At 29.5% G+C, this 104501-nt stretch overlaps 2 protein-coding genes and 5 non-coding genes across 7 annotated transcripts; 2 read left to right on the plus strand and 5 right to left on the minus strand.

The window, feature by feature from the left end:
* Positions 1–5533: 5533 nt before the first annotated feature.
* Positions 5534–5616, minus strand: Trnal-cag. The gene has a single exon. It is a non-coding gene; the product is annotated as a tRNA-Leu (tRNA).
* Positions 5617–6914: 1298 nt separating this feature from the next.
* Positions 6915–6997, minus strand: Trnal-cag. The gene has a single exon. It is a non-coding gene; the product is annotated as a tRNA-Leu (tRNA).
* Positions 6998–15183: 8186 nt separating this feature from the next.
* On the minus strand, positions 15184–15255 carry Trnae-cuc. The gene has a single exon. It is a non-coding gene; the product is annotated as a tRNA-Glu (tRNA).
* A 307-nt stretch (positions 15256–15562) lies between these two features.
* On the minus strand, positions 15563–15634 carry Trnae-cuc. The gene has a single exon. It is a non-coding gene; the product is annotated as a tRNA-Glu (tRNA).
* A 168-nt stretch (positions 15635–15802) lies between these two features.
* LOC119612262 (cell wall protein RBR3-like) lies at positions 15803–100045 on the plus strand (the record flags this gene model as incomplete). The annotated part of the gene is made up of 4 exons (XM_037968026.1): positions 15803–16567; positions 20262–21316; positions 21379–21506; positions 99697–100045. Coding segments are annotated over exons 2-4 (1297 nt in total), but the record flags the coding sequence as incomplete, so codon positions are not given.
* On the minus strand, positions 19729–19800 carry Trnae-cuc. Its single transcript has one exon. It is a non-coding gene; the product is annotated as a tRNA-Glu (tRNA).
* LOC119612261 lies at positions 34519–67840 on the plus strand. Its single transcript, XM_037968024.1, has 2 exons — positions 34519–35716; positions 67369–67840. Exons 1-2 carry the CDS (start codon positions 34982–34984, stop codon positions 67477–67479), a joined length of 846 nt encoding a protein of 281 aa, XP_037823952.1. The 5' UTR covers positions 34519–34981; the 3' UTR covers positions 67480–67840.
* Positions 100046–104501: the final 4456 nt, after the last annotated feature.

Consider the following 104501-nt stretch of genomic DNA (forward strand, 5'->3'; position numbering starts at 1 on the left):
CAGTTCTAGTTCAGTTCTAGTTCAGTTCTAGTTCAGTTCTAGTTCAGTTCTAGTTCAGTTCTAGTTCAGTTCTAGTTCAGTTCTAGTTCAGTTCTAGTTCATTTCTAGTTCAGTTCTAGTTCAATTCTAGTTCAGTTCTAGTTCAGTTCTAGTCAGTTCTAGTCAGTTCTAGTTCAGTTCTAGTTCAGTTCTAGTTCAGTTCTAGTTCAGTTTAGTTCAGTTCTAGTTCAGTTCTAGTTCAGTTCTAGTTCAGTTCTAGTTCAGTTCTAGTTCAGTTCTAGTTCAGTTCTAGTTCAGTTCTAGTTCAGTTCTAGTTCAGTTCTAGTTCAGTTCTAGTTCAGTCTAGTTCAGTTCTAGTTCAGTTCTAGTTCAGTTCTAGTTCAGTTCTAGTTCAGTTCTAGTTTCAGTTTAGTTCAGTTTTAGTTCAGTTCTAGTTCAGTTCTAGTTCAGTTCTAGTTCAGTTCTAGTTCAGTTCTAGTTCAGTTCTAGTTCAGTTTTAGTTCAGTTCTAGTTCAGTTTAGTTCAGTTTAGTTCAGTTCTAGTTCAGTTCTAGTCAGTTCTAGTTCAGTTCTAGTTCAGTTCTAGTTCAGTTCTAGTTCAGTTCTAGTTCAGTTCTAGTTCAGTTCTAGTTCAGTTCTAGTCAGTTCTAGTTCAGTTCTAGTTCAGTTCTAGTTCAGTTCTAGTTCAGTTCTAGTTCAGTTCTAGTTCAGTTCTAGTTCAGTTCTAGTTCAGTTTAGTTCAGTTCTAGTTCAGTTCTAGTTCAGTTCTAGTTCAGTTCTAGTTCAGATCTAGTTCAGTTCTAGTTCAGTTCTAGTTCAGTTCTAGTTCAGTTCTAGTTCAGTTCTAGTCAGTTCTAGTTCAGTTCTAGTTCAGTTCTAGTTCAGTTCTAGTTCAGTTCTAGTTCAGTTCTAGTTCAGTTCTAGTTCAGTTCTAGTTCAGTTCTAGTTCAGTTCTAGTTCGTTCTAGTTCAGTTCTAGTTCAGTTCTAGTTCAGTTCTAGTTCAGTTCTAGTTCAGTTCTAGTTCAGTTCTAGTTCAGTCTAGTTCAGTTCTAGTTCAGTTCTAGTCAGTTCTAGTTCAGTTCTAGTTCAGTTCTAGTTCAGTTCTAGTTCAGTTCTAGTTCTAGTTCCAGTTCAGTTCTAGTTTAGTTCTAGTTTAGTTCTAGTTCAGTTCTAGTTCAGTTCTAGTTTAGTTCTAGTTTAGTTCTAGTTTAGTTCTAGTTCAGTTCTAGTTTGGTTCTAGTTCACTTCTAGTTCAGTTCTAGTTCAGTTCTAGTACAGTTCTAGTTCAGTTCTAGTTCTGTTCTAGTTCAATTCTAGTTCAGTTCTAGTTCAATTCTATTATTCAGGTTTATTATTGTCAAAGGTCCTCAAAAAAGGCTTCTTCCGCAATATTTTACCTGGGTTCAGTTCTAGTAAAGTTCCAATTCCGTTTTAATTCTGTTCTAGTCTAGTTCTGTTCTAGTTTTGTTCTAGTTCTGTTCTAGTTCTGTTCTAGTTCTGTTCTAGTTCTGTTCTAGTCTGTTCTAGTTCTGTTCTAGTTCTGTTCTAGTTCTCTTCTAGTTCTGTTCTAATTCTGTTCTACTTCTGTTCTCATTCTGTTCTAGTTCTGTTCTAGTTCTGTTCTAATTCTGTTCTAGTTCAGTTTAGTTCAGTTCTAGTTCAGTTCTAGTTCAGTTCTAGTTCAGTTCTAGTTTAGTTCCAGTTCAGTTAGTCTAGTTCAGTTCTAGTTTAGTTCTAGTTTAGTTCTAGTTCAGTTCTAGTTCAGTTCTAGTTCAGTTCAAGTTCAATTCTAGTTCAGTTCTAGTTCAATTCTTGTTCAGTTCTAGTTCAATTCTAGTTCATTTCTAGTTCAGTTCTAGTTCAATTCTATTATTCAGGTTTATTATTGTCAAAGGTCCTCAAAAAAAGGCTTCTTCCGAAATATTTACCTGGGTCCAGTTCTAGTAAAGTTCCAATTCCTTTTTAATTCTGTTCTAGTCCTAGTTCTGTTCTAGTTCAGCTCTAGTTCTGTTCTAGTTTGTTCTAGTTCTGTTCTAGTTCTGTTCTAGTTCTGTTCTAGTTCTGTTCCTAGTTCTGTTCTAGTTCTGTTCTAGTTCTGTTCTAGTGCTGTTTCTAGTTCTGTTCTAGTCTGTTCTATTTGTTCTAGTCTGTTTCTAGTTCTGTTTCCTGTTCTGTTCTAGTTCTGTTCTAGTTCTGTTCTAGTTCTGTTCTAGTCTGTTCTAGTTCTGTTCAGTTCTGTTCTGTTCTACACAATTCCAGGTATTATCTTATATTAATATATCTGCAATTTTGTAGTTGGAAATTTCTAAAGTCGTACTTTTAGTGGCTAACATAGGATAAAGGGAGATCAATCCATGAACCATTTCAAAACCCCAAAAAATATATTCCAAATTGTTTGCCAAATCAATTCGCATATTTTTTTATTAGAAACTCCTATCAATGTTATACGTACTAAAACAAAAGTTGCTAAAAATTATGACTTCTTTCACCAGCAATTTTTATTACAAACAAAAACCCACACCTTAGCTCAAAAAAGTGTAAATGTAAACAAATCTTTGAGCTGCAAATATAGAATAACAAGCAAATTATTTGTTTATAAAAAAGTGAATAATAATGATTTATTACAGCAACAAGACTTGAAAGAAATAAAAAGAAACAATACAAACCTCAAAACCCGTTTAAACTGGCATTGAGCCAATGCCCTAAATTTTAACCTACATACGACTTGTACTCGCATTCGTACTTGTTGTAAAACATGAAATAATCGACCGCTAGACAAACAGTCAAGTCGTCAGTTAGTTAAGAAAAAAATATTTTCAGTTTTTTTTTTCTTTAAGTCATTGTGCTGTTTACAGTATAATTTTTCCATAGTTGTAATTTTAAACTAATAAAAATTGTAAATACTTAAAATATAAAGTAAATAAATAATAATAACAACAAATATAGTGGGGAAAATTTTGTATTAATGAAGTGAAAAAGAGTGTGTGAAATGAACCGCAATAAATTTAAAAGTCATGTACGTACAGTGAATCATATAATTAAAGGCACTTCTTTGTATTGAAAAATATAATAATATTTATTGCCCAACAAGCGGAAATTGTATAAAATGATAATATTGAACTAATTTTTATAAATAATGGATTATACAAAGAAAACAGAGTTTTGCAATGAAATCAAAGTTTGTACGTGAAAAAAGTGCAAATTACATAAGGTGCAACTATTGTGCTTATAGGTCCATTCATTAGGACAAATTCATCATTTTCTACATAAAAATTTATTTTACTGGTTATAGGAACCCACCATCGAAAGAGATGATAAATTGATTTTATCATTTCGTTTATAACACAACGAAACATTAATCGGAGACCCATAAAAGTTATATTCTAAGATCATGTATACGTGTCCGTTTGTCTGTCTTTCTGTCTGTTGAAAACACGTTAGCGCCTAAAATGAATTAACTAAAGGGCTGCAATTTTCCAGAAATATTTATTTTATTGCATTTTGTATATTAGATCCCCATATGAATATGTCTAAACGTCAATAAAAATTCATGATTGAAATTAAACATGGCCAAATTTCTGTTCTAGTTCTGTTCTAGTTCTGTTCTAGTTCTGTTCTAGTTCTGTTCTAGTTCTGTTCTAGTTTGTTCTAGTTCTGTTCTGTTCTAGTTCTATAGTTCTGTTCTAGTGTTCTAGTTCTGTTCTAGTTCTGTTCTAGTTCTGTTCTAGTTCTGTTCTAGTTCTGTTCTAGTTCTGTTCTAGTTGTTCTAGTTCTGTTCTAGTTCTGTTCTAGTTCTGTTCTAGTTCTGTTCTAGTTCTGTTCTAGTTCTGTTCTAGTTCTGTTCTAGTTCTGTTCTGTTCTGTTCTAGTTCTATTCTAGTTCTGTTTTAGTTCTGTTCTAGTTCTGTTCTAGTTCTGTTCTAGTTCTGTTCTAGTTCTGTTCTAGTTCTGTTCTAGTTCTGTTCTAGTTCTGTTCTAGTTCTGTTCTAGTTCTGTTCTAGTTCTGTTCTAGTTCTGTTCTAGTTCTGTTCTAGTTCTGTTCTAGTTCTGTTCTAGTTCTGTTCTAGTTCTGTTCTAGTTCTGTTCCAGGTCTTTTCTAGTTCTGTTCTAGTTATGTTCTGTTCTAGTTCTGTTCTAGTTCTGTTCTAGTTCTGTTCTAGTTCTGTTCTAGTTCTGTTCTAGTTCTGTTCTAGTTCTGTTCTAGTTCTGTTCTAGTTCTGTTCTAGTTCTGTTCTAGTGTTCTAGTTCTGTTCTAGTTCTGTTCTAGTTCTGTTCTAGTTCTGTTCTAGTTCTGTTCTAGTTCTGTTCTAGTTCTGTTCTAGTTCTGTTCTAGTTCTGTTCTAGTTCTGTTCTAGTTCTGTTCTAATTCCGTTCTAGTTCGGTTCTAATTCATTTCTAGATCGTGATTAGTTCGGTCAGCTCTGATTTATATGTTGAGTTTCTGGAATATTCAAAAACAAATAAAAAACTGTCAATAACACAATAATTGGAAAGAATATTCTTCAAATTGTTTCAATGACATTTGATGGTTTATTTATTGCACACACTTTTTAATTGTGCCAAACTTTTTGCCAGAACAATAATTTAAAAGTAACAAAAACAACTAAGAAAGTTTAGTCGGCCATGGCCGACTATATGATACCCTACATCATGAGAATATTTTAAAATTATTTTTTTTTTCACAAACAAACTTTTATGTTGAAGATTACCTTAACTCCGATGTATTTAGGCAATTTATTGATGAAAAACAAAATTCTAAAAGAGGCTTTTTATAGGAGTTAGGGTCAAATATGGGCCGATAATCAACAAATTGGGAGGAGGGATGTATTTTATATAAAGGTCATTTATACTGAATTTCATCGCTATACTAATGTTTATTACACAATTTTGGAAGTTTAAGATAATTGTTAAAGGGGGGTTTGTATGGGGGCTAGGGTCAAATGGCGGACGATCATTATAGAAATCGGCATGGTCATGCCCATATAACTTAGTTCTGTTAATTTTGGAGAGATAGTATTATATTGACGTATTTATGAGTTAAAAACCTCAAATCTGAAGGTCAGTTGTATGGGGGCGAGGTGAAATAATGGACTGATTTCAATTATTTTCAATATTCATCGTCCGAAAAGCACGTATGGTCCAAATTTTATCAATATATCTTGAAAATTGTGGCGTGTAGCTTGCGCACAAAATTTACATGGACAGCCAGCCAGCCGGACAGACGGACGGACATGTTTTAATCGGCTCAGAAACATTTTGAGTCGATCGGTATACTTTAAGGTGGGTGTAGGACCAATATATTGTGCTTTACAAACATCAGCACAAACGTATAATACCCTCCCCATTACAGTGGTGTAGGATATAATAGGTCATACATATAGCCAAGTATAGAGTGTGTGCTGATGAATTTTTAATTAAAATTTTATAGAAAATTTATAATAAAACAATAGTTGAGAATGAGCTAATTTAAATAATGATGATTGATAACCGTTAGTGGTAATATTAATTTGTAAGAAAAATAAAAAGAATCAATTTGTCAGAAGTGGGATTCGAACCCACGCATACAGAGTAGACTGCGACCTGAACGCAGCGCCTTAGACCACTCGGCAATCCTGACTGATGCACGCTGGCGGACAAAACACACACAAAAGTTTCATAATGGTTAACTATATAAGAAAACTATTTTTAGATTTAGTATATTTTTGCAAAAAATTTAATTTCTAAAAGAAAGAAAGAAAAATTTTTATATTTTGCAATTTGCTTTTGTTAAATACTAACAATTTAATACATTTGCAAAAAGTTCTTGATGAGAAGTACAAATATGATCTGTTGTTTTCGAAAATAAATATCCCGTATTGTCTCAGTGGTTAGGATATCCGGCCTCTCACCCCGGAAGGCCCGGGTTCGATTCCCGGTACGGGAAATTTGGGTTTTTGATCTGAAATTCAGAAGGGTTTCTGCAATGTAAATGTTCTAAAGCAATTTCAGAGGCGGCGCATAAATTAAATTTAGAACTTTCAAATGTCTAAGCAGAGATTCCCAAATTAAGCCAAATGATGCCTGTAAAATCGTCTGAATAAAGCTATATAAGGGGGGGTGGGTTTTGTGTATCATCAAACTCTTATCTTGTGAAGTCGTGCAAATTTCTGCTCTGAGTGAAATCTCAAGAATATATTTTAGAAATCTAATCTTTATTCATTGATTTTAAATTAAATTTAACCTTTGAATTTGTATAAATAACACTTTAGAAAATATTACACACTTCACAACTATTTAATTAAAATATTTTCCATTTATAGTATTTCTCAAATCATTAACATTCTATTGAAAATAAATATTTCTAATCATTTAAATACAATATCATATTTTTTTTCTATAAAATAAACCTACACACTCGTACTAAATGTTTAAAATTATATTTTTCTCATTTAAAAATTTTATCTTAATTTTTTTTTTCTTAAAAACGCACCCGTAAAATACATAAATGTTCATATCAACTTAATTTTTTTCAATTTTTTTTTCAATATTACTGCTGCTCAGACAGTTGTTTAGATAAATATTGTTTTATAAATTAACAATTTGATTTGTGCAAATCACGACCAGTTTTACAGAATGAGCAAAAAACTTGAAATAAAAACTGAAATTTAACAAAAATGGCAAATGACATGACGTTTTAATCAATTGAAGTTGTAATTAAAGCCTCCTTATCATATGAACATAAGTACTGGTATAAATATTTTAATTACCAGTTTTTTTTGTATTTTTAAAGAGTGTGGACTGTTGAGGCATTAACAGTGCATTAAAGGTGTTAATTGCAGTTTAAGTACATATATTTGAAAATAACAATTTATTTACTAATATCATAGGCATTTGATCCGAATTGCTTGCAAAAAGTCGGAAATCCCCGTTTTAATTTGTCAGAAGTGGGATTTGAACCCACGCCTACAGAGTAGACTGCGACCTGAACGCAGCGCCTTAGACCACTCGGCCATCCTGACTGTTGTTGGCCATGTGGCAAAAGCGTAACATGAATATAACCGAAAGAAATCTATTTTTAGATTTTGAACTTTGTTTAATAAAGTTATTTTTAGATTTTTGATGTTCGTGAGGGAACTAGTTCAAAAGAACGAATCTTAAGTTAAACTTAATTTTGGGTAATTACGCAATTTCTAGTTCAGTTCTACTTGAGTTCCAGTTAAGTTCTAGTTGTGTTTTAGTTCAGTTGTAGTTCGATTCAGTTCTAGTTTAGTACTAGTTCAGTTTAGTTCAGTTCTAGTTTAGTTCTAGTTCAGTTCTAGTTCAGTTCAGTTCTAGTTCTAGTTCAGTTCTAGTTCTAGTTCTAGTTCAGTTCAGTTCTAGTTCAGTTCTAGTAGTTCTAGTTCTAGTTCAGTTCTAGTTCAGTTCTAGTTCAGTTCTAGTTCAGTTCTAGTTCAGTTCTAGTTCAGTTCTAGTTCAGTTCTAGTTCAGTTCTAGTTCAGTTCTAGTTCAGTTCTAGTTCAGTTCTAGTTCAGTTCTAGTTCAGTTCTAGTTCAGTTCTAGTTCAGTTCTAGTTCAGTTCTAGTTCAGTTCTAGTTCAGTTCTAGTTCAGTTCTAGTTCAGTTTTAGTTCAGTTCTAGTTCAGTTCTAGTTCAGTTCTACTTCAGTTCTACTTCAGTTCTAGTTCAGTTCTAGTTCAGTTCTAGTTCAGTTCTAGTTCAGTTCTAGTTCAGTTCTAGTTCAGTTCTAGTTCAGTTCTAGTTCAGTTCTAGTTCAGTTCTAGTTCAGTTCTAGTTCAGTTCTAGTTCAGTTCTAGTTCAGTTCTAGTTCAGTTCTAGTTCAGTTCTAGTTCAGTTCTAGTTCAGTTCTAGTTCAGTTCTAGTTCAGTTCTAGTTCAGTTCTAGTTCAGTTCTAGTTCAGTTCTAGTCAGTTCTAGTTCAGTTCTAGTTCAGTTCTAGTTCAGTAGTTCAGTTCTAGTTCAGTTCTAGTTCAGTTCTAGTTCAGTTCTAGTTCAGTTCTAGTTCAGTTCTAGTTCAGTTCTAGTTCGGTTCTAGTTCAGTTCTAGTTCAGTTCTAGTTCAGTTCTAGTTCAGTTCTAGTTCAGTTCTAGTTCGGTTCTAGTTCAGTTCTAGCTCAGTTCTAGTTCAGTTCTAGTTCAGTTCTAGTTCAGTTCTAGTTCAGTTCTAGTTCAGTTCTAGTTCAGTTCTAGTTCAGTTCTAGTTCAGTTCTAGTTCAGTTCTAGTTCAGTTCTAGTTCAGTTCTAGTTCAGTTCTAGTTCAGTTCTAGTTTAGTTCTAGTTAGTTCTAGTCAGTTCAGTTCTAGTTCAGTTCTAGTTCAGTTCTAGTCAGTTCAGTTCTAGTTCAGTTCTAGTTCAGTTCTAGTTCAGTTCTAGTTCAGTTCTAGTTCAGTTCTAGTTCAGTTCTAGTTCAGTTCTAGTTCAGTTCTAGTTCAGTTCTAGTTCAGTTCTAGTTCAGTTCTAGTTCAGTTCTAGTTCAGTTCTAGTTCAGTTCTAGTTCAGTTTAGTTCAGTTCTAGTTCAGTTCTAGTTTAGTTCTACTTCAGTTCTACTTCAGTTCTAGTTCAGTTCTAGTTCAGTTTTAGTTCAGTTCTAGTTCAGTTCTAGTTCAGTTCTAGTTCAGTTCTAGTTCAGTTCTAGTTCAGTTCTAGTTCAGTTCTAGTTCAGTTCTAGTTCAGTTCTAGTTCAGTTCTAGTTCAGTTCTAGTTCAGTTCTAGTTCAGTTCTAGTTCAGTTCTAGTTCAGTTCTAGTTCAGTTCTAGTTCAGTTCTAGTTCAGTTCTAGTTCAGTTCTAGTTCAGTTCTAGTTCAGTTCTAGTTCAGTTCTAGTTCAGTTCTAGTTCAGTTCTAGTTCTAGTTCAGTTCTAGTTCAGTTCTAGTTCAGTTCTAGTTCAGTTCTAGTTCAGTTCTAGTTCAGTTCTAGTTCAGTTCTAGTTCAGTTCTAGTTCAGTTCTAGTTCAGTTCTAGTTCAGTTCTAGTTCAGTTCTAGTTCAGTTCTAGTTCAGTTCTAGTTCAGTTCTAGTTCAGTTCTAGTTCAGTTCTAGTTCAGTTCTAGTTCAGTTCTAGTTCAGTTCTAGTTCAGTCTAGTTCAGTTCTAGTTCAGTTCTAGTTCAGTTCTAGTTCAGTTCTAGTTCAGTTCTAGTTCAGTTCTAGTTCAGTTCTAGTTCAGTTCAGTTCAGTTCTATCAGTTCTAGTTCAGTTCTAGTTCAGTTCTAGTTCAGTTCTAGTTCAGTTCTAGTTCAGTTCTAGTTCAGTTCTAGTTCAGTTCTAGTTCAGTTCTAGTTCAGTTCTAGTTCATTCTAGTTCAGTTCTAGTTCAGTTCTAGTTCAGTCTAGTCAGTTCTAGTTCAGTTCTAGTTCAGTTCTAGTTCAGTTCTAGTTCAGTTCTAGTTAGTTCTAGTTTAGTTCTAGTTCAGTTCTAGTTCAGTTCTAGTTCAGTTCTAGTTCAGTTCTAGTTCAGTTCTAGTTCAGTTCTAGTTCAGTTCTAGTTCAGTTCTAGTTCAGTTCTAGTTCAGTTCTAGTTCAGTTCTAGTTCAGTTCTAGTTCAGTTCTAGTTCAGTTCTAGTTCAGTTCTAGTTCAGTTCTAGTTCAGTTCTAGTTCAGTTCTAGTTCAGTTCTAGTTCAGTTCTAGTTCAGTTCTAGTTCAGTTCTAGTTCAGTTCTAGTTCAGTTCTAGTTCAGTTCTAGTTCAGTTCTAGTTCAGTTCTAGTTCAGTTCTAGTTCAGTTCTAGTTCAGTTCTAGTTCAGTTCTAGTTCAGTTCTAGTTCAGTTCTAGTTCAGTTCTAGTTCAGTTCTAATTCAGTTCTAGTTCAGTTCTAGTTCAGTTCTAGTTCAGTTCTAGTTCAGTTCTAGTTCAGTTCTAGTTCTCAGTTCAGTTCTAGTTCAGTTCTAGTTCAGTTCTAGTTCAGTTCTAGTTCAGTTCTAGTTCAGTTCTAGTTCAGTTCTAGTTCAGTTCTAGTTCAGTTCTAGTTCAGTTCTAGTTCAGTTCTAGTTCAGTTCTAGTTCAGTTCTAGTTCAGTTCTAGTTCAGTTCTAGTTCTAGTTCAGTTCTAGTTCAGTTCAGTTCAGTCTAGTTCAGTTCTAGTTCAGTTCTAGTTCAGTTCTAGTTCAGTTCTAGTTCAGTTCTAGTTCAGTTCTAGTTCTAGTTCAGTTAGTTCAGTTCTAGTTCAGTTCTAGTTCAGTTCTAGTTCAGTTCTTAGTTCTAGTTCAGTTCTAGTTCAGATCTAGTTCAGTTCTAGTTCAGTTCTAGTTCAGTTCTAGTTCAGTTCTGGTTCAGTTCTAGTTCAGTTCTAGTTAGTTCTAGTTCAGCTCTAGTTCAGTTCTAGTTCAGTTCTAGTTCAGTTCTAGATCAGTTCGATATCAGTTCTAGATCAATTCTAGTTCAGTTCTAGTTCAGTTCTAGTTCAGTTCTAGTTCAGTTCTAGTTCAGTTCTAGTTCAGTTTAGTTAGTTCTAGTTCAGTTCTAGTTCAGTTCTAGTTCAGTTCTAGTTCAGTTCAGTTCAGTTTAGTTTAGTTCTAGTTCAGTTCTAGTTCAGTTCTAGTTCAGTTCTAGTTCAGTTCTAGTTCAGTTCTAGTTCAGTTCTAGTTCAGTTCTAGTTCAGTTCTAGTTCAGTTCTAGTTCAGTTCTAGTTCAGTTCTAGTTCAGTTCTAGTTCAGTTCTAGTTCAGTTCTAGTTCAGTTCTAGTTCAGTTCTAGTTCAGTTCTAGTTCAGTTTAGTTCAGTTCTAGTTCAGTTCTAGTTCAGTTCTAGTTCAGTTCTAGTTCAGTTCTAGTTCAGTTCTAGTTCAGTTCTAGTTCAGTTCTAGTCAGTTCTAGTTCAGTTCTAGTTCAGTTCTAGTTCAGTTCTAGTTCAGTTCTAGTTCAGTTCTAGTTCAGTTCTAGTTCAGTTCTAGTTCAGTTCTAGTTCAGTTCTAGTTCAGTTCTAGTTCAGTTCTAGTTCAGTTCTAGTTCAGTTCTAGTTCAGTTCTAGTTCAGTTCTAGTTCAGTTCTAGTTCAGTTCTAGTTCAGTTCTAGTTCAGTTCTAGTTCAGTTCTAGTTCAGTTCTAGTTCAGTTCTAGTTCAGTTCTAGTTCAGTTCTAGTTCAGTTCTAGTTCAGTTCTAGTTCAGTTCTAGTTCAGTTCTAGTTCAGTTCTAGTTCAGTTCTAGTTCAGTTCTAGTTCAGTTCTAGTTCAGTTCTAGTTCAGTTCTAGTTCAGTTCTAGTTCTAGTCAGTTCTAGTTCAGTTCAAGTTCAGTTCTAGTTCAGTTCTAGTTCAGTTCTAGTTCAGTTCTAGTTCAGTTCTAGTTCAGTTCTAGTTCAGTTCTAGTTCAGTTCTAGTTCAGTTCTAGTTCAGTTCTAGTTCAGTTCTAGTTCAGTTCTAGTTCAGTTCTAGTTCAGTTCTAGTTCAGTTCTAGTTCAGTCTAGTTCAGTTCTAGTTCAGTTCTAGTTCAGTTCTAGTTCAGTTCTAGTTCAGTTCTAGTTCAGTTCTAGTTTCAGTTCTAGTTCGTTCTAGTTCAGTTCTAGTTCAGTTCTAGTTCAGTTCTAGTTCAGTTCTAGTCAGTTCTAGTTCAGTTCTAGTTCAGTTCTAGTTCAGTTCTAGTTCAGTTCTAGTTTAGTTCTAGTTTAGTTCTAGTTCAGTCAGTTCTAGTTCAGTTCTAGTTCAGTCTAGTTCAGTTCTAGTTCAGTTCTAGTTCAGTTCTAGTTCAGTTCTAGTTCAGTTCTAGTTCAGTTTCTAGTTCAGTTCTAGTTCAGTTCTAGTTCAGTTCTAGTTCAGTTCTAGTTCAGTTCTAGTTCAGTTCTAGTTCAGTTCTAGTTCAGTTCTAGTTCAGTTCTAGTTCAGTTTTAGTTCAGTTCTAGTTCAGTTCTAGTTTAGTTCTACTTCAGTTCTACTTCAGTTCTAGTTCAGTTCTAGTTCAGTTTTTCAGTTCTAGTTCAGTTCAGTTCAGTTTCTAGTTCAGTTCTAGTTCAGTTCTAGTTCTTCAGTTCAGTTTCTAGTTCAGTTCTAGTTCAGTTCTAGTTCAGTTCTAGTTCAGTTCTAGTTCAGTTCTAGTTCAGTTCTAGTTCAGTTCTAGTTCAGTTCTAGTTCAGTTCTAGTTCAGTTCTAGTTCAGTTCTAGTTCAGTTCTAGTTCAGTCTAGTTCATTCTAGTTCAGTTCTAGTCAGTTCTAGTTCTTTCAGTTCTAGTTCAGTTCTAGTTCATTCTAGTTCAGTTCTTTCTTCTAGTTCAGTTCTAGTTCATTCTAGTTCAGTTCTAGTTCAGTTCTAGTTCAGTTCTAGTTCAGTTCTAGTTCAGTTCTAGTTCAGTTCTAGTTCAGTTCTAGTTCAGTTCTAGTTCTTCTAGTTCAGTTCTAGTTCAGTTCTAGTTCAGTTCTAGTTCAGTTCTAGTTCAGTTCTAGTTCAGTTCTAGTTCAGTTCTAGTTCAGTTCTAGTTCAGTTCTAGTTCAGTTCTAGTTCAGTTCTAGTTCAGTTCTAGTTCAGTTCTAGTTCAGTTCTAGTTCAGTTTTAGTTCAGTTCTAGTTCAGTTCTAGTTCAGTTCTAGTTCAGTTCTAGTTCAGTTCTAGTTCAGTTCTAGTTCAGTTCTAGTTCAGTTCTAGTTCTAGTTCAGTTCAGTTCAGTTCTAGTTCAGTTCTAGTTCAGTTCTAGTTCAGTTCTAGTTCAGTTCTAGTTCAGTTCTAGTCAGTTCTAGTTCAGTTCTAGTTCAGTTCTAGTTAGTTCTAGTTTAGTTCTAGTTCAGTTCTAGTTCAGTTTAGTTCAGTTCTAGTTCAGTTCTAGTTCAGTTCTAGTTCAGTTCTAGTTCAGTTCTAGTTCAGTTCTAGTTCAGTTCTAGTTCAGTTCTAGTTCAGTTCTAGTTCGTTTAGTTCAGTTCTAGTTCAGTTCAGTTCAGTTCTAGTTCAGTTTCTAGTTCAGTTCTAGTTCAGTTCTAGTTCAGTTCTAGTTCAGTTCTAGTTCAGTTCTAGTTCAGTTCTAGTTCAGTTCTAGCTAGTTCAGTCTAGTTCAGTTCTAGTTCAGTTCTAGTTCAGTTCTAGTTCAGTTCTAGTTCAGTTCTAGTTCAGTTCTAGTTCAGTTCTAGTTCAGTTCTAGTTCAGTTCTAGTTCAGTTCTAGTTCAGTTCTAATTCAGTTCTAGTTCAGTTCTAGTTCAGTTCTAGTTCAGTTCTAGTTCAGTTCTAGTTCAGTTCTAGTTCAGTTCTAGTTCAGTTCTAGTTCAGTTCTAGTTCAGTTCTAGTTCAGTTCTAGTTCAGTCTAGTTCAGTTCTAGTTCAGTTCTAGTTCAGTTCTAGTTCAGTTCTAGTTCAGTTCTAGTTCAGTTAGTTCTAGTTCAGTTCTAGTTCAGTTCTAGTTCAGTTCTAGTTCAGTTCTAGTTCAGTTCTAGTTCAGTTCTAGTTCAGTTCTCAGTTCAGTTCAGTTCTAGTTCAGTTCTAGTTCAGTTCTAGTTCAGTTCTAGTTCAGTTCTAGTCAGTTCTAGTTCAGTTCTAGTTCAGTTCTAGTTCAGTTCTAGTTCAGTTCTAGTCAGTTCTAGTTCTAGTTCAGTTCTAGTTCAGATCTAGTCTTAGTTCTAGTTCTAGTTCAGTTCTAGTTCAGTTCTGGTTCAGTTCTAGTTCAGTTCTAGTTTAGTTCTAGTTCAGCTCTATCAGTTCTAGTTCAGTTCTAGTTCAGTTCTAGATCAGTTCGATATCAGTTCTAGATCAATTCTAGTTCAGTTCTAGTTCAGTTCTAGTTCAGTTCTAGTTCAGTTCTAGTTCAGTTCTAGTTCAGTTATAGTTTAGTTCTAGTTCAGTTCTAGTTCAGTTCTAGTTCAGTCTAGTTCAGTTCTAGTTCAGTTTAGTTCAGTTCTAGTTTAGTTCTAGTTCAGTTCTAGTTCATCTAGTTCAGTTCTAGTTCAGTTCTAGTTCAGTTCTAGTTCAGTTCTAGTTCAGTTCTAGTTCAGTTCTAGTTCAGTTCTAGTTCAGTTCTAGTTCAGTTCTAGTTCAGTTCTAGTTCAGTTCTAGTTCAGTTCTAGTTCAGTTCTAGTTCAGTTCTAGTTCAGTTCTAGTTCAGTTCTAGTTCAGTTCTAGTTCAGTTCTAGTTCGTTCTAGTTCAGTTCTAGTTCAGTTCTAGTTCAGTTCTAGTTCAGTTCTAGTTCAGTTCTAGTTCAGTTCTAGTTCAGTTCTAGTCAGTTCTAGTTCAGTTCTAGTTCAGTTCTAGTTCATTCTAGTTCAGTTCTAGTTCAGTTCTAGTTCAGTTCTAGTTCAGTTCTAGTTCAGTTCTAGTTCAGTTCTAGTTCAGTTCGTTCAGTTCTAGTTCAGTTTTTTCTAGTTCAGTTCTAGTTCAGTTCTAGTTCAGTTCTAGTTCAGTTCTAGTTCAGTTCTAGTTCAGTTCTAGTTCAGTTCTAGTTCAGTTCTAGTTCAGTTCTAGTTCAGTTCTAGTTCAGTTCTAGTTCAGTTCTAGTTCAGTTCTAGTTCGTTCTAGTTCAGTTCTAGTTCAGTTCTAGTTCTAGTTCAGTTCTAGTTCAGTTCAAGTTCAGTTCTAGTTCAGTTCTAGTTCAGTTCTAGTTCAGTTCTAGTTCAGTTCTAGTTCAGTCTAGTCAGTTCTAGTTCAGTTCTAGTTCAGTTCTAGTTCAGTTCTAGTTCAGTTCTAGTTCAGTTCTAGTTCAGTTCTAGTTCAGTTCTAGTTCAGTTCTAGTTCAGTTCTAGTTCAGTTCTAGTTCAGTTCTAGTTCAGTTCTAGTTCAGTTCTAGTAGTCAGTTCTAGTTCAGTTCTAGTTCAGTTCTAGTTCAGTTCTAGTTCAGTTCTAGTCCAGTTCTAGTTCAGTTCTAGTTCAGTTCTAGTTAGTTCTAGTTCATTCTAGGTCAGTTCTAGTTCAGTTCTAGTTCAGTTCTAGTTCAGTCTAGTTCAGTTCAGTCAGTTTCTAGTTCAGTTCTAGTTCAGTTTAGTTTCGTTTAGTTCAGTTATAGCTCAGTTCTAGATCAGTTCAAGATCAGTTCTAGTTTAGCTCGAGTTCTGTGAAGCTCTGTTCTAGTTCATTTCGAAATCAGTTAATTAATGTTGTAATTCCACTTTAATTTTTGAACTTTTAATTTCTTTGTTGATGTAGTTATAATAAGAATTAAGAAGAATAATTTCCAGGTAACTTACATCTTACATCCATTTCATACATTACCTAAAAGAGAAGAAATGTCGAAAATATCTTATGTATTTGAATATTGAAAAATATTTTTAAAAGTGTTAAATAAAAATATTAAAAAGATTTCCCGTACCGGGAATCGAACCCGGGCCTTCCGGGTGAGAGCCGGATATCCTAACCACTAGACAATACGGGATAGTTATAAATGAAACAAAAAGTGCTACTTGAATAGGAACATAAAAAATACTTTTTTAATATTTAAGGAAAATCAAAGAAGAAAAACCCATAAACGTATTTCTCTTTATAAGATTGTAGGAAAATGTTGAGAATTTTCTGTGGGAAATGCTAACAGATAATTTAAAAGTTTCTAGTGGTGAAGGTGAAATAGTATATATTTTTATAAGAAGAAAATTAATTGTTTTTACATTTAACTGAATAAAAAGTCGAATATTTTTAATTGGAAAAAAATTAAACTTTTTTAAAATTAAATAAAAAAAATATTTTTCCCGTACCGGGAATCGAACCCGGGCCTTCCGGGTGAGAGCCGGATATCCTAACCACTAGACAATACGGGATTGTTAGTACCCAGGAGCAAAATGTTTGTTAAGAACTACGTCTAAGACTAATATTCTAAGTAGAACAAAATAAATTTAAAACAAAATTATCACACCTAAACAAAAACCTTGACTCTTATGATTATTTTCTAATGATTTAATATTTTAATTTTTCTCATTACAGTGATACATTTGTCTGCTATACTAATGACGGTCGGTCTCCACCAGCCAAAGGCTAATGATCTTGAAATTGTGTAAAAATTGTATTCATACAATACATTGTGTAAAGTAAACGACATAAAAGGTAAATCATGAAATACATTTATCAGCCGCAGTAAAAAAACACACAAAATAATTAACAATTCACCAACGTGCTGTTAACAAACCCACGCAGTAGAGAAAACAGATTTACAAAATAAAAGTTTGTTTAAATAAAAATATACATATTTATTTATTTGCTGCAATTAGTGTCGTTATTTCGTGTTAAAATACTAAAAAAATTACTCAAACAAAAAAAAAAAAAAAAAAATGGAAATTGTCAGCCAAGTTCATTGTTTGTATGAGTAATACAATATTACAAATCCGAAACTGAAAAACACAATTAAAATGCCAGCCGGTGATTTTTGTTTTCATCTTATCATCATCAACCACAAATGAGAAAAAAAATTAAAATACTATAATTTTGTAAGCACAATAAATTACGGGCGGCAAACAATACAAAAAGGTGAAAAGCGCATTTTTTGCAATTTGCAAGCAAGTCAGTCAAACATTTTAACACCATATACAAAACACCAACAACAAATGGTCAGTGGGCCCGTAATTTTTAATAAACAATCGTTGTCTTTGTATTCCTTGACTTCTAAAATGGCGTCAATAATCTTGATGACGATCGCTTAGAATCTCTTGTTAACACAAATGAGTCAAACAACCATATGATCATTTAGCTGTTTAAAAGTTCGTTAAATACTTGTTCGAAAAAGTGCCAAATGCAATTTGTATAAAAAAGAAACTAAAAATTACTTATTATAGACAATAAAAGTGGGTCAAAATTGCAAAGTGTATGTGTGTATGTTTTATTTGCAATTTGAAGGCGTTAAAATTTAATAAAATCGATTTTTCTTTGTTAAACAAAAGAAATGATTGTTATGTGAAATAAAAAACAAAACTTGAAAAAAGGGAATTAAAACACATCATACAGCAATCTATAAAATTATTTTCCATTTTTTTATTAATAAAATGATCAGCGAGATCTCTAGGTTAACAGTCTGATCAGTTCTAGTTCAGTTCCTTCTCTAGTTTAGGGATGCCAAACGGGAATTCCCGATTCCCGAAAATCCCGGGATTTTCGGGATTTGAAAGTACCGAAAACCGGGATTTTAAAAAATGAAATCCCGGGAAATTTCGGGATTTTAAAATCCCGAATTTTTAAGTATTTTTCCGCTATTTTATACATTATAAAGTACTAAATAAGAGAATTTAAAAAGTTTTTGGACTTAAGATGACTCTACTAACTTACAAGCTGAAATATCAAAAAAAAAGTAAGAGTGCTATATTCGGCTATGCCGAATATGCTTTTCTATAAACATCAGGGTGATATTACTCATCAAATTTACTGATAGGACCTTATATGAGAGGTAGGGTGAATCATTGACCGTTTTTATAAAATTTTTCATAATTTTTTTAGACCAATTTTGGTTCATACACTTTCCGGTAGGAAGATTTACGTTCCTATAAAAGTTTCTTAGCTTTTGGCGAGTAAGAAACTTACTTATCTCAAATTTCATCTCTACACTCGTACTTGTAAGCCAGTAATGAGCGTTAAAGTATTTATCTGGATGGGACCTTATGTAGGGGTAGGGTCAATTATGGACCGAAACACATAAAACTTGGTAGAGAGATTTTGACTCGCATGAAACATATGTGTATCGAATTTCATCGCTATACTCGTATTTTTAAGCCAGTAATGAGCGTTAAAGTCATTTTTTTAACGGGACCTTATGTGGGGGTAGGGTCAATTATGAACCGACCCACATAAAATTTGGTAGAGAGGTTTTGGCTCGTCAGGGATTTACGAATATCAAATTTCATTGCTATACTAAATAGGCATAGATACTATCGGATATATAAAAAAAACAAGTACGAAATTATAGGCGGGCGAGGCCGACCATATAACCCCATACACCAGTTATGAGAGTAAAATGTAATTTAGTTTTCATAATAAAAGTATACCTCGCCTCCGATATATTCTAGCACTTTATTGTTAAAAAAATATTTTTCTGAAATATGCTTGGGGGAAGGACGCCATCATATGAGTCGATCCTCATAAAATTTGGAGGGCGAATTTACGGTTACATAAAATGTTTTATGCTGAATTTCATTGCGACAGTTCTCTTTTTAAGCGAATTGTGGACACTAATTCTTTTTTAAAGCTGTGTTTTGTATGGGGGCTCGGATCAAAAGCCCGATCATTTTAAATTTCATCAGCGTATTTTAGGAGAGTATAAAACAAAAGCACTACTCCGGAGAAACCCAATATACCATCCCTACTAAGGGTATAAAAAGGGCAATAAATAGGCATTGATACTATCGGATATCTATAATGGAAGTCAACCTGTCAATAAGATGGCGAGAAGATAATTCCCTTGGTTAGTGAACACGGGATATAAGGTGGAGGAGATATAGGTGCAGTACAGGTGCTCTATGTAGCCTCGTATGGATCCCCATTACACATACTATTTAAATATTATTTGGAAACCATTGTAAATTTGGATATCATGGGTATTATTTCAGGTTTTTATTCTACTATTCAGTGCCTGGGATGGAAAGATTTTTATTCTAAGTATGTACTTTGAATTAATTTGTTTTTCTTTTCACAAAATGCTTATTGGAAAGTAAACACCTACTAAGAGTATTCATATTGCAATATGAAATAAAACATTTTATTTTTGTCGGTAAAAGTATTAAGATTTTTTGAATTTTTTTTATATTTTTCGGGATTTAGAAATCCCGAAAATCCCGGGATCCCGATATCGGGATTCCGGGATTTATTTAAAAATCCCGAATCCCGGGATTTCTAAAAACCAGTCCCGATTGGCATCCCTACTCTAGTTCAGTCTTAGTTCAGTTTTGGTTCAGTACAAGTTTAGTTCAAGTTCTGGGCCGGCTCTAGTGCAGTTATAGTTCAGTTCTAGTTTAGTTCTAGTTTAGATCTAGTTTAGTTCTAGTTCAGTTCTAGTTCAGTTCTAGTTCAGTTCTAGTTCAGTTCTAGTTCAGTTCTAGTTCAGTTCTAGTTCAGTTCTAGTTCAGTTCTAGTTCAGTTCTAGTTCAGTTCTAGTTCAGTTCTAGTTCAGTTCTAGTTCAGTTTTAGTTCAGTTCTAGTTCAGTTCTAGTTCAGTTCTAGTTCAGTTCTAGTTCAGTTCTAGTTCAGTTCTAGTTCAGTTCTAGTTCTAGTCTAGTTCAGTTCTAGTTCAGTTCTAGTTCAGTTCTAGTTCAGTTCTAGTTCAGTTCTAGTTCAGTTCTAGTTCAGTTCTAGTTCAGTTCTAGTTCAGTTCTAGTTCAGTTCTAGTTCAGTTCTAGTTCAGTTCTAGTTCAGTTCTAGTTCAGTTCTAGTTCAGTTCTAGTTCAGTTCTAGTTCAGTTCTAGTTCAGTTCTAGTTCAGTTCTAGTTCAGTTCTAGTTCAGTTCTAGTTCAGTTCTAGTTCAGTTCTAGTTCAGTTCTAGTTCAGTTCTAGTTCAGTTCTAGTTCAGTTCTAGTTCAGTTCTAGTTCAGTTCTAGTTCAGTTCTAGTTCAGTTCTAGTTCAGTTCTAGTTCAGTTCTAGTTCATTTCTAGTTCAGTTCTAGTTCAGTTCTAGTTTAGTTCTAGTTCAGTTCTAGTTCAGTTCTAGTTCATTTCCAGTTCAGTCTTTTATTAAGAAGAAACTGAACACAAAATTCAAATCGTGCTTGTTGTGGGGAAAACTTCCATATTACAGATCTTTCCATTTTTACGATTATTAGTAATTAGGTTTGGATGAGATGAACCGAGATTGTACCGAAGATGAAATTCTATTGAAAACTAGTGCGGATACAGTACTAGACTTCAATAGGGTATTCTTCATATTTAAATAAAAAATATTTTCCCGTACCGGGAATCGAACCCGGGCCTTCCGGGTGAGAGCCGGATATCCTAACCACTAGACAATACGGGATACTTAAAATATGATCAAATTGTTCTACTTAAATTAAAATTTAAAAAAATAAAACTATGTGTTCACATTAGTTTATTTTAGTAACCGGGTTTGAATCTTATTGGATTCTAAAAAATTTTGGATATGAAATTTAAGGAGAAAAATCTCAAGTATTAAGGGAACAAATTTTTTTTACACATTTTATATAAATGTTTATGGGAAACAGTGACGTATTTTTATTTATTTCGTAATTATAGGTTTTATATTGCTTATTTTCTTTCAAAGCTATAGAATGGATTTTAGGCCTTTTTCACTTTAACCTCTCCAACACATTTGGCACATACTACGTTTGCCAGTGTTTTATAATTAAAAGCATATTAATGTTAATAAACCAATAAACAACTAAAAAACTAAAATCTACAAAAAATATCAAAAACTAAAAAGCCGACTAAATTATAATAAAAATTCTTTAAATATTTTAGATGCTAAAATAAACACAAATTTCAAATGAACAGATACGTGACATGTAAATCGTTTTGAAAAAAAAAACCAAACAAAGTTATAAATAAAAAAAGCTAATTTAAATACTTTACAACAAATCGAAAAAAAGAACAAAAATAAATTCATTCATAAAAAAACGAACAAAAATTAAAATCTTATACTCTCTTAAACAAGAAAAAAGAGAAGAGTAAAACAATTAAAAAAAAAAACACAACAATGAATTCATCACATTTGGTAACTCCAATGAATACTCATCATCCACATCATCACAATACAACCCATCATCCACATGTGCCCACCAACAGCACGTATACATCAAAAATGCCCACATCGAACAACAGCAACCAACAGACAACCACAACAACAATGCACAATTATAATCCACATGATCAACATGCCGGTCTCTCCGGTTCTACTTTAGTAAACAAATCGAATAATTCCACCACCAACACATCAACAACAAATACACAACAAAATATAGCTAACAATGTGGGGGCTGGTCTTTCCTCAACAACGACCGCATCATCATCGACGCCAACAAATACTAACACATCATATAAATTTGCGCCTGCACGTAGACTAGCTGCTAGGCAGACTTTACGTTTGGCCATACCCAAACAACCGGGTGATTCACAACTACATTCTCAGCTAAACTCAACGGCACCAGCTATGACGGGGAATAATAATAGTCTAGCAACACAATTTAAACATTCATCGCCTTCACAGTTACCGCCAGCTCCCATACTGAAAAGAACAACCCTTAATACCCCCAATTATTCCTCAACTCCTACTTCAATTTCACAAAATTCCCATATACCGAAATCAGCCTCTCCTTTAGAGTCTCATCATTTACCCAATGTTTTACATCATTCTACTACACCCATCTGTACGGCAGCTACTCCCTCAAGTGGGGGCAGTAATAAGTTTTTACGTGTTCGTAATCCCAGCATAACATTAAATTCTTCCGATGTCTGTGGTAATAATGATTTGTTTGCTTTCGCTAAGGAATTCTCCTCGCCAGCGGTGGGAGGGGGAGGTAAGTTTAAGTTTGGAATTTAAAAGAAAATTTTTTATTTAATTAAAATTTTTATTTTTTAGATCATTCCCCGATATTTGCGGAAATTGCCTCTTCAATATCACCCTCTACAGCTAGCTCGGGATCACCTACAAATCACTTGAGTCGTTTGTTTAATTTGAGCCCCTCAACTTTACGGAGTTATGGAAATGTAAGTACCACAACTTTTTAAATTAAGAGTCTATATGGTCAAAACTTTTGCGGAATCTAAAGTCCAGACTATAGCCGACCCTTTTCTGCAGACAATCGACGATCCCATAGTCCAGACTTAGTTCAGTCTTTAGTCGAGACAATAGTACAGAATATAGTACAGATTATAATACAGGCTATAGTCGAAACTGCAGTACGGGCTATAGACGAGACTATAGACTATTGTCAAAACTATATTACATACTATAGTCGAGACTATAGTACAGACTTTATTACAGACTATAATACAGACTATAGAACAGAATATAGTCGTTACTATAGCACATACTATAGTCGAGAGAAGAGTACAGACTATATTCAAGACTATAGTACAGACTATATATAAGACTATAGTACAGACTATATTCAAGCCTATATACAGACTATAGTCGAGAGTAGAGTACTACTATACTATAGTCGGTACTATAGTACAGACTATAGTCGAGACTATAGTACGGACTATAGTCGAGACTGTAGTACAGACTATAGTCGAGAGAAGAGTACGGACTATATTCAAGACAATAGTACAGGCTATATATAAGACTATAGTACAGACTATATTCATGACTATAGTACAGACTATAGTCGAGAGTAGAGTACAGACTATATTCAAGACTAAAGTACAGACAATATTCAAGACTATAGTACAGATTATAATCGAGACTAAAGTACGGACTATAGTCGAGACTGTAGTAAAGACTATAGTCGACACTATAGTGCAGATTATAGTCGAGACCATAGTACAGACTATAGTCGGTACTATAGTACAGACTATAGTCGAGACTATAGTACGGACAATAGTCGAGACTATAGTACGGACTATAGTCGAGACTGTAGTACAGACTATAGTCGAGACTATAGTATAGACTATAGTCGAGACTATAGTATAGACTATAGTCGAGACTCGTCTATAGTCTCGACTATAGTCTACTATAGTCGACTATAGTCTACTATAGTCGACTATAGTCTCGACTATAGTCTATAGTATAGACTATAGTACAGACTATAGTCGAGACTATAGTACAGACTACAGTCGAGACTATAGTACTGGCTATAGTCAAGACTATAGTACAGACTATAGTCGAGACTATAGTACAGACTATAGTGCAGACTATAGTACAGACTATAGTGCAGACTATAGTACAGACTGTAGTGCAGACTATAGTACAGACTGTAGTGCAGACTATAGTACAGACTGTAGTCGAGACTATAGTACAGAATGTAGTCGAGACTATAGTACAGACTGTAGTCGAGACTACAGTAAAGACTGTAGTCGAGACTACAGTACAGACTGTAGTCGAGACTATAGTGCAGACTATAGTACAAACTGTAGTCGAGACTATGGTACAGACTGTAGTCGAGACCATAGTACAGACTATAGTCGAGACCATAGTACAGACTATAGTCGGGACCATAGTACAGACTATAGTCGAGACCATAGTACAGACTATAATCGAGACAATAGTACAGACAATAGTCGAGACTGTAGTACAGACTATAGTCGAGACTATAGTACAAACTATAGTCGGGACTATAGTCTATACTATATAACACAGAATACAGTCGGGACTTTAGTACATATAGTACATACTATATTCGACTATAGTGGCGACTATAGTGCAGACTGTAGCATAGACTATAGTCGATATTATACATCAGACTATATTTGGGACTATATCACAAACTATAGTCGACTCTGACCGAGACTAGCACAGGTTATAGTCGAGATTATAGTGCAGATTGTAGTCGAGACTGTAGCACAGACTATATATAGTCAATTCTATGGCGCAAAATACAGTCGAAACTTTAGTACAGATTCTACTCGAGTTTACAGTCCAGAATTATATACAAGTCGAAGAAAAAATATCTAAAAATATAGAAATTATTAATAATTTTCTCTAAATAAAGAGAAAAAAGTGTTAAGTTTCTTAAAATCGCTAAAAATTAAAATAAACAAACATTGACAATTGCTATTTTTACTAACAGCAAAATAGCACGTTCACAAAATAATTTCTATTTACAAAACTACACGAAATCTTTTGATCTAATTTTAAACTATGATACAATTTTTAATCAAAATTCTATAAATTTACTATTTAAAATTCTGTTAAAATAACGAAAACAAAATAAGAAAAAATATAAATATAATTCCCATACAAATAATGGCAAAATCAAAGGTCATGACTTTTTAAAATTAAACTCAACTAAATTATTCACACTATTTTAGCTTAAAGCTACCACCTCCGTAAAGGAAGGAAAAGAATAGGAAAACAACAGCAACGTGAGGCACAACAAACAATACTAACGAATAACCATAAAGTCTAGGTGAAATTCATAAATTGAAATACAAATGTTGAATATAGATAGATTTGACTGATTGTGAGTACAATAAAAATAATAAAATGAAAAAAAAACTACTATTTACTATTATTTGTTGGGAATATTAAATATCAAATTAGAAGAAAGAACACAAAATATTTAGAGAAAAAAAAAAACAAGTTTTTCAATGGTTTGAATACAGTTAACACCTCACTACCTTAATTAGTAAAATATACACAAAAGATACAACAAGTAGAAAAAACTATTCTACACACAGTTGGATCGAATCTTAAAATGCCCTAAATAGGCGAGGAAATAGTCCAGACTAGAGTCTATAGTCTAGTTTATAGTCTAGACTATAGTCTAGTTTATAGTCCAGACTATAGTCTAGTTTATATTCCAGACTATAGTCTAGTCTATAGTCCAGACTATAGTCTAGTTTATAGTCCAGACTAAAGTCTAGTCCATAGTCTAGATAGTCTATAGTTTAGTATATAGTCCAGACTATTGGTTAGGTTAGGTTGATAGGAGGATGTATCTACATCAAATCCGAAGAAATACCCCTAGGCCACTATCGGGCTTGTTGTGCGCTTCTTTTGATGAAATATGTTTGTTGGTAAAATCAAAAAATCGTCCGATGTTTAGAAACTCAGTTTCCTGGACGTAATTCCTAAGAATTTTCCAATCACTGTCCGTGAGGGAATAATATCACTTCCAAGATATTTGGATCTAATTTCGGCGAAAGCCTGACAATGGCAAAGAAAGTGCTCCAGCTCTACATTCGTCTGAATCCTCACGTCGAATTTTGTGTAGGTGTGCCCGTAATCCTGTGTGTCTACTCAGAATACGTACCACCATACTATCCTCAGACTTGGTCATTTCGCAATCTATAGTCCAGACTATAGTCTAATCTATAGTCCAGACTATAGTCTAATCTATAGTCCAGACTATAGTCTAATCTATAGTCCAGACTATAGTATAATCTATAGTCCAGACTATAGTATAATCTATAGTCCAGACTATAGTATAATCTATAGTCCAGACTATAGTCTAATCTATAGTCCAGATTATAGTCTAATCTATAGTCCAGATTATAGTCTAATTTATAGTCCAGACTATAGTCTAATCTATTGTCCAGACAGTAGTCTAATATATAGTCCAGACTATAGTCTAATCTATAGTCCAGACTATAGTCTAATCTATAGTCCAGACTATAGTCTAATCTATAGTCCAGACTATAGTCTAATCTATAGTCCAGACTATAGTCTAATCTATAGTCCAGACTATAGTCTAATCTATAGTCCAGACTATAGTCTAATCCATAGTCCAGACTATAGTCTAATCTATAGTCCAGACTATAGTCTAATCTATAGTCCAGACTATAGTCTAATCTATAGTCCAGACTATAGTCTAATCTATAGTCCAGACTATAGTCTAATCTATAGTCTAGACTATAGCCTAATATATAGTCCAGACTATAGTCCAGACTATAGTCTAATCTATAGTCCAGACTATAGTCTAATATATAGTCCAGAATATAGTCTAATCTATAGTCCAGACTACAGTCTAATCTATAGTCCAGACTACAGTCTAATCTATAGTCCAGACTATAGTCTAATCTATAGTCCAGACTATAGTCTAATCTATAGTCCAGACTATAGTCTAATCTATAGTCCAGACTATAGTCTAATCTATAGTCCAGACTATAGTCTAATCTATAGTCCAGACTATAGTCTAATCTATAGTCCAGACTATAGTCTAATCTATAGTCCAGACTATAGTCTAATCTATAGTCCAGACTATAGTCTAATCTATAGTCCAGACTATAGTCTAATCTATAGTCCAGACTACAGTCTAATCTATAGTCCAGACTACAGTCTAATCTATAGTCCAGATTATAGTCTAATCTATAGTCCAGAGTATAGTCTAATCTATAGTCCAGACTATAGTCAAGCCTATAGTCTGGATTATAGTCTAGTCTATAGTCCAGACTATAGTCCAGACCTGTCTATAGTTCAGACTCAAGTCTAGTCTATAGTCCAGTCTCAAGTCTAGTCTATAGTCCAGACTAAAGTCTAGTCTATAGTCGAGACTATATAATAGTCTATAGTCCAGACTACAGTCTAGTCTATAGTCCAGACTATAGTCCAGACTATAGTATAGTCTATAGTTCAGACTATAGTCTAGTCGATAGTCCAGACTATAGTCTAGTCTATAGTCGTGTCCAGAGGACATATATAGTGCGGACCATAATCCAAAAATCGAATAGGGTGTAAAAATGCTATTATTGCAAAACATGAAAATTCCTAATGATCATTAAATAACTAATTTATAGATTATAGTAAAAACAGCTCGTAAAAATATACGTTAATAAAATGAAGAATTATTACAACTTACAACAACAACAACAAAAGTTGATCATTATGAGTGTAAGTGACGTAGATGCAGCAACATTATTAGATGGCACGCTTGGGTGGTTTATTCGTTAGTAAGTTACTAAATAAGTTAATGTAGTTGTTAACTAAATAAATTAATGAATGAAACAGAGAGAGAGAGAAAGAGAAGCTAGTGTATATATTTGATTTAACTATAAATGGCACTCCCTGACTTTCTATGGATTAATTTGTTTTCCTTATTTATAAAACACAACAAACTTATACATTCATAATTTTTTTTTTTTTAATTCCATAGTGTGACTAAATTTGTTCTTTATAAATCCATAAAAAAATGGATTTAACAATGAAACGACAATCTGACATTTTAGCCATAAAGGTTATAGGGGGTTATTAGAATAGCAGTCAAAGGTTATTTATGTTAAACTAAGGACATATTAAAATAAATTTATTAATAAAAAAATAAAAATATTTAGACAGCTCAGCTTAATTAATCAACAGTTAAAATGAGGAAAATATAAAGAATTTTTGGTTGAGCAAACAACATCGACTTGAAAATACTCTACATTTCTCAGAAACCGTTTTCTTCAATTTAAACATATTTGAAATTTTCGAAATTAACTTCGAAAAATTTAGTTATAAATTTGATTATTTTTGAAAATTAAAAAATTTCAGTTCAAATAATTCGAAGTCCGATAAAAAGGTTAAAAAATCTCCCAAAAAAGAAATATTCATTATAAAATGTTTGTTAAAAATCGATTTTTTTTGCTATTTTCATGATTAAAACTAATTTTAGACATTTTTGAAAATTTCGAAATTAAGTTCGAATAATTTGAAAAAATTCGAAATTAGCAAAATTTTGAAAATTGTTTTTCAATGCACAAATACAGTTTTTCCTAAAAATTTTTCTAATAAAATGTATTTTAAGCATTTTTTAAATTTTCGAAATTAAGTGTGAAAATTTTCGAAAAATTCAAAATTTTGAAAAATCTTAGAAAAATTCATTCTAAGCTAAAGAATAAAATTTTATTTAAGAATATTTCAAAATTTTGTTCGAAAACTTCGAAATTTTTATGTTAAAAACGCTTTTTAATTACAAATATTTTGAAATTTAATTCGAAAATTTCGAAATTACTTAAAATTTAAGAAAATGTTAAAAAACACTATAAAAATGTTCTTTTTAAATATGTTTTTTTGTTCATTATTTTGACTTTTAAGCAGTTTCGAATATTTCGAAATAAAATTCGAAAATTTTCGAAAAGTTCGAAATTTGGAAAAATTTTATAAAATCATTTCTAAGCCAAAAAAATAAATATAATATTTCGAAATTTAGTTTGAAAACTTTGAAATTTTTATGTTTAAAACTTATTTTAATTACAAATATTTCGAAATTTAATTCAAAAATTTCGAAATTAATTAAAATTTTAGAAAATGTTGTAAAACACTATACAAATCTTCTTATTCATTAATTTTCTCTTTAAATATGTTTTATTTTTCATTATTTTGACTTTTAAGCTATTTCGGAGATTTCGAAATTAAGTTCGAAAATTTGGCGAAAATTCGAAATTTGGAAAAAAATCTTAGAAAATTGTTTCTAAGCTAAAATATAAATTTAATATTTCGAAATTTATAAGCATTTTCAAAAATTTTTAAATTAAGTTTGAAAATTTTTGAAAAATTCTAAATTAAGTTCGAAAATTTCTGAAAAATTCGAAATTAAGTAAAATGTTAGAAAATTGTATGCTTAGCAAAAAAAATAAACTTTTTGTCAAAAGTTTGTAAGAAAATCCTATTTTCAGCATTTAAGAACTTTTCGAAATTTTGTTCGAAAACTTCGAAATTTTTCATAATGTTTGAAATTGAATTAAAATTTTTTAAAAATGTTTGTTTTCACTAATTTTTACTTCCGATATATTTTATTCTTATTTATTGTGACTTTTACGAAAATTTCGAAATTAAGTTCGAAAAATTCAAAATTCCTAAAAATTTTAGAAAATGCTTTAACATTGTAAAAATCTTTGTATTATAAATTTTTACTTCAAATATGTTTTAATATTAATTATATTAACTTTTAGACATTTTCGAAAATTTCGAAATTAAGTTCGAAAATTTTCGAAATTTTCGAAATTTATTAAAATATTAAAAAATTGTATATAAGTTGAACGCATCATGTTTTGATCTACAATTTATGTTTAAAGCCCCTTTAAAGTATGTATTCAGCTATGAATATTTCGACATTTTTTTAAAAAATTTCGGATTTAATTAAAATGTTAAAAATATGAGTAAAATATACTGTAGGTTTAGGTTTAGAAGAGTTATGCACCATAAAAAGATGCATATCCGCTCGGAGACCATAATGTCCAGAAAGAAAGAAAAATATTGGTAAAAGAATAGAAATAATTATCAGTCAATGCCCTAAAGACTGAAGAGATGAGAGGGAAAATCCTTGTCCCCCTATATAGCCCAACCGAAGAAGTGACTAATTCCCTTGACAAAACCAAGTAAACTTCCAGAGTCAATACCAGCAATATTCCCCATTTCGTCATGGAATCTATACCCTAGACCAGCGGTTCCCACCGTTTTTTACTTCGCGGACCCCTTGAGAAATTTATTTAATTGCACGGACCCCCATACATATTTTGATATCTTATTGTTATAAATAATTGTTCATCCGAAAATTGTCCTAGTCCTGGTCCATAAACCCTATAAAATATTCCCGTACATTGAAAATATTTAGTATTTCGGAGATGTTTTCAATTGCATGGTTTTAAATATAGAATGACTTCTAACATGATGTTTAATTTTATGATCGTGAGAGCTTTCATGTTCATTTCTCGTCAAGGTAGCGAAAAGGTTTCTTTATCAAGTATTGTCGACATGTACTTAAAGAGTCATGTTTCTAAATTTTTTTGCGATTGCATAGGAGTGAGCTGAGTATGTAAGCTAAGTTTTCGAGAAAATATATGAAAGTTAGACTTCTTAGATGTTGTTGCGGAATGCGTTACCCCCATAAAATATGACCTGAACTCTTTGCGAATGTACTGTGAACTTGGATCTTAAATTTGAATTTAAAAATACCTACGAATTATTTTACTGCGTTTGACTATTTACGCAAAACGCTATGAATTTTCTGATGTTGATTTAATAATATTGGACAACAAAATGAAGTTAAAATATGTGTACTTATCACGTCGGAATGGAATATTTATATTTAAAATTAACTAGATTAACACTTTTGCTTACAAATTAAAAAAATATTATGAAATGTGACCTAACTTCATATTCCGGGATACCAGTATCAGTATTTAATTCTAAGGTAAATCATTATCCGTCTGATATAAAAACATTTATTTCGATACATATACATTTATAAAAATTACAAATCACGTAATACTTTACTTTATAAAAGTAAAAGTAACAATAAATTTGTAGGGCCTAGCTTCATCCTGATAAACGACCGAAACAATAAAATTCAAAAAGTCACCAACAAATCTGGGATTATTGAATAAAAATTGTGTATTTTAGTATTTATGAAAAATTTTGAGATATTTTTAATATTTTCTAACATATAGAGAATATTTTTTATTCATGATTTTTTTCGTTCGTCTTCGCGGACCCCCTAGGATTTTGCTACGGACCACTAGGGGTCCGCGGACCCCCTTTTGGGAACCGTTGCCCTAGACATTTCAGTCTCGAGATTCTGTATCCTAGGACAGTAGCAAAATATATAGTCGATCGACTCTATTTATTCCTCATCTTGGCACAACCTGCAATAGTCCGGTATATATTGCTGTCCCACTTACTAACAAAGGCCCTAACTGAGCAGTGTCCAGTTAGCATCCCTATCAGAATCCTTAGACTGCGTCTATCCAGTATTTGGTAGCCCCCATATCAAGTTTTGGCCATAGGACCTTTGATATTTTGAAATCCAATCTACTATTCCAGGACTGGTCTATGATGTCACGGAATCTTTCGAGTATCAAACTATAATAATGACAAATGGGTGGTTTTATTATCCTTTCTCTGTCATCTATATTAAGGTTCGAACCTAATCTAGCCAGTTCATCCGCAACCTCATTACCTTGTACATTACAGTGCCCCGGCACCCTACACACTGTAAAGGCAAACATTCTCATAATGTCCCTAAGGGCCTCTCTACAATCTACAAATAGGCACGAATGTACCGTGTGACAAGTTAATGCTCTAAGTGTAGCTTGACTATCAACATAAATTGTCACAACTGTCCCCGGAACGATATGATTCCGTATCAGCTACGTCGCTGTAAATATTTCAACACTTTAAAAGTTTCCAAAATTCCTATAGTAGTAATGTGTATCGTTTCATTGCTCACATTGACTTCGAAGGACCATATAACGTTTTAGATTAATATTTTAAATAGCGCTTTGAAGCCTACCAAACTGGTTTCTTAGTTCGAACTTAAATTTCTTTAAAGCACTCAAAACTTCATTCAAAACTACGCAAATAAAATAACAAATATTTATGATTTTTCAGATAGAAGAAAGAAACCACTTGACATTAATTTACATATTTAAACCACTTCAATAAAATGCCTTAGGTCTTAGGTAGGGTATTGACATGATCTGTTCTCTCTAAGATATATTCAAAACAAATAATTACAAATACATATTCTCCCCCTTCCCCCAAAATCTATTGAATGGGAACTGTTTTATTATAGTGGATAATCTATCTATATATCTTGCCCACAGTACCGTCTGCCAGCGAAAAGAGAAAAAAACAAATATTTCTTTTGCTACTGCTGGTTTTGCTACTTAATGTTGTCATAACTTAAATACTAGACAGACTTTTTTAAAACATTTTTTTTGAAAAGAAATATTTCAAAACCAAAAAAAAAAAAAAAATCAGCTTGTTAATGTATTAGTTCGAAATTCTTTTAGGGTGTGTGTGTAAATTATTAGGTTTTTTTAGTCTCCTCATCACCAAACAGCATTTATTTACTCTGTTGCGATTTTAAAACACATTTTTGTTTTTATAAAATATTTCTTTTTTGTTTTTCAAAAAAGAAACTGCCAAAAAATCGATTTGATGAATATCAGAGTATAAATATTAAACAAATGTTTATTATTCTCGTCTAATGCATAGAATTTATTAATAAAATTAACAAAAAAAACTTTTTCAACGAGTAAATAAATGTGGGATTTTTTTCGAAATTCTCTCTAAAAATATTTGACGTTTATTATTTTGGGCTTTTTTTTAACTACAGTCAAAAAATGCCGTGTATAACTTATAAACAAATCATTTTTGTACTGAGTGTTTGAGAGAAGATTTGAAAGAATGTAATCTTTTTATAAAAGTTAGTTAGCGTTTAGCCAAATCCAGACTTGGTTTAATTTTCGAATTCTCTACTTAAAATTTTGAAGTTCAAACTAGTCTATGTAGATAAATCGGGCAACAGTTCGTATCTGTGATTATGGACGATCTATAGGATTTATAGTCTCTGAAAAAGTATACAAAGTAATACTTTAATACTTGGAGAAATAATGCAAAACAGAATTCAGATCGTGTAGATCACTTCGTTTTGAATACACTATACACTTTGGGAATGAAATTTTTAGAAGGATCTTCAGTCTCTATGAAAGTATTCGAAAACTTATTAAGAATCTTTGCTCTTTCTTTAGGTGGGAATTAAAAGCCTATGAACTATATGAATAGATCTTTAGTCTTTGCCAAAGGTTAAAGAATCTAAATTGCTTGAAGATTCTTGGTGTTGACTGGGTTAAACTATCCAAAGGTGAAATACAATAACGAATGAGTTGTTTGGAGTCACTCGAGTCTCTGACAAGATATATGATATTATTTTAAGGAGCCATGCTAATTGGAGAAAGAGAGAGAGATACGAGACTCTATAGAAAGATATAGAAACGTATGTTTGTTTTATAATAGTTCTGAAAGATCTTTACTAATTAGGGAAAGAGTCTAATCGAATGACTAACTCGTTAACAGTTCGAATCTTCGATTAAGAAAGCCAATCTTCTGCAATGATGATATTGCTATTAATTCAATTCGGAATCCCTAATTTCTGCTAAAGCTTTGGAAACTTATTAAAATCTTATAATATCCAAGTGTCGGAATCAATATCTTCTTGGAACCACGAGAAGTATCTAGTTGCAACAATTATTTTGTTCCCAGTGAAAAAAACTCCTATATAGACCTGTTGAGAAGAAATCGTGCCCTTGTTATATCAATATGATAGATGATCTCACCATGTATGATCTTGGTGAGATTATAGTTGATTAAAATTTTGGTTGATGCAGCTGTTGCTGAGTTGACAATCTTTGGACGATTGGGAAACGAGTCGTTCGTGAGAGGAGATCCAACTGAAGTGGGAGAAAGTTTGTAGCTTTTGTAAAAGTTTCGCAGTTTTTGGAAGTTATTCTATCGAGAAAAAATTTCGGGTTGATAATGCATGGAAAACGAGTCGTTCATGAGCGGAGATCCAACTGAAGTGCGAGAAAGTTTGCAGCTTTTGTGAAAGTTTCGCACTTGTTGGAAGTTATTCTATCGAGAAAAATCTTCTGGTTTATAATGAATGGAAAACGAGTCGTTCTTGAGCGGAGATCCAACTGAAGTGGGAGAAAATTTGTAGCTTTTGTAAAAGTTTCGCAGTTGTTGGAAGCAGTTCCCTTCAGAAAAAGCTTTGTTTTGATAAGTTTTTTATCAAGAGTTCTTGAGCGGAGATCCAATTAAAGTGAAATTTTGTAGCTTTTGTAAAAGTTTCGCAGTTGTTAGAAGCTTTTTTCTCGATAGGTTAGAAGCTTTTCTCTCGATAGGTATGGAAAACGAGTTCTTCTTGAGCGGTGAACCAAATAAAGTGGGAGGAAGTTTGGGGCATTTGTAAAAGTTTCGCAGTTGTTGAAAGCAATTCTCTCGAGAAAAAACTTTGGGTTGATAATGAATGGAAAACGAGTCAGCAGAGATAGGAAGTGGGAGGAAGTTGGAAGCAATTCTCTCGAGAAAAAATCTTCTGATATTTTATATAGATTATAGTTGAACATTGGACGAAAATGCATGATTTTGTAATAGTTTGGCTGTTATTGGGTTCTATTCCCAGGTGTTAAAATTTAAGTTGAGCTGTTGCTGAGTTGACAATCTACAGCCGATCGGGAATTCTACTTCTTGAGGGAGAATGTATGTTGTAGCAACCGTTTCGTTGTTGTTGGAAACTCTTACCTCTTGGAAAACTCCTGGTTGATATAACTTTTGATGCTTTGACAATTTTTGATCGATTTGGAATCAAGTGGGAGAAATGATTGTGAATCGGATGGTTTCAATTTTCGTGTTGCAACAGTTTTGCTGTTGTTGGAAGCTCTTTCCTGGGGAAAAATATTTGCAATTATGGAATTCATGCTTTTGTAACAGTTTCGCTGTTTTTAAAAGCTATTCCCAGGGGTTAAATTTTCTGGTTGATGCGTTTTCTGGTAGATGTTGCTGAGTTGACAATCCGCGATCGATTGGAAATCGGTTCGTTTCGCTTGTTGTTGAGGGAGAATGTATATTGTCGCAACCGTTTCATTGTTGTTGGATGCTCTTTCCTGTTGGAAAATCCTGGCTGATGCAGCTTTTGCTGGTTTGGCAATTTTTGGTCGATTGAGAATCGGGTTGCCCAAAAGCGAAGATCCACATGTTGAGGTAGATTGTATGTATGTTGTTGTAACCGTTTCGTTGTTGTTGTTGCCTGACAGTCGGTACATCTCTTGCTGTTAATACGGTAAAGTTTCGCAGTTGTTGGAAGTTTTTGCCTGTTGGAGAACTCCTGGTTAAGCAGTTTGTAGTTTTGGTAATTTTTGATCGATTGGGAATCGGGTTGTTCAGGAACGGAGATTTGTTGTTTGACACAGTTTGTAGTTGTAACAGATGCGCTGCTGATGGAAGCTCTCCTCTGGCGAAAAATACTTGCTGCTGGTACACAGTTGCTGAGTTTAGGATTAGTTTGTGGAAAAAAAAGTTTTCATATTGGACTCATCTTTCGAACATTCTCGTGAACGAATTCTACGCCTACTCTGACAAAGACATTTTCTCTGTGTGTCTGTTGATGGGTGAGTAATTGTGTCAGTGGTAGTGTTGGGTTGACTTAAGTTGTTATTGTTGATGTTGTTGTTGTATCCGTAGTAGTAGTAGCAGCAGAGTATCTCACATTTTGTATTAAATATGGTTAGAATGGTTAGAATTTTATTTACTTATTATTTATTTTGTTTTATTTTTGTTCGTATTTTTTTATAGTATAAAAGTGGCAATATTTTTGTTGTGTTTCGTTATTTTGTTGTTGGGGCAGTGAGAATGTCAGTGTATTTGAGAGTTGAGTTATTTTGTAGTTTTTAAAGAACATGGTGTTCAGTTTATATTCAATTGAGACTCGTGCCGGGTTAGTTTGTTGGTCATTTCAGTAGTAGTTTTTTACAGCGTTTTTTTACGGTTAAGGGTTTAAAAATAAGCGACAAAAACGTTTAACAAAAACCAAAAGTGCGTGAGCAGAAATATATTTTAAATGAGAAAAAGAAATATGAAAAAGTGTAGAAATCTTTAAAAGATATATAGTTTTAATTAACAAAAGTGTTAAAGAAATCTCAAAAAAAAAAAAAAAAATGTAAAATTTCTTTAAAAATTTTAAGAAAATAAATCAAATATTTGTGTAAAAAAAATATTGAAAAGGAAAATAAGCAATAAAATATTTATTAAATAAATTATTATGGGCAATCGTGTTAGTAATTTGTGGTGTAAAAAAACAAATTTGGCCATAAAAGATAAAGAGTTTAACGAGAATACGAAAGTGAAACGTGAATCGAAACGAAGATTTAGACAACGTCGTCTATCACTCAATTGTATAACACGTGAACCAAGTCAAAAAGCTTCGGAAGAACCCGTACTCGTGCATAAACCCTCGGCTTCATTACCGCGTCATACCAAACTCTCAACACCAGAAAGGAATTTTAATACCGCAGCAACAACAACAACAACTACAACATTACAACCTAAAGAAGTTCGTAAAGAAAAAGAAGAAGTAACAACAAATTTAGAAACAAAAGAATTACGCGAATCTCAATTAGTAAACGAGAATCTTAGGCAAGAATCTAAGGCGTATAGCTCCCTACCCCCTACTACCGCTAAAGAATTAAACACTGAACAAAAACCGGTTTTGCATAACAATTCTATATTCAATACAAATTCCTTTGGTGTCAACTTAACGTCGTCTCAACCACGTTTAAATTCTTTTACTCCCATCTCATCAACAACTCTATCATCACCTTCTTCAACTTGTTCCAACGCCACCATCGATGTGGTAGATTCACCCATACGTGTACTGGCAACAACAAAGACCCAAGATATTTTAACAAGTGAAAAATTGACGTGTACAACAAGTAGTATTTCCTCTTTGAAAACAAAAGCTACCATGAAATTTAATTCGGATTTAACCACTGTCAAGGTAAGAATCGTTCATTCATTTGTTTGTTTTTTTTTTTTTAAATTTCGACGTTGAGTTGAAATCACTCACTCCCTTCCATCATCATCAGTATTCATTAGATTTGTTTACATTTTTTTTTGTTTACCCACAACAACAACATTAAATTATAAATTTTAGTAGCTTTATTGTTTTAAACAATTATAATTTAAAATTAAATAAATAAATAATAAAATACAAACGAAACTTCACAAAATTGAAACAAATTGTTATTACGTTGTTTTAATTATTTCATTATTTGTTATTAAATTAAGTATTTAGGAAATGTTTTAAATTATGTATTAATCTCAAATTGTTAAGTAGTTTTTAAACGTTTAACCGAGTGGACCAATCATTTGTGTGAAGGGGGCAAAGGTTAACATCAGATAAATTTCGTATCTGAGAATCCTTGTTTATAGAACTTTCAATAAGAATTAACTGAACAAAACCTTAAGGATCAATCACAGAATTTCAATGTTTGTTATATACGATCATGCTAATCGTTCCATTGTAGCTGATCTACAATCGATATTCATTATTCTGTAACATTAATTTAGACTAATACAAGAACTATTTCTCCAGAACTATAAATCCAGTCGTGGTGATCGTTTCTGTTTACGATCATGTAAAGTCAAACCCGAGAATTGTAAGAAACTTTCAAATTTGTTGCTTTCGGGAAATGATCGGCTGAAGGTTAAACATTAACATAAGGATCACTTCAAAATTTCAATGCTTGCTTAATACGATCATACTAATCGTTTGATTGAAGATGATCTACAATCGATCTTCAATCGATACTATATATTTTGGTAAGTTTAATATGGATTAATACGAACTGTGTCATTAAACATGATCTATTTTTATGAATTCCTAAATACAGTCGTGGTGATCGTGTAAAGTTGAAATTAAGAATTGTATGAAACTTTCATGATCATGACTATGTGTCATATACAGTCGTGGTGATCGTTTATATTTACGACCGTTACGATTGCAAAACTGTTGCTTTTGGGAAATTAAACCAATAATTGTGAGAAATTTTTATTCTCTCCTTCAATTAGCTGAGGTGATCTCTTTAAGATCTCCTTGCATTGAATTTGTCCAAATTGCCACGAAAACATCTGTTCTTTAGTTACGAAATCCTAAATTTAATGGAGATTTTAACTGGTTAATTACAATTCTTGTTTATAAAATTCTTGACAGGAATTGGAATATGATCATGCTAATCATTACATTAATGATGATCTACAATCGATATTCCTTCAATACTCTGTTATGAATTATAAGGCGTTGCAGCAATCGATTCGATTTTTACTGCTACTTTTTTAAAGCCCCCTTGGGCAAGATACCTTGATGAATTATCCTTCATCTTGGCGTTATTACAATTCCGGGGTAAAAGTGGTACTACATGTATCTTAAGTCTGTCGGGACTATAAAATGGTAGTGTCTCCTGTTCTTTGGAATCGTTTTACACACGGTTAAAACAAAGGAGATATTATATCTAGTACTAAGGGAACCGGTGGCTGACACGGAAGAGTTTCAGACTTTGTCTTGTGCCTCTTATCGATATTCCTTCAATACTCTGTTTTTTGTAAGATTGGAATCATAAAATATGAATTGTAAGACGTTGCAGCAATCGATTCGATTTTTACTGCTACTTCTTTAAAGCCCCTTGGGCATGATACCTTGATGAATTTTCCTTCATCTTGGAGTTATTACAATCCCGAGGTAATACCTCTACAAGTAATTTAAGTCTGTCGGGACTAAAAAATTTGACTCCTCGTTTATTCCTTGGAATCGTTTGACACACGGTTAAACTAAAGAAGATATCTTATCTAGTACTATGGGAACCGGTGGCTGACAGTGCAGAGTTTCAGACTTTGTCTTGTGCCTCTTAATGGGTCGCATGTGGTGATTGTGGTTAGACCGAAATCACAGAAAGATAATGTTGGTTTAAAGACTGATAAGTCAATATTTTAGAATAAGCTTGATGCTGTTACCGAAAAAGTCAACAGGTTCAGAGGAGTGACTGTGGGACTAAATGTTGTTAATGAATTGATATCGATGTTCAAATATATAATAGCTTAAGTACTTGAGCAAAGTGCTTGTACATGGTCCAGTTTCGCAATGTACGAAAATTGTCACCTGCTCGCTCTTTAAAGATCACTAGGGGAATCTGAAGTTTCGTCTCGTATTCACTTAATGCACTTCGGCATCTATTTGTTCATTCAAGATTATGTTTTCAACGTGCGAGGTATGGTTCATGTGGTTCAGAAATAGTGTTTTAAAAATGAAAGACAAAGATCTCCGAAATTAGCCGAACAAGTTTGAAGTCGAAGATTTCGAGGCTTTGTAACATGAATATTGTTGTCAAACTCAAGAAGAGCTTGCAAAAGTATTGAGAGCTGCTCAAGCAGTAGTTTCGAAACATTTGCGGCAAAGACATTGGTTACAATACGAATTGAAGCTGAGAGACGAAGAAATACAATTTAGCATGTCCAAAATGCTGCTTGTACGCTATAAAAGAAAATCATTTTTACAATCAAAAGTACAATAGATTCATTATGTTAACCAGTAGCGTAGAGATCGTATGTGAATCGACATTCAAGCCAAATATCCATGGCGTTAAGGAATTGCTCTGTATTTGGTAGGATTAAAAAGGTCATATCTGATTCATTACTTTATCCAGTAGCGTAGAGATTGTATATGAATCGGCATTAAAGCCAAATATCCATGGCGCTAAGGAATTGCTCTGTATTTGGTAGGATCAAAAAGGTCCTATCTGATATGAGCAGCTGAAATTTGGCCAGACAACTACAGAAATCTGTGCCGAATACAACTGTTTCGTTTTAATGAAGAATTGGCCGAAAAGTGCCAGACATGAGACTCTGTCATTAAAATGCTCGATCACATGTTGCAATACTTGTTTTACCTCACCTACCATATTACCTAGACCTTGCTCTTTCAACTACTATTTGAATTGATCTGGGATACGCGTCATTTTAGAACCAGGTCTATAAAATTGAATAGTTCTTGGTCTCAAAAGATGACTAGTTATTTTGAAGTGGAATCCACATGTTGTCAGAAAGATCGGAAAACTTTGGTCAATATTATAAATAAAGTCTAAAAATTTTAAAAATTCCTCATTTTTAAGTTATACATGTCTGAAACTGGGCGTGGGAACACGGTCAATATTAATACTTTGACAGTTCTTCTTCCGGAGATATTAAATTCCACATTTTCTTTTGAAGGCTTGCAAGTGGCTACATATATCCCATAAATCATTGTCAAGTATTTGTAGATAAAACCTAACTTAAAAGTCTATTACTTTACCCTTGAATTAAAAATAAACACAAATTCCAAAACGAAATTCTATTCACACCTGTTCACAAAAAAAACTACTTGTTAAAAAAAATCAGCTAACTGTATAATTTCTAAAAATTCTATAATCGTGTCATTAAAATTTAAATTCTTATTCAAGGTTTGTATTTATTTCGTTAAAAAAAACACAAAATATGTGTTATTTTCGTGTGTTTTAAAATTTTTTCAAAAACACCTTAAATTACCAGTATTTCGTAATAAAATTTTTAATTTTTCTAATAACAACACAAAAAAAACATTGTATTTTAACTAATTCATTAATATTGTTTTAATTTGTTTTTAACAAATTTGTATTTATTTGTTAATAAAATTTTAAAATGTGTATTTAAATAGTAGATGATGATGATGATTTTGACAAATGTTTATTTCTGTGGTATTTATTATTATGAGTTTCACTGTGTTTTTCTTGTTGTGCCCCTGGCACCTTCTCGCCCTAGTGTCAACAACGTGTTGTGGGGTTTTTCGTAATGTCAACAAAACATCTGGTATTAAACAGTAAAAAAAATTATTTAATTTTTTTTGTTTATTAGTATTTGGCATGCTACAGTGCAGGGTGTTGGTGATATTATTGTAATTGATGGGTTTGACAGTGCTTTTTTTTTGGAATTTTGAATATAAATAATAGATGAGAAATAACGGGCAGAAATAATGGTCGAATTCGTACAGTTTTCGCCCTCACCCATAACTTTAAAAGGTAACTTTCTCCTACACATTTATTAAAATTCTGAACTTAAAGTACCGGATCCAAGTTACAGTTTGCGGGTTAAAGAACTTTAACTAGAGAGTAAGAGTCGAGTATGAGTAGAGAGTAGAGTAAGAGTTGAGTAAGAGTAGAGTAAGAGTAGAGTAGAGTAGAGTAGAGTAAGTAAGAGTAGAGTAAGAGTAAGTAAGAGTAAGAGTAGAGTAGAGTAAGAGGTAGAGTAGTAGAGTAGTAGGTAGAGTAGAGTAGAGTAGAGTAAGAGTAGAGTAGAGTAAGAGTAGAGTTAGAGTAGAGTAGAGTAAGAGTAGAGTAAGAGTAGAGTAAGAGTAGAGTAGAGTAAAAGAGTAGAGTAAGAGTAGAGTGAGAGTAGAGTAGAGTAGAGTAAGAGTAGAGTAAGAGTAGAGTAAGAGTAGAGTAAGAGTAGAGTAAGAGTAGAGTAAGAGTAGAGTAAGAGTAGAGTAAGAGTAGAGTAAGAGTAGAGTAAGAGTAGAGTAAGAGTAAGTAGAGTAGAGTAAGAGTAGAGTAGAGTAAGAGAGAGTAGAGTAAGAGTAGAGTAGAGTAAGAGTAGAGTAAGAGTAGAGTAAGAGTAGAGTAAGAGAGAGTAAGAGTAGAGTAAGAGTAGAGTAAGAGTAGAGTAAGAGTAGAGTAAGAGTAGAGTAAGAGTAGAGTAGAGTAAGAGTAGAGTAAGAGTAGAGTAAGAGTAGAGTAGAGTAGAGTAAGAGTAGAGTAAGAGTAGAGTAGTAGAGTAAGAGTAAAGTAAGAGTAGAGTAAGAGTAGAGTTAGAGTAGAGTAAAAGAGTAGAGTGTAAAGTAAGAAGAGTAGAGTAAGAGTAGAGTAAGAGTAGAGTAGAGTAGTAGAGTAGAGTAGAGTAGAGAGAGTAGAGTAAGAGTAGAGTAAGAGTAGAGTAAGAGTAGAGTAAAAGCAGAGTAACAGTAAGTAAGTGTAGAGTAAGAGTAGAGTAAAAGTAGAGTAAGAGTAGAGTACAAGTATAGTAAGAGTAGAGCAAAACTAAAAGTTTATTTAGTGTAGAATTAGTAAGTGTTCGAGTAGCATCTTAATGCTAGAAACTACATATTTAATTTATTTTCATACAATGCCAAGGACATTATAGTGCCATTCCCAAAATCGACCTTTACCAAGACTAATAGTGTTAATAATATTTTTCTCTTTTTTATTCATTAGAAAAGTATTTGTGTGTCTGAATATAATTAATATATTTAAATAAATAATACTTGTTGAAAAAGCATAATAAAGAAATAAAATAAATATTATAAATGATTTAAATACTTAATCTGCTCATTGTCTTCTACTCAGCGAATCGAAAAAATACCAAAACTATATAGAAGAAAAAATATTAAATAATATCAAATATTTTTTTTCATAATTAATATTGGTCACTGAACTTCAAAAGGTGAGGGAAATATTTATGAGGTAGAAAAGTCAATATTCAAATAATGATTCAGATATGCTAAGTCTACACATTTGTTTTCGCCGATGATGAATGATGTGAGATGGCTGTTAGCTACATGGTCAATAAACAGATCAAAGTCATAAAGCAGTGATTCTTAAATTGTTTTATTTCAATCTTTAATTTATGGTTAATAAATTGTTTTTAAATCTGTAATTTACTAGCTTTATACTGTTTATTTATAACAGACAATGTTAACATTTACATTCTTTATGAAAACACAAAAGAAAAAAAATATTTTTCTTATTAAAAATTCCTGCTATGCAAATATTTTTTTTTAGCTCGTAAATGTTTTTAAAATTTTTATTTTCATATATTGGTTTTGTTTATATTTTGTTTCTGTTTACAATATTCAAAATAAAATCTTCATGTGCAATTAATCGAGCTGAACAATTAAATTAAATCGCACATGATTTTTGCTGTTTTTGTTTCTTTGGTTTGTTTGTTTTTCTTTAATTTTGCGATTCTTAGAAAAATTTGTACCATGTGTAAATTATTTTACAGCCACAGCCGTTGTTGGCGGGGGTTGTATGGAAATTCTCTAATTTATGTGCTAAAATCAAAAGCGAAAATAATTTTTATTATTTTAATTAGGCCAAGCATTAACATTTTAGTTTTGTTGTTTTGTGTTTTTTTTGGTTTTGTTTTTAATCAAATATAAATAACATTTATTTACAAAATTTTTGTCTTGCGTGTTTTCTAGATTTAGAATCGAGAAGAGATTGAAAAGAGATATTAGAAAAGAGAAGGAGTAGAATAAGGTTGGAATAGGAGTAGAGCAAAAATGGAGTAAGAGTAGAATAAAAGTAGAGTAAGAGTAGAGTAAGTAGATTAAGAGTAGAGTAAGAGCAGAGTAAGAGTAGAGTAAGAGTAGAGTAAGAGTAGAGTAAGAGTAGAGTAAGAGTAGAGTAAGAGTAGAGTAAGAGTAGAGTCAGAGTGGAGTAAGAGTAAGAGTAGAGTAAGAGTAGAGTAAGAGTGGAGTAAGAGTAGAGTAGAGTAAGAGTGGAGTAAGAGTAGAGTAAGAGTAGAGTAAGAGTAGAGTAAGAGTAGAGTAAGAGTAGAGTAAGAGTAGAGTAAGAGTAGGAGTAGAGTAAGAGTAGAGTAAGAGTAGAGTAAGAGTAGAGTAAGAGTAGAGTAAGAGTAGAGTAAGAGTAGAGTAAGAGTAGAGTAAGAGTAGAGTAAGAGTAGAGTAAGAGTAGAGTAAGAGTAGAGTAAGAGTAGAGTAAGAGTAGAGTAAGAGTAGAGTAAGAGTAGAGTAAGAGTAAGTAAGAGTAGAGTAAGAGTAGAGTAAGAGTAGAGTAAGAGTAGAGTAAGAGTAAGAGTAGAGTAAGAGTGGAGTAAGAGTAGAGTAAGAGTAGAGTAAGAGTAGAGTAAGAGTAGAGTAAGAGTAGAGTAGAGTAGGAGTAGAGTAAGAGTAGAGTAGAGTAAGAGTAGAGTAAGAGTAGAGTAAGAGTAGAGTAAGAGTAGAGTAAGAGTAGAGTAAGAGTAGAGTAAGAGGCAAGTGAGAGTAGAGTTTGTTAAATTTATAAACTAAATGATTAAATAACAGACAAGTAAGAGTAGAGTAGAGTTTGTTAAATTTATAAACAAAATAATTAAATAACAATTTTCTTTTTCTCTTTTTAGGTAAGTTAATGATGGATGAATATAAAAACATAAGGTATAGTAAAAAATCAAAAAACGAATCAAATTTATTGTTAATAAATATCGGTATAACTGGATAATTCCGGGCATTGTAAATGCAAGGAGAAAATTAAATATATGAATATCACTTGCCAAATTAGTACATTATTTACAAAATTATGTATTTATGAAAAAAAAAACGGGGGATTTTTAAATGTGCAACATTTGCTATAAAGTTATCAATGAAACCATGATTCATTATCGCTTCTAACAGTTAATTGTTCTCATATTAAATTTAGTTCACACATTTATCGTTTTGCAAAAAGAGAAAAAAGCAAAAAAAATTTTGCAAAATAATGTAAATTGATGACGATGCGACCGATGACGGCCTACAAACACGTTTTTGTTTTCATTCCAACAAACAAACATTGACCGGACTTTCTTAATGTAATAAATGATCATGTTTTAGTTAAGTTTTTTCTTGCTAAATTTGATTACGTTTGACTACAATTTAATGTATAAAATTTCACAGCAGACTAGTGGGTATCAATGAATGAATGAATCATCATCATCAACGTTTAAAACGGTGTCTTAAAAACAATCATAAAGTGGACTTGTAGACTTGGTAGCATTGAATTCAATCACTTAAAATCACAAGACTTGAATCTTCTGCCTTTCGCGATCGTATAACATAATAAAGTTTTCTTTAGTCATTTGTTGCTATAAATCAAATTCCTTAAAACAAAAAAACACATTTTGTATCTGTTTTTAGTTTAAGAATGTTGTAGTATTCCACATCTTGTTTTATTACATGTGAACTTGGCTGTAAACATTCTTTACCTTAACAAAAAAACTTGCTAGAAGTAAGAGTCAGGGAGAGAGTGTATAAACTTTTCTACTATGAATCATCAGTCATCCATTCAGCCGGTTATGTTTTCAATTAGAAATTGTTTTGCCTTTAATTCAAGTAAATGCAAGCCAAAATCAAGTTGCCAGAACCAGAGATACTCAGCCGTATCAATAAATGAACAGTACATACTTGTCATGAACTTTTTGTTTTTTCTTGAAAAAAAAAGAACTTCAATAGTTTTTTTTTAATTTTTAGACAATATAAATTTACTTCTTTTTTCTTGTAGTCGTATCGTATGATTTAGAGCATTGGAATGTTTTAGTTGATTATTCTGAAATCAATTACAAAATGTGAGTATTGCTCATAAACAGTAGGGACTTTAATAAAGTGATAATTGTGTCGCATGTTTAATCGGGAAAAGGTGGAGAAGATAATATGAAAATTTTAATTACTAATCCAAAGACTCACATATTTAGGAAAAATATCAAAGAGAAGAGTAAGAATAGAGTAAAGTAGAGTAAGAGTAAGAGTAGAGTAGAGCAGAGTAGAGTAGAGAAGAGTAGAGTAGAGTAGAGTAGAGTAGAGTAGAGTAGAGTAGAGTAGAGTAGAGTAAGAGTATAGTAAGTGTAGAGTAAGAGTAGAGTAAGAGTAGAGTAAGAGTAGAGTAAGAGTAGAGTAAGAGTAGAGTAAGAGTAGAGTAAGAGTAAAGTAAGAGTAGAGTAAGAGTAAAGTAAGAGTAGAGTAAGAGTAGAATAAGAGTAGAGTAAGAGTAGAGTAAGAGTAGAGTAAGAGTGGAGTAAGAGTAAAGTAAGAGTAGAGTAAGAGTAGAGTAAGAGTAGACTAAGAGTGGAGTAAGAGTAGAGTAAGAGTAGAGTAGAGTAAGAGTAGAGTAAGAGTAGAGTAAGAGTAGAGTAAGAGTGGAGTAAGAGTAGAGTAAGAGTAGAGTAAGAATTGAGTAAGAGTACAGTAAGAGTAAGAGTAAAAGCAGAGTAAGAGTAGAGTAAAGTAAGAGTAAAAGCAGAGTAAGAGTAGAGTAAAGTAAGAGTAGAGTAAAGTAAGAGTAGAGAAAAGTAAGAGTAGAGTAAGAGTAGAGTAAGAGTAGAGTAAAAGTAGAGTAAGAGTAGATTAAAAGTAGAGTAAGAGTAGAGTAAGAGTAGAGTAAGAGTAGAGTAAGAGTAGAGTAAGAGTAGAGTAAGAGCAGAGGTAAAGTAAGTGTCCAGTCTAAAGCAGTATTTTCCCTTTCAAAAACGTTTTAGATCTGCTAGATAGCTGTTCTGTTAGAGAAGAGTAAGAGTAGAGTAAAAGTAGAGTAAGAGTAGAGTAAGAGCAGAGTAAGAGTAAGAGTAGAGTAGAGTAGAGTAGAGTAGGGTAGAGTAGAGTAGAGTAGAGTAGAGTAGAGTAGAGTAGAGTAGAGTAGAGTAGAGTAGAGTAGAGTAGAGTAGAGTAGAGTAGAGTAGAGTAGAGTAGAGTAGAGTAAGAGTAAACTGAGAGTAGAGTAAAGTAGAGTAGAATAGATTAGGAGTAAAGTAAGAGCAGAGTAGAGTAAGAGTATGAGTAAGAGTGGGGTAAGAGTAGAGTAAGAGTAGAGTAAGTTTAGTGTAAGAGTAGAGTACGAGTAGTGTAAGAGTAGAGTAAGAGTAGGGTAAGAGTAGAGTAAGAGAGTAGAGAAAGAGTAGAGTAAGAGTAGAGTAAGAGTAGAGTAAGAGTAGAGTAAGAGTAGAGTAAGAGTAGAGTAAGAGTAGAGTAAGAGTAGAGTAAGAGTAGAGTAAGAGTATAGTAAGAGTAGAGTAAGAGTAGAGTAAGAGTAGAGTAAGAGTAGAGTAAGAGTAGAGTAAGAGTGGAGTAAGAGTAGAGTAAGAGTAGAGTAAGAGTAGAGTAAGTGTAGAGTAAGTGTAGAGTAGAGTAGAGTAGAGTAGAGTAGAGTAGAGTAGAGTAGAATAGAGTAGAGTAGAGTAGAGTAGAGTAGAGCAGAGTAGAGCAGAGTAGAGTAGAGTAAGAGAACAGTAAGAGTACAGTAAGAGGTTAGTTAATGTAAGTTTCCACTCTAAACCACTATTGTCCCTTTCTTAAACGTTTTAGATATGCTAGAAATCTGATATGTTAAATCGCCTTAATTTTTATATAACTTCTCGAAAATAATGAAGGAAGTCAATTTCTCCCTTTACCCTCTCCTACCAGCACCCACTGTTTCTTCTTTTTGTTTTGCCCTACATTGTAGCAGTTTCAGATTGCATGATTGTTTTTAATTTTTAGCGTATGTCTGTGCAACAACGTGTTCACTGTTTTGTACTACTTTGTACTTTTACAAGGCATATTATGCAACATGTTGCTTGCATCATGCTGGGCTTGCGTGTAGAAAAAGTAACAAAATGTATGTTGAAAATAACAACAATACCAAAAGTATTTTTTATACAATCGTGATAAGTTTTTTATGGTTTGCAAAAAAAAAAAAGAAGTAAAAATAAAATGTCAAGTATAAAAATGTAATTTATTTATACAAACAACGCGCTCAGGCTCCTACTTGACCAATATAGTATAACGGTAAAAAAGTGTTTTTGTTTATCGAGTAATTGTAACTGTCAGTTACAAGAAGGATGTAGGCTGTTAAGAGTGGTTGTAGTTGTTGTACCTTGAAAAGGTGCATAACTATGAAACCTTGATTGTTATTGCGTTTTTTTTTGGATTTATAAAATTTTGGTTAAGGATTGTGTAAAAGAAATTTTTGTTAAGCAGGCAAGTCTTTTTTTATAGAAATATAATTTATAGAAGTTTTAAAAGGAATATAAATAAACACTGAAAGAAATTTTTATTAATTTTTTAAACAAATCTCTAATTTTTCCCTAGATTAGAGAGATTTCATAATGTTTTCGTATTATTTGTGGTTTTCGTGTTGTTAGAAAGTAATTTATAGGAAACTATTTTTAAAAAGTTATTGCACTCTCTCGACCTTCCTCAGGTAAAAATTAAAATAAAATCTAAAATTAAGTTTCTAATTAATCATATTTTTAAGACAAATTTCACACATCTCCAAATAGTATGGCTAATAATAAATCTTAGGCAACATGTTGCCAACCATATACTAATATCAACATGTTGCTAAGCAAAAAATTAAACAAAAATCGCCAAAACACCGCAGTGCATTCTAGAAAAATGATCAAAACAAAACTCAAAAAAACACAATATAAAGCAGCCATATTAAAAACCAATAAAGTATCTAACAGATACATTTGAACGAAATGGATACACGCATGCAACAGATACGAAAAAACACACAACAAGATACAAACAACATGAATAGCTACATATGTACATTATTGAAATGATCAGTGATCACCACCACCACCACTTGACGACGCACTTAACGATTCACACGCCAAACACAAGTCACTCAGTCTCTGGACGAACACTTAACGAAACGGTTCGTAGTTCTTGACACGGCGTGCGCGCAAAAGTGTAAAAGTCAGACGAAAGTATACAGAAATCACAAAAAAAAGAAATAGTAAAAAATTCAGAATTTAAAGAAGAAGAAAAAAATAAAATACAACAATTAAAATTATGTATTTATAAGTGTGTATAGAGTCCATATGAATGAAAAAAAATCTATCGTTAAATATATAAAAGATTGAAGTGTATGGAATAGTTCAGCTGGAAAAAACATCAAAACAAAGATCGTTTTTAGATCGTTATTGTTTTGTTTTTTTTTTTAAGTCAAACAAAAGAAATCTTGCAATAATAAAATATATAATAAAAAAAATCAAAATATATTAAATAAAAAAGCATAAACAATTGGAAATAAATAAAAGAAAATAAAAAAAGAAAAAAATTTAAAGATTAAACAAAAGCTGTGGAATTAAATTACATTTGTAAGAGAAGAATTAAAGAAGATGTGAAATATTTTATAAGAAATATTTAAAAAAGTTTGAAAATTATTAAATATTTGTGTTTTTCATAGCAATTTTTTTTAAATAAGTGTGCTTTTAATAAAAATCTAAAAAAATATTTTGGATTTTTTTTCAAATAAGTGTGTTTGTTGCTAATTTCCTAAAGCTATTAAAAATATTAATGAAAAAAATTTTTTCTAAATATTTAGGTAAATTACCCTGCAATTTAAATTTTATGTGCAAAAATATTTTCATAAAATTCTTATAGTTATTCTTTAAATAAACTTTAATGAGAAAAATTTTAAACTTTTTCGTAAGAAGGCCAAGTTTTTATTTTCAAATTTAAAAATAATTAAAAAAAATTAAAAAAAGTTTAACAAAAATAGTGCCTAAGTTTGTTTGTTTCCTCAAATAATTGTTTAGTGTGAACATAGCATTTGTTTAAAATGTACAAAGCTAGAGATTGGGTCTTAAATTCAGTGTCAAAATATTAAAACTTCAATTGGTCATCTACAGTTCATCAAGTTTATAAGATTACTTCACATCTAATATTATAAATAAATATTTTACACTAAAACCATGTTCACACTTATCAAATATTTGATAAGTGTGAAATTTATAATTTGAAATTAAAAGCTAAAGAATGACTCTACTTTATATATGTACATATGGTTCTAAATTATTTGCAATTGCAAATATCCTGAAAGTTAAACAACGTTTAACAAAAGTTTGCTTACTCAAATATTTGTTAGTGTGAACAAAGCATTTCTTAAAAGTGTGCAAAACTAGTAATTGGGTCTTCAGTGTTAAAAGTTTAGTATTAAAACTTCAGTTGCTCGACTGAAGCTCATCAAGTTTATACTGTTATTCTACATCTAAAGTTATAGACAAATATTACATACTAAAACTACGTTCACACTTATAAAATATTTCATACACATTAAAGCAGTTTGAAAGTTATTATAAAAAATATCTTTATTATATGGTTTGTCATAATTTGCAATTGCAAAGATAGATAGATTGTATGATAAAAAGTTTTTAACAAAAGTAGTGTTTAAATTTGTTTTCTCAAATATTTGTTACGTGTGAACATAGCAATTATTTAAAATAAGCAAAACTAGTAATTGGGTCTTAAATCCAGTGTTAAAAGTTAACTCGTATTAAGCTTTAAAAACTTTAAATGATCGACTAAAGCTCATCAAATTTATAAGATTACTCTACATCCGGAAAGAAGACTTTCCGGAACTGCTGTTGAACTGAGAATATTTTTCAGTTGTACAACTTAGATAGGTATACGATTTATAATAACAATATAGTTGTTTATATTATTTCACTTGAAAAAATGTTTAAACACTTGTCTGCAGTTGTTGCAGCTGTGATCGAGTGCCGATAGTCACGTCTCTATTTTAAAGAAGCTTCATAATTTTAAATCGAGATAGCTACTCACTAAGGTGTAGATTTGTGTCTTTAGAAACGACTTCTTATATTTTGTAAACATTATGTTTAATATGATTCTTCTGGCTTAGAAATCCTAAATGATTGAAGACTGTATGATGAACAAGATGTTTCAGATTACTTTTTCTTTCCTGCTCTATTTTAGTTCTGACCAATAGTAAATATTTGGTCACATAACTTCAACATGGCTCATTTTTGTATCACCTTACTAGGTGATACAAAGGATAGACAGACGATTACGATTATCATGAATATCAAACTAGAAACGATGAAGACCCACAAATATAAATTTTGTAGAATTCATTCAGATCTGTAAAATTTGGTCTCTCCCCTCTATCACATCGCATTACGTATTAGAATGCGTAAAATTATGTTATGGAGTATAAAAACTCAGTATTTGTTTAAAAATATACACAGTTAAAAAGTTCTGAAACCTCCCATGCAGATGACTTACATATATAATTTTGGCGATTTTTGGGGATATTTAGAATATTTCTCTAACGCCCTAGCACTATTTAAGATCCTAGCCAATAATCTAGATAAATGGTTAATAAACGAATTACAAACTTACCTTAAAAACAGAAAGATTTCCAATTTTATTAAAAACACCTACGATTTACCGATACATTTTCGCAGCTTTAAAACAATTACCGCGAAACATATTTACATCATTTTTAAACGCCATTAAATGCAACAGATCACCTTTGTATAAAATTTGACACAAACTTTAAAACACTTTTTTTTACAATTATCGAGAAACACACATCACTTTTAAACGCCATTTAATTTAATAGAAAGATTACCTATAAAATTTGCAAAAAACTTACACCTTTTTTTTTGTCTCATAAATAATACACTTTTCGATTGAATTTTTTTACAATTTTAAAATATAAATCTTTAGCTTTAATTTAATACTAATTTCTTTAAAAACTTTACACTTTTTAATAATTAAATCAATTTTGAAAGCTCACACCGAATTCTAAACGTTTTAATGCGTTTCAATTAAAATAAGAACTAAATAAAAAGGAAAGTGTGGGAGAGAGAGAAAAACAAAAACAAGTAGCAGAGTTGTATATGAAGGGCACTTGTTGCTGCAGAAAAAGGTAGTTAAAGTAATAAACTTTTTAGGCATGGAAAACTGAAATTTTTAAAAAGAACTAAAAGGACTAGACTATAGTACACTATAGACTAGACTATAGACTAGACTATAGACTAGACCATAGACTAGACTATAGACTAGACTATAGACTAGACTATAGACTAGACTATAGACTAGACTATAGACTAGACTATAGACTAGACTATAGACTAGACTATAGACTAGACTATAGACTAGACTATAGACTAGACTATAGACTAGACTATAGACTAGACTATAGACTAGACTATAGACTAGACTATAGACTAGACTATAGACTAGACTATAGACTAGACTATAGACTAGACTATAGACTAGACTATAGACTAGACTATAGACTAGACTATAGACTAGACTATAGACTAGACTATAGACTAGACTATAGACTAGACTATAGACTAGACTATAGACTAGACTATAGACTAGACTATAGACTAGACTATAGACTAGACTATAGACTAGACTATAGACTAGACTATAGACTAGACTATAGACTAGACTATAGACTAGACTATAGACTAGACTATAGACTAGACTATAGACTAGACTATAGACTAGACTATAGACTAGACTATAGACTAGACTATAGACTAGACTATAGACTAGACTATAGACTAGACTATAGACTAGACTATAGACTAGACTATAGACTAGACTAGACTATAGACTAGACTATAGACTAGACTATAGACTAGACTATAGTCTAGACTATAGACTAGACTATAGACTAGACTATAGACTAGACTATAGACTAGACTATAGACTAGACTATAGACTAGACTATAGACTAGACTATAGACTAGACTATAGACTAGACTATAGACTAGACTATAGACTAGACTATAGACTAGACTATAGACTAGACTATAGACTAGACTATAGACTAGACTATAGACTAGACTATAGACTAGACTATAGACTAGACTAGACTAGACTATAGACTAGACTATAGACTAGACTATAGACTAGACTATAGACTAGACTATAGACTAGACTATAGACTAGACTATAGACTAGACTATAGACTAGACTATAGACTAGACTATAGACTAGACTATAGACTAGACTATAGACTAGACTATAGACTAGACTATAGACTAGACTATAGACTAGACTATAGACTAGACTATAGACTAGACTATAGACTAGACTATAGACTAGACTATAGACTAGACTATAGACTAGACTATAGACTAGACTAGACTATAGACTAGACTATAGACTAGACTATAGACTAGACTATAGACTAGACTATAGACTAGACTATAGACTAGACTATAGACTAGACTATAGACTAGACTATAGACTAGACTATAGACTAGACTATAGACTAGACTATAGACTAGACTATAGACTAGACTATAGACTAGACTATAGACTAGACTATAGACTAGACTATAGACTAGACTATAGACTAGACTATAGACTAGACTATAGACTAGACTATAGACTAGACTATAGACTAGACTATAGACTAGACTATAGACTAGACTATAGACTAGACTATAGACTAGACTATAGACTAGACTATAGACTAGACTAGACTAGACTATAGACTAGACTATAGACTAGACTATAGACTAGACTATAGACTAGACTATAGACTAGACTATAGACTAGACTATAGACTAGACTATAGACTAGACTATAGACTAGACTATAGACTAGACTATAGACTAGACTATAGACTAGACCATAGACTAGACTATAGACTAGACTATAGACTAGACTATAGACTAGACTATAGACTAGACTATAGACTAGACCATAGACTAGACTATAGACTAGACTATAGACTAGACTATAGACTAGACTATAGACTTGACCATGGACTAGACTATAGACTAGACTATAGACTAGACTATAGACTAGACTATAGACTAGACTATAGACTAGACTATAGACTAGACTATAGACTAGACTATAGACTAGACTATAGACTAGACTATAGACTAGACTATAGACTAGACTATTGACTAGACTATAGACTAGACTATAGACTAGACTATGGACTAGACTATAGACTAGACTATAGACTAGACTATAGACTAGACTATAGACTAGACTATAGACTAGACTATAGACTAGACTATAGACTAGACTATAGAATAGACTATAGACTAGATTATATACTAAACTATATACTATACTATAGACTAGACTATAGACTAGACTATATATTAGACTATATATTAGACTATATACTTGACTATATACTAGACTATAGACTAGACTCTAAACTAGGCTATAAACTAGACTAGAGTAGCCTAAAGATTAAGGAGTCTAGACTAGACTATAGACTAGATTATAGACTAGTCTATTGACTGGACTATAGATTAGATATCGTCTATACGATAGAAAACTACACTATAGACTAGACTATAGACTAGACTATATACTAGCCTATAGACTAGACTATAGACTAGCCTGTGGACTAGACTATAGACTAGACTATAGACTAGCCTATTGACTAGATTATGGACTAGACTATAGACTGGATTATAAACTAGAGTATTGACTAGACTGGACTATAGATTAGACTATAGACTAGACTACACTAGCCTGAAGTTTAAAGTTTCAAATTTTTCCGCTGCATTTTGTTTAACATCTATTTATTTAAACTTAAAAATTGTTAATGTAAAACGGAAGTTGCACTTTTTATTGTTGTTGTTGTCATTTTGAAAAATAAAAACAAAAATGTAGGTGTGTAAGTAACAAGACTAATAATAAACAAAAAAAAAAAAACATTTTAACACCCGAGTAACAAATTCGACAAGAAGGTTAGCTTTACCAACCATGTGGGTTTATTAGAGGCTTTTTTTCATTAAACATTATAAACAAATTAAAAGCTATAGAAAAAAACCTTACAAAACCAAATAACGCCTTTGTAAATTAAAATTATTTCAAATGTTATAAGACCAGTTTAATTTTGTTTTAAAAAAGTCAAGGATTTGTTACAAGTCTTGAAGAAATAAATAATTAAAAAAATTCTTTAAAATTTGTTTCAATTTCGAAATGATGAAATTGTTTTTTTAAATTCAATTTCACAATTTTATTTAATATTTTGTTCCAATAGTAACTAAACTGGTTAGTTAATTTTTACCATTTTTAGTAAAATTTTTAAATGAAAGTTTTTTATTTCAATCTTGAACATTTTAATCTGTTATTTGTCATAAGACCTTATTTGAACAAATGCTTAAATTTCTTGAAAAAGAATAATGATTTGAATGTTATTTTTTAAAATAATTATTGATAATTTCCATTAAAAATAGTTGACAATTATGGTAAAGATTAGAAAAAAGTTTGAAATTCTTAAAACCTTTTCTATAAAAAGTATTTAAGATATTCATTTTAATAAATTTATTATTTTTATTAATAAATAAAGAATTTGTTATTAAAAATTTATAAATCCGCTTACACTTCTATCATATTTTTCCTACCAAGAAAAGCAACTCTGTCAAGTTTGCATAAGAAAAGCTCGAAGTTGGTTTAAATTTTCTTTTAACGCCGTTAGTGTTAGGCGCCACTCTGCAGAGGCGTTAAAAACATTAAATTAATGTTGTTTTTCACACTTTCAACTAGAATTTCGAAATTATTGTAACAAAAGTTAAAATAAAGCTAAAAATATTGAAAATACTTAATAAAACTTAACAAATAAAGTCTTTTCTACAACAAATTCTAGTTTTAGCATATTGAATAAACTATTTTATATATTTTATATAATGGTTATGTTTTCTTCTTCTATTTTGTGGAATTTCCTTTTTTAGACTAATTAATAAATACATTTCATCTCTCATAATTTAAAGTGTTTATTTCCTTATCGCTTTTTTTACACGTGTGGCAGCAAAAAAAAAAAAAATCATTAAATAATAAACATTTAGAACCAACATTTTTGCCGGTCCATTGACGTTAAAATTTTCCCACTTTATCTTATTTATTATATTGTTATTGTTTTTATTTCTTCTACATATTTGTTTTTCTTGTAAAAATCATAAAATTGTTTATGTCTATTAGTTTTTTTCCTTCTTCAAATGTTGCCTTAAGCTTTTATGGCAAAATTTTTATTGTTTATATTTATTTAAAATCTGCAAATGTGCGAATCGAAAAAAACTTTATAAAATAAATAAATAAACAGGTATGAGTACTATTTCTTTTGTTAAATAATTTTTTAAAAACAGAAGGTTCCCCATAATATCATACGTTTTACAAACAAAGAAAACTACTCTGTGTATTGATTTCCGTTTAAATAAAAAAAATCCCCCTAAAATTTTTTAAAAATGTTAATTAATTGCTAATTAGCTACCAGCTGACTGTAGATCGGTTTATAGTCTTGACTATAGATCAGAGTATAGTTTTGTCTATAGATCAGTCTATAGTTTCGACTAAAGATCAGTCTATAGTTTCGACTAGAACAGTTTATAGTCTTGACTCTAGATCAGTTTATAGTCTTGACTATATATTAGTCTATAGTTTTGTCTATAGATAAGTCTATAGCTTTGTCTATAGACTTGGTTATAGATCAGTCTATACTCTTGTCTAGAGATCAGTAAATACTCTAGAGTCTAGACTATAGCTCAGTCAATAGCATAGAACAAAAATCAGTCCATAATCTTGACTAGAAATCGGTCTATGGTCTTAAATATAAATCAGTCTATATTCATGACTATGGATCGGTCTATACTCTATACAATAGATCAGTCTATATTCTCTACTCTAGATCAGTCTATAGTCTGGACTATAGATCAGTCTATAGTTTGGACTGTAGATCAGACTATAGTCTGGATTATAGATCAGTCTATAGTGTGGACTATAGATCAGTCTATAGTCTTGACTATAGATCAGTCTATAATCTTGACTATAGATCAGTATATTGTCTGGACTAGAGACCAGTCTATAGTCTAAACAATAGATCAGACTATAGTCTTGTCTTGTAGATCAGTCTATAGTCTGGACTATAGATCAGTCTATAGTCTGGACTATAGTATTTCTATACTATTGTCTGAACGATAAGTCTATAATCTTGACTATAGATCAGTCTATAATCTTAACTATAGAACAGTATATTGTCTGGACAAGAGACCAGTCTATAGTCTTGACTATAAATAAGTCTATAGTCTTAACTATAGATCAGTTTATAGTCTAGAGTAGAGATCAGTCTATAGTCTGGAGAATATAACAGTCTATAGTCTGGACTGGAGATCAGTCTATAGTCTGGACTATTGATCAGTCTATAGTCTATACAATAGATCAGTCTATAGCCTTGATTATAGATCAGACTATGGTTTGGACTATAGATCAGTCTTTAGTCTGGACTATAAATCAGACTATCGTCTGTCAAATCAGTCAAAAGTCTAGACTAGATTTCAGTCTATAGTCTGGACAATAGATCAGTTTATAGTCTGGACAATAGATCAGTCTATAGTCTAGAGTATCAGAGTCCAGAGTACCTAGAGGTCAGTCTATAGCTTTGACTATAGATCAGTCTATATTCATAATTAAAAATTTGTCTATATAAATCTGATTAATCTAGTAGGGAAACATATGATTTTAAAACCATTCTCATATCTCTACTAATGACTATAACAAATATTTAAACTTTTTTCCATAAATTCTCAATTACACATACAATCTATAAATAGCTTAAAACTTAAAATGGAAGAAGTTGTATATAAAAACTTTTTTCACCTCAACTCACTGACGTTAAATTTCCTTTTAAACTCCATTTATTTAATTGCAAATAATAAATAAAAAAAATCACTTAAACAATTTCTTTTTATGAATAAAACTAATGACGTCCGTTAAGCAATTACTGATTTTACGTATTGCTATAAACGTGCGTCTGTCAATATTATTTTCAAATTGACATGCAAAACATTACAAATGATTGGGTGGAAAAAGCGCAGAATTTAAAAAAAAGATTAAAGTAAACTCTTCCGTTTTGCATAATAAAGCGCCAAAAAGAACAAACAAATAAATAATTTATTGTAGAAAAAGTAAAAGAAATACATGCATTGCAGTTACAACATTTTAAGGAAAAAAAGTTATTTAAATAATACTTATTGGTTAAATGTGGGTAAAAAAGAAAGAAAAATAAAAATAAAGTTACTGTGACGACATTAATATTGGCCAGCAAGACAGACGCATGAAGGTAGGGACGCAAAGACAGACTTTTCTGAACATGATTTAACTTAAAGTTAAAACAAGTTTATTGACTTTTTAGCAAATGCGACTTTAAGGTTTATTCACAATTTGGTTAAGTACCCTACAAATTAATATAGAATGATAAGATCAGTCTATATTCTTAACTATAGGTCAGTCTATAGTCTTGACTGTAGATCAGTCTATAATCTTGACTATAGATCAGTCTATAGTCTTGACTGTAGATCAGTTGAAAGTCTTGACTATAGATCTATCTATAGTCTTGACTACAGCTCAATCTATAGTCAAGACTATAGATTACAGTCAAGTCTTGACTGCAATCTATCAATCAATCAATCTATAGTCTTGACTATAGATCAATCTATAGTCTTAACTAGAGATCAATCTTGTCTATATATCAGTCCATAATCTTTAGATCTGTCTTGACTATTGATCAGTCCATAGTCTTGACTATAGATCAGTCTGTAGTCTTGACTATAGATCAGTCTTTAGTTTAGTTTCAGTTTATAGTTTTTACTGTAGATCAGTCTATAGTTTTTACTATAGATCAGTCTATAGTCTTGTCTATAGATCAGTATATAGTCTTTTCAATATATCAGTCTATAGTCATGTCTATAGATCAGTCTATAGTCTTTTCTATATATCAGTCTATAATCTTGACTATAGATCAGTCTAAAGTCTTGACGGTAGATCAGTCTATAGTCTTGACTATATATCATTCTATAGTCTTGACTATAGATCAGTCTATAGTCTTGACTATAGATCAATCTATAGTCTTGACTATAGATCAGTCTATAGTCTTGACTATAGATCAGTCTATAATCTTGACTATTGATCAGTCTATAATCTTAACTATAGATCAGTCTATAGTCTTGACTATATATCAGTCTATAGTCTTGACTATAGATCATTTTATAGTCTTCACTATAGACCAGTTAATAGTCATGACTATTGATCAGTCCATAGTCTTGACTATAGTCTATAGATCAGTTTATAGTCTTGACTATTGTACAGTCCATAGTCTTGACTATAGTCTATAGATCAGTCTATAATCTTGACTATAGATCAGTCTATAATCTTGACTATAGATCAGTCTATAGCCTTGACTATAGATCAGTCTATAATCTTGACTATTGATCAGTCTATAATCTTAACTATAGATCAGTCTATAGTCTTGACTATATATAAGTCTATAGTCTTGACTATAGATCATTTTATATTCTTGACTATAGACCAGTTAATAGTCTTGACTATTTATAGTCAGTCTTGACTATAGTCTATAGATCAGTCTATAGTCTTGACTATAGTCTATAGATCAGTCTATAGTCTTGACTATAGTCTATAGATCAGTCTATAGTCTTGACTATAGATCAGTCTATAATCTTGACTATAGATCAGTCTATAGCCTTGACTATAGAGCAGTTCATTGTCTTGACAATAGATCAGTTCATATTCTTGACAATATGTATATAAGTCCATACTATAGACTATATAGTCATGAATATAGATCAGTCTATCATCTTAATTATAGATCAGTCTGTAGTCTTAACTGTAGATCCATCCATAGAATTCATTTAAGATCAGCCTGTTGTAGGGTATTCATCTTTTTCTAGTTTTTATTATTAATTTCATATGTTGATCTTAACAGAAAACGAAAAAAATCATTGTGGTATGTATGGGCGTATTTGAGATACAAAAATCTTAATATAAAAGTAAATGTATGTTCAAGTAAATAGCGTATTTTCAAGATAAACTATAAACGAACAAACAAAAAAAAAAAACAAGATTTCTATATAATTTTATATTCTGTAACCATAAATGAACAACAAGAGAGAAAAACCCACGCTTTAAGGTTAAATGGCGTCTATGAAAACAAGCACATGCATGCAGCAACAAGTATAGATACAAAATAATCAAAATAAAACTGAACAAAAAAATATAATTTTTAATTCACCTAGAAATTTATAAACAAAAAACCACAAACAGATGTATGAGTTAAAAATATGAAAAAAACTTGGCTTCTTACGAAAAATATTTGAAAAAATTTATATTTAAAATAAATTTATTTTTCTAGCTTAAAAAATGTGAAAATTTTCTTTTACCATAAAATTGAAAAAAAAAAAAACTATATAAAAATTGTGTAATAATCCTAATTGAATAAATAAAAACAAGTAAACAAAAATATTACAACTCTAACATAATGGTGGTTACCTCGACACGCAGTCATTTAGTGACACCCCAACCCGTAACAAATAATACCACCTCAACTGTCTACAGATCGAAATTGATCTATCCACGCACCACCATACACCATGTAAATCAGGTAAAATTTGAAAATCTAAAATAAAATTTTTATTGTTTTATTATCTTTAACTCGACAAGTAAATTTTTGTTGGTATTTTTCCATTTGAACTTAATTGACCTTTTATGATGTTTATAATAGTCCGTTCACTCATTGTATTGTCAAGTTATAGGTGAAAAGATAATTTTTAAGAATTTTTGTAAGAATTTTTTTCCAGAAGTCATTAGCATTAAAAGCCAGTAATAGTTTGTTGTGTTTTGAAAATTAAGTGTCATAAAAGTCATTAGGGTTTAGAAAAGGTTAAATGTTGCAAAGTTTTATGAAAGTGAGAATTGTTTTGTGAAAAGAATTTATCGAATTGGTTAATAGATATCCAATTAGATTTAAGAAAATTTATTCTGTTAGATATGTCTTCTAATATAAATAATGTATGTATATTAACTTAGCTTAGAATGTAAAAGTGTTAAGTCCAATTTTAGATTTTTATACATATACATATATGTATATTGGGACACTGAACGCTTCAGGGGAGAATATCTGAAATGAGTGAGAGAAGTACTTTTTAGAACAATTCAAAATACTAAAGTCAACGAAAGGCCCCGTACTAATAAGCAATGGCAGATATTTGATAAAGTTGAGTCGGCTCGAAGGACCAATATTAGATTAGTAGATATTAGTAGATTTGGATTAATTGTAAAGAACATTTTTGGGGAAAAAGAAGTTTTTCTAAGGAATAGGAACTCATTTCATTTCATCAAATTTCCTTTCAATTTGATCCGGAACTAGTCTAATCATTGGTATTGCGAACTTTATGCTCTTAAAGACCCAATGGAGAATGTCTGAAAAGAGTGAGAGAAGGTCTCCCCAGAACAATCAAAGCAAGGCCTCATAGTAATTAACAATGGCAGAGATTTGTTAAAGTTGAGCCGGCTCGAAGAACCATTATATGAAGTAATAAGGTTAAAAGGATCATTTCGGGTTCTTTGAGGTCACAACAAATTTTCTTACATTTGAAGGACCGAAGGACCTATATCTGAAGTAATGAGGTCCGAAGGACCAATTACTGAAGTACATAGATGTGGGTCAATGGTGAAGAATATTTTTGGGGTTTCCTTAAAGAAGTTTCTTTAAGGAATTATTTGCGAAAAAATAACTTATTTTACTCCAACAGATTCTCTTACATTTAATCCGGGTCTTCGGATTATGGGTCCTTCAATTGTTGCTTAAAAGACCAGATAACTTATTTAACAAGTTTCTGTGAAAACATCGAGTTTTTAGTAAAGACCACCATAATACCAACCAATTTTATAGCAGACATGTGTATTTTTAAAGGACGTCTGGGTCATGTTTTTCATATTAGAGGGACAATACAACAAAAAATTGGCATCGATCTCAAAATACATTTATCACCCAGAGTGATATTGTTTATTTAATATTTATTTAAAAATAAAATAATATTAATGTAGTTGGATTATATTTTCTAAAACATTTACGCACAGAAACCACAAAACGTAAGATAGAAAATAAAACATAAATATTTCATTCAATAATTAAGTTGTTTTTTTTTTTTAATTTTTTATAAAATAAAACCATAATGTTTAGGTATAAGCTAGTCAATGAAAAGATTTTTCATTTTAGAAAATATTTTAAAATTTTATTTTTTAAATAAAAAGAAATTTACTAACAAAATATATAGAAATATTGAAAAATTCTATAATAAGCGACTGAAAAAGAAATGAAATAGAAAAACACGCATCAAAAAATGTTGTGAAAACAAAATCACAGACCTCGCACAATAAATTTTAAAGTAGACTGAGAGCTTGTAAAAGCTACAGTAAAGACTAGATAAAACATATTAAAAAAAGAAGTTACTTCTTCAAATTGGTCAAAAAAAAACTTCTTAAACCTATATCAATAGCAGATTAGATATTAAGGAATTCCCGAAAATTTAAACGGCTGGTTAAGCTTATAGGGGTTTTACTGTAGTCTTTATAATCTACTCATGCTGCCATTTCTTTTCGTCTACAAATCTATAAGAAATCATGTATTTTATGTAAAATTTTTATATTTTGTGAACGTATACAACACGAGTATGTCTGAAATAAACTAAAATTAGTGTAGGAAAATATTTCTGGCTCCATTGAGTAGAAAATTCTGAAAAAATAATTTTATTTTTAGATGACATATTGGAGCATATAGAAAAATAATTTACATATAACAGCAGCCAGTAGTAACCAAGGAATGGAAGTGAATTCAAATAAATTGTAAACGTATGTTGCCTGCTGAAACACACACACACTTAAAAGTTCATAAATTATTGTGGTTTTAGGCAAGGATTTAAAAAAAGGAAAAAAAAACAAAGTAATTTTGACAAAAAAGTCTAAGTTTTGTAAAATTTCTACAAATTTATTTAGATTTTAGAAGAAGCCAGCCGGACAGACAGCCGGACAGACCGACAGACAGACAGACAGACAGACAGCTAGATAGATAGATAGATAGATAGATAGATAGATAGATAGATAGATAGATAGATAGATAGATAGATAGATAGATAGATAGATAGATAGATAGATAGATAGATAGATAGATAGATAGATAGATAGATAGATAGATAGATAGATAGATAGATAGATAGATAGATAGATAGATAGATAGATAGATAGATAGATAGATAGATAGATAGATAGATAGATAGATAGATAGATAGATAGATAGATAGATAGATAGATAGATAGATAGATAGATAGATAGATAGATAGATAGATAGATAGATAGATAGATAGATAGATAGATAGATAGATAGATAGATAGATAGATAGATAGATAGATAGATAGATAGATAGATAGATAGATAGATAGATAGATAGATAGATAGATAGATAGATAGATAGATAGATAGATAGATAGATAGATAGATAGATAGATAGATAGATAGATAGATAGATAGATAGATAGATAGATAGATAGATAGATAGATGGATGGATGGATGGATGGATGGATGGATGGATTAATGGATGGAATAGTTGAACACAGAACAACAATTTACTGTGTCACATAAAACATTTTTCATATAGTGGACTTAGTTCTTTTCCAATCTAAGCTAAACATAAGTTTCCTTTTTAATATCAATTTCATTAATAAATACATATTTTTTAATTCAATTTATTGAATGAATTTTTCTACACATGTTTAAACAAAAAATACATACAAATTTATTTTCCTATAAAAAGATAACGATACAATTAACATTAACAGCAACAACAACTACGAGTCTTCGACTTGTTCTTGTTATAAAATCTAAATGATCGTGTGTATCTATCTCATTTAATTTACTATATGATCACTAGAGTTTTAATATCAATTTAATTAATAGTCTTGCCACAAAAAACAACATTGACATAAACACTTAAGTTGTTGTTTATTGTCTGATCTTAGATATCAAATGAAAAAAAAACTTTGGGGTGTTTACAACATTTACTTACTGACTGACTTGACTTCTATTCAGGCATTTTATAAGCCTGTGCTATGCATATTTTATGGATTTTGAACGAATGAGTGAAAAGTAGTATGTCTGGCTTGACAGATCTAAACTCTGTGACAATTTTGAGAGACAATGCAGTTTGTTTTATTTTAATTTGTGGCATAAAGTCAGAGTATTGCTTGAATAAAAATGGAATTCATTCATAAATTGTTTTAGGTTGTCTTTTGCTTTCAAGAAACTTTGTTCAAAGTGTGAAAAATTAAGGAGAAAGGGAGTGTTAAGTTAAATTAATTGATCTTAAAGGTCGAGCAAATAGTTTATGGTAATGCTTATTTTAAAGTTTTAATGGTTTGACAAAAAATAAGTGATCGTCTTATAATAGCTTTATAAGAATTCTTAACTTTAAAGGGAGAAGCTAATGTTTGTCTCTCACAATCTTTACACCTGCGATCATTTACAAAAAGTGCTAGGAATTTGTTAAAGTCTAGTCTATAGTCTAGTCTAGTCTATAGTCTAGTCTATAGTCTAGGCTATAGTCTAGTCTAGTCTATAGTCTAGTCTATAGTCTAGTCTATCGTCTAGTCTATAGTCTAGTCTATAGTCTAGTCTATAGTCTAGTCTAGTCTAGTCTATAGTCTAGTCTATAGTCTAGTCTATAGTCTAGTCTATAGTCTAGTCTTAGTCTAGTCTATAGTCTAGTCTATAGTCTAGTCTATAGTCTAGTCTATAGTCAGTCTATAGTCTAGTCTATAGTCTAGTCTATAGTCTAGTCTATAGTCTAGTCTATAGTCTAGTCTATAGTCTAGTCTATAGTCTAGTCTATAGTCTAGTCTATAGTCTAGTCTATAGTCTAGTCTATAGTCTAGTCTATAGTCTAGTCTATAGTCTAGTCTATAGTCTAGTCTATAGTCTAGTCTATAGTCTAGTCTATAGTCTAGTCTATAGTCTAGTCTATAGTCTAGTCTATAGTCTAGTCTATAGTCTAGTCTATAGTCTAGTCTATAGTCTAGTCTATAGTCTAGTCTATAGTCTAGTCTATAGTCTAGTCTATAGTCTAGTCTATAGTCTAGTCTATAGTCTAGTCTATAGTCTAGTCTATAGTCTAGTCTATAGTCTAGTCTATAGTATAGTCTATAGTCTAGTCTATAGTCTAGTCTATAGTCTAGTCTATAGTCTAGTCTATAGTCTAGTCTATAGTCTAGTCTATAGTCTAGTCTATAGTCTAGTCTATAGTCTAGTCTATAGTCTAGTCTATAGTCTAGTCTATAGTCTAGTCTATAGTCTAGTCTATAGTCTAGTCTATAGTCTAGTCTATAGTCTAGTCTATAGTCTAGTCTATAGTCTAGTCTGATAGTCTAGTCTATAGTCTAGTCTATAGTCTAGTCATAGTCTAGTCTATAGTCTAGTCTATAGTCTAGTCTATATCTAGTCTATAGTCTAGTCTATAGTCTAGTCTATAGTCTAGTCTATAGTCTAGTCTATAGTCTAGTCTAGTCTATAGTCTAGTCTATAGATAGTCTATAGTCTAGTCTAGTCTAGTCTATAGTCTAGTCTATAGTCTAGTCTATAGTCTAGTCTATAGTCTAGTCTATAGTCTAGTCTATAGTTTCTAGTCTATAGTCTAGTCTATAGTCTAGTCTATAGTCTAGTCTATCGTCTAGTCTATAGTCTAGTCTATAGTCTAGTCTATAGTCTAGTCTATAGTCTAGTCTATAGTCTAGTCTATAGTCTAGTCTATAGTCTAGTCTATAGTCTAGTCTATAGTCTAGTCTATAGTCTAGTCTATAGTCTAGTCTATAGTCTAGTCTATAGTCTAGTCTATAGTCTAGTCTATAGTCTAGTCTATAGTCTAGTCTATAGTCTAGTCTATAGTCTAGTCTATAGTCTAGTCTATAGTGTAGTCTATAGTCTAGTCTATAGTCTAGTCTATAGTCTAGTCTAGTCTAGTCTATAGTCTAGTCTATAGTCTAGTCTATAGTCTAGTCTATAGTCTAGTCTATAGTCTAGTCAAAAGTCTTGTCTATAGTCTATAGTCTAGTCTATAGGCTAGTCTATTCTATAGTCTAGTCTGTTCTATAGTCTAGTCTATTCTATAGTCTAGTCCAACGGTTCCCAAAAGGGGGTCCGCGGACCCCTAGTGGTCCGTAGCAAAATCCTAGGGGGTCCGCGAAGACGAACGAAAAAAATCATGAATAAAAAATATTCTCTATATGTTACAAAATATTAAAAATATCTCCAAATTTTTCATAAATACTAAAATGCACAATTTTTATTCAATAATCCCAGATTTGTTGGTGACTCTTTGAATTTTATTGTTTCGGTCGTTTATCAGGATGAAGCTAGGCCCTACAAATTTATTGTTTCACTTTTATAACGTAAAGTATTACGTGATTTGTAATTTTTATAAATATATATGTATCGAAATAAATGTTTTTATAGCAGACGGATAATAATTTGCCTTAGAATTAAATACTAATACTGGTATCCCGGAATATGAAGTTAGGTCACATTTCATAATATTTTTTTAAATTGTAAGCAAAAGTGTTAATCTAGTTAATTTTAAATATAAATATTCCATTCCAACGTGATACACAGATTTTAACTTCATTTTGTTGTCCAATATTATTAAATCTACATCAGAAAATTCATAGCGTTTTGCGTAAATAGTCAAAACCACACAGTAAAATAATTCGTAGGTATTTTAAAATTCAAATTTAAGATCCAAATTCACAGTACATTCGCAAAGAGTTCAGATCATATTTTATGTGGGTAACGCATTCCGCAACAACATCGAAGAAGTCTAACTTTCACATATTTTCCTGAAAACTTAGCTTACATACTCAGCCCACTCCTATGCAATCGCAAAAAAATTTAGAAACATGACTCTTTAAGCACATGTCGACAATACTTGTTAAAGAAACCTTTTCTCTACCTTGACGAGAAATGAACATGAAAGCTCTCACGATCATAAAATTAAACATCATGTTAGAAGTCATTCTATATTTAAAACTATGAAATTGAAAACATCTCCGAAATACTAAATGTTCTCAATGTACGGGAATATTTTATAGGGTTTATGGAGCAGGACTAAGACAATTTTCGGACGAACAATTACACAGTGATACAGCAAAAAAATGCAGGGGTTCTCATATACCAATTTTATTTCGTTATAGTCCATAGAGTAGGAATTTATTTTTAATTTTTCCCGATCACTTCGTTTAATTCCTTTTTAAGAGCAAAAGTTGTGATAAAGAGCAATTTTTGAAGTTTTAACTTTAAAAAAATATATGTTTGGTAGTTTGCAACCGATTTTCAAATTGGATATTTTGTTTTAAAGATACAAGTGTTGTCTTTCAACCCAAAAAAATAAATCCAAAATTTATGATTAATGTCTTGGTTACGGCCATTTAAGTAAAAAAACTCACACTTTTTTCACAATTTTTAATTTTCATACTGCTCTACGTTGGCCATGAAGCAGTAACTTTAGCTTTTATTACATTTGAAAAAAGGCACATTAAGTTGGGTTTCCAATGATGATCAATTTATGATAATCGATGAAAAAGGTTATGAGTTGTGCTAAGTTTTATAAAAATATAGCATATTTCTTCCATACAAAAACGTTCATGTTTCTGCTTTTCTTTGTAACAAGTTTAAAAAATGTTTATAAACATTTTTATACAAAAATTAATTTGTATGGAGAAAACCAAAAATTCGAGAAACATGCTATTAGAAAAATTGGCATAAATCATCCAGTTTTTCATAGATTTTTATGAAATAACAAGTTTTAGAAACCTTCCTTTATGTGATTCTTCAGGAAAGTAATAAAAGATGAACTCACTGCCTCATGGTCAAAGTAGAGCATGATGAAAATGAAAATTTTTTAAAAAAGTGTGAATTTTTTTACTTAAACGACCGTAACTCAGACATTTGACCATAAATTTTGGATTTCTTTTTTTTGATTAAAAGACACTTGTATCATTAAAAAAATATCGGATTTAAAAATCGGATGAAAACTACTAAACTTATGATTTTTCAAATTTAAAACTTCAAAAATGGCTCTTTTTTGCATCTTTTGCTCTTAAAAAGTAAGTTAACGAAGTGATAGGGGAAAACTAAAAATATATTCGTACTCTATGGACTATAACGAAATAGAATTGGTATATGAGAACGCCTGCATTTTATTTTTCTTCACTTTTGTATCACAGTGTTATTTATAACAATAAGATATCAAAATATGTATGGGGGTCCGTGAAATTAAATAAATTCCTCAAGGGGTCCGCGAAGTAAAAAACGGTGGGAACCGCTGGTCTAGTCTATTCTATAGTCTAGTCTATTCTATGGTCTAGTCTATTCTATAGTCTGTCTATAGTCTAGTCTATAGTCTAGTCTATAGTCTAGTCTATAGTCTAGTCTATAGTCTAGTCTATAGTCTAGTCTATAGTCTAGTCTATAGTATATAGTGAAGTCTATAGTCTAGTCTATAGTCTGGTCTATAGTCTATTCTATAGTCTTGGTATTATTTTAAATTGTAACCAACAAATGTTTAAAATTAAACATTTAAATCTGGCAATGCCCTCTAAACATATGCATCCACAAAATACAATCCAAATAAAAACACAGATACAAAAATGATTACAAACACACTCTCAATTACTATTCAGCAAATATATTGAGAACTATATTCAGCCATTTGCAATCAAAGAAAAGTAAACAGGTTTCGAGAGAGAACCCTAAAAAAACCAAGAGAATTTATTTAAATAATAACAACAAATAACACATGTGCAAGTTTAAGTATCTAGATACTACATGTGTGATTTTTTGGTTCTTAAAGATGCTTTTTCTGAGTTCCATACAAAATAGTGGTAAAATGTTATAATTGGTTCTTTGTTTTTCTGGTTCTTAAATTCGGAAAAGGGTAATGGAAGAGAAAGAGCTAAAGAACAAGATTATGAGCAAAAAATAAAAAAAAAAAACAAAACTATAATTTTTATAAACAAAAACACGGGGTGATTTATTAACACACACGCTTTACCAAGTTATAAAACTACACACCATGTTATTTACAGATTTAGGCAGGGATGTTAAAGAGTGAAAAGTTAAAAAATTGTTTAAAATTTCTTGTTGATATATTTTTTTTAATTAGATAGAAATTTAATCAATAATTTTCAATATCTAATGATTTTCTTTTTTTTTATTTTCAGGTAAGTTTCAAAATTTTAACAAAATTTCTTATTAAATCAGTAAGTAAATTACTAAAAAAGCGAGTCAGGGGGCGATTAGGCAGAGGACAATTATCTAAAATATCATACTAGCGGGAACATCATTCCTATCAAACCAAATACAAAGGAACAGTCTTAGATATTTTAGTGAAAAATCAATTTTTTACTGAAAACCACTTAAATTTTTAATCGATTAATTTCAATCGATTATTCGAATAATTTTAATCGATTAATCAAAAACAAACATTTTTTAAAAATTCAACTAAATAATTGTTTAATTTGTATTGATCGAATAATGTAAAGTAGTCGGTTGTTAATCTTTTATTCGGATAAATTTAACCGGGTTATATGCATTGATTAGTAAGTAAACGTATTCGACTCAACGTATCTAATAACTGGGTAAATTTAATCAATTTAAAGAAAATTTTGATAAGTTCTTATTCAATTATTCACTTAAATTTAATCGATTATTCGAATAATTTTAATCGATTAATCGAAAAACACTTTAATTTATAAAATTACATTAATTTATCGGATTTTATCTATTGATCAAATAATTTAAAGTATTGGAGTTTTAGTCGATTAATCGGGTAAATTTAGTCGATTAATTGGATCATTTTTCTATTGAACGATTTTTTAAAAATATTTTAAATTGATTAATCGGATAAATCTAATCGATTATTCGAATAATTTAAATCGATTATTCGAATAATTTAAATCGATTATTCGAATAATTTTAATCGATTATTCGAAAAACTCGTTAATTTATAAAAAAATTCAACCTAATTATTGTTTTATATGTATCAGCTGAACGAATAATGTAAATTAAATAGTCGGTTTCTAATCGAATAATTGGGTAAATTTATTCGATTAACCGAAATATATTAGTCGATTAATTGACAAATTTCTAGATTGTTTGTTTTTCGATTTAAAGAGATTTTTCATAAATTCTTAACCGATTATTCGGATAATTCTAATCGATTATTCGAATAATTTTAATCGATTAATCGAAAAAATTCGTTCAGTTATAATATTTTCAATCAAATAATTGGTTAATTTGTGTATCGATAAAGCAAGTAATGTAAAATAGTTGGTTTTTAATCTATTTATCGGGTATATTTAATCGATTAAACTGTATATTTTAATCGTTTAATAGACGAATTTCTAAATTGTTTGTTTATTAATCGAATAATAACTTAAGATTAATAGTTTATTTTAATAATTTTTATTTAGAAAAAATTACAATAGTTTAACGAATAATTCTTAACGATTAATAGAATAATTTAAATTATTCGAATTACAATCGATTATTTAGATAAATTCAATCGATTAGCCGATTTATTTTAATCGATTTATGTTCGAAATTTAGCATATTATTTATTTATATAAAGATTTATTTTAACCTGTTGGACAATTTTAATTAATTATTCGAATATTATTCTCTTTATCCAGATTTTGCTTAAAGTTAATCGAATAATTTTAAGCGATTTTTTTTTTTAAATAATTTTTTAAAATAGATTTTTTTCTGTTGATTTTAATGAACAAATTTACTCGTTTATTTATTTTTTGAAAACGTTAACGAAATTTTTCAAACATTTTCAAACGATTATTCGAATAATTTTTATAGATTATATAATCGATTATTTAAATAATATGAATCGATTGAAATAATTTTAAACGATTATTCGAATAATTTTAATCGATTAATCGAATAATTTTAAAAGAAAATTTTATAACATTATTTAACTTACGAAATATTGATTTTTTATATTTCTCTACTTATCAAGAATTCTTGAACACTTTGAATCGATTATTCGAATAATTTTAATCGATTATTCGAATAATTTTTAATCGATTAATTGGATAATTATAATAGAATAATTGTAATCGATTAATCGAATAATTTTAATCGATTAATCGAATAATTTTTAATTGATTAATTGAATAAATTTTAATCGATTAATCAAATAATTTTAAAAGAAAATTTTATAATTTTATTTAATTTACGAAATATTGATTTTTTTATATTTCACTATTCATTAAGAATTCTTGAAAAATTTTAATCGATTATTCGAATAATTTTAATCGATTATTCGAATAATTTTTACTGGAGTAATTGAATAATCATAATCGATTAATCGAATAATTTTTAATCGATTAGTCGAATAGTTTTTAATCGATTAATCGAATAATTTTAATCGAATAATCGAATAATTTTAATCGATTAATCGAATAATTTTAAAATAAAATTTTATAATTTTCTTTAATTTACGAAATATTGATATTTTTATATTTATCTACTTATCAAGAATTCTTGAACACTTTGAATCGATTATTCGAATAATTTTAATCGATTATTTGAATCATTTTTAATCGATTAATTGACTAATTATAATCGATTAATTATGATCGATTAATCGAATAATTTTTAATTGATTAACCGAATAATTTTAAACGATTAATCGAATAATTTTAATCGATTAATAGAATAATTTTTAAAGAAAATTTTATAATTTTATTAAACTTACGAAATATTGATTTTTTATACTTTTCTATTTATCAAGAATTTTTGAACACTTTGAATCGATTATTCGAATAATTTTAATTGATTATTCGAATAATTTTTAATCGATAATTGAATAATTATAATCGAATAATTATAATCGATGAATAGAATAATTTTTAATTGATTAATCGAATAATTTTAATGGATTAATCGAATAATTTTAATCGATTAATCGAATAATTTTAAAAGAAAATTTTATAATTTTATTTAACTTACGTAATTGTTTATTATATTGATCTACTTATCAAGAATTCTTGTAAACTTTGATTCGATTATTCGACTAATTTTAATCGATTATTCGAATAATTTTTAATCGATTAATTGAATAATTATAATCAATTATTTTTTATATTTCTCTACTTATCAAGAATTCTTGTAAATTTTGATTCGATTTTTAATCGATTATTCAAGTAATTTTAATAGTTTAATCGAATGACGATTATTCGAACAATTTTAATCGATTAAGCGAATAATTTTTAATCGAATAATTTTAATCGATTAATCGAATAATTTTGAAAGAATATTTATGATTTTATTAAACTTACAAAATATTGTTTAATTTTGTTGAAAAATTTGGATTTTAAAAATATTTTTTTTTTTAAAAAGATTCCCTCACTTAAAGCTCTGACATTTTACAAAAAAATCGTATTTAAAGAGCAACATAACACAACAACAACAACGAGAATTCTAAAAAATCATAACAGCAGCAACAACAAACACAAACTCAAAATTGAAACAATACCTTGGTTTTGTACACACAACAACAACAATAAAAAACATGTATGAATTTCAATCCAATCGAAAAAAGTATCTACGAGAACAAAGCAGAGCAAAAAGCAGCAGATACAAATTTTTTTGTTAAAAGTAGCTTTAAGTTTGTTTTTTTGTTTTTGTTTGACTTTTGTTTGGGGTTTTTTCATAGTATTTTATTAGTTTGCTGAATGCGTTTGAGTAGTAAAGTTGTTGTGTCGTAATTTTAAGTACAAAAAACGCGCTTGAAGCGGTGAAATTAGGAAAAAATCACACAAATAGATACGATTTATTATTAGTATGCCGAAAATAAAATCACAACAAATAAAAAGCACGCGGTAGTACTGGGTGAATGAATGAGAAATTGTGGAAAAAAATCAAGTGAAGTGAAACAAAAAGCTGGAAATTTTTGTTAAAAAGTTTAAGCATGAAATTGTTTGATTAAATTGTTGCAAAAATCTATTAATTTAAAAGTTTTGAAAATTTGCAAGATATTTTTTATAAAAATTAAAATAAACAAAAAAAATTTACGTGAAGTGAAGGGTGATTTCAAGTGATTTTAAATAACATCTTAAGCTTTAATTGAAACTTTATTACAGGAAATAATAAAAAGAAAAATGTTTTAAAAAAACACAAAAATTGTGAATTTAAAAAAAAGGTAATTTTGGTTAAAGAAAATAATTAAAAAAAAACCCAAATTTAATTGAGCAATTACATAAATAATTAATAAAAATCTATGACTTCCTTAACAATTTAAACAATTTTATTTAAATTAAAGGAAATTTAACAAGTAAAAATAATTTTAATTAAAAAAATCTTAATAAAAAAATGATAAAAATATTTTAAAATAACACAAATAATCTAGCAAATTTACACTGTTTAACAAAACTAAAATAAATTTTTAGCTAAAAAAATCAATTTTATACGTTTTACCCTAGTGAGTCACTCTTTTTTCTAAACAAATCTCTGACAAAATCAATAAATAATTGTTTAATTAGAAACTAATTAAAAAAATTATAATAAAATAAAAAATTTCCTCTCTGAACTTTTTGTTTAATAATTAACATAATTAAACTATTATGAGGGTTTTTACCCCGGTTTAAATGTAAAATGAAAAAAATTATCTGTTGTTGTTATAAAAAAAAAAATGAAAATACATTAGGTTTTGTTTTACTAAATCCATCCATCTGTCATGTTTTAGTAGTAGTGAAGTTTAAATAAATAAAAAAATCTTAATCTATAATTAAATATAAATAAAACAACAAAACAACTGTCTATACATTTTTATGTGTCAAAGATATGGTGTCAAATTGATTGGTAACTGAAAATAAACAGCGGTTCTCAAACGGATTTGAAAAAAACAAAGATTAATCGAACAATATTAAAGTAATAATTCGTAATAAACTTCTATTTTGAACAGATTTGATAATTTTGTTTAAATTTGAAAAAAAATTTTCCGAATAATCGATTAAAATTATTCGAATAATTGATTAAAATTATTCGAATAATCGATTAAAAATTCATGAACTACAATAAATCAGATATTGTTACAATAAAATTTAAATTATAAAAAAATTGTTCATTAACTTTTATTTTCATTTAGTTTTTAATAGCGAATAATATATAATCGAATAATCGTACACTATTACTAGGTTAATCGGTTAAAATACAAAATTTTCTCCTGATATTTTACTATTAAAAATGAATATAAAGTTTACGTGAAAAATTTTTTGGTAATTTATAAAAGAATAATTAAAATTATTCGAATAACCGATTAATATTATTAGAAAAATCGAATAACCGATTAATATTATTTGAATAATCAAATAACTGATTAATATTATTTGAATAATCAAATAACCGATTAATATTATTCGAATAATCGAATAACCGAATAATATTATTCGAATAGTAATAATTGTTAAAACATTTCAAAAATAGTTAAGATTTGTTGAAATTATAAGAAATTTTAAATTATCGATTGATATAAAAAACTAATTTAAATAATCGATTAAAATTGTCCAATCGCTTGATTCGAATAATCGATTAAATGGAAAAACTATATATTTTAATCATTTCTGCGAAAAATCTTTTAAAATTATTGGAATAATTGATTAAAACTACTCAAATAATCGTTTCAAATTTGTCGGAAAAGTATTTAAAATTATTCGAATAATCGATTAAAGTTATTCGAATAATCGATTAAATTTATTGAAATTGTTAGAAATGAAAAAATATGGACCAATGTAAAAAAATATCTGAATAATCGATTAAAATTATACAATGGTTTGATTCGAATAATCGATTAAATTTATTAAAATTATTCGAAAATGAAAAAATATAAACTAATGTAAGAAAATATCTGAATAATCGATTAAAATTATCCCAGGGTTTGATTCAAATAATCGTTTAAAATGAAAAACTAATTTTTTTTAATAATTTTTGCGAATAATCGTTAAGAATTATTCGAATATTCGTTTAAAATTATTAGTACAACTGAATTTAAATAAGCGATTAAAATTAGTCTGAAATTATTTCAATAACCGATTAAAATTATGCGAATAATTGATTATACTTATTGAAATTATTAATAAATGAAAAATTATTGACTAATGTTAGAAAATATTCGAATAATATATTGAAATTAACCGATAGTTTCTTAGGAATAATCGAATAAACAGCTTTTTTTATTTCAATGAAAACATTTTTGGACAGATTTACTAATAATCGTTTAAAATTATACGAATAATCGATTAAAATTATTCGAGTAACCAATTAAAATTATTTGTATAATCGTTGAAAAAAATTCGGAAGATAGTTTAAATTTGAAATTCTAAAAAATTTTAAATTCTAAAAAATATTTAAATTATCGATTAATATTATTCGAATAATCGATTAATTTTACCAGATGGTTCTATTCGAATAATCGCCTAAAAGAAATATTTTTGTTAAAATTTCCAAAAAAATCTATTTATTTTGTTAGTTTTTGCTAATAAACGAATAAACGATTAAAGTAATACGAAATGGAGATTAAACATGATTTGAATAATCGATTAAAAATAACAATTTTGTTAAAAATTTCAAAGAAGCAACAATTTCAATATAGTTTCTACGAATAACCGATTAAAACTATTCGAATAATAGATCATAAATATTCCGAATAATCGACTGAAGGAAATAATTTTGTTTAAATATTAACGAGAAACATTTTAAACATCTTTTATTAATAATCGATTAAATATATTCGAATAAAATTTCAAAAATTATCCGAGTATTCGATTAAAGAAATATTTTTGTTAAAATTTCCACGAAAATTTTTTTCTCTTGTTAGCTTTTGCAAATAATCTTTTAAAATTATTGGAATAATCGTTTAAAATTTCATACCCGAATAATCGATTAAAATTATTCGAAGTGGAGATTAAACATTGTTTGAATAACCAATTAAAAATAACAATTTTGTTTAAAATTTCAAAGAAGCAACATTTTCTATATTGTTTCTACGAATAACCGGTTAAAGTTATTCGAATAATCCATCAGAAATATTCCGAATAATCGTCTGAAGGAATTAATTTTATTTAAATATTAACGACATCTTTTATTAATAATCGATTAAATATATTCGAATAAAATTTCAAAAATTAACCAATTATGTATTCGATTAAAAATTTTCACAATTTTCATAAATACTCGATTAAAATTGTTTGAATAATCATTCGAATAATAAATTAAGAAATTTTTAATTTGTTAAGAACATTTTAAATTATTGTAAATTCAATTTAATATTTTTCTTGGAATAATGTTTGATAATTATTCGAATAATCGTTTAAAAATTAATTGAATAATCGATTAAAAATTAATAATAATTTGTCAAGAACGTTAAAATTATTGGAAAATTCAAAATAATATTTTTTGGCGAATAATGTATGACAATTATCGATTAAATATTAATCGAATAATCGATTAACAATTAATCGAATAATCGTTTAAAAATTCGAATTTGTCAACAAAGTTTTGAATTATTGGAAAATCCAAATGAATGTTTTTTGGCGAATAATGTATGATAATTATTCGAATAATCGATTAAAAATTAATCGAATAATCGATTAAAAATTAATAATAATTTATCAAAAACGTTTTAAATTATTGGAAATTTCAAAATAATATTTTTTTTGGCGAATAATGTATGACAATTATCGATTAAATATTAATCGAATAATCAATTAACAATTAATCGAATAATCGATTAAAAATTATTCGATATAAGAATTTAGTTTAAGTTTTAAGGAAAAAATATGTTTCATAATTTTATTGTGAGTATGGCTTTTTAAAAATATTCGAATAATCGATTAAAAATTATTGGGGTTTTTTTAAGAAAAATTATTTTTTTTACAAAAAATAGTAAAATTTCGATTTCTGGTTGAAAAATTGGAATTTTGTTGAAAAATTTGATTTTTAGCAAAAAATCAGAAAATTCTTTGACAAAAATTCAAAATTTTTGTAAAAAATCAAATTTTCAGTAAAAGTCGATATTTTTTAGAAAAACAAATTTTTAAGAGTAAATCCCAAATTTTAGTGAAAAATAAAATTTTCAATCAAAATTCAAGATTTTTTTTGATAAAATTAATTTTTATAGAAAATTTCATTTTTTATAAAAAATCGGTTTTAAGAGAAAAAAATTGGTTTTTATTTTTTTAGGCTCCTGAGAATATATTCTCCTGTTCGCTGGCAACATAATCATGTTAAATTTTTCAATTTTAAATCCATTTTTTATACAATTTTAAATTCTACAAATATCTTTGTGATTAAGTTGTTTCGATTTGAGTTCAAAGATATAAAAGTGTGCCCCTTTAAATACCTCATGTACTCTATAATTAAAAATTTAAAGCTTGACGGATTAAGCTTATTTTATTAAAAATAAAATAAATCGATTATGAATAAGAAAAAAACATGAACTTTTTAAAATGCCAACAACTACTTGTCTTGACAAATCGTGACTTTAAATTTAGTTGAAAAAATCTTTTCGAAAATCTTTTAAATCGTGTAAAAATTATGTTTAAAAATAAAATTAAATTGTATGTAAAATAAACTAAATAATACAACCAATACTTTGCCATTATAGATTTAAATGACAAAACAAGTGTTGGGAATCGTAAATTAAAAAAAAAATTCTGAAACATTAAAATGTTTTAAATTTAAAACGCTTTAAATAAATCTAAAACAATGTTTCTTTAATGAAAATACTTAATGGAAAATAAATGTTTATTTATTTAAATTTTAGATTAGAAACAGTCTGCGGAATTTGAATAAATTTTAAAGCCGAGTACAAGAGCACTTAAACCTATAGTATTCCATGTTTGCGCTTAAAGTAATGGGTAAATTAAGCAGTTAGAGAGGAAGTGTTTAGATAACTATCTTTTTGTAAGCAATAAGAGACTTGCCATTCACTCACTACTACACTGCCTACATGTAATCTATGTAGGACTTTAATAGGTCATAAATTCAGACAATTTGTTTGAATAATTTCTGTTTCCTGGTGTAATATTTGTACTGTTCAAGATCCCCTCCCCTAAAGCAGAAAAAATCTCTCCTTTCTTTATTAAAATATTAAAACTTAAAGTAAAATCCTCTTTATATTTATAAACCAATAAATTTTATACGCACTTATTAAAAATTCTTACACTTTTTTTCTTTATTCCTTCCTCAAATAATTGTCTTTTTCCTTTATTTCACATGCTACTACAATTTTCATATGGTTGGTTAATCATATCCATCTCTCTATACCTGATGTAATTTTGCCTTTTAATTGGCTTTAAGCCAATAATTTCAATTGTACAAAAGAAAATTTCATATAGTTGGGTAATTTTCATGTGAAATTTTTTTGTTTAAACACTTTTTGGCCATAGGAAAGCAAAAACGAAGAAAAAAACAATAATAACAATTGTTTACACAAATTTATGTCACAAAATTATCAATGCTTAAGTGACTGCAAATGCTCACTGTGTTTATAATTGAATTGAAGAAAAATTTACAATAATTTACATGATTGTACTAAATGTTTATTTACCTCACCTGCTACAGTGGGGGAAAAAACTGACAACTATAGATAATAATCAAGGCAATAGTTAGTGAAGAATGTTAACTAAACTATAGCAAAGTTTATAGTACATAACTGTAGTCATGACCATTGTCCAGACTATAATCAAGACTATAGCACAGAACTGTAGTAAAGACTATAGTATATATATATATAGTCTAAACTATAGTCTTGACTATAGTACAGACTATAGTATAGACTATAGTCAAGAATATAGTACATACTATAGTCAAGAATATAGTACAGACTATAGTCAAGACTATAGTACATACTATAGTACAGACTATGGTACACACACTGTAGTCCAGACTATTGTACAGACTATTGTATTGACTATAGTAAAGAGTGTAGTCAATACTATAGTGCAGACTATAATCAAGACTACAGTCAAGACAATAGTCAAGCTTATAATTTAGTCAGTACTATGGTACAGATTATAGTCAGACTATACATAGTTAAAACAATAGTACAGACTATAGTTAAGAATATAGTACAGACTATATATAGTCAAGACTATAGTACAGACTATAGTCAAGACTATAGTCAAGAATATAGTTAAGACTATAGTCAAGACTAAAGCCAAGACCATTCAAGAATATAGTCAAGACTATAGTTGAAACTATAGTCGAGACTATAGTCAAGACTATAGTACAGACTATAGTCAAGACTATAGTCAAGAATATAGTTAAGACTATAGTCAAGACTAAAGCCAAGACTATTCAAGAATATAGTCAAGACTATAGTTGAGACTGTAGTCGAGACTATAGTTTATGGTACACACTAATAGTAAAGACAATAGTACAGACTACAGTCGAGACTACAGGACAGACTATCAGACAGTCAAAACAGACTATAGTCAACACTATAGGGCAGACTATAGTCAATACTATAGGGCGGACTATAGTCAAGACTATAGTGCGGACTATAGTCAAGACTATAGGGTAGAATGTAGGGCAGACTATAGTCGAGACTATAGTATAGACTATAGTCAAGACTATAGTATGGACTATAGTCAAGACTATAGTATAAACTATATTATAGGCTATAGTCAAGAATATAGTATAGACTAAAGTATGGACTATAGTCAAGACTATAGTCAAGACTATAGTATAGTCTATAGTCAAGACTATAGTATAGACTATAGTCAAGACTATAGTCAAGACTATAGTATAGACTATAGTCAAGACTATAGTATAGACTGTAGTCAAGACTATAGTATAGACTATAGTCAAGACTATAGTATAGACTATAGTCAAGACTATAGTATAGACTATAGTCAAGACTATAGTATAGACTATAGTCAAGTCTATAGTATAGACCATAGTCAAGACTTATGTATAGCCTATAGTCAAGACTATACTCCACACTACAGTATAGACAATACTCAAGACTAGTATAGACCATACTCAAGACTGTACTAGAGTCTGTACTATAGTCATGCCTATAGTCTTGACTATATTCTATACTATAGTCTTGACTGTAGTCTATACTATAGTCTTGACTACAGTCTAAACTATAGTCTTGACTATAGTATATACAATAGTCTTGACTATAGTTTGAACTATAGTCTGTACTTTACCTTTACTATAGTCCAGACTATAGACTTTACTATAGTCCCGACAATAATCTTTACTATAGTCCCGACTATAGGTTGTACTATAATCTTGACTATAGTCTGTACTATAGACACAAATATAGTCTGTACTAAGTATAATCTCGACTATAGTCTGTACTATTGTCCCGACTATAGTCTGTACTATAGATTTAAATATAGTCTGTACTATAATCTCGACTATAGTCTGTACTATAGTCTCGACCATAGTCTTGACTAGTATAGACTATAGTCAAGGCTACAGTACAGACTATAGTTGGGACTATAGTCGGGACTATATGCTATAGCTTGGAAATTTTAGAAAAAAATCGTTTTCTCCAAAAACCTCTTAAATCCCATAATTTGCAAAAAAACAAAAACTCGCCAAATCGAAAACCCCTAAAAGTGACCCAAGGTTCAAATTAATGATCAGTCAGTCAGCTTTTATAACAATCAACCACAAATAAACTTTGAGGAAAAAAGTCATTAAAAACAAAAAAACGTGCTACAATTATAAAACGACAATTAATCATGTGTTTTTTTTGTGTTGTCATTTATTTTTCCACTGCTTCTTCTTTCTATCCGTTCAACAATCTTGTTTTCAGAGCAAAAAAAAATCAAATCAATATGTTTTCGCTATTTGCTTAGTAATTTATCACATTTGTACCTCCCTCTTAAATTGAACAAATAATAAAATGTCCACAATTAAGACCACAACTACTATCCACAAAAGTGGCAAACAAGACATGAACTTAAAGAGATTTATTTAAATTTTGGCGATCTGTCTGCCTATGGCAATCCTGTCTTTTGTTTTATAACTTTCTAATAACTTAAAATTAAAAATTTACAAACATGTTTTTACTTTTCTTTAATAACATATCAAAAATAATTCTTGTCATTAATCGCTTGTGGTCAACAGTCTCAATTGTATTTGTATCGTAGCTGTCGATCAAAGCTATCGTTATTGTTGTAGCGCGATCTCTCAATAAGTAATTTACAGTTTAAATTGATTTAATGCGCCAATAAATTTTTTAACTGTGATAAATTTAAATAATTGGCAAATAGAAAAAAAAAAAGACAAATGAACAAATACGATAAAAATTTAAATAAATAAAAAATTAAATTAAATTTAGGAACAATACAAATATAATTAATTTAGTGACTATTTGAAGTGAAACAGTTGTAAAGTGTCATAGTGCCAAAACGGAAATAACTGCAACAACGACAGTGCAACAACAGCAGGGCAAGAAAAGTAAGACTTTTAAACAAAAAAGTACCTTATGGAAGGGGGAATGAAAAAATGCAAAATTGACTTTCTCTCTTTAGTTTTTGTTAAATCTGATCGGTGATTTTGTTAAAGAGTATTAGTAGAAGTAAGATGTTTACAACTATGGATCACAAGCACAGCAAGGATTTTAATTTTATTTCAGCACCCTATATAAAACACTTACATATAATACCTAAGTCCGTTTTAATTGTTCTACTCCTATAACATATGATTTGATTTTCATGCTACTTATCCATGTAAGTTTTTTTGTCGTAAAATCTATTGATCATTTTTTTAGAAATTAGAAAATTCTTTTACCTTTTTTTGTAAAATTCCCAGAATTGAACACCTGTAAAAGAAAAGAGAAAAATACAAGTTATTCGCCGACATTTTTAATTGTTGAAATCATTTTATTTCTAAAGAGTCAGAGATTTAGTTGGAAGAAAAAGGCTATATAATAAACAAAAGACTAGACTAAAATATACTTATATACTAGACTATAGCATAGACTGTAGACTAGAATATAGACTAGAATATATATTCCATTTAGACTAGATTAGAATATAGATTAAACTATAGTCTAGTCTAGTCTATAGATAAGACCACAGATTATATATGTATATAAACTAGTATATAGACTAGAATATAAACTAGTCTATTATTAACTATAGATTAGACTATGGCTAGACTATAGACTAGACTATAGACTAGACTATAGACTAGACTATAGGCTAGACTATAGACTAGACTATAGACTAGACTATAGACTAGACTATAGACTAGACTATAGACTAGACTATAGACTAGACTATAGACTAGACTATAGACTAGACTATAGACTAGACTAACTATAGACTAGACTATAGACTAGACTATAGACTAGACTATAGACTAGACTATAGACTAGACTATAGACTAGACTATAGACTAGACTATAGACTAGACTATAGACTAGACTATAGACTAGACTAGACTATAGACTAGACTATAGACTAGACTATAGACTAGACTATAGACTAGACTATAGACTAGACTAGTAGACTAGACCTATAGACTAGACTGATAGACTAGACTCATAGACTAGACTATAGACTAGACTATAGACTAGACTATAGACTAGACTATAGACTAGACCTATAGACTAGACTATAGACTAGACTATAGACTAGACTATAGACTAGACTATAGACTAGACCATAGACTAGAGCTATAGACTAGACTATAGACTAGACTATAGACTAGACTATAGACTAGACTATAGACTAGACTATAGACTAGACTATAGACTAGACTATAGACTAGACTATAGACTAGACTATAGACTAGACTATAGACTAGACTATAGACTAGACTATAGACTAGACTATAGACTAGACTATAGACTAGACTATAGACTAGACTATAGACTAGACTATAGACTAGACTATAGACTAGACTAGACTATAGACTAGACTATAGACTAGACTATAGACTAGACTATAGACTAGACTATAGACTAGACTATAGACTAGACTATAGACTAGACTATAGACTAGACTGTAGACTAGACTATAGACTAGACTCTAGACTAGACTATAGACTAGACTATAGACTACACTAGAGACTAGACTATAGACTAGACTGTAGACTAGACCATAGACTAGACTGTAGACTAGACCATAGACTAGACCATAGACTAGACTGTAGACTAGACCATAGACTAGACTATAGACTAGACTATAGACTAGACTATAGACTAGACTATAGACTAGACTATAGACTAGACTATAGACTAGACTATAGACTAGACCATAGACTAGAGTATAGACTAGACCATAGACTAGACTATAGACTAGACTATAGACTAGACTATAGACTAGACTATAGACTAGACTATAGACTAGACTATAGACTAGACTATAGACTAGACTATAGACTAGACTATAGACTAGACTATAGACTAGACTATAGACTAGACTATAGACTAGACTATAGACTAGACTATAGACTAGACTATAGACTAGACTAGACTAGACTAGACTAGACTAGACTATAGACTAGACTATAGACTAGACTATAGACTAGACTATAGACTAGACTATAGACTAGACTATAGACTAGACTATAGACTAGACTATAGACTAGACTATAGACTAGACTATAGACTAGACTATAGACTAGACTATAGACTAGACTAGACTAGACTATAGACTAGACTGTAGACTAACTAGACTAGACTATAGACTAGACTAGACTATAGACTACACTAGAGACTAGACTATAGACTAGACTATAAACTAGTCTTTAGACTAGAGTATAGACTAGACTAAAAACCAAAATATATGTATACTAGTCTATAGACTAGACTATAGACTAAACTATAGAGTTGACTATAGACTATACTCTAGACTAGACTATAGACTATACTATAGACTAAACTATAAATAGACTATTCTATAGACTAAAATATAAATAGACTATAGACTAGACTAGACTATAGACTCGACTATAGACTAAACTATAAACTAGTCTATAGACTAGACCGTAAACTGTTCTATAGGGTAGCATATAAACTGATATACAGACTAGACTATAAACTAGTATATAAACTGAATTATAAACTAGACTATAAATTAGTCTAAAAGGTAGACTTTGGAATAATTTATAGAATAGATACTTAAAACGCTTCCCTAGTAATATTCTTTTACAAAATCTATACTTTGTATAAATTTTAAATAAAATACATCATTTAATAATTAAAAATAAACATCAAATAAATTTATTACGTTTTTTTTTGCCATTAAACAAAATTTAAATTAATTAATTAATTCTAAAACATTTCAAATAGTTTGTAATAAATGACATTTTAAAGCAGAAATAAAATGGTCTTGCCTATTCTATAACTTTTAAACAAAATGCAACAAATTTTAATCATTAAATAACTAATTGTTGTGTATAAAAATAAATTTTATTTTATATGTTTTTTTTCAAATTTTATAGTCTTTGTTGTAGCATTTTATTTTTATATCTAAACATTTGTGCAATCAAGTTCAATTTCAAGGTAAATTATATTTTTTTTTTTTTTTTTTTTTTGTGTAACTTTTTGTAAAAGGTAGACCGACAAATGTTTTGTGTAGAGTATATTTTTAAAAGATTTATTTCAAAATGTGTTTCGACGAAAGAAAAAATAGTTGTCAGAGTAAGACGATTTGTTGTGGTACCCTTTTCAAGGAGAATTTTCAAGTGTTCCTAATAGCTTAGGGGGAGTCGAATGAGAACTTACTGTGAAACTGAAAAGAAAGTCATGGACTATTATTACCGATTAATTGGCAGAGATTTCCTAAATAAGTACTTTTGTCAGCAATTTAAGTGGTGTTTGTGGACTTGGAATTTAATCTGTTCTTTTTTTTTTGTGGGTTACTTATGCTTTGATTAAGAGTGAATACCTTTTCTTAGTATCTAGCGAATTCTGTGCTATTTTTACGAAAACCTTCACAGGGGATACAGTCAGTTGATTTTAAACAAATGTCTCTTTATTTTTATACTATTTATATTCTAGTTTTTGATCAAATAAAATACCAAATGGTTGAACATTTATAAAGGGGGAATGTTTAACGAAATTAAATAAAAATAGATTTCAAATCGTTGGAACTTATATAGTTTTCCTTTCGGTTGGGTATTACCCTTATGATTATTATGGTCCTGCCTTGTAATCCTGCATTTGACGGATTAACTCTAAACCAATAATTCTGAAAAGGTCTGATACACAGCGAGCGTACCGCCGGAATAAAAGTCGGTGTTATGCTCTTACAGTCCAATTCTTTCTTAAAGTTGACTTTTTCATGTAATAATACCTTTATAGCCCTTTGGCTGTCGGAAATTATGTTTACATATACCAGAGTCATATTTAATCCAGGCCATTTTAGACATTGAGTTATAGTACGGGCTTCCACCTAGAAGCTAATGTTATGATCTAAAATGTGACAATATATTTCGATTTCTGGGTTGTTCAATGTAGATCCTCATGCTAGTTTGTGTAGCAGCAGATTCCTTTCGAAACCCTGACTCTTTTCTAAAGGATTGACCCATTCCGAATCCGAGAATTTCTCCATCACATCTACATACAACATTTTGTAAATAGCGTTTTTCAAACTTCAGGTCACTATATCTCGAATCACAGACCAGATTCGGATTCAACGTAGCTCAACCCTTTAGAAAAGTATACTTTTTTATATTACAAACAAATCTATAAATTTTCCTCTGCATGCAAAGTTTTAGAAATCATTTCACAAATTATGTCATAAATATAATAATATCATTAGTTTTAAGTTAAGACGCCAGTTTTCTTAAAAATATTTTGATTTTGGTAATAAAAATCAATTGGTTATATCCTTTTTATGTCAATTTTTTAAAACAAGTTTTCTCATTTGTTTTAAATACATTATAACCTTGTTTATGACATTTTCCATTTGCATGTAGAACAGCAAGTGGGTTTCATTTCAATATTATAATGGGAGTTATAACACTCTCATGGAATAAATCTCAGCTGGAGATATTTACAATTGACTTTAGTATATTTAAAAATATTATAGAATTTACAATAACCCAGCAAAAAACTTATATTATAACTTAATTTTCAATGACTACTACATACCGTCAGGATTACTTTTAAGTACTTACACATACACAATGAAAATAATAAGTATATATGTGAGAAAACCATTATTTGATGCTTAATAGACTAACTTGGTGTTGTGAGTATAACAGCGTCCTTACAAACACAAGGCCCAGTTTCCCATTTTTAACTTGCTATTTGTAATGACTTACTTAAGTACTCATTTGTAAGCGAGAGTGATAAGTACTTGCCATCAATGACAACATCTCGACATAAAGTACATATTAAATACAACATATTAAATACAAGTTTTTTTTTTCGGAGCCACTTTAGTATCATTGTGAATGTTCAAGACAAAAATTGGGAGGATTTGCAATAAAGGGCGTTGCACCTCTCATGTTTATCACTGCGGCATGACACCTCCTATAAGAATTACATACAAAAATGTTTATATCTGGAGCTAGAATTCTCAAATTTCGCACAAACAACTTTGACATTCATGTCGATACTTGGAAGAAATAGGTCACAATAGGGGGCGTGGCATCTCCCATGTAAAATAGATACAAAAATTAATAAATCTGGTAATTTATTAGAGGTAGAATTCCCAAATTTAGCATGAACAACTTTGGCATGCGTGTGGGCACTTAGAGAAAAATCGGAGGACTGGCAGTCGGGGGCGTGGTACCCGCTTTTTGAATTAACTAAAAAAATTCCTAAATCTGGAAAACTATTAGAGCTAGAACTATCAAATTTTGCAACAACAACTATAGACTAGACTATATACTATAGAATAGACCAAAGACTAGACTATAGATTAGACTATAGACTAGACTGTAGACAATACTGTAGACCAGACTATAGACTAGACTATAGACTATAGACTAGACTATAGACTAGACTATAGACTAGACTATAGACTAGACTATAGACTAGACTATAGACTAGACTATAGACTAGACTATAGACTAGACTATAGACTAGACTATAGACTAGACTATAGACTAGACTATAGACTAGACTATAGACTAGACTATAGACTAGACTATAGACTAGACTATAGACTAGACTATAGACTAGACTATAGACTAGACTATAGACTAGACTATAGACTGGACTATAGACTAGACTATAGACTAGACTATAGACTAGACTATAGACTAGACTATAGACTAGACTATAGACTAGACTATAGACTAGACTATTGACTAGACTATAGACTAGACTATAGGCTAGACTATAGGCTAGACTATAGGCTAGACTATAGGCTAGACTATAGGCTAGACTATAGGCTAGACTATAGGCTAGACTATAGGCTAGACTATAGGCTAGACTATAGGCTAGACTATAGGCTAGACAAGACTATAGACTGGACTATAGACTGGACTATAGACTGGACTATAGACTGGACTATAGACTGGACTATAGACTGGACTATAGACTGGACCATAGACTGGACTATAGACTGGACTATAGACTGGACTATAGGCTCGATTATAGACTTAGAGAAAATGGGAGAATTGGCAGTCGGGGACGTGGCACCCATTTAAATTAACTACAAAAATTCCTATATCTAAATATTAAGAATCGAATATCTGGAAAACTATTAGAGCTAGAATCCTTAAAATTGTAAAGTGGCATTTGTATTTACACCCAGGGTACACTAGTATTCTATATAACTCAATATTGTCCAAACTTTTACTTTCAATTGTTGTTCTTTTTTTTAAATTATTTATTAAGAACGCTTTTTATTATTTAAATATTGGCAGAAAATTAAGGTGTTGCTTTTATTATGTTTTTGTTTATTTAGCTTTGATGTGACAAGATTTCAGTTTAACTGAAGACAAAAACCAGACAGGGGTGTGACGGTGTTGCTTTAAAACGAAAACAATGCAAATATTATTGCTGATAAGAACACAAAATTACAAAGAAAAGGATAGGAAACCAGATTATTTGTTGAATAATAAAAATCAATGATTAAATTAGTTTAATAAATGAATTGTATTGCAATCCAAACCAAAAGAAAAATCAAGTTTAAGACTAAATCTTAAACATTACCAACATAAATTTTGGTAAAAAGTTTGATATTATAACCAAAAACACACCCTGCTTTGTTTTTCCAAGAGTCCTTAAACTCTTCAAAAACTATGTAAATGTGAAAATTAACCACTATTTCTTTTTTTTGGTGTTTGCTAGGAAAAAAATCAATAACTGTTATGAATCATACATAATTTTATTTTGGCATAAACTAAGTTCATCACATTTGACCAAATTTAGGTTAAAACTTTTTTTTGTTGATTTGAGTCATCACAAGTAGCGCCAGGGTTAAAATAAAATCATGTTTATTAGTAAAAGTTTTTTTTATGATTTTTTTCTTTTTGCCAAAAAAAGTCAATGAATCTTTATGACATTTTATGGTCTTAACTTATTTGGCAAATAAACTTAAATTTTTTTATTATAATTTTAATATTTGTTTAAAACTTTAAATGAAGACAAAGTTTAGTGCTCTTTTTTTCATTGTGGCAGATGATTAGTGCGAATAAAGATGATAATAATGATGATGAAGCTTTTGAAGTTTTTTTTCAATATTACCTTGAAATTCTGAGAATTAACAGTTTTTGGCACTTTTGTCAAATACAATGACTAAACGACGACCTTATGAAAAGTTTATTGATATTTCTAGAAGTTTATAGAAAGTTTAACATTGAACTTGTCATGAAAATTGAGCAATAAGTAGAAAGTTTAACTAAAAGAGCTTTTCTGCATTTTCATAATAAAAGTTTATAAAACAAATTTTGTAAAAGAACTTAAAGTTTCAACAGTTCTTCACATATAGTTTATATTTTGATAACTTTTTTACTGGTTTTTAAAGCAAAATGGAGAAATGAGTAGAAAGTTTAACTAGAAGAGCTTTTCTATACTTTCATAACAAAAGTTTATAGAACAAAGTTTTTATGATTACTTAAACTTTAAATAGTTCTTCAGTTTTAGTTAATATTTTTATAAGATTTTTTATTGGAGAGAAATTATAGTCTTTTGGAGAGCTTATTTAAAATAAGCTTATTTGAATAAAAGCTTTAAAAGTTTTAAATATTTTTTCAACTATTAAAAGACCATTTCATTATCTTTCAATATTATTTAAAAGAATCAATATAATTAATGGAATTTTTTTCAAATAAGACTTCAAACATTAAAGCTTTTTAATGTTACCGCCCGTAAATACAAAGCTACGCTGATTAACACCTTTAAAAGTTTTAAGGTAAAATTTTTGAAATATTTTAAATTCCTAAAAAAAACTGTTATTATATTAGCAATTACTAATTAAGCCTAAAATATTTCTGGTATTAATCATTTACTATACCCCAAAAGCTATTAAATCATTATAAATTTGCTTTAATAACAAAAAGCCCTCATTATAAAAAATTTAAAAATATTTTCAAAACTTTTTTGTGTTATGATTATAAAAAACAGATTTTAAACAAAAAAAATCCCCATTTAAACTTAAAGCTACTGTATTTTTTTGTTTATTTAAATTTTATTTATAAAACTTAAAGTGTGTTTTATAAAATTGTATTTTTTTTACTTGAGTAGATTTCAATTTAATAAATTATATGTGCATAAATTAATTAAGTTAAAACAACATTGTTGTTTAAAGAAAACAACGGAAAATATTAAAATAAACAAAAACATCCAATGACTGGGCAGAGTGTTTTAATTTAAATAAGTCAAGAGGTGTAAAAAAAAGTTAAATATTAAAACCATAAAGTTATTAATAAAAGTCAGTATTTATAGCTTTTTTGAGATGGAAGGGAATTTGTTTTATTGCTTTAGAATTTATATAAAGTTTAATGGAACTTTTCTTAAGGACTAAGGCTTTCAGTGAGAGTTTGTATAAAAAGGTTTATCACTTTCAAGATTACCTTGCATAGAGTGGATAAGAACTGCTATATTAAAGCTTTTCCAGAAATATGTAACTCTTTTTTGATGACTAACTAAAGCTTTAGCTTTAAAGCTTCAATTCCATTTTCAACTATGACTGGATAAGTTGGTAGCTATAATCAATTACCTAGAATCAATGCTCAAGGAGCTTTCCGTCTCCACTATATAACTTAGAGCTTTGACCTTTAAGATCTGCATGTTCATTTGTGATTAGACTAGTACATAGTCTATTCTATAGCTTAGTCTATAGTCTAGGCTATAGTTAAGTCTATAGTCTAGTCTATAGTCCCGTATATAGTTTTGTTTATAGTCCAGTCTATAAACTTGTCTATAGTCTACAATCTAGTCCATAGTCTAGTTTATAGTCTAGTCTATCGTAAAATATACAGTCTGGTCTATCGTATAGTTTATAGTCTAGTCTATTCTATTTTCTGGTCTATAGTCTAGTCTATAGTCTAGTCTCTAGTCTAGACTGTAATCTAGTCTATAGTGTAGTCTGCAGTGTAGTCTGTAGTATAGTCTATAGTATAGTCTAGTCTAGTCTATAGTCTAGTCTATAGTCTAGTCTATAGTCTAGTCTATAGTCTAGTCTATAGTCTAGTCTATAGTCTAGTCTATAGTCTAGCTATAGTCTAGTCTATAGTCTAGTCTATAGTCTAGTCTATAGTCTAGTCTATAGTCTAGTCTATAGTCTAGTCTATAGTATAGTCTATAGTCTAGTCTATAGTCTAGTCTATAGTCTAGTCTATAGTCTAGTCTATAGTCTAGTCTATAGTCTAGTCTATAGTCTAGTCTATAGTCTAGTCTATAGTCTAGTCTATAGTCTAGTCTATAGTCTAGTCTATAGTCTAGTCTATAGTCTGTCTCGTCTAGTAGTCTAGTCTATAGTCTAGTCTATAGTCTAGTCTATAGTCTAGTCTATAGTCTAGTCTATAGTCTAGTAGTCTATAGTCTAGTCTATAGTCTAGTCTATAGTCTAGTCTATAGCTAGTCTATAGTCTAGTCTCTAGTCTAGTCTATAGTCTAGTCTATAGTCTAGTCTATAGTCTAGTCTATAGTCTAGTCTATAGTCTAGTCTATAGTCTAGTCTATAGTCTAGTCTATAGTCTAGTCTATAGTCTAGTCTATAGTCTAGTCTATAGTCTAGTCTATAGTCTAGTCTATAGTCTAGTCTATAGTCTAGTCTATAGTCTAGTCTATAGTCTAGTCTATAGTCTAGTCTATAGTCTAGTCTATAGTCTAGTCTATAGTCTAGTCTATAGTCTAGTCTATAGTCTAGTCTATAGTCTAGTCTATAGTCTAGTCTATAGTCTAGTCTATAGTCTAGTCTATAGTCTAGTCTATAGTCTAGTCTATAGTCTAGTCTATAGTCTATCTAGTCTATAGTCTAGTCTATCTAGTCTATCTCTATCTAGTCTAGTCTATAGTCTAGTCTTAGTCTAGTCTATAGTCTAGTCTATAGTCTAGTCTATAGTCTAGTCTATAGTCTAGTCTATAGTCTAGTCTATAGTCTAGTCTATAGTCTAGTCTATAGTCTAGTCTATAGTCTAGTCTATAGTCTAGTCTATAGTCTAGTCTATAGTCTAGTCTATAGTCTAGTCTATAGTCTAGTCTATAGTCTAGTCTATAGTCTAGTCTATAGTCTAGTCTATAGTCTAGTCTATAGTCTAGTCTATAGTCTAGTCTATAGTCTAGTCTATAGTCTAGTCTATAGTCTAGTCTAGTCTAGTCTATAGTCTAGTCTATAGTCTAGTCTATAGTCTAGTCTATAGTCTAGTCTATAGTCTAGTCTATAGTCTAGTCTGTAGTCTAGTCTATAGTTTAGTCTATAGTCTAGTCTATAGTCTAGTCTATAGTCTAGTCTATAGTCTAGTCTATAGTCTAGTCTATAGTCTAGTCTATAGTCTAGTCTATAGTCTAGTCTATAGTCTAGTCTATAGTCTAGTCTATAGTCTAGTCTATAGTCTAGTCTATAGTCTAGTCTATAGTCTAGTCTATAGTCTAGTCTATAGTCTAGTCTATAGTCTAGTCTATAGTCTAGTCTATAGTCTATAGTCTAGTCTATAGTCTAGTCTATAGTCTAGTCTATAGTCTAGTCTATAGTCTAGTCTATAGTCTAGTCTATAGTCTAGTCTATGTCTAGTCTATAGTCTAGTCTATAGTAGTCTATATCTATAGTCTAGTCTATAGTTCTAGTCTATAGGTCTAGTCTATAGTTCTAGTACTATGTCTAGTCTATAGTCTAGTTAGTCTTGTAGTCCTATAGTCTTAGTCTATAGTCTAGTCTATAGTCTAGTCTATAGGTCTAGTCTATAGTCTAGTCTATAGTCTAGTCTATAGTCTAGTCTATAGTCTAGTCTATAGTCTAGTCTATAGTCTAAGTCTATAGTCTAGTCTATCGTCTAGTTTCAAGTCTAGTCTATAGTTAGTCTATATTCGAGTATATAGTCTAGTCTATAGTCTAGTCTTAGTCTAGTCTATAGTTCTAGTCTATCGTCTAGTCTATCGTTCTAGTACTATAGCTAGTCTATAGTCTAGTCTATAGTCTAGTCTATAGTCTAGTCTATAGTCTAGTCTATAGTTAGTCTAATAGTCTAGTTATGTCTAGTCTATAGTCTAGTCTCTAGTCTAGTCTATAGTCTTAGTCTATAGTCTAGTCTATAGTCTAGTCCTATAGTCTAGTCTATAGTCTCGTCTTATAGTCTAGTCTATAGGTCTAGTCCTATAGGTCTAGTCTATAGTCTAGTCTATTAGTCTGTCTATAGGTTAGTCTATAGTCTAGGTCAGTTATAGTCTAGTCTATAGTCTAGTCTAGGTCTATAGTCTAGTCTATAGTCTAGTCTATAGTCTAGTCTATAGTCTAGTCTATAGTCTAGTCTATAGTCTAGTCTATAGTCTAGTCTAGTCTAGTCTAGTCTATAGTCTAGTCTATAGTCTAGTCTATAGTCTAGTCTATAGTCTTGTCTATAGTCATGTATATAGTCTAGTCCCCCAAACTGATGTTTGAGTCTTTTTCATTACTCTTTGCATTACTTGGCATCACATTTGTAACCATAAGCTCTGTTATTAAACGTTTTTTAAAGGATTTTAAACCTATTTTTTTTGTAAATATTTATAAATTTAAAATAAAATTATTGTTTCAACAGAATAATATTCCTAAGAAAAAACAACATCTGTTTTAGTATTATTCTTTTAATGAAAGAAAAATTCATGCCAAATTAGAAACGTAAAGAACGAAATCCTATTAATTAATTTAGACATTATTCAAATTCGATTAAAAACACAGCTAAAAACCAACAACAACAAAAAATGATCTCGTGTTTTAGTTTATAAAAAAATTTTCTTATTTTTTTGTATATAAAACAAAATCTTAAACAATTGTGAAATTGTAAACAATTTTTAACATACGAGAGTGTTTGTAAAAAAGCCACAGAGAAAACCCACACACAGACTACATTTTTTGCAAAAATAAAAAAAGATCATTTAGTTAGTTAAGAAAACAATTATTTTGGTTTGAGGCAACATGTAAAAACAACAACTACCTTAGCATTTTTTTTTTCATTTTAATTCAAAATTTCAGGTAAATTCTAGGAATTAAGCAGCTAGCCAGCCTACACAGAGGTGTCTTGTTTTTTTGCCAAAGGTTGTTCGACAATTTAACAATGAAAATGTAGATATAGAAAACAATTAATTATAATAATAAAAGTACTATGTATATTGTAAATAAGTATAACATTATAGATATTGTTAATAATAACAGAAAATAACAACAAATGATAAATATTTATAAATTAAAAATAATGTTTTTTGTTTTTAAAATTGTATAGAAAACATATTAAGCACTATGGGTCAGATTTATTAGTATTAAAAGAGATCAAAAGAAAATTCGTTAATGATCAAGTGTTTACCACTTACTCTTTGGTAACATAAGACTGTGGGGTCTCTGGATAGAATTTTTGAAACATATTCTTTAAGATTACTTTGACTAGCTTAAAAAGCTTTAATTCTACTTTAAACTGCAAAAGCTTTCTGTCCAGAAAAGTTTTCAATTTTAGTGATTACTCTTTACTTTATTTAGAATCTAAGAGCTTTCATTATCCATTGTATGGATAAGATGTTTAAAAAGTGTTTAATACTGAAATTCATAAAGCTTTGGCTTTAATTTTAAACTAAAGCTTTCCTAATAGATAAGTCGTAGACTTATTCATTACTCTCTGAATGGTATGGCATCGTATAGTAGTCTTCATTTCCAAAAAAGCGTAAGGTCTTTAGCTTTTGCAAAAGCTTAATTTATTGTCAAAGCTTTTTGCTTGCTAAATATGGAGTTTTACAGTTTATCTCTACCTTCAGTTTAGCTTTAGATTTTTCTCGCAATAGCTTTTTAAAATGACTAAGTAAGTTTTACTCTTTACTCTCAATATAATTTTAAAAAGAAATTTACAATTTTGTAAAACTAAAATATTTTTTCTGGGCACCTCGTGTAACCACTGTGCCCATTAATTGTCTACCGTTTTTAATTATATGCACATAACAGCATAATTTCCTCAATTAGTGTTGAATAAAGCAATTTATTGAAACAATATACAACTGTTAGAAATCACCGCAAGCTATTGCAACTACAGGGAAAGCCTAACAAAACGGAACATACATTTAAAGCTTTTAAAATTAGTTAACATTTATTAAGCTGGAGTTTTAAGTGCATAAGCTCTTACTCTCTGTATTACCTTGATGCTAAGCTATGAAAACTGTTAAAGCTTAGAATGAAATGTTAATTTTGATTCTGCAAAGCTTTAGCCATTACTCTTTGCATTACCTTGATGCTATGCTAGGACAACTGGCATAGCTTAGAACTGAAATTTTCATTTTGATTCTCTACAATAATTATAGTTATATGCTTTTAATTACCAAAGCTTGCTATTTAAATTAGTTTAAAGCTTTATTATTTACTCTCAGAGTTTTCGAGCATAGAGTTGATAGTAACTTTTAATAAAAGACTCCTGTTTTCTAGCATTTCTAATCACCTTTAAACTGGAAAATCATCTGATTACTAACAAAAGCTTTAGCTCTTCGTTACTGCAAAAGATTCAGTTTGAGATTTAAAGTTAGTTTAAAGTAATAATAGTAATAAAGTCATAAATTTCACTTTAAACTGCAATAGCTTTCTTTCAGGGTAAATTATAAGCTTTATGAATACTCTTTGCTTAACCTAGATTAATTAATGTAAAAGCTTACAATCTCCAGTATATGATTTACAGCTTTAGGCTTTAAAAAATAGCTTAAAACAGATATATAATTTAAAATTATTAGCAAAAGCTTTGGTTTCAATTTAAACTTTAATATCATTCTGAATGGATTAGTTTGAGCTTTGTTCATTACTCTCTACATTACTTGGCATCGAAGCTTAACAATATTGAACATAGGAAGCTTTTATAATTAGCTTTAAATTCAAAACTGTAAAACCATTTACAAACTTAAATATCATTTCCGCAGTTTCGTTTAAGAACTTTAGTTCCAATTTTAATTGCATCTAGACATAAAGCTTTATCTAGATTGATTATTTGCTGTCTTACTTTATACTCTTAGCATAACCTAGAATAGGAGCCAAAACAACATGTAATTTTCTGCTATTGGATTCATAATTTTACGCTTTTACTTGAAAACTTTAAAAAGCTTTGGCTTCAATTACAACATAGATTTGATGTCATAACCACTTGCCGTGCTTACTTTCAAACTTTTGATATCAGTGTAAAAGTTAAGTAGTATTTGATAGCTAAACAAAAGCTTTTATTTTATATTCAATAGCTTTTTACATGAAAGTTTGAAGCTTTAGCAATTACTTTGCTCATTACGCTATTATGATAATCTAAAAGCTTTCAATTAATATAGGTTTCATAGTTTCAAGCTTTTGTAATAAGCTTAAAAGTGGAAAAAAAATTTCGATTGTTAACAAAAGATTTAGCCGATTTTAATGGCAATAGCTTATTGTGTGTCAAAGCTTAACTGGTTACTATCTGCATTACCTGTATACGTTGCAATAAAATCAATTTTTGGATTCTAGAAAAGCTTTAAAATTAAATTAGACCGAAGAAGTTCAACTCTTTCTTTGAAAAAAAAATACCGTAAATTACATCCTTAACTACTTTTCAGCTTTTTAATGAAAACATAAGTAAAGCTTGCAAAAAAAAAGAAGGTGTAATTGTCAATACAACTAAAAATAAATTAAATCCGCATTTAAATTGCCCCAGTGGAGGGTAAAACAGGAAAATAAATAATATACATATGTATCTCCACAAAGTCTAAACAACAATACCACTAAGCCAGTCTAGTGATTTATGATGATTCTACTAATGTTCAGTATAAACTTGAAACATGTTTGAAACTAACTGTCCGTCCATCTATAAAGCTGTCTTACTGTCTAGCAAATTCTAATGAATGCATTTTTAAGTATATTATTAGAAATCAAATATAATGAATTTATAAATATTCATCTCAAGATTTTTCTAACCGTGTAGTGTTGTCAAAAAAAATGTCAATAAAACGTGGGATTTCCTTAAACTATGTGTTTTGTATATAAATGGGATAATTTTAAGATTATATTTCTTCAAATATATTAAAATTCTATTGCTGTTTTTTATGATATGAGGTATATAGAAAAAGCTATTTTTAAAAGAAATTATTTGTCAAAAAAGCTGTAATAAATCAATTAAATGAACATTAAATGTTTATGAAAAGTAGTTGTTTTTGAATTTATGATTTAAATCATATATAAAATGTTAAAGAAATTTTTATGGAGGACCAGGTGTTTAGATTTATACCCTATAGTAGTGCCATAAACGTGTTTAAAAGTCATTAAACGTAACCGAATAAAAATGTTAAAATATTCTTATTAATTTCACTGTCAGTTTCTTTTTGAGTGGTTTAGCTTGGGGGCCATCCCACTACCCTCTGCATTACCTTGTAACATTGCTGTAACTAGGTTCTATTATATGCTAACAAAAGCTTTGAATTCATTTTAACTATAAAAGCTTTCATCTAGTTTAAGTGTAGTGAGGCATTATCTTTCATCGATGCTGAAACTAATACCAATAAAATTCATTCCTTGCAGCTTCAAAATTGAAAATCATGTTTGTTTTCTAAAGAAAGTTTTCTATTAGTTTTTAACTTAAAAAAGCTTTCTGTCTGATTAAGCGTGTAGCTTTACCTTTTGCATCGATGCTATAACTACTACCGAATTCCTATTATAGTAATCATAAGTTAAAGCTTTTGTTTAGCTTTAAATTGCAAATTATGATTGTTTGCTAATAAAAGCTTTAGCTCTTTTTTAACTGCAAAAGCTTATTTAAGTATTTAGCTTTAGTTAGAATTATTTTCCTGTAATATGCTTTAATGCAGAAATCTTGATCGAGTGATTCATGACAAATACTTTAGACCCCTGATCGGCAAAGAGCTTTGTTAAGAGCTTTCTTGAACTCTTGAAAAAACGATAAACTGCAGTTAGGGAACTTATTTTTTACTCTCTGCCGATGTAGGCTTTAGACGCATTTTTAACAGCAAAAGCTTTCTGCAGTTTCAGTCTGTAGCTTTACTCTCCGTACACTCTGATTTCCGTAACATTAAAACTTTTATTATATTCATATTTTGAAGTTTTTGTAAACTGTTTTAAAATGGAAATGATTATTTGCTAACAAAAGCTTTAGATAGGTTTTTAACTTCTAAAGCTTTCGGTCGCTCTAAGTCTACAGCGAGTAAAGCGCTTATTTCTGCATTAACTATTATCGATCAAACGCTTAAAATATATATTTAGGATTCATATTTTGAAACTTAATGATTGTTTATATACAAAAGCTTTAAATCAGTTTTAAAACTGTGAAAGCTTTCTAGTGGACTATGTGTAAAGCTTTAATAATTACTCTCTGTATTACAAATTTATTCTTTTTCGTGAGAAGGGTCTGTCATTTCGTTCATAATGTTCACAATATAGTTTTCCGATCCTATAAAGTATATATATTTTGGATCCTTATATTTAGATAGCGGGATCGATTAGGTATGTCCATTCGTTTGTCTGTCAGTCCGTCTATCTGTTGAAGTCATTTAAGACCACAGGCAACATCATATGTTTTTTGTTGGCTTATTTTATTAAACACAAATTTTAACTGAAATCAAGGATGGAAAAATGTATGAGTGAATTTTAATTTTTTTAATAAACATTTTAAAAAATATTAAATAGGGAGCTAGAAGGGTATAGAAGTTTCGTTTAAGCTGTACATAACATTTCTACTGATTTCATTTGTCAATTATTTTATTACACTTTTTTCAATTATCATACCAATTGTGTTTGTAGCAAAAAAAATCCATTAGCTTATCTTTGAACTTAATTGGCATTAAGACTACTTAAATACTACCAATATTTTTTTTATTTAGAAAGGTTCAATATGATAATATGTAGTAGCAAACCAATATGCAAACAAAGTAGGAATCGTAAATGGGGCAGAACAATTCATATTATAGAGATCTGGGTAAAACCTATTATTTGATATTTATTTTTAAACAAATCACGCAATTTGTTTTTATTTCGGGAACTTAGTTCAGTGGGAGAAATTCTTGTTATAGAAAACAATGTCAAACAAACAAGTGTTAAGTGCAGAGAAACTGTAGTGTGTCCCAAATTCGTCATTCTCATAGTGTTCTTTTTGTTTTGTTATTATAGTAATACTAATTGCTATTAGCTTGACAGAAGTTCTAGATATCAGGAACACTTCAAATCACCCACCTTTATTAAGAGCGTGTATGTAGTTATTTCTATTTTTGGTATTATTTAGTTTCTGTTTGTTTTTTTATTGAAAAATAATCAATTTTTTTAAACACGTTTTTAGTTTGTTTTTTTTTTTTATATAGAAATATTTTAGAAATAATTTTAGTGGTAGAAATCAATTTTGTATAACAGTTTTTTTTTATAGAACATTTAGTTTATAACAATATTTCACAGAATACTTTATATATAAAAGTTTTTTACTCCAGATTATTTTTGTATAACAGTTATTATTTCAACAAATTTTGCTGTTATTTTTAATGAAACTTTGGTGTATAAGACCCTTTCTGTATAACCGTTTTTTATAGAAAACTTTGTGAACAACATTTGGTTTATAACATTTTGTGTGTAAGAGATTTTTTAAAGATTTTTTGTATGACAGTTTTTTCTTTTAGAAAATTTTGAAGTTTTTTAATATATTAAAGTTTGTGTATAACTGTTTTCTATATAGAAAATTATGAGTATAGCCGTGTTTTCTCTAGGAAATTTTGTGTATAACAGTTTTTCCCATAGAAAAAATTATTCATAACAGTTTTCTCTATATAAAATTTTGTATAAAGCAATTTTCTTATTCAAAATTTTGTGTATAACAGTTTTCTCTATATTTAATTTAGCTTTTTATACAATTTTCTCAAAATTGTATAACAGCTTTTTCTATTAACATTTGGTGTATAACAGTTTTTCCTTGAAATTTTAAGTTTTATCAAAGAAAATTTTGTGTATAACAGTTTTCCCTATTTTCTCTCTTTTCTCTGTAATTAATTTTGCGTATAACTATTTCTTCTATAGTTTTCTCAAAGAAAATTTTGTGTATAACAGTTTTCTCTATTAACAATTTTTGTTTTTTCCTGTATAACTGTTTTCACCATAGAAAATTTTGTGTATAACAGTTTTATCCATAGAAAATTTTGTGTATAACAGTTTTCTTTATAAAAAATTGTGTATAACAGTTTTCTCTGTAATTAATTTTGCGTATAACTCTTTTTTCTATAGTTTTCTCAAAGAAAATTTTGTGTATAACAGTTTTCTCTATAAACAATTTTGTATAAAGCAATTTTCCCCTATTCAATATATTGTGTATAACAGTTTTACCTATTATTAGTTTTGCGTATAACAGCTTTTTCTATAGTTTTCTCAAAGAAAATTTGTGTATACTAGTTTTTTCTATTAACAATTTTGAGTATAACAGTTTTTCCTTGAACATTTTGTGTTTCCTTTAGGAAAATTAGTTTATATAACTGTATTTCCTATATAGAATTTTGTGTATAACAGTTTTCTCTATAGACATTTTTGTATATAGCTGTTTTCTCTATTCAATATATTGTTAATTAATTAATTCTGCGTATAACAGTTTTTTCTAAAGTTTTCTCAAAGAAAATTTTGTGTATAACAGTTTTTTCTATTAACAATTTGGTGTATAACAGTTTTATTTTTGAAAATATTGAGTTTTCTTTAGGAAATTTTGTGTATAACTGTTTTTACCATAGAAAATTTTGTGTATAACAGTTATCTTTATAAAAAATGGGGTATATAGCAGTTTTCTCTATTCAAGATTTGTGTATAACAGTTTTTCTCTATAATTAATTTTGCGTAAAACTATTTTCTATAAGTTTCTCAAAGAAAATTTTTTGTATAATAGTTTTCTCTATAGAAAATTTTGTACCTAACAGTTTTCTCTATAGAAAATTTTGTATATAACAGTTATCTCTGTTGACAATTTTTGTATAACAGTTTTTATCCTTGAAAATTTGGTGTATAACAGTTTAGTCTATAATTAATTTTGCGTATAACTATTTTCTATACAAAATTTAATGCATAAGTCTTTTCACTATAGAAAATTTTGTATATATCAGTTTCATCAACAGAACATTTTATGTATAACAGCTTTCTGTTTTTACTATATAAAAGTGGCGAATTTATTAACATTCTTATCTGTTAAGATTTTATTTATAACAGTTTCTTCTATAGAGAACATACATATTTTTCTAGAGAAAAATTTCTTGTATAACAGTTTTATATATATAAAGAGAGATTCTTTATAAAGATTTTTCTATAGAATTTTTTTCTATAACAGATTTTATTGTGTATAATATTTTTTCTAAATGAAATTCATTGATAGTTTTGCGTATAACAGTTTTCTTTCATATCGAACATATTGTAAAATTCTTGCAAAACAGTTTAAAACCGTGAAAAATTCTGTGTATAACAGTTTTTTCTAAAACGTATTTGCTTTTTTAATTATAAAACTATTTCTTTCAATTTATTCTCTAATTTACAATTTACGTTGTTGTATTATTTTTATCATTAGTTGTGTGGTATCGATTTTCAATAGTTAATTTTACGTTAATTTTTTGTTAACAAGCCATTCAATCATTTTATATCTCAAACGTGTATATGTTTATACATTTTCGTTTTTTTTTTTGTTTCTTCTCAACAGCATTTATAAATAAATAGTTATAAGTATATGTATATGAATACGGTAATAGAAAAAATAAAATAATAATAAATAGTAGTTAAAAAAAAAAAAATTGTTAAAAAACACTCGTAAATTGTTATTAACAACAAAAAAAAAAACTTTAATTACATTGATTAGCCATAAAAAAGTAAATTTATGCGGTCTTAAACAAAAATAAATAATTTTTAGTACTATATGAATATTTTTTAAAAATTAATAATTTCATTTTATTTTTTTCTTTCTTTTAGATGTCAGATTTTTCGGATAGTTCACAGAGCGGTGTCATTAGTCCGGCTACATCGTTTATTGAAAATTTCCATAAGAAAAATGGTACAGCTGCCTCATCGGCCAATAGTTCACCCAGTATTAGTACAATGGGGTCAACATCACCGGCCATTAATGGTGGCAGTGGTGTTGGCGGTGGCGGTGGTGGGGTAGTTATAGGCAACAACAATAGCAGTATGGTTATACCAACAACAGGGAATTCATTGGCCAGTACATCAACAATGGGTCGTCAAATAAATACTAGTTCTAGTTCAAGCAGTAGTGTTAAGGAAACATCATCACAACAGGTGAGTGAAAATGAATCAACGAAAAGTTTTTTTATTTAATATTGCCTCTATAATGTGTAGAGTATAACAGTTCTTTTTTGAAGAAAATTGTGTGGCAGAACAGTTTTTTTTTTTGTAGAAACTTATGGAAAAAGACTTTTAATATAACAGTGGTTTCACTAAGGAATATTTTGTCTACATACAGTTGTTTTCCATAGAAAATTGTTTGTATAACAGTTTTCTACAGATAATAGTATATACAAGAGTTTTTCTTTAGAAAATTTTTGTATAACAGTTTTTTTCTAAAAAAGTTATATCTATAATAGTTTTTTATAGAAAGTTTTTAAATATAACAGTTTTGTGTATAAAAGTTTTTTGGTAAAATTTTCGGTGTATTACAGTTTTCTCGGTTAGAAAAATTTAGTTATAATAGTTTTCCTCGATTGAAAATTTAGCGTATAACTGTTTTTTCATTAAAAAATATTTTGTATACAAGTTTTTTTTAATAGAAAATTGTATCCATAACAGTTTTTTTCGTAGAATATATGGATATAATAGTTTTCTCTGTAAAATTTCATGTATAACAGTTCTGTCTATTAAAATTTTTATATAACAGATTTCTCAATCAAAAATTGTTGTATGTAACAGTCTTTTCTATAAGTAATTTTGTGTATAACAGTTTTCTTTATAGAAAATTTTGTGTTTAATAAATTTTTCCTATAGAAAATTGTGTTTATAACAGTTTCGGTTATAAACACATTGTATGTGCAACAGTTTTCTCTATAGAAAATTTTATGTATAACATTTTCTCTATAGAAATTTTATGTATAACAATTTTCTCTATAGAAAATTTTATGTATAACAATTTTCTCTATATGAAATTTTGTGTATACAGTTTGTCTCTACAAAAATTGTGTGCATAAAAATTTTCTCTATAGATAATTTGTTTATAACAGTTTTATCTATAGAAAATTTTATGTAAAACAATTTTCTCTATGGAAAATTTTTTGTATAACAGATTTTCTATAGAAAATTTTGTATATAATAGCTTTTTCCATAGAACATTATAAAAAATGTTTGTATAACTGTTTTGGAAAATTATGTGTATACTTGTTTGTTTCTAGAAAATATTGTGTATAACAGTTTTTTTCTCTAGAAAATACTGTGTTCAACATTTATCACTATATAAAATTTTGCGTATAACAGTTTTTCTATACGAACTGGTGTGTAGTTGCTGTATAACTGTTTTTTGGTATAAAAATCTTTGTGTATAATGGTTTTTTCTATTGAAAATTTGTGTGTATAACGGTTTTCTCTATAGAAAATTTTACGTGTAACAGTTTTTCACATAGAAAATATGTGTATAAAAGTTTTTCTATAGAAAATGTTGAGTGAAGTAGATTTAAAGATAATTTATTATGTGTAAAACTTTGTGTATAACAGTTTTTTCTATATAACATTTTATGTATAATAGTTTTCTCGACAGAAAATATGTATTCCTCTATAAATAATTCTGTGTATAACAGTTTTTCTTTATATAAATTGATCTTATAACAGTTTTCTCCATAGAATATTTTGTGTATAACAGTTTTCTGTATACATAATTTGTATATAATAGTTTTCTATATATAAAATTGTTTATATAACAGTTTTCTTTAAGAACATTCTGTGTAGAACAGTTTCTTACAGATAACTATGTGCACAACAGTTTCTTTTATAGAAAATTTGGTGTATAACAGTTTTCTTTATAGTTAAAGTTATAGTTATAGACAGAAAATATTATTTCTCTATAGATAATTTTGTGTATAACAGTTTTTATATAAATTTGATCTTATAACAGTTTTCTACAATAGAATATTTTGTGTATGACAGTTTTCTCTATAGATAATTTTGTATATAATTGTTTGTATAACAGTTTTATTTAAAGAACATTTGTGTATAACAGTTTTTTCTATAGATAATTTTGTATATATTGTTTTCTATATCGAAAATTGTTTGTATAACAGTTTGTCTTTAAAGAACATTTTATGTATAACAGTTTTCATTATAGATAACTTTGTGCACAAAAGTTTTCTTATAGAAAATTTGATGTATAAACAGTTTCTCGACAGAAATATGTATTTCTCTATAGATTATTTTGTGTATAACAGTTTTTTATATAGAATTGATCTTATAACTTTTATCCATAAAATGTTTTGTGTATAACAGTTTCTTCTATAGATAATTTTATATATAATAGTTTTCTACATAGAAAATTGTTTGGATAACAGATTTATTTAAAGATAATTTTTTTGTATAACAGTTTTTTCTATAGATAAATTTGTATATAATAGTTTTCTATATAGAAAATTGTTTTTACAACAGTTTTCTTTAGGGAACATTTTGTGTATAACAGTTTTCTTTATAGGTAACTATATGCACAACAGTTTTCTTATAGAAAATTTGGTGTATGACAGTTTTCTTTATAGTTTTCTCAAAAGAAAATATTTATTTCTCTATAGATAGTTTTGTGTATAACAGTTTTTTATATAAATTTGATCTTATAACAGTTTTCTCCATAGAATATTTTGTGTATAACAGTTTTATTAATAGATAACTTTGAGCACAACAGTTTTCTTATAGAAAATTTGGTGTATAACAGTTTTCTTTATAGACCAGTTTTTTTGTATAACAGTTTTTTCTATAGATTATTTTGTATATAATAGTTTTCTGTATCGAAAATTGTTTGTATAAGAGTTTTCTTTAGAGAACATAACAGTGCAAAACAGTTTTCTTATAGAAAATTTGGTGTATAACAGTTTTCTTTATAGTTTTCTCGTCAGAAAATATGTATTTCTCTATAGATAGCACAACAACTTTGAGCACAACAGTTTTCTTTTAGAATATTTGGTGTATAACAGTTTTCTTTATAGAAATTTTTATTTTTAACAGTTTTCTCTAGAGAAAATTTTATGTATAACAGATTCTTCTGGAGAAAATTTAGCCTAAAACTGTTATTTCTATAGAAAATTTTGTGTATAACAGTTTTACGGATAAACATTTTATGTATAACAATTATTCTTACAGAACAAACAGAGTATAATAGTTTTTGTTTTGAAAAAATTTCTATATAACAGTTTTTAATAGAAATATCTTGACTTGAAAGTAAAAACGCAGCTACTTATCCATCCCTGCTACACACTTTAATATTTAAATGTTTGTATGTGTTAACTCAAGTATAAAATTTAACCTCATTTTATTTTGCACAGCCCTAAAATAGGCTATAGATTTTATTTGCATAAATAAGCAAAACAATATTTGCTCACATTTGAGTGTGTGTGTGTGTTTTTTCGCTTATTATTTATGGTTGTTTTGAGGCGTATGAGTAATTATTAGTTTGAAATGAGTTGTTGAAATGAAATATATTACTCATACGCTCTTTTTAGGTAAATTGAGTGGGTTTAATTGTTGTGATATATTCTATTTATTTTAGGAAATTTACGGTAGTAATTGATGAGAAATATTAGTTAAATTGCCTAAATTAGTTAAATGAATTTTAATTTGTGATGAATTTATTATTTAGAATAGAAAATTCAAAAAAGATATCAATAAAAATGATGATTAAGTCTTAACAAAAATTTCTAGATAAAAATGAATTTCTTTATCAAAAAATTCTAAAGAAATATTTTAATTTTATTAAATGCAATTAAGATTATTACAATATTTATCTTTGTTTTAAGAATTTAATTACTGACCAAATAGCAAGTGGATTTCTGGGGAATTTCTAGTTTATACATTTGTATTCTTTATTATATTGATAAAAATTCTTTTCAAAGTTTTAATCTTGAAAACATTTGTTTAAATGTGACAGTTAAAAAAAGATATTTCAAAAATGTCTAAATTAAATAAAATAAAAGTTTTATTTAATTATTAAATTCTATTCTAAATAAAAAAAAATATGAGTAACTAGACATTTGGTGGAATAAAATGTGGGACATTTTTTTGCACAAATTATCTAAAACAAAGTGTGCGGTAATATTTAAAAATAATGAAGAGCTACTGCAAATTTAAAGGTAAACTGTTATAAAACTTAAAACAATAGAGTATTTTTTAATAGTTTCGTTAACATTAGTGTAGTGTTTAAATGTTCACAATTCTTCTCAAAGTCTTGTCAAAGTTCTTGTTAATTAAATAGTCACGTGACTTGCTATTTGTCCTCATGAGTTATACCAACCATATTGTAAGTAATAGCTCCTTAACAAATTCGTTTTCTACCTCTCTACCAATTTGTGTTTGTTTAAATTTAATTTTCTCTAATAAACTTATCAATTGTTTTAATTATCGTCTTATAAATATTTTTTTATATTTGTTTGTTTTCTTTTAAACTGTGTAATAATTATTTTTAAACAATTATTTAATCATTAAATAGTTGTATTTCATTTGATTTCTTTATAGAACTTTGCTAATTCACTTGCATTTACTCATTTATTAAACGTTTCATTAGATTAGAAGAGGGCTTATCG

Source organism: Lucilia sericata, unplaced genomic scaffold, assembly GCF_015586225.1.
Source record: "Lucilia sericata isolate MDLA Ls3-8-SP2 unplaced genomic scaffold, ASM1558622v1 Contig001641F_arrow, whole genome shotgun sequence".
Classification (NCBI taxonomy): Eukaryota; Metazoa; Arthropoda; class Insecta; order Diptera; family Calliphoridae; genus Lucilia; species Lucilia sericata.

Coding starts and splice junctions, on each gene's coding strand:
- LOC119612261 (XM_037968024.1), top strand. CDS start 34,982: ATGGGCAATCGTGTTAGTAATTTGTGGTGTAAAAAAACAAATTTGGCC. Junction 35,717..67,368: donor CGGATTTAACCACTGTCAAG/GTAAGAATCGTT, acceptor TTTTATTTTCAG/GTAAGTTTCAAAATTTTAAC.